Source organism: Carassius carassius, chromosome 16 (genome assembly GCF_963082965.1).
Source record: "Carassius carassius chromosome 16, fCarCar2.1, whole genome shotgun sequence".
Classification (NCBI taxonomy): domain Eukaryota; kingdom Metazoa; phylum Chordata; class Actinopteri; order Cypriniformes; family Cyprinidae; genus Carassius; species Carassius carassius.
In genome coordinates this window covers 34,050-148,087 of record NC_081770.1, presented here as the reverse complement: position 1 = coordinate 148,087, position 114,038 = coordinate 34,050, and the positions used below count along the sequence as shown (strand labels likewise).

The window sequence follows — 114,038 nt, the reverse complement described above, 5'->3', positions numbered from 1 at the left end:
ATATCACATGCACACTATACGTCATTTGCGCGTGAGGAGGGGGATCTGGCAAAATGAGGTGATGGATCGGATTTCAGAGGTTCTGGATCCGGCTTGTTCCAGAACAAATTATGCCCTGGGCATCACTCAAAATCTTTCAGTGTCTATTAACTACAACACAACCAACTCACACTGAACAAAATTCTAAATGCAACACTTTTGTTTTTGCCCCCATTTGTCATTAGCTGAACTCAAAGATCTAAAACTTTTTCTATGTACGCAAAAGGCATATTTCTTTCAAATATTGTTTTAGGATAATTCATCCACCTCACTGGTGTGGCATATCAAGATGCTGATTATACAGCGTGATTATTGCACAGGTGTGCCTTAGACTGGCCACAATAAAAGGACACTCTAAAATGTACAGTTTTACTGCATTGGGGGGTATGGGGGTGTCCGAAAACCAGTCAGTATCTGGTGTAACCACCATTTGGCTCACGCAGCAATACATCTCCTTCACATAGAGTTGATCAGGTTGTTGATTGTGACCTGTGGGATGTTGGTCCACTCCTCTTCAATGGCTGTGTGAAGTTGCTGGATATTGTCAGTCATCAGCTGTTCTTGTATGTTTTCAGCTTCCAGGAATTGTGTTCAGATCCTTGCAACATGGGGCCGTGCATTATCATGCTGCAACATGAGGTGATGGTCACAACACTGGGCCTCAGGATCTCGTCACAGTATCTGTGTGCATTCAACATTCCATCAATAAAATGCACCTATGTTCGTTGTCCATAACATATGCCTGTCCATACCATAACCCCACCGCCACCATGGGCCACTCGATCCACAACACTGACATCAGCAAACCGCTCACCCACACGACCCCATACATGCTGTCTGCTGTCTGCTATCTGTCCTGTACAGTAAAAACTGGGATTCATCCGTGAAGAGAACACCTCTCCAAAGTATCAGACGCCATCGAATGTGAGCATTTGCCCACTCAAGTCTCTTATGACTACGAAGTGCAGTAAGGTCGAGACCCCGATGAGGATGACAAGCATGCAGATGAGCTTCCCTGAGACGGTTTCTGACAATTTGTGCAGAAATTCTTTGGTTATGCAAACGATTGTTGCAGCAGCTCTCTGCGTGGCTGGTCTCAGACGAGGAGGTGAAAATGCTGGATGTGGAGGTCCTTGGCTGGTGTGGTCACACGTGGTCTGTGGTTGTGAGGCCGGTTGGATGTACGCCAAAAAATCTCTGAAACACCTTTGGAGACAGCTTATGGTAGAGAAATGAACATTCAATTCACTGGCAACAGCTCTGGTGGACATCCCTGCAGTCAGCATACCAGTTGCACGCTCCCTCAAAACTTGCTACGTACATCTGTGGCATTGTGCTGTGTGATAAAAAGTGTTGCGTTTATAATTTTGTTCAGTGTAGTTTTCCATTAAAATTGCTTAACAATAATTTGGGACAAATGTAAGTGTGACCTGACTTCACACTAAGCTGGAAGATTGTCAGCTTAGTTTTTTTTAAATGAACTTCATTCAAAGATAAATTGATACAACTGTTCATTGTTTAAGTGAACTTTTGACTGTGCACTAGTGATTAGATTCACTGTTGAAGCTTGAACATCAGAAAAGAGTACAGCTGACACATCCGGTGTGTAACACCTGTGAGATGTCTGAGTCGCAGCGCTTGTCTCTGGAGCTGCTGGAGACAAGGCCTCTATTTGGCTTTGATGGGATTTGTTGTCTACTACCCAACCGCTGACGGCCATCAATCAGACGATATGAAAACGATTACCACTTGTTCAACAAATATATACACTCGTGTACATTCAAACACAATAATTGGGCATACATGGCAAATGCTAGTTCAACAATTTACGTGAGCAGATTACATACAAAGTCAATGCAAAGACGCCATCAGACTATGGATCAGACGAGTCCTCGCGCGGTGGCCGTGTCACTGTTTAGATTGGAAATTTCCTAATGATTTACAAGTAGTTGAAAACATTAGATATATTGGTAGTAATCAGCTGGACAAAATATATAACACTAGCCTAGTGGTTTTTGGATATTTTACTGCAAATATCTTACAATTTGTACCTTTAATATTGTGAGAAAATAATTCATTCTTTCATTAATACATTGAGTGAGTTGGACCCATGACTCTGGATTCTTTAATCCTCTCCTAGTTACTGGACATTAGTTGTGTAAATAGTCCTCTAAGGTTATTTAGAACTGTAACAGTAATCAGTGCATACTACAGCCTTCAATACACCTCATTTTCTGCTTTCACACTTGGTTCGATGGCTTGGTCCGAGCCCGAGTTCGATTGCTTCCGCTGCCCCCGCTGGACTGCGTTCACATTATTTTATTTGGGTCTGAACCACAGTTCGTTTGCGTCATCAAGCCAGCAGCTGTTTACCTGATTGCTTACCGTATTTTTCTGACTATAAGTCGCACCTGAGTATAAGTCGCATAAGTCCAAAAATACGTCATGACGAGGAAAAAAAACATATATAAGTTGCACTGGACTATAAGTCGCATTTATTTAGAACCAAGAACCAAGAGAAAACATTACCGTCTACAGCTGTGAGAGGGCGCTCTATGCTGCTCAGTGTAGACTACAGGAGCACTGAGCAGCATCTCTGGCAGCATAGAGCGCCCTCTGGCGGCTGTAGACGGTAATGTTTTCTCTTGGTTCATGTCAAATTAAATTTGATAAATAAGTCGCACCTGATTATAAGTCGCAGAACCAGCCAAACTATGAAAAAAAGTGCGACTTATAGTCCGGAAAATACGGTAGTAACAACGTCACAGGAGAAGGCGGCATATGCATAAAATAGTTCTCTGCACTTTCATGTATTAATTTTTTTAACAGTTAGATTTGTTTAGTTCAAGTTCAAGTTCAAGTCTGCTTTATTGTCAATTCTTCCACATGTACAGTACATACATACAGAGAATCGAAATTGCGTTACTCTCAGAACCCCGGTGCACACAGATAACATTAACATTAAAGCCTAAAAATCTAGATCAAAATATAAAATGTAGATACAACTATACAATATGGGAATGTTAAAAAAAGACATAATATGGTGTATTTTTGGAAACACACTCTTTAAGTCAGCATGGTTGAAATCCCCAGCTATGATGAGAAAAGCATCGGGGTGTGCTGTCTGCTGCTCACTGATGTGCTGGTACAGTTCATTTAGTGCGTCATTCCTGTTGCTGATAATGTTGAACGTGGGAATGTACACCGAAATGAGCAGTATAACAGTATATTCCCTCGGCAGATAGAACGGCCGGCACTTAATAATCATAAACTCCACCAGGGGTGAGCAGTGTTTGCAGATCACAACAGTATCGCGGCACCACGCATCATTGATGTAAACACAAAGCCCGCCGCCGCGGTTTTTACCTCCCGCGACGAGAGCTCTGTCCGCTCGATAGCACGTCAGCTGGTCGAGCTGAATAGCGCCGTCTGGAACGCTGTTGCTGAGCAAAAGCTTGGGTACAAAACGGCAGTTATGTCTGTCTAACAAATGTACTGCAAATGATCTAAAGAGTGCTGAAGGCAAACAGAAATGAGATATACAGCTCTTTGTTAGCAAAGTGTCGGTCACACTAATCAGGAAAGTGAGTGAAACACATACACAAACACACATTTTTATTAAGTAATACGTCATTAATAGCGGTTCACTTCATAAATTTAGTACGATTGCATTCGCATCAGCAGTGAACCGTACCATAGTTCACTTAAACCATACCCCAGACCACTCTTTTTAAGGGTTAAAGGTACACGGACTGGATACTATGCAAACAAGATTCTTTTTTTCAGTCAAAGTCAAAAGTCAAAGTCACCTTTATTTATATAGCGCTTTAAACAAAATACATTGCGTCAAACCAACTGAACAACATTCATTAGGAAAACAGTGTCAATAATGCAAAATGATAGTTAAAAGGCAGTTCATCATTGGATTCAGTCCAGTCAGCTTCATTGATTGGAAAGGTTTTTGCAAGAGGACATAACTCACACTAGTCACTAATGAAAAAAAAAAAGTTTTTTTTTGTTCATGCTACTAAAATAACTAATTGATTAATTGATCTTGATTTTATAATATGATTGAGTAGTGGATGAAGGGATGGTTTTGAACCAAATTGTTGCTTTCAATTCAAGTTTATGTCTTTGTAGACTTTCAGACTGCAGTATCACTGAAGAAGGTTATAAAGCTCTGTCTTCAGCTCTGAGATCAAACCCTTCACACCTGATAGAGCTGGATCTCACAGGAAATGATCCTGGAGAATCAGGAGTGAAGCAGCTCAGTGATTTACTACAGGATCCAAACTGTCAACTCAAGACACTGAGGTGAGACATGATGAAATAATGCTAAATAAATGATACGCATGTGAATTATTTGTATTATATAGAAAATGTATTATTATATTGTTTTAAAGTGTATTATTGTATATTACATTATTTCACTAATTCAGTAATGTACACAATTTGTTGTTGAAAATGATCAAACTTTGAAGATGTGATGCTGCAGCTGCTGCTATTTTGATTATAAATGTCAGCACAGTTTAGTTGTATTAAAAATTACAGACATTTTGGGTCACTAGATGTGCTGGTGTTCAGTAGTTTGGTGTAGAGATCGACCGATATGGGTTTTTCTATAGCCGATGCCGATGTTTAGAGGTCTGGGTCAGCCGATGGCCGATATGTGCCGATAAGTCAATCATTTACATAAGTTTTAGAGCATTTATCAAGTAGAATTTGTCAAGTTTGTTGGAACATAAATGTAAACTTAAATATACTGTAGGAGCCATAAAGCTATTAATAATGTTACTTAATGTCACGGCTGTATGTAGCTAGGGTCTGTACTTCCCCCTGTGGTAAAGGGAAAGAATTGCACCCCTTTTGGGGACTTCCTGAAGGTAGCCATCTTAAACAGGAAGTGATGTGGCAAGGGGGAAGGGGGAAGGGGGAAGGGGGAAGGGAGACAGTTTTTTGACCTACATTACACCACACTGTTTGTTTTTGAATTAAGAGTTTTGTTTCCAAGTTTTCACCTTTTTGTTACAATAAATTTCAAGTCTGGTTAAAACAGGTGTAGCGTCAAACATACTTTCCCTCATGGAAGTGGCTTAAGAAGGAAAGGAAGCCACTACATTAAGTCAAAAAACTCCCAAGAAGGACATACAGGCATGCGGTAGGCCCAGTGAAGGCTACATTCAGAATGATCAAGCCATGTGTGGCAGGCATCGACAGCTTTCGAAGGATTCTGAAACTCATCCAAAGCGTGAGTAAACAGGGGGGAACTTATTTCTAAGAGCTGTGGTTATGTACACTGTACAACGTGTACATTGTGGCCTGTTGATTCTATGGAAAGCTGGATACTTGATTGTGCTTGTTTGTGTCAAACATGGCTGATGAAATGTCCAAAAATGAAAAGGATAAAATTGGACAAAGCATTGGATCCCTCAGTTCTATGCGTAGGGGAAAGCTTGGTGTCTGCACACGTAGGATGAATGAAGTAAAGGCTTTGCTTGCTGATGGTTGTGATGTAGAATCAATAAAAAGAAGTGCAAGAGAATTTAAGTCTGCCCATAGTCTTGTGCAAGAACAACTATCTGATGATATCAGAGAAAATGAGCGTATTGACTGGTTTGAGCCTAAAATGGCTACATTTGAGAACTTTATGAGTGAATATATGTGGAAAAATGTTCAAAAGTGTTCCACAAACACTTATCGAGCCAAGTGATAGCATTTCGAATGTGTCCAAGAGGTCACATAAATCTCGTAGTTCTCACAGCTCAAGTATATCCTAATCGGTATCATCAATGAGGATAAAAGTAACTGCTGATAAAGCTTGCTTCTTGCTCGCAAAGCTGTATTAAAACAAAAACATGCCCTTGAAATGGAAAAAGCTGCTTTGAATATGAGACTGGAAACAGTAAATTTGGAATGTGACATAGCTGCAAACGATGCTAAACTGAAGGTCTTTGAAGACTCTGTAACAACAGCAAGTCCAAGTTTACAAGTTCGATCTGTTAATTCCCAGCAATCTTTTGAACCTAAGGGTGAAATGAATGAGTATCTTGAAAAGTACAGCGCCGTACAACGTACAAAAAGTACAACGAAACAGGATCATACATCATCAGGACCCTCGTCATCTTTTGAATTTGTTCAACTTGGAGCTATCCCGAAAACTCAGTTGCAAAGAATGTTTCAACATCCAAAACTCAACCAAGTAGCACATCAAAAGTCCAATGTTGAGGAGGCGACAGCAGCAACATCTGATAGTCCTGCTACAACTTTTCAAAAACCATCTGTTAGTTTTCACAGACGTGGGGCTTACAAATATGAATCTTTCGAATGTGGTGTGGAGGCAAAATGACATTGCTGAACTTCTGGTCTTGAAGCAAAAGCACACTTTACTCCCATCTAGTGAAATTCCAGTGTTCGATGGAGATCCACTAAATTTTCGCCCTTTCATGCAAGCCTTTGAACATGGCATAGAAGATAATACAGACAATAATAGGGATAGACTTTACTATCTGGAACCATTTACTTCTGGCCAGTCAAAGGAACTTGAAGGGAAAAGATACAAAGGATACTAGAAGGGGTTGTGGTGAAGCTAAGAAGCTCCTCAAATGTCATTTTGGTGATGAAGTGAAAATCACCAGTGCTTATATGGAAAAGGCCCTGGGCTGGAGTAATATCAGGACCGATGATGGAAAGGCCCTTAGTGCTTATGCACTTTATTTGAGAGGCTGTTGCAATGCTGCGGAAGACCTTCCTAACATGCTTGATCTTGATTTGCCTTCCAATCTTAAACAGATTATATCCAAACTCCCATATAAACTACGTGAAAGGTGGAGAAACATAGCATGTGACATTCTTGAAAGAACACACAGTAGAGCCAAATTCCAGGACGTGGTTGCCTTTATTGAAAAACAGGCAAAGATACTTCAAGACCCTCTCTTCGGCAATATTCTAGACACTACTTCTGCTAAAAAGGGCATTAGGGCCGAGACAGAGTCTCGTCCTTTCAAGTCCGGGAGTAAGAAAAGCTTTGCTACTTCCATATCACCACTGATAACCAGTATGAAAGAAATAAAGATCCATGAGGCTATAGGTGTTGCATTACAGGCTCCCTGCTTGTTCTGTTCTGGCAATCATGCATTGGAAGCATGTCGTCAGATAGCGTTAAAGCCTCTTGGAGAGAAGATTGATTTTCTAAAGGGAAAACAATTACCTTTAGAATGCTCCAAAGCTTATAGAGCCATGGAGGGTCATTAATAGTCAAGAAGACGGACCCTATGCAGTCCTAACTCGATTGGGATGGCTTATTAATGGACCATTGGGCAGAAGCCCATCTATAAGCAGAAATGAACGACTAAAGGTGTCCTGTAATAGGATTTCAATTTCCAGCATGGAACAGCTCATCCTGAGTCAGCTGAATCATGATTTTCCTGAAAAGGTATGTGATGAGAAGTCTGAGTATTCAGCCGAGGACAGGATGTTCCTCAAAATTGCAGCAGACTCTGTTGTTAAACAAGATGGTAACTATCAACTTCGACTTCCATTCCATCAAGAGGAGGTTCACCTACCTAATAATAGAATGATAGCTGAACAGAGAGCTAATACCCTCATGAAGAGATTCCATAGAGATGACATGTTATTTGCTGATTATAAGGTATTCATGGGTAACCTCTTGGATAAAGGGTATGCCGAAAAGGTGACACTAGATCAGCTGTAAGGAAAATTCGGAAGAGTATGGTACATACCCCATCACGGCGTGTACCACAAGAGGAAAAAGAAAATTAGGGTTGTATTTGATTGCAGATCTTCATTTCAAGGCATATCCTTAAATAAAGAGCTTCTACAGGGACCTGATCTCTCTAACAGTCTCCTCGGAGTTATCCTTCGATTCCGTCAAGAACCCGTGGCAGTTATGGCGGATATTGAAGGAATGTTTCATCAGGTTAAAGTCACACCTGAGGACGTTGACTTTCTGCCGTTCTTATGGTGGCCTAACATTGACATTAGCCAACCATTGGCAGAATATCGGATGTTAGTTCACCTCTTTGGTGCCATCTCTTCACCTAGTTGTGCAAACTATGCACTCAAGAAAACGGCAGAGGACAACGAGAGCAGTGTTGGTAAAGAACTTCTTAGTACCATTCAAATTAACTTCTGTGTTGACGACTGCCTAACTTCCTTACCAAATGAGGATGCAGCTATTGCCCTGATTCAAGACTTGACAGCGGTCTGCGCCACTGGCGGATTTAGACTGACAAAGTGGACAAGTAATAGTCGCTCTGTCCTAGCCTCAATTCCAGTAGAGGAGAAGGCCAAAGACGTGAAGCCATTAGATCTTGATATTGATAAACTCCCTGTGGAAAAAGCTCTTGGAATTAAGTGGAGCACTGAAACAGACTCCTTTTTCTTTAAGGTTAACTTAAAGGAGCAACAGTCCACCAAGAGGACTATTCTTTCTACTGGGAATTCCATCTACGATCCAATTGGGTTTCTTGCCCCATTGATTCTTCCTGCAAAAAGAATCCAACAGGAACTTACTTAACTAAGGACAAACTTAACTAAGTATTCGCAGATGTATCAAACAAGTTACGGTAAAATAAAATCTGGCCAGCTACATCACTTTAGTGATGCGAGGGAATCAGTGTATGGTACTGCTAGTTACCTGCGTCTTACCAACATCAGTGGTGATGTTCATGTGGCCTTTGTATTGGGCAAGGCCAGAGTTGCTCCATTAAAACCTGTAACTATCCCCAGGCTTGAGTTTGCAGCTGCTGTCCTTGCTACATGTGTTGACAGGATGCTAAAGAGAGAAATTGAAATTCCACTCACAAAGTCTGGACAGATAGCACATCTGTCTTAAAATACATCTTTAATGACACAACACGATTTAAAACATACGTTGCAAATAGAGTTTGCAAAATACGTGATTTGTCTGAGAAAGCCCAGTGGCATTATGTGAATGGCTCACTGAACCCTGCAGATGCGGCATCACGCGACCTGTCAGTCGATTCCTTTCTTGGTTCAGAAAGATGGTGGAATGGTCCAGAATTCCTTTCATTACCTGAATCAAATTGGCCTTGCTTTCCGGAGGAGCAAATGACCATATCTTGTGACGACTCCGAGATAGTGAAAAGGGCTATGGCTTTTACTATAGTTTTAACAGGAGGCTCTGATACTGTTAACAAATTCATCGAGCACTTCTCTTCTTGGAATAGCCTCAAAAGGGCTACTGCATGGATTCTGAAGTTTAAAAGGATGCTCCGGATGATGAGCCAAAAACAATAAGATGCTCACTCAATTCTTCATCTACAAAGCATTGATCCTCATTATTCGGCCAGGTCCAATGACAGGAAAGCTGAGAGCAAAACTCAATTTGGAGATATAGAGCTTTCAGTGGATGATCTTAAGCAAGCAGAGAAGGCGTTAGTATGCTTTATCCAGCAACAGACATTTTAATCGGAAATGACGTCTCTGAGAAAAGGACATACTGTTAAGAAAACTAGCAGTATCTACAAACTCGATCCTTTTCTGATGGATGGTATCCTGGAGTTGGAGGGAGGCTGCATAAGATGTCAATGCCTGAAGATTTGAAACCGCAAGTAATTTTGCTAAAGAATAGTTATGTCCACATTACTTTTAGACCACATTCATCAATCAGCAGGTCATTGTGGAAAAAATCAGATACTCTCAAAGCTTCGCCAGAAATACTGGATAGTTCATGCCAATTCCACTGCCCGGAAGCTAGTCAGGAACTGCCTGCCATGCAGACGTTGGAACGCACCAGTAATGGAGCAAAAAATGGCCAATCTACCTCTAAGTCGTCTAGCTTGTGAATCCCCTCCATTTACATGTGTAGGTACAGATTATTTTGGTCCAGTTGAGGTTGAACAACAAGCCTTTTATGAAGAGGTACTACAGATAGCACTCTGTGAAGTAGAGGCTATAGTGTGACGACTGGGTGAAGGAGGAGCTGGAAACAAGTGCGAGTTAAATGATTTAATGAAAACAAAACAAACAAACAAGAGTACAACACAATGCTGGGAAGACGACAATCCAAGATGGTGGGGAGACGGTGAGTAATCCGGATGGTGATGGTGAGTTGGCAGCAGGAGATGATGGCACAGGAACTGCGAGGAATCGAGCCGAAGATAAGTGGTGATGCTTGTGGAGGTGCGAAGAGTGGATGAGGTTCCGGGGGAAGACACGAACATCCAACACAGAACAACACAGAAGCATAAGACAGTTACCATACACGAATCAAACTTCTCACAAACACAAGACGTGAGACAAGCCAATATATAGGGAGAGAGTAATGAGTGACAGCTGCTGCTGATGACAATTAACGGAGACGCCCACAAACTAATCAGTGTTGACACGAAACACACAGACTTCACCACAAAGTGCCAAACACAGAGATCACGGTTTACCAACCGTGACATATAGTCAATGATCACCCTATTACCACCATTTCTGATGATATCACCGATCCCGAGCCTCTTACACCTAATCATCTCCTACTACAGAAAGGAAAACCGATTCTGCCACCTGGATTATTCATAAAAAATGACTTGTATTCAAGACGGAGATGGAGACAAGTCCAGTATATCAGTGATCTTTTTTGGAAGAGATGGACAAGAGAGTACCTGCCACTGATCCAAGAGAGGCAGAAATGGCATGAACTGCGAAAAAATCTTAAGACGGGAGACATAGTTCTTATAGTGGACGATACATCACCTAGAAACTCTTGGCCTATGGGATGGATCACAAAGACCTTGCCTGACAAAAGAGGACATGTTTGTCGTGTCTTGGTTAAAACAAAGTCCAACATACTGGAAAGACCTATTAATAAGCTATGTCTTCTTCAAGAGTAACCCTAAGAGTAACTTTTGTTGCTTGCAGAGTTGACATGCTCTCTTGATGAAGGTAACGATCACCACTTTTGACAATTTTTTGGGATATATTTTGAACCTTTTTTCTTTGATTGATTTTTCCATTGGACTATTTTTGAATCTCTTTCTTTGATTGATTTTTCTATTGGACTATTTTTGAATCTTTTTCTTTGATTGATTTTTCCATTGGACTATTTTTGAATCTTTTTCTTTGATTGATTTTTCCATTGGACTATTTTTGAATCTTTTTCTTTGATTGATTTTTCCATTGGACTATTTCAGAAACTTTTGTGTGTGTGAACATATTTAAAAAAAAATCTTGAAGTACATTGTAATATGTATTTATATGGCTTCTCAATATATGTATAATTTATATAATTACCTTTTCATCGTCAATTAAGGGGCCGGAATGTAGGAGCCATAAGGCTATTAAAAATGTTACTTAATGTCACGGCTGTATGTAGCTAGGGTCTGTACTTCCCCCTGTGGTAAAGGGAAAGAATTGCACCCCTTTTGGGATTTACTGAAGGTAGCCATCTTAAACAGGAAGTGATGTGGCAAAGGGGAAGGGAGACACCACACACCACACTGTTTGTTTTTGAATTAAGAGTTTTGTTTCCAAGTTTTCACCTTTTTGTTACAATAAATTTCAAGTCTGGTTAAAACAAGTGTAGCGTCAAACATACTTTCCCTCACGGAAGTGGCTTAAGAAGGAAAGGAAGCCACTACATATACATTTAAATAAATACAATTTTAGAAACAAAAATCTATTAAACTGAAAAATATAAAAAATTAAATATATAAAAAATTAAATAACAGTAGTGCTGCAAACACACTAGCAACCAGCAACATTTGTGTTTGGCATAAATGACACAGAAAATCTAAAGTGCATTCTAATTTCAAACTTACATAGCAGTCTGTTCATTATTAAAATAAAGTACAGTCAACCAAACATTTAAAAGGTTACACTGGTCAGTTTAAATAGACCGTAGTATACTGGTCCACTCTGCTGTTATGCCAAGGATGTTTTTGCTCATGTGAAGAGGATGATCTTTTCCGTCTAGTTTACATTAAAGAAATACAAAATATTATAGTTTAATATTCAGATACATTGCAAATATGGAAAAATTTGGATATGTGCAGAACGAGACGTGAGCAATAACCTCCAAATACATCTAGTCAAACCCGCGCTCGCTCGTCCTCATATGGATCGGATCATTTTTCGGATCAGCAAAAAAAAAAAAGGCCAAGACAAATAAACATACATTTTGTCTTTTTTATTAACATTAAATTATTAAATTAAAATATATGAAATCAACTTTAAGTGTACATGGCATAATATCTTCATGTTAACATAATAGCCGGACTTCTCATCTCCCAGTCTGCTGTGATGAAGTGAGCAGTTATCATCACAGAGCTCTCCGTCCCCCTGGACGTCCACCCGTCTGTCGTGAGCGCAACAGAGGATCCTCGGCATAGTTCATCCACAACTTTTTTCTTCTCCTGTTCATAAAGATCTGGCACAATCTTTTCGCTGAAGTGGGTGCGCGACTGGATGTCGTAACGTGGCTCTACACACCGTCATGGTTTTACACTCTAACCTCTTTCCTTCATCATTATATCTGACAGGGAAGCCAAAATGGGCGGGGCGTTCAAGCTTCTCTGTTCCTCCACTCGCCATGACCACTGAGTGTGGACTGAACATGCGCAACTTTTTTTTTTTCATAAACCAATCCGCGGGTCACTTGTGTGCCGAACCGAAGATATTGATCCGAACATATCACGGATCAATGTTGATCCGTTGCACCACTATTTGAAAACATTGCAGTTGCGTTTTAAAAAAACATTTAAAGAGGCGCATTCAGCGGTCTCCTTGACGGGAAACAGTCAACAAAGTAAAATGATCTCCAACGTATGGCGCGCTCTCTTCATTTTATCAAATTATCATAATTACATCTATTCATTTTACAGTCCGGCTACTAGCATTTTTTTCAGACTAAACCACCTAATTTCAAACTTACATAGCAGTCTGTTCATTATTAAAATAAAGTACAGTCAACCAAACATTTAAAAGGTTACACTGGTCAGTTTAAATAGACCGTAGTATACTGGTCCACTCTGCTGTTATGCCAAGGATGTTTTTGCTCATGTGAAGAGGATGATCTTTTCCGTCTAGTTTACATTAAAGAAATACAAAATAATATATTTGAAAACATTGCAGTTGCGTTTTAAAAAAACATTTAAAGAGGCGCATTCAGCGGTCTCCTTGACGGGAAACAGTCAACAAAGTAAAATGATCTCCAACGTATGGCGCGCTCTCTTCATTTTATCAAATTATCATAATTACATCTATTCATTTTACAGTCCGGCTACTAGCATTTTTTTCAGACTAAACCACCTTTAATTCGGGTGAGAAAGCTTTTTTTCCAAGTGGCTTTTGCACATAATAATAATACCACTGCAGACGTATTTTGCAGCATTAAGGTTATTAATTGATCGTTAATTTAAACGACGATCGATCATGGAAATTATTGAATATTAACATCCCTAAATACAAATGAGTTGGATGGAAAACTGGTTATTGTCTGCATCAAACCATGCTTCCGAACAAATGTGATTCACGGTTCTGGGCAGCTCCAGGACAGCTGTCTCTCCGAGCGCGGTGCTGTCTGTGAGCGGGGCGGAGTAACGGAGCCCTCAATCACGCTGCAGTGTTTGTAAGAGCTGTCAACTTCTCCACCCCATTTACAGAATTAAATTCTCTGACTACCTTTATCTCCCAGGACTGTTGTTGAATCTTCCAAAAGTTTTGGCTTGGGGTGTTTCACATGCAGCAGCAGCACTTTCCACCGCACCGATAACACGGGGCTGCCCGCCAACGTGCCTGACTTTAAATCGGCGCTACTAAACACTGATATCGGCCGATGCCGATATATAAAAAAATTACAAATATCGGTGCCTCAATTTGGCATTTGGTGCCTCAATTAAAACCCCTTACCAGTCACCCCAATTTTTTGGCGTGGAAACAGAAATGACATACCCAAAATAAAAAGGTTTCTGCTCATGATTCTTTCTGACTATATGCATAATCAACATTTGTTCACAAAGCTGACACTTCAAAGTTTACTGTTCAGGAATCAGAATCACTCAGACTGTTATGATAATAGAGATATATAAGCTCAAACATAAAAATAAAAATATTAAAAACATATTTTTGAAATGTATAAAAAAATTGTTGATGTAGGATATGAGTTTAAAAACACAGTAGCTAAAGCCACAAGTCTACCAAAGCTTCATGTGAAAATTTCATAATCGAATCTGTAAAACTATTGAAAAACTATCTGTAAAAATATATTCTAATATTTTATTAAGGTCATGTGTGTTTTTAGAGAAGGCTAATCAGATTGATTTATGGCACTTGTCATCTCTGTAAGATCTCACATGTAAACACTCCTGTGTGATTTGTCAGTGTTTTTGGCTATGGATACTCCCCCATTCATGGTTCTATTGTTCTCACCAAACGAGTCTTTCACACCTCCGCCAGGTATGACACATTATCCGCATTATTCTTTTATCATTATTCTTTTGCTTTTATTCCACCTTTATTAGCCTTTGTTGTGGTATTTTAGGCTTTACAAAGACTGAAGTGAGATAGCAGCTTGGTGGCTCAGTATGCATTTAGCCCTTATTTATCAATAGACTTACTATAAAAATACAACAAAACATTTTCTTACGACCTTACGTGAATTATTGTGAAAGAAATGCATTATGAAGAAGAAATGCACCTGCTATTAGTAGCATTAGAGCTAACGTTAGCATCAAGCTACATCAGACAATTTATGAAATTATTAGTACACTTTTACTCAAAACTCCCTTTGAACCCCGATCAGGGGCGCAGATTACGCAGGGGACTTGGGGGACGTGCCCCCCCCACTTTTATCATCATGGAAATTCGTCCCCCGCACTTTTTCGGGCAAATGTGTTTGTATAGAGGTTTTCAAGAGCTGGTGTGAATAAATATAGATTTAAACTCAAAGAGACAGGATAGTTTGCGCATGACCTGATATGTTTTCGGACCGAGAAGGCGAGATGAACATCACAGAGCGCTAATCTCTCCTGCAGTGTGTGTGTGTGTGTGTGTGTGTGTTTCATTCATACTCGAAACTGGAGGGGCTCTCCTGCAGAAAGTCATATCAGGAAACTCCTAATATGGGCAACAACAGCGTCCAGCTATCGCTGTATGAAAACAGTTATTTTCTGTTTTGTTTTTTTTTCAAGTCCAAAAAAATCTCCAGCAGGTGATTAATAAAGTATATGAACAATGCAGTGCTAATTGACATAGCATTTATTACAGTATATAAACTATTCTGCCTTATTATGTGATAAAAAAATTTTGTAGTATATAAACAAATCATTATTCTTTGTTATTGTCCAGCATTTATAGATTTCTAAGCCAATTAAAAGCTAGAAATTAGAGAAAATTTCAGAAATAATTCTGATATTCTGATTTGTTTCTAAAAAAACAAAAACAAAAACTTGTATTATGATAATGTTGAAAACAGCGGAGTATAATTCTTTCAGGTTTCTTTGATGCTCCAAAGAGCAGCATTTATCTGAAATAGAAATCTCTTGTAAAATGATGTCTTTATCATCAGTTTTGATAAATTTAAAGAATCCTTGCTAAATACAAGTATTAATTTATATCATTTATTTAACAAAACAAAACAAAAAATTATACCGACTAAGTTTTTGACTGATATAGTGTATAATGTTGCAAAAGCTTTTTATTTCACATAAATGCTGATCTGTGGATCCTTCTATTCATCAAAGAATGCTGAAATAAAATTTACTTGTCTGTTTAAATATTGATAATCAGCATATTAGAATGATTTCTGATTAATGTGACACTGAAAATTCACCTTTGATCACAGGGATACATTGCATTTAAAATATATTCAAATAGAAAACAGTTATTTTAAATAGTATAAATATTTCACAATATTACTGCTTTTGCTGTACTTTGGATCAAATAAAGGCAGGCTTCGTGAGCAGAAGAGACTTCTTTCAAAACATTAAAAATCTTACTGTTAAAAAACTGTTGACTAGTAGGCAACATAGATTACAGAAATGTTATATCGTAATGTTATATATATATATATATATATATATATATATATATATATATATATATATATATATATATATATATACAAAAATGTGTGTGTGTGTGTGTGTGTGTGTGTGTGTGATTTCTGTCCCCCTCACTTCTGAAAAGATGGCTACGCCCCTGACCCCGATCGAGTGTTTCTAATAACATCCTTTTGCGATCACGGGTGGAATTGGGTCGTTTACTGTTGTAAAATATGCTATTTATAGCCTTTTACATCGCTGCGCAAGTTAGCATTTCAGATGTACATTTTCAAATTTTTTTTTTTATAAAAACGTCCCAGATCTCAATAAAATCTCATACCAAGCTTTACTATCGTAATCGCGGGTTTATTATTCGGATATTTCGTGTGTACAGAGGTGTTTCAGTGTTGTTTTGGTCAGATATCATATGTCATTATATGTCAGGACTCATTAAGTTGTTTTACTCCATCTGACCCTCTGGAGAAAAGGGTTTCTATGTTAAATTCAGCTCTCCTATCTGGCCTGGATTTATTTGCTCCTCAGAAGTCACGCTGTTTCATTCGTACGTCCCGCTCCTTGGTATAATGAGGACTTGCGTATGATGAAAACATCTTGTCGCAGAGTGGAGCGTAGGTGGCGTATCTCAGGTCTGGCCGTACATTATCAAATGTGGAAAGATTGCTTACAAGCATATAAGGCTGGAATTGTGTCTGAAAGATCTGACTATTTTTCTAAAATGATTGATGACAATCAGGGTAATTCTAGACAGCTTTTTAATTCAATTAACAAATTGTTGAATCATAAAACTGTATCTCATGTTACTGCTTCTGATCATCTCTGTAATAAGTTTCTGGATTTTTTTGTCACCAAAGTTGAAAATGTTCGTAGAGATTTTTGTACCTCTACTTTACTGTCTTCTACTGCTGTTCATATTCCTTCTTATTCTGGTACTAAGTTGTCTAAATTCTGTACAATAGACTCTGTTTCAAAAATGAAAGCAGCCACATCTTTAATAGATCCCATACCATTTGGTCTGTTTAAATCATGTTTTGCTTCTTTGTGTCCCTTTGTACTGAGCATTATAAATGACTCTGTGTACTGGGGTTGTACCAACAGTTTTTAAAACCGCTGCAATTACCCCAGTGCCTAAAAAGTCAAATATTGACTATGAGAACTTCACTTATTTCTGTCCCATATCTAATCTCCCTTTTTTTGCTAAACTTTTGGAACGAGTGGTTGCTTCTCAGTTGATTTCTCATTTAACTCAGAACAATCTCTTTGAACCTCTGCAATCAGGCTTTCGTAAATTACATAGTACAGAAACAGCTCTGGTTAGGGTCACCAATGACCTGTTAATCGCCTCAGATTCTGGCTGTCTTTCAGTTTTAATCCTACTTGATCTCAGTGCCGCTTTTGACACTGTTGATCACTCAATTTTAATCACTCGTCTTGAAACTGTTTTTGGGGTTTCAAATACTACTCTTAATTGGTTTAAGTCCTACCTTTTTGATCGGAAGCAGTTCGTTGCCATGGGTGGATTTTGATCTGAGGTTAATATTGTGCAGTCTGGTGTCCCACAGCGGTCAATTTTGGGCCCTCTTCTTTTTAATATTTATGTCTATCCTCTTGGCCAGCTTTAGAGATCTCTTGGTCTAAAATTCCACTTCTATGCAGATGATCTATATTCAGATCTATATTCATTTTAGACCTAATGAAATTGTGCCTGTTAATTTTCTTTCTGAGTGTATTTCTAGGATGAAGGAATGGATGACGGATAATTTTCATTGTCTTAACAGTGAAAAGACTGAGATTATGCTTGTTGGTTCACCCTACCAGCTACGCAAATCAGAGCCGGTTGTTCTAATTCTTGATGGCTCAAATGTGGAGTTTCAAACAAAATTGAGGAATCTAGGAGTAATTTTTGATGCCAATCTAACGTTTGAGCCACATGTTCTGAATACTGTTAAAATTTCATTCTTCCATCTTAGAAATATTTCCAGATTGCGTCCAATGCTATCGTTTACTGTTGCTGAGAGATTGATAAACACTTTTGTGTTTTCCCGTATTAATTACTGTAATGCCTTGTTAGCTGGCGTGTCAAAAGCTACCTTAAACAGAATGCAGGTTTTACAAAATTCAGCTGCCAGAATCCTTACTAGAACTAATATACATGATCATATTACTCCCGTTTTGGAGTCTTTGCACTGGCTTCCCATTAGGTTTAGGGTGGACTTCAAAATTCTGATGCTCACTTACAAGGCACTGCATGGTTTAGCACCTCAATACTTGACATAGCTTTTAACTCCATATACTCCAAAATATGATCTTCGTTCTTCGGAATCTGGTCTTTTAACTGTTCCTTCAACTCGTTTAAAATCAATGGGAGACAGGGCTTTTTCTTCATTAGCTCCAAAACTTTGGAATTCTCTACCGATTGAGATTAGGCAAGCTAAATATTTTGGTATTTTCAAATCACGGCTTAAAACTCATTTTTTTAGGTTTGCTTTTAATTGATCTATTGTCTTTTATGTTTATTTTACAGTATATTATGTCTTTTTGTGTGCTCTATTTTCTTTCTTCTTTGTTGTTTTAATTGATTCTGTACAGCGCTTTGAGATGTACATTTAAAGGCGCTATAGAAAATAAAGGTTATTATTATTATTATTATTATTATTATTATTATTATTATTATTATTATTATTATTATTATTATTATTATTATTATTATTATTATTATTATTATATGATTAGCCTCAGTGCATCCCCTTGCACTGAGGATAATCAACGACTTGCTAACGACCTGAATGAGTTTTATTGTAGATTTGAAACCCCCAACACCCACTCTGACCATCTCCCTACACAACCATTAACACCTCCTGCAATCCCCCTCTCCATACCTACTGCTCTTAAATTCTGTGAAGATGATGTGCGCCAGGTCTTCAAGAAAAATAAAAGAAGAAAAGCACCAGGCTCAGATGGCGTTACACCTGCCTGTCTGAAAATCTGTGCTGACCAGCTGGCCCCCATCTTTTCACAGATCTTCAACAGATCCCTGGAGTTGTGTGAAGTGCCTTCCTGCTTCAAACGCTCCACCATAATCCCCATTCCAAAGAAACCCAAGATAACAGGAATTAACGACTACAGACCTGTGGCTCTAACGTATGTCGTCATGAAGTCGTTTGAAAAACTGGTTCTGGCTTATCTGAAGGACATCACTGGACCCCCTGCAGTTCACTTACCGAGCAAACAGGTCAGTGGATGATGCAATCAACATGGGGTTGCACTTCATCCTGCAACATCTGGACAAAACAGGGACTCATGTGAGGATCCTGTTTGTGGACTTTAGTTCTGCTTTCAACATCATCATCCCAACAACCCTCCAGACCAAACTGACCTAGCTCTCTGTTCCTAGCTCTATCTGTCAGTGGATCACCAGCTTTCTGACGGATAGGCAACAATTAGTGACACTGGGGAAATTCATGTCAAACAGCTGCTCCACCAACACTGGTGCCCCTCAGGGATGTGTTCTCTCCCCTCTGCTCTTCTCCCTGTACACCAATGACTGCACCTCTAAAGACCCCTCTGTCAAGCTCCTGAAGTTTGCAGAAGACACTACAGTCATCGGCATCATCCAGGACGGTGACGAGTCTGCTTACAGACAGGAGGTTGAGCAGCTGGCTGTCTGGTGCAGTCTTAACAACCTGGAGCTTAACACACTCAAAACAGTGGAGATGATTGTGGACTTTAGGAGAAAAACCCCCTGCAGTTTCCCCACTCACCATCATGAACAGCACTGTGACTGCAGTGGAGTCATTCAGATTCCTGGGAACCACCATCTCTCAGGACCTGAAGTGGGACAATCACATTGACTCCATTGTGAAAAAAGCCCAACAAAGGTTGTACTTCCTTCGCCAGCTGAGGAAGTTTAACCTGCCACAGGAGGTGCTGAAACAGTTCTACTCAGCCGTCATTGAGTCAGTCCTGTGTACTTCAATTACTGTCTGGTTTGGTTCAGCTACAAAATCAGACATCAGAAGACTACAGAGAACTGTTCGGACTGCCGAAAGGATTATTGGTGCTCCTCTGCCCACCCTTCAAGAACTGTATACATCCAGAGTGAGGAAAAGGGCTCAGAAAATCACTCTGGATCCCTCACATCCAAGTCACCCCATCTTTGAACTTTTGCCATCTGGCCGGCGCCTCAGAGCCGCAAATACCCAATTAAACTTATGCAAAAATGTGCAATATCCTTATATTTATTTGTTACCCCTCCATCCTAGAACATTCCTGCATCTCACTCAATCCTATTCCATTATCATTTATAGCACAATTGTTTATACACTTATTTATTTGCCAATTTGTAAATCTCCTGTAAAATTTTTTTTTTTTTTTTTTTTTTTTTTGTCTGTGTGTTGTTGTCTCTGTTACTGGAAGCTTATGTCACTAAAACAAATTCCGTGTATGCGCAAGCATACTTGGCAATAAAGCTCTTTCTGATTCTGATACCAGAACAGCAAGGCACAAGAATAGTTTCTTCCCCCAGGCAATCTACCTCATGAACAGTTAAATTCTCCCCAATTATGCTTATAAATGTGCAATATCCTTATATTTATTTGTTAACCCTCCATCCTAGAACATTCCTGCATCTCACTCAATCCTATTCCATTATCATTTATAGCACAATTGTTTATACACTTATTTATTTGCAAATTTGTAATTCTCCTTTTTTGTAATGTTTTTTTTTTTTTTTTGGTCTGTGTGTTGTTGTCTCTGTGTACTGGAAGCTTATGTCACGAAAACAAATTCCTTGTATGCGCAAGCATACTTGGCAATAAAGCTCTTTCTGATTCTGAGATAACTACCAGGAAGTGTTCACGAACCACGTGACACGATCTGACGCTGTCCGGTTTTGGGACTGTCAGATTGACAAGCCGAAGGACCAGAATCTGTCTGGGTCACAGCTCGAGTACACGGAAGCAAACACACAGAGACGGCACTGGGAGAGGTTATTTATCATCAGATCGCGCAAATCAATGGAAAATGAATATAAATTATGATTCTGTCTGAAGAAATATGGAGTAAACATCAGTAAATATATCTCCGCACATATGCATCTTTGGACTATAAATCCTTATTGAGCTGTTCAGTGAGTCTATGTGAACACAAATAAACCGCTGCAGACGTGACTGAATATCAATGAGTGGTGAATTTCTATTCAAAATGTGGCATAATACGGATTTATTATTTTGCACTCCTGACATAAATTACTAAATAACTGTCACTACACAATGTTTTATCAAAATATTGGTCAAATATCGAAGCTAGAGTCTTTAAACTTTCAATTGATGCACAGTTTGTCCAGATAAAGTAAAAGTGATGTTTAACGTGCTGTGAAAGTGAAACAATAATAAACTGGGGCCGTCGGCGATGTTTGCATGTAAAGGAGTTTTAACATTTATGATTGTTATTGTGGACATTTCTCATGAAAAAACATTCGGTGTGATTTATTATCCTGATTGTTTAAATGTTACTGAATGCACTGTAAATTAATTTCCATCAAGCTCAGATTCACAACACTGTAGCTACTACAGCAGATCTACCACAGACCACAAACATGAGATGTGTGTCAGGAGAGGATCAGTGATAACAAACACACACACCTGTCTGAACCTGCAGTTCCTCTTATAATGAGCAGAATGAAAGTGACGTGACATTCAGCCAAGTATGGTGACCCATACTCAGAATTTGTGCTCTGCATTTAACCCATCCGAAATGCACACACACAGAGCAGTGAACACACACACACACTGTGAGCACACACCCGGAGCAGTGGGCAGCCATTTATGCTGCAGCACCCGCAGTTGCAGTTGGGGGTTCGATGCCTTGCTCAAGGGCACCTAAGTCATGGTATTGAAGGTGGAGAGAGAACTGTACATGCACTCCACCCACTCACAATTCCTGCCGGCCCGGGACTTGAACTCACAACCTTTCAATTGGGAGTCCGACTCTCTAACCATTAGGCCACGACTTCCCATCGACTGTAATCCCAGAATTACTGTTGCATCAACACAGACATCAGTTAAATAAAACTATCCAGAGATGGTCTGAACCCAGATCATGTTCTCTGTTAGTGGATCAGCAATCCAGTGTTTGGTGAATTCTGCTACATAATAATAGGAAGAGCCGGCATTAAAAGATCAACTAAATATATCACTATGAATGCTTAGCTGTCACAAGCTAGTTATCTCTTTGCTAAATTTCCTCATCTCCTGCTTAAAAGCCAGAAAGATCTTCAGATTTTTGAGAATCGTAAGCTTTTGCCCCAGAGTTTTTTTTAATTAATTTACTTTTGGCTTTTGACTTTCTTAAAAATATTTGTATATTTAAATGTTCAACTGTTTTAACTTGAACTTGAGCTTTTCGTTACAAACAATGTTTGATGATCTTTAAGTGTTTTGTGATGCCATGTACATTGAATTGATTGCAGCTTCATCTTCTCTTCTGCAGGTTTTTGGGTCCTGCTGCAGATGAAGGCTGTCAGTATGTGACTGGAATTGTGGGTAAAAACCCGTTACTCCTGAGAGAGCTGGATCTGAGTAGACATGAACTAGGACACACAGGAGTGAATCAGATCTCTGCTCTACTGCAGGATAAACACTGTACACTCAACACACTGAAGTGAGTATCTTACATCATTTCACATGTTACATGACTAGTAATGTTATAGTCGTCTGTTTTAATTCTCATTTGAGTCTGAACCCACGTTATAAAGCTTGGAAGAGCCAGGACATTTTTTAATATAACTGATTATATTTGTCTGAAAGAAGAAATTCATATACATCTAGGATGTCTTGAGGGCGAGTAAATCATGGTGTAATTTTCATTTTTGAACTATCCCTTTAAGTGAACAGGGGTTGGAGAAAATAATGTGAACCCATTAGAAATAGCCAGTGTAATGAATTAACACTTCCTAGTCATCGGGAAGAAGGAGGCGGGAACCGGCGGACAATCAAAATGAACATTTTAATAATTTCAAAATAAACACAAAACAGCGCACCAGCCCCTCAAGGACGACTGGTGCTCGCAAATAAAACCAAAACACAACTAAAATCCCAGGCCTGGTCCTCTCTCGTCCTTCACTGTCGTCGCTCCAGTTTTATATCCTTCCATCTCCTCCATGTCCCTCGGCCCGCCCCACTCGTCACAGCCAGTATTTTATTAATGTGTTTACCATCTTTTGCCTTTAATACAGATTACGATTTTCTAAAAATAGATTCATACAACTTTTGAATAGACTTCAGTTAAATTCTGTCTCTAACATCTTCTGTGACTGCTGAATGTGATCATGTTTACCGACTACAAACCGAGCATTGAAGACTAATTAAAAATAAAAAGTATATGTGTATGCATGTTTCTATATTTAAATGCAATTTGATAAAGGCAGGGTCAGTCTGGTTTCCACTGTTACTTCTGGGGCTTGATCCGTCCAGGCTTCCTCTGGGGCACTGACACGTCATCGAAGTATTATAGTCCTTTACCACGACACAAACTCGTCAACACAATGTAGATTATAAACCTGGAAGATAAAATATTGCAAAAATCTCAGAATTAACCAGATTTGTCCAACAATTAAAATTAACAGATGCTAACATTGTCTTCTATGATGTGCAACACAAACACCTCTGATACAATCTCAGACAAACTAGTCTGGGGTTTCATGACCCTCACTGACTGTCAGCTTGTTTGAAGCACTATATATATTTGTATAGTTGTATAGTTCATATATTTTTGTATAGTTAATCTCTCTATATTCTATACTGTATATGTTTGTGTAAGAGAGACTTGTAAAGTAAGTTGCTGTGATCTAAATATTTGAAAGTTCTGCTAATACAGCAGGTCAAATACTCAACCCAATGTCCAATCATTTCAGTTAATAATACCAAAAATACACAAACATTTCTCTTTTATCCAGTGGGACAGAACTTTTTTCATTGTGTTTATTAATGGGACACAACAGAATACTTCTGTGCTGCTGTATCAGAACATATTCATAGTGTTTATTGATGCTTCATATCATCTCTCTGTCATCAAACACCAGATTAATGAATGTGTAACACAACTGAACAGAACCGGTCCAGACAAGGCTCTATTCTGTGCAGGCATTGAATCAGAATCAGAAAGAGCTTTATTGCCAAGTATGCTTGCGCATACAAGGAATTTGTTTTAGTGACATAAGCTTCCAGTACACAGAGACAACAACACACAGACAAAAAAAAAAATTACAGGAGAATTACAAATTGGCAAATAAAAAAGTGTATAAACAATTGTGCTATAAATGATAATGGAATAGGATTGAGTGAGATGCAGGAATGTTCTAGGATGGAGGGGTAACAAATAAATATAAGGATATTGCACATTTTTGCATAAGTTTAAGTGGGAAACATTTAACTGTTCATGAGGTAGATTGCCTGGGGGAAGAAGCTATTCTTGCGCCTTGCTGTTCTTGTATTTGCGGCTCTGAGGCGCCGGCCAGATGGCAAAAGTTCAAAGATGGGGTGACTTGGATGTGAGGGATCCAGAGTGATTTTCTGAGTCCTTTTCCTCACTCTGGATGTGTACAGTTCTTGGAGGGTGGGCAGGGGAGCACCAATAATCCTTTCAGCAGTCCGAACAGTTCTCTGTAGTCTTCTGATATCTGATTTTGTAGCTGAACCAAACCAGACAGTAATTGAAGTACACAGGACTGACTCAATGACGGCTGAGTAGAACTGTTTCAGCAGCTCCTGTGGCAGGTTAAACTTCCTCAGCTGGCAAAGGAAGTACAACCTTTGTTGGGCTTTTTTCACAATGGAACCAATGTGATTGTCCCACTTCAGGTCCTGAGAGATGGTGGTTCCCAGGAATCTGAATGACTCCACTGCAGCCACAGTGCTGTTCATGATGGTGAGTGGGGAAAGTGCAGGGGGGTTTCTCCTAAAGTCCACAGTCATCTCCACTGTTTTGAGCGTGTTCAGCTCCAGGTTGTTAAGACTGCACCAGACAGCCAGCTGCTCAACCTCCTGTCTGTAAGCAGACTCGTCACCGTCCTGGATGAGGACGATGACTGTAGTGTCGTCTGCAAACTTCAGGAGCTTGACAGAAGGGTCTTTAGAGGTGCAGTCGTTGGTGTACAGGGAGAAGAGCAGAGGGGAGAGAACACATCCCTGAGGGGCACCAGTGTTGGTGGAGCAGCTGTTTGACATGAATTTCCCCAGTCTCACTAACTGTTGCCTATCTGTCAGAAAGCTGGTGATCCACTGACAGATAGAGCTAGGAACAGAGAGCTGGGTCAGTTTGGTCTGGAGGGTTGTTGGGATGATGGTGTTGAAAGCCGAACTAAAGTCCACAAACAGGATCCTCACATAAGTCCCTGTTTTGTCCAGATGTTGCAGGATGAAGTGCAATGCCATGTTGATTGCATCATCCACGGACCTGTTTGCTCGGTACGCAAACTTCAGGGGGTCCAGTAAGGGTGCAGTGATGTCCTTCAGATAAGCCAGAACCAGTTTTTCAAACGACTTCATGACGACATACGTTAGAGCCACAGGTCTGTAGTCGTTAAGTCCTGTTATTTTGGGTTTCTTTGGAATGGGGATTATGGTGGAGCGTTTGAAGCAGGAAGGCACTTCACACAACTCCAGAGATCTGTTGAAGATCTGTGAAAAGATGGGGGCCAGCTGGTCAGCACAGATTTTCAGACAGGCTGGTGTAGCGCCATCTGGGCCTGGTGCTTTTCTTCTTTTGTTTTTCTTGAAGACCTGGCGCACATCATCTTCACAGATTTGAAGAGCAGGAGGTATGGAGAGGGGGATTGCAGGAGGTGTTAATGGTTGTGTAGGGAGATGGTCAGAGTGGGTGTTGGGGGTTTCAAATCTACAATAAAACTCATTCAGGTCGTTAGCAAGTCGTTGATTAGCCTCAGTGCAAGGGGATGGTGTCTTGTAGTTTGTGATGGCTCTCAGTCCTCTCCAAACTGAAGTAGAGTCGTTGGAAGTAAACTGGTCTTCCAACTTTTTAGCGTAGGTCTTTTTAGCCGCTCTAATCTCTTTGTTCAGTGTGTTCCTGGCCTGACTGTACAAGACCCTGTCCCCATTTCTGTAGGCATCCTCTTTGGCCTGACGAAGGTGTCTGAGTTTTACTGTAAACCATGGCTTATCATTGTTGAATGTTAAATAAGTCCTGGTAGGAATGCATATATCCTCACAGAAACTAATATAGGATGTTACAGTCTCTGTGAGTTCGTCCAGATCGGTGGTAGCAGCTTCAAAAACGCTCCAGTCTGTGATGTCAAAACAAGATTGTAAATCCTGCTCTGTTTCGCTGGTCCATCTCTTCACAGTCTTTACTACAGGTTTAGCAGATTTAAGTTTCTGCTTGTAGGTCGGTATAAGATGAACCAGACAGTGATCAGAACGTCCCAAAGCTGCTCGTGGAACAGAGTGATATGCATCCTTTATTGTGGTGTAACAGTGATCCAGTATATTACTGTCTCTGGTGGGACAGGTAACATGCTGTCTGTATTTTGGCAGTTCACAGGAGAGATTGGCTTTATTAAAGTCCCCAAGAATGATTAAAACAGAGTCCGGGTGTTGTTGTTCTGTGTCTGTGATCTGATCAGCCAGTTTCTGTAAAGCTGAGCTCACATGCGCTTGAGGTGGAATGTAAACACTAACCAGAATGAACGAGTGAAACTCCCGCGGCGAATAGAACGGCTTGCAGTTGATAAACTGCGTTTCTAGATCAGGACAGCACATCTTCTTTAACACAGTTACATCTGTACACCACCGTTCATTGATGTAAAAGCATGTCCCGCCACCGCACGATTTCCCCGTTGATTCTGCTTCGCGGTCCGCTCTGAACAGCTGTAAGGCCCGGCAGATGGAGTGCGCTGTCCGGTATGGCGTGATTCAGCCAGGTTTCCGTGAAACACAGAGCAGCAGAGTGAGAGAAATCCTTATTTGTCCGAGAGAGCAGAAGGAGTTCGTCCGTTTTGTTGGGTAGAGAGCGGAGATTTGCGAGATGGATGCTAGGCAACGGCGTTCGAAATCCGCGCTTCCTGAGTCTGACGAGCGCTCCCGCTCGCTTTCCCCGTCTGCGCGTCCTGAAGCGCTTGATCAGCCCCGCTGCTCCTCCGATAACAATGTTCAGTAAAACGTCTGTATAATAGAAATCCGGAAACATATCATGTGGTGTGTTCTGCCGAATGTTCAGCAGTTCATCCCTGGTGAAACTGATCGTGTTTGTTAAACAAAAAACAGGAAAAACGAACAAAAACAGTACAAACACTGGAGAGCCAAGCACTGAAGCAGCCATGTGCGGCGCCATCTTGGATTGCTTCTTCAGTCTGACCTGTTTCAGAGAAATATTACTGGACTTCACATCTACACACACAGACAAACCTACAGTTTTATTTAGATGTGCAAAGTTGAATCTGTGTAGCAAAGCTGATCAAGTCACTGGACAGAGCAGAGCGAATGCATTTACGTTGTAGTGATGTTCAGACTAGAATCAGTTTAAACACAAATACACAGCAGTCAGGACTTTTATTTTAGGCAATATGCTCAGTTTTAGACAAAAGATGAAATAAGAATTATATGACAGAAATAAAAAGATATGAAAGATTTAAACACCTTTCACACAAGGTTGTTAGGAATTAAAACTTCATTGTATTTCTATCAAGAATCAGGACAGCTTGTACATAAATCATGAGACGTGGAAATTATTTGATTAAATGAACAACTTATTTGTTTTTCGGTTTTGATGATCAAATTGTGGAAAATTATCCAAAGATATTCAGACACTCTTCATCTGTTTTTTGGTTTATCAAGACATTGTGACTTTATTAAATAGTTTTCTTCTATCTTCTCTCTTTCTCTCAATGTAGATTAAGATGGTGTGGTTTGACAGATGAAGGTTGTTCTGCTGTGACTTCATGAACATAACGTGTCTGATTCATTGTGTTTTCTCTTTCTGTCTTCAGTCTGTGTGAATGCAGTATTACAGAGAAACAGTGTCTCATCCTGACTTCAGCTCTGAAATCAAACCCATCACACCTGAGAGAATTGGACCTGAGCTGGAATGAACTACTAGGAGACTCTGGAGTGAAACACCTCAGTGATCTACTGATGAACACACAATTCAAGCTGGAGAAACTACAGTTAGTATCATTATACTCTACAGCAGTTACAGTCAGATTGATTTATCAGGATACATAATTATTTCCAAAAATGAATGTACCCTTGTGATCTTTAATGAAAATAACTATCACTTTCTCTCATAAACACATCTCTTCTCTCGTCTGATGATGTGAAGGAGGGAAAACCTGTCAGTCTCATGAGATCACAGCAACATCAAACAATTACCAGCTTTTCATCTAAAATGAATTCCTGACCTGCAGTAAAAAACAAATAAGCTGTTTCACTCAGGCATGAATTACAATAAGAACGAAATATGATCACAAAATTTACCTGTTGACTGTAAACTACAATCTTAAAATTTCTTGAAGTAAAGTTTGATTTATGAACAGAGTTTTCTTGATTTATATTTAAACTCTATTTTTACATTTTTAATGTTATTGTGCTTCTATAGTTGATCCTGGATCTTAATTACATTAATAATCACCAAACCTTTTTTTTTTTTTGGTCTGAGTAAAGATTCTCCAGATTTGAAATGTAACTAGTATCCTCAAATCCTGTTTTGTTTTTGTTTTAGTTTTTGTCTGTATGATCATTTACTTATATTGTTTTCAGGTTTTGGCAACATTTTATTTATTGCAGTGTATGGTGTTAACGCATGATGAATTACTCCCACATGAACATAACGTGTCTGATTCATTGTGTTTTCTCTTTCTGTCTTCAGTCTGTGTAGATGCAGTATTACAGAGAAACAGTGTCTCATCCTGACTTCAGCTCTGAAATCAAACCCATCACACCTGAGAGAACTGAACCTGAGCAGGAATCAAATAAAAAACACAGGACTGAATCACTTATGTGACGTACTGAAGGATTCACGCTGTAAACTGGAGAGATTGAGGTCAGTAACATTCACAGACAAGAATCAAAATGATGAAAATCACTTTGTTTAACTCTTATGTGCTGTTCAAGATCTTTTCAGACCCCAAATGATGTTTGCTGAAATAAAAACTAATGTTCCCTTTATCTAAATGCAGTGTTGGGGAGTAACTAGTTACATGTAACGGCATTACGTAATTTAATTACAAAATTAATGTAACTGTAATTAGTTACAGTTACTAAGAAAAAATGAGTAATTAAATTACAGTTACTTATGAAATTTTTAACGATTACAAAGGGGATTACATTTGAATATTTACACACATCCACATACAGATTTAACTGTTTTCTTTCCCAAATTGCACTGACTATTCTGAGACATACCACCCTAATAATTCCCGGGATGCGGAAACACAGTCTGGTTCGTAGAATCCAGTCATAAAAACGAAATGCCTAACTCGGACAGAATATGCCACATTTTGGATGACTAAATCAAAAGTAGGTCATTACACTTGAATCAAAACATGACATCGACTAGTGTCTGTGAATATTAAGCCCCAAAAATGCAATATATGACTCCTGCACATTCTGCGTGTCTGTGGAAATCAGACGCGGACTGGACACCGGGAGAACCGGGACAATTCCCGGTGGCCTGGCAGCCGATTTTGCCCGCTATTTTAATATCATTATTGTATAATTGCCTCCCGAATGTACTAAAGCGTTTGATAATTAAATCTCTAATAAGTCATGAATTGTTAGTCATGACTCGCGCGCTCTCCGTGCCTCCGCCAATCGGTTTGGATCAGACTCCGAGTAATCAATGCGAGAGAGAGAGTGAGAGACTGGAGCAGTGGACTGCTGGAGCAGAGAAGCAGAACTCCTGTTCAGGGTTTCAGGTCAGTTTCATCTGTAAAGATGCTTTTTTGTCTTTTTTTTAATTATTTAATCAAGCAGCAGCACGTTGCTCATCAGTCATCACTCAAAATAGGCCTACTATATAAAGGACATCGTTATTATCTGTAGTAATGTTACAGTAGTAATTTAGCTGAAAAACAATCAGATTTTTTTTTATAGGTTTAGGGGGAGCTACGGACAGACAACAACACAACCCTTACGAAAATTAACGTTTTAATATACTTCTATAATTCCAGAGAAAATAGTTACTAATGTTTAACTGTGGTAACCAAAAATGTAAAATTATTTTACAAATTGAGTTATCTAAAAATAAATACAAATCCATTTGCAAAAAACAAAACAAGGTTATTGTATATAGGCTAAAAAAAGCATGGTCAATTTTTGTAAGGGAAAAACATGACTCGTGTACAGTATTAGGATTTTTCTATAAAGATATTGTAGTATTGTAGAGTATTGTTTGTAAAGTATAGTTTTGTTCAGTCTTGAGTATTAAAGTCATGAGAGAGATGGATAACGGCAAAATAAAGAGACGGAAGAGAAAAACGGAAGTGAAGGTGCAGTTCAGGAGAAAACTTTTAATTATTTAGCATGTCCCCAAATTAAAGATTTAAACCTTTTTTTATGTCAGGTCCAAACAAAAAATAGTTTTGTCCATGAATTTGTTTGTATGAGTTTGAATTTTCCAGTCTGAATTTTTTTCCCAGTCCGCCCCTCCTGTAAATTAATGGCAAAGACATGGTTTCATTTACTACACATAGGCCTACTGAAGCTTGCAGTGTTTTCAACCTCTGCCATCTCAATATAGGAGTACACGAGCACATAAACATAATTTCTAGAACTGTTCTGTGTCACTTCATGTGCATTTTACTTATTTTGAGAAAACTATAATCATGTCAATGTCAATGTCACCTTTATTTATATAGCGCTTTAAACAAAATACATTGCGTCAAAGCAACTGAACAACATTCATTAGGAAAACAGTGTCAATAATGCAAAAATGATAGTTAAAGGCAGTTCATCATTGGATTCAGTTATGTCATCTCTGTTCAGTTAAATAGTGTCTGTGCATTTATTTGCAATCAAGTCAACGATATCGCTGTAGATGAAGTGTCCCCAACTAAGCAAGCCAGAGGCGACAGCGGCAAGGAACCGAAACTCCATCGGTGACAGAACGGAGAAAAAAACCTTGGGAGAAACCAGGCTCAGTTGGGGGGCCAGTTCTCCTCTGACCAGACGAAACCAGTAGTTCAATTCCAGGCTGCAGCAAAGTCAGATTGTGCAGAAGAATCATCTGTTTCCTGTGGTCTTGTCCTGGTGCTTCTCTGCGACAAGGTCTTTACAGGGGATCTGTATCTGGGGCTCTAGTTGTCCTGGTCTCCGCTGTCTTTCAGGGATGTAGAGGTCCTTTCTAGGTGCTGATCCACCATCTGGTCTGGATACGTACTGGATCCGGGTGACTGCAGTGACCCTCTGATCTGGACACAGACTGGATCTGGTGGCCACGGTGACCTCGGAACAAGAGAGAAACAGACAAATATTAGCGTAGATGCCATTTTCTAATGATGTAGCGAGTACAAAGGTTGTTATGGGAAGTGTTTCCGGTTCCGGTTTACCTAATTAATGCAGCCTAAAAATCCTTTAACGGATTTGGATAATAAAAGCATATTAGTATGTTATGTGTATGCCAGGTTAAAGAGATGGGTCTTTAATCTAGATTTAAACTGCAAGAGTGTGTCTGCCTCCCGAACAATGTTAGGTAGGTTATTCCAGAGTTTGGGCGCCAAATAGGAAAAGGATCTGCCGCCTGCAGTTTTGATATTCTAGGTATTATCAAATTGCCTGAGTTTTGAGAACGTAGCGGACGTAGAGGATTATAATGTAAAAGGAGCTCATTCAAATACTGAGGTGCTAAACCATTCAGGGCTTTATAAGTAATAAGCAATATTTTAAAATCGATGCGATGCTTGATAGGGAGCCAGTGCAGTGTTGACAGGACCGGCTAATATGGTCCTACTTCCTGGTTCTAGTAAGAACTCTTGCTGCTGCATTTTGGACTAGCTGTAGTTTGTTTACTAAGCGTGCAGAACAACCACCCAATAAAGCATTACAATAATCTAACCTTGAGGTCATAAATGCATGGATTAACATGTCTGCATTTGACATTGAGAGCATAGGCCGTAATTTAGATATATTTTTGAGATGGAAAAATGCAGTTTTACAAATGCTAGAAACGTGGCTTTCTAAGGAAAGATTGCGATCAAGTAGCACACCTAGGTTCCTAACTGATGACGAAGAATTGACAGAGCAACCATCAAGTCTTAGACAGTGTTCTAGGTTATTACAAGCAGAGTTTTTAGGTCCTATAATTAACACCTCTGTTTTTTCAGAATTTAGCAGTAAGAAATTACTTGTCATCCAGTTTTTTATATCGACTATGCATTCCATTAGTTTTTCAAATTGGTGTGTTTCACCGGGCTGCGAAGAAATATAGAGCTGAGTATCATCAGCATAACAGTGAAAGCTAACACCATGTTTCCTGATGATATCTCCCAAGGGTAACATATAAAGTGTGAAGAGTAGCGGCCCTAGTACTGAGCCTTGAGGTACTCCATACTGCACTTGTGATCGATAGGATACATCTTCATTCACTGCTACGAACTGATGGCGGTCATATAAGTACGATTTAAACCATGCTAATGCACTTCCACTGATGCCAACAAAGTATTCAAGTCTATGCAAAAGAATGTTGTGGTCAATTGTGTCAAACGCAGCACTAAGATCCAATAAAACTAATAGAGAGATACACCCACGATCAGATGATAAGAGCAGATCATTTGTAACTCTAAGAAGAGCAGTCTCAGTACTATGATACGGTCTAAATCCTGACTGGAAATCCTCACATATACCATTTTTCTCTAAGAAGGAATATAATTGTGTGGATACCACCTTTTCTAGTATCTTGGACAGAAAAGGGAGATTCGAGATTGGTCTATAATTAACTAGTTCTTTGGGGTCAAGTTGTGGTTTTTTGATGAGAGGCTTAATAACAGCCAGTTTGAAGGTTTTGGGGACATGTCCTAATGACAATGAGGAATTAATAATAGTCAGAAGAGGATCTATGACTTCTGGAAGCACCTCTTTCAGGAGCTTAGATGGTATAGGGTCTAACATACATGTTGTTGTTTTAGATGATTTAACAAGTTTATACAATTCTTCCTCTCCTATGGTAGAGAATGAGTGGAACTGTTCCTCAGGGGGTCTATAGTGCACTGTCTGATGTGATACTGTAGCTGACGGCTGAATGGTTGCAATTTTATCTCTAATAGTATCGATTTTAGAAGTAAAGTAGTTCATAAACTCATTACTGCTGTGGTGTTGGGAAATGTCAACACTTGTTGAGGCTTTATTTTTCGTTAATTTAGCCACTGTATTGAATAAATACCTGGGGTTATGTTTGTTTTCTTCTAAAAGAGAAGAAAAGTAATTGGATCTAGCAGTTTTTAATGCTTTTCTGTAGGATATGTTACTTTCCCGCCAAGCAATACGAAATACCTCTAGTTTTGTTTTCCTCCAGCTGCGCTCCATTTTTCGGGCTGCTCTCTTTAGGGTGCGAGTATGCTCATTATACCATGGTGTCAAACTGTTTTCCTTAACCTTCCTTAAGCGTAAAGGAGCAACTTTATTTAAAGTGCTAGAAAAGAGAGAGTCCATAGTTTCTGTTACATCATCAAGTTGTTCTGAGGTTTTGGATATGCTAAGGAATTTGGATACATCAGGAAGATAACTTAAAAAGCAGTCTTTTGTGTTAGAAGTGATGGTTCTTCCATACTTGTAACAAGAAGTAGAATTTACAATTTTGGCTATATGAATTTTGCAAAGAACTAAATAATGATCTGAGATATCATCACTTGGCTGAATAATTTCAACACCATCAACATCAATTCCATGTGACAGTATTAAATCTAGAGTATGATTTCGACAATGAGTAGGTCCTGAAACGTGTTGTCTAACACCAATAGAGTTCAGAATGTCTATAAATGCTGATCCCAATGCATCGTTTTCATTATCAACATGGATATTAAAATCACCAACTATTAAAACTTTATCTGCAGCCAGAACTAACTCGGATGTAAAATCACCAAACTCTTTAATAAAGTCTGTATGGTGCCCTGGTGGCCTGTATACAGTAGCCAGTACAAACATAACAGGGGATTTATCATTAACATTTGTTTCTTTGGATAATGTTATATGAAGTACCATTACTTCAAACGAGTTATACTTGTAGCCTGCCCTCTGAGAAATCCTGAAAACGTTGTTATAAATTGAAGCAACACCTCCACCTTTTAGACGTGGCTCATGTTTATAACAGTAATCTTGGGGGGTGGACTCATTTAAAATAATGTAATCATCAGGTTTCAGCCAGGTTTCTGTCAAACAGAGTACATCTATATTATGATCAGTGATCATATTATTTACAAAAAGTGTTTTCGTAGAAAGGGATCTGATATTCAATAAGCCAAGCTTTATCATTTGTTTATCCATATTGCTTCTGTTTTTTAATGTTGAACCTCAATTAAATTGTTAATCTTATCTTGGTTTGGACGTTTTTTGTTTTTTCTAGTTCGGGGAACAGACACAGTCTCTATAGTGTGATATCTAGGTGAAAAAGTCTCTATGTGCTGAGAATTAACTGACCTCTGTGACGGGAGGCAGCTAGCAGACGGTCGGTTTAGCCAGTCTGTCTGCTTCCTGACCTGGGCCCCAGTTAGTCAAGTATAAACACTAAGACTATTTGCCATATTTCTAGAGAGAAGAGTGGCGCCACCCCAGGAGGGATGAAGACCATCTCTTTTAAACAGGTCAGGTCTGCCCCAAAATTGCTCGTCCAATTGTCTATGAAACCTATGTTATTCTGTGGGCACCACTTAGACATCCAGCCATTGAGTGATGACAATCTGCTATGCATCTCATCACCACGGTAAGCAGGGAGGGGACCAGAGCATATTACAGTGTCTGACATCGTGCTTGCAAGTTCACACACCTCTTTAATGTTATTTTTAGTGATTTCCGAAGTCGAACATCATTAGCGCTGGCATGAATAACAATCTTACTGTATTTACGTTTAGCATTAGCCAGCACTTTTAAATTTGCCAAGATGTCAGGCGCTCTGGCTCCCGGTAAACATTTGACTATGGTGGCTGGTGTCTCTATATTCATGTTCCGTACAATAGAATCACCAATAACTAGAGCACTTTCATCAGGTTTCTCAGTGGGTGCATCACTGAGTGGGGAGAACCTGTTTAATGTTTTGATCGGAACAGAAGAGCGGTGTTTTGACCCACGACTACGCTGCCTCACTGTCACCCAGTTGCCCTGCTGCTGGGGCTCTGTTTCCGGAACCGAACAATGTACAGGAATCCCTGAGCTAGACGCATCCAAAGCCGTATCTAGAGCCCTAACATTCTTACTGTCCTCAATTAAAGTTTGGATGCGTGTCTCTAATTCTGAAATCTTCTCTGTCAGCCTAACTATTTCCCTGCATTTATCACATGTGAATCCCTCATCAGCGACAGAGATAGATAAACTGTACATGTGGCAAGAGGTGCAAGAAACAATGATAGGAGAAGCCATTACTCACCGTGCTTGATGAAAATTCTTACTGCGTTTGTTTGATGAACTTGTGAAAAACTGGAGCGAGGGAGAGGAGAAAAGAAAACAGCGATAGGTTCGAATGAAGACGCTAATGACAAGCTAACGAGTGCTAACGCTTTGCAGGTGTACTGCACTCACGGAAATAAAATAAAAGTGAACGATCAAAGTTAATCTGATAAGATTGATCGATAATATCAGAAATATGGTGTGAATTAAGTTATATTTTACCACTTTAAAAAACAGAGTGATAGTAAGATAAAGATTCTAGAGAAAAAAATAAAATAACAGCTACACGGAGCTACAATTTGCTACAGAAGGCCAACAGGAAGTAGAGAAAACACTGTCCAACAGCGACACCCGCAGGCAGGAAAGCTCAGTGACATCAAAAGCAATACAGAACGTGCAGCTCTTCCACAGGTAATCATATACAAAGAGACAGCAGTTAAAAAAACACCAATGTTTCAGGAGTTTATTACACAGAATATGACACATGCTTATTAGATAACTGTATTTGAGTTGATGTATATGCTTTTATTTATTATTCTTTAATTTTCACAAATTTAGAAAAGTAATCAAAAAGTACTCAAAAGTAATTAGTTACATTACTTTAATAAAGTAATTGAAAAAGTTACACTACTATTACATTTTAAACAGGGTAACTTGTAATCTGTAACCTATTACATTTCCAAAGTAACCTTCCCAACACTGTCTAAATGACATGAGACTTTGTACGGTTGTCAACACTTGGTAGATCTACAAAAAGAAAATTAAATTTGATTGAGATCTGGTTGTGTGTTAGTGTGAAAAAACATGAGAAAAACACCCAGCACATTTAATTTATTTATATAAATATAAAACATATCATAAATCCTTAAAGAATTACACAAATGTAGAGTACAAACATTAGTAAATGACACATTTTGTAACAAAATGTCGTTTTGTTGGCTGTGTTCTCTGGAGACCCCAAACAGCACGAGTGTCGTCCCCAAACGAACAGCACATAAGAGTTCAACAAAACACTTTATACTCAATATCTCATGATGAATGTGTTCACATTATATTTGTGAAAGATTCTTCATCTTAATGATGTGTTTGTAAGATGATCTCTCTTCCTCTGTTTGTCTCTTTCTAGTCTTTATTTCTGTGGCATTACAGATGTTTCTTCTTTAACTCAGTCTTTGACAAACACAAAAGCTCTGCAGTTTCTAAAAGAGATTCATCTGAGAGATAATAAGATTGGAGACTCAAAGCAGAAGCTCATTGATGTGCTACGAGACTCAAACTGTAAACTGATGTGAGTAAACTTCACTTTGTGATATTAAAGAGATTCATTTACCTCTGATATGTGAACAAATATATACTTTCAAATATTAGTGAAAAGAGTTGATCAAATGATCATCAAGCTTTATTTCAAAGGGTTTGTGTCAGAATGAAATGTAAAGTTGATAAAAATGTTGAACACAAAGGAGGAAAGAGAAGAAAAGCAGACTGTCACAGCTTTCTACAGCAACAGCTGCTTTATTAATGAGATCAGTAATAGTGAATCATTAGAGTTTGAAATAGATTTGTTCAGATTGTAGGAAAACGCTGGTAAAATCAGAGCAGATTCAGCTTCAGCTCACAGTCGTCCAGCATCACATGATCAATGTCTCTGTCTCTTGTGTGTTTTTACTTTGACAAGCAACACGTCACATTACTTTACACTTACTTTCTGTAAGAGATAATGTCCCTCCAGCCGCTTGTTATCACAGAATAAACCCGACAGGGTGATCAGGACTTGTGTCCTCCTGAAGAGACTTATTCTGTGATAACATCCGGCTGCATCTGCATTATCACACTTATTATATGCTTTCTTGACACACAAGTGAAGAATTAGACACAATTTAGATTCAGCTAAACACTTCTGCTCCGTTAGCAACTTTTGATTACAGGATTTTAATGTAACTTTTTACTGTGATTGAAATATAGCAACTAATTAATACTTTATTCCACTGAACTCTGATTGTCTTCTCTTCTGTTCAATCTTAGAGTATAGAAGGAGTTAAATCACCAGAAGCTGATAAATGCTGTGTATCATAAAGTGAAGTGATCTTGAGAGGAGCAGTAAACATCAGCTGAAGATCCACAGAAGAGCTTCACTACTGTGTCTATGAGGAGAAATAAATGTGTGATAAATGTGTAAATGTGATCCATACAGGTGAAGAGACTCAGACTTTACAATCAAATAATGCAGCATGTGTGTTAGAAACATGATATTGAATGATTAATGTTGCTTTAGTATTCAAGCAGATGATCATTGTGTTTAATGTAAAGCTGGAACAGAGGAGGAAGAAGCTCAGATGAGTCTGTCTGGCTCTTCAGTTTAATAATATTTCTATTAAACTCATTCAGAATGATTCAGATGTTTAAATCTGATTGTCAAGTGCAGCACTTAAATGTGTCAAAAGATATAAAGCAAATCTACAATGTGTGAAACTTATCTCATGTTTTCTACACATTGTTATTCTATTTGACTTTATATTTAGTTGTGTGTATGTTGTTAATGTACAGATATCCAGTATATAGTCTTTGTTCTGTGGATGGAGTCTCTCCTTCATCAAATCAACTAAACATTTTCACAAGTTAACAGCATTTGTGTCTTTCACTCTCCTCTAAATACTCAAACACATTCAGTCTTTTTAACACTTTTATATTTTCATGTAAATAAAATGCTATGAAATGTTCCCATTATACGTACAGCAGGTAAAATAAGTCAGCATTTTTCTCAGTTAATATATTTCTGAAGGTGCTGTTTACATCATGTCGGTAACAATCCAAGAAATACATTCATACAAAGAAAAAAAAGATGAGTTCAGAAATTAAGATCTGTGTAATAAAGTAGAATCCCAATCACCAAATGTACAGTAGAAAGACAAAAACTTTCAGAAATGATTTAGAAAATATCAGAAATAATCCTGTAAATCAGATAAATCTGCTGCAGATTTGTCAGTGAATTCACTTCTTGTGAAAATACTACACTGATTTTAAATAGAATAAGATTTACTGCTGTATGATTAGCTCTAGTTATATTTTTAACAGTAATTCATAAATGAAAACACTTCAAAACCAACAGCTTTTATGAATTCAGTGTGTTTATACATATGCAATAGTAAATCTAAGCAACTTATAATTGCAATGTTTTAAATGTAAAGCGTATTATATTGAGTTATGATTTCTAATACATACAGGTGAAACAAATGAAATAATGCAGCATTAATATAAACACGTACACATGGGAGATATTGAAGAACATTTCAGTCATAGTACAGAGTCAGCTCTTTTGAGGGTTTCTAATCATATTTGACATGGTTTGAGCTCAGGTTTGATTGGCAAATGAATGCTGTTGTAAAGTTGATCATCTCTTTTGAGGACATGGAGAAAGTTGTGCATGTTTTGTGTTACTGTGTTTGGATTATTGTAATGCGTTATATCTGGCTGTGAATCAGGCCTCTCTCTCTCTCTCTCTCTCTCTCTCTCTCTCTCTCTCTCTCTCTCTCTCTCCCTCTGTCTCTCTCTCTCTCTCTCTCTCTCTCCCTCTGTCTCTCTCTCTCTCTCTCTCTCCCCCTGTCTCACTCTCTCTCTCTCTCTCTCTGTGTGTGTGCGTGCGCAAGTGCGGAACTTCTGGGAGAGGCGCGTGGGTGTTTGAGCGAGTGGCGGCTTGTTTGAGTAACGATTCACTTGAGCGATTACTTAGCCGTTATGGTAAAATGATGATGCCGATAAAAATGATCCCTCTTGGTGTTAAAACCCCAGATTTAAAACACGTTATGTCTTTTAGACGTCAAACTGCTATGGTTTTGAATGCAGATTTTCAGTGCTTGGACGTGTCGGCGAAATTGACTTTGGCAGGTAAAGATTATACGATTTTTATCAGCACGGAATCACTTAAATGCTTTTCCTGTGGGGCCTTTGGACATACAAAATTGAAATGTACTAATAATAAGGTGACTGAACAAAATGAGACTGAACCTAAAACACCTCTGGAGCAAGTGGCTCCTGCCATGGAAAATGGTAATCAGGATGGCAAAGATAAAACTGATCAGCGGGCTGAATCGGATTCACTGTCAAAATATGATGAAAATCCGAAAGAGGCAGTGATCAGTCATGCTGAGAATGCGGGAGAGTGTTCGCTGAACGCTAATGAATGCGCTGATGTTCGCTGTGTGGCGATCGGTGCTGAGACCGGCGCTGCGGGAAACAGCGACTCCGAGCGCTCCAGAGAGCCAGATGAGCTCGTGACAGTCGAAGAGTCTCGGGACTCGCTATCATCTGTTGGCCTGTCACAGGTCGATGTGGATCAGCTGTCTGAGAGAGGTGAGGCTCAGTCCATAATCACAAACTCTGACAGTGAGGAATCTGATAATGTGGATTATTTCACTGATGTCAGCTCACAAGGAAGTGCTGCGGAGAAAAAACGCAGTTCGCAAATAAAACCACCTTATTACACAGTACAACAAATGAATAATTTTCTCAATGACACTTTTAATCAGCGAAGGCCACAACTAGAGAAGCATTTCTCTGATTTACAACTGTTTGTTGATTCATGCGCTGTGGCTATGAGAAAAGCTTCATTGGAGGAGCTTGATCAGCCTAAAAGATATAGACTAAAGAAACATGTCAGTGCCGTTAAAAAACGACTAAACACGTGTCATAAAAAACATTGATACGGTTATGTATAGTAAGGTGATATATTATTTTTGCATTCTTTTACCTTTCGTTATGACAACCTTAAACATTGGGACCTTTAATGTTAATGGTTGTCGGTGTACAAGGAAGAGAGTTGCTTTGTTTGATTATCTGCAGTTAAAACAGGCAGATGTTATTTTGTTGCAGGAAACGCATACAGATCGTTAAAATCAAGCACAGTGGTATGGTGATTGGAAAGGCAGTGTTGTATTGAGTCATGGTACAAACCTTAGTGCGGGTATTGCCATCCTTTTTTCTCCATCTGTTAGCATACAGCCAGATGTCCTTGAAATAATACCTGGTAGGATGTTGAGAGTTGATGTTGTTTTTGGTGATACTCCTTTTTCTTTAATTAATGTGTATGTGCCGAATGTTGGTCAAGAACGCATCTCATTTTTCAAGACACTTTCTGATGCTTTAGTTAAGTGTCCTCAGGGAAATATTGTTATACTTGGTGGAGATTTTAATTGTACTGTTAATTCACATTTGGACAGGAATCATGATGAACCTCACCAAGCTTCTGCTGAGATTTTAAAGAAAATAATTAATGAACATAATTTAGTTGATGTGTGGAGGGAGGCCTTTCCTATGGCCAGACAGTACACATGGCTAAAAGCTAATTCTAAAATTATGTCAGGAGCTAGGCTTGACCGTTTTTATGTCAAAAAGGCCAATAGGGGTAGGTTTTTTAGTAGTTCGATTTCACCATCTTTTCTGTCAGATCATCACTATGTATCTATTTTAGTATCTGGTTCTCTTTCTAAATCTCACAAATCGCATTGGCGATTTAATAATAGATTATTGCAGGACGGCACTTTTCTTCACTCTTTTAATCTTTTCTGGAAAGCTTGGAGAGAGGAGAGATGTAATTTTCAGTCACTGAGTCAATGGTGGGATGTTGGTAAGACACACATCAAGTCTTTTTCAAGCCAACAGTATACTGCACACAATGCTGGGATGCTCAAAGAAAGAATGAAGTCCCTTGAACAAGCTATCCTTGGGAAAAGCAGTGACTGTACCCATAATAATTCAACTTTCATTGACTCTGTTGCGAATGATAAACTCCTTTTGAAAAATTTATTGGAAGAGCGAGGAAGCTCAGCCCTTCTGAGAACCAGATTTGCACAGCTGAATGACATGGATGCTCCTACATCATTCTTCTTTGGTCTTGAAAAAAAAAACCCCAAGGGAACAGAAGAGTTTTCATCAGTTAAAAATACCAGGTGGTGGAGTTATAACGGATCAACGGGAAATTCAGTCTTATGCTCTCTCTTTTTATGAGGATTTATACCATTCGGAATTATGTGACGATGCAGTGGCTGATGAACTTTTACGTGACCTATCCAAATTGACTGAAAAAGCAAGTAATGAGTTGGACAGGCCGTTGACTTTTGGAGAGATTTCACAAGCTGTTCAGGAAATGTGTTCTGGGAAGTCACCTGGATTGGACGGGCTCTCGGCAGAATTTTTTAAATCCTTCTGGAACCTACTAGGACAAGACTTGTATGAAGTTTTTCTTGAATGCATCAATCAAGGGACCCTTCCTTTGAGTTGTCGAAGGGCAATTCTTACATTAATTCCGAAAAAGGGGGATCTTGGGTGTTTGAGGAACTGGCGGCCGGTATCACTGATATGTGTTGATTTTAAGATTTTATCCAAATCATTGACTAACAGGCTTAAGAAATATATGGCATCAGTCATTCATATGGACCAAACATTTTGTGTCCCCAAAAGGACAATTTTTGATAACCTGTTTTTGATGAGGGATATGATTACAGTGGCAAAAATGCACAATTTAGACATCGGTTTGCTTTCATTGGATCAAGAAAAAGCGTTTGGCAGGGTTGATCACCAGTATTTATTTAAATCTCTGGAAGCTTTTGGTTTTGGTCCTTATTTTGTATCTCTTATCAAAATGCTATATAATGAAGTTTTTAGTATGTTGAAGATCAATGGGTCTTTAACCAGGCCTTTCTCTGTGTCCAGGGGAATAAGGCAAGGGTGTCCTCTCTCTGGACTTCTGTATGCTATTTCTATTGAGCCTTTATTAGTCTCACTTCGGAGGCAGCTAAGTGGTTTTAATATTCTTAGTGACCCCAGTGTAGGTTCAGTTAAACTTACAGCATATGCTGATGATATAACAGTGGTTATAAAAAGCTCAGAAGATGTTACAAGTTTGATATCTTCCTTAAATAAATATCAAAAAGCTTCATCTGCACGCATTAATTGGGAGAAATGTGCATCCTTGCTATTGGGCGACTGGCAGGCTACAGGACCCCCTAAGCTGCCCCAGCAATGCAGATGGGCCAGAGATGGGTTTGGAATCCTTGGTTTATATTTCGGTACTAATAGCTATACAGAAAAGAACTGGGAAGGGTTAGCGGACAAGGTAATTCTCAGAATTCAGAAGTGGCGATGGATTCTTCCACATCTCTCTTTTAGGGGGAGATGCCTGGTTATTAACAATTTAGCAGCTTCTATGTTATGGCATAAATTTACTGTGTTAGATCCCCCTAAGGAGTTACTTTCTGGAGTTCAAAAAGCATTCGTTAATTTTTTATGGGATGGCTGCCATTGGCTTCCTCCAGGTATCCTTTATCTTCCTGTGGCAGAGGGAGGACAGGGATTAATACATTTGGAATCAAAAGTCCTGGCAATGAGGTTGCAAACATTACAAAAACTTCTGTACAGTCCAGACCCTTTGTCTTGGGGTGGGTTTGGTTTATATATACTCAAGAATATTGGAGGATTTGGTCTTGATAAACAGTTGTTCTTAATGCAGAAGACATTGGTGGAGAACGTGCATTCTTTACCTTTCAGTTTTTATTTAGGAGTGATTAAATCTTGGAATTGTTTTAAAATATTGAGACATGAAGATGAGCATTATGGCTTTTCAGAACCTCTTTTTTTTAATCCTCTTTTTCAGTTATCGACAAATGTGTCGTCATCTTTAGTCAATCAGTTTTTGAAGGCTGGGGTAACAAAAGTCATGGACTTGATTGATTTAAACAATGGCCAATGGAGAATTGTACAGGCAATTGCGGATCAAGTTGGAATAAATTCCGTAAGAATTGTGGAGAGATTAATTGGGGATCTTAAGTCATCTTTCCCTCAGACTTTCATTTCCTTTATTAATAATGTTTTTATGAATGGTTTTATTTCTCAGACCTTTCCTGAGTTCAGGGTAGTTCCCAAAGACTGGGAATCTGATTATAACAGTCAGACCAAATTGCTGAAAGGTTATAGTGCTATGGTATTTCATTGTATTGGGAAAAAAATGTTATACCATGTTTGTGTCAAAACTGTACATTTTGACCAGTTAAAGCATAGATCAGATACAAAATGGAGGTCGTGCCTTTCTCTTTCAGATGAGATCTATCCATCATGGAGGTTGCTGTATAAGCCTCCTATCTCTAAGAGATGTGGAGATATTCAGTGGAGGATACTACATTGTATTATAGCCACAAACTCTTTTGTGTCTAAAATTAACGAGACTGTTTTACCAGTATGTCCTTTTTGTAATGCTCTTGACAATGTTTTTCATATGTTTTATGAGTGTTTTAGACTTAACTCACTATTTTCAGTATTGGAAAAAATGATTGTAAGATTGGGTTTTACATTCACCAACAGTTTATTTATTTTGGGTTGCAGATATAAAAGGTCTTGGCAGCAACAGTGCACACTTGCTAATTTTTTAATAGGACAAGCTAAACTTGTTATTTTAAATTCTCATCGGTGTAAAAATACTGGTGAAAATGTGAATATAGTAACTCTGTTTAAGTCTCTAGTAGAGTCAAGAGTGGTGATTGAATATACTTACTATCAACATAATAATAATGTTCTTTATTTTGAATGGAAATGGGGTGTTAGTGGAGCTTTGGTGACTGTGTGTAATTCAGGCAGTTTGGTTTTTAATTGGTAATGGTTTAATTATTTTGATTGTTTTTTTGGATTTGCTGTTAAACTTGTATTGATTTATATAATTAAAGTGTTTTAAAAGTCAAGTCTCTCTCTCTCTATCTCTATCTATCTATCTCTCTCTCTCTCTCTCTCTCTCTCTCTCTCTCTCTCGTCTGCAGCTCGTTCAGCTTTTAACAGACACTAAGAAGAGAGAGCACATTACTTCTGTGCTTATCATCTCACACTGGCCACCTGTACAATACAGAATTTATTTCGTTTTATGTTTTCGAAGAGTATGTTTCTGATTGAATCAGTCTCTGCATTCAAAGAATCAATTGCACTTTCTAGTTCCTCGATCTCACTTAAAATGCAAAGGTGATCGGGTCTTTTCTGCTGCAGCTCCAGGGCTTTGGATTGACCTTCCTCTGTCACTAAAATCATCTCCTACACTCAGTGTATTTCAGTTCTTGTGCTGTATCATTTTTATTAGTGTTAGGTGGAGACTTTGACTTTACAGTTGTAAAAGTATCGAGGCTAAGCACTTCTTACATTGGAGAAGCATATATATATATATATATATATATGCACATACAATGGCTAAACCGATCAGAATTATTTTTGCTCTAAATTATAATCGTAAAGTTTGTTGTTCTTTGAGAAATGTACTTTTGTGTTTCAGGTATTGCTCTTTCACCAGTAAACACAAAGCAACAGAATGTGGACTCATACACATGGTTTATTTAATCTCATGTAATGTGCTGATTTATTAGGCTTTTTATTATATAAAAAACACCAAAGACTTATGCACTCAGTCTGTCTACATTATGAAAACTGGTGAAACAAAGAAAAATATGATAACAGTGAAATCCCTAATAGTTATTCCACTATTTCCAAATTGCAGCATTGCATTGTCAGTGACAGCATTTGAAGATTGATTTATAAAAATCATTTCAGGTTTAAGAAGTGTTTCAACATTGCATCAGCTACTGATGAACACATTGATTTTTATTTGAATCATCACTCTGTAGTTTATTTAATCATGTATTATTGTGTATTTGGAAGGCGTTTGTCTTTCAAACACATTAAAACACTCAAATTCACAAACTTTTGTCATCTGATCCTCTTTCACCAAATATATTTTCTTGAAGTACTCCTGAGATTTAAAAAATATATATTTTAATAATTATCACATTTGCATGTTCATGATTCTCTGATGTTGGTTTTGTCCACATGACATGCAGGTAAAGAAATGAAATGTTAAACTTTTTTAGTAAGATTTTATTTTAGTTTGATTGGTTTTAAAATTATTTATTTTAATGTATCATTTTTTATGATTTAATTAATTAGCTTTTTATTAAAGTCACAAACCCTAGTTTGGGAAACCTTGATGTAATGTAATGTTTAATGCACTTCATGTTAATAACAACAAATGGAATATATATATTTATTAGGCATGGGCCGGTATGAGATTTTGATGGTATGATAACCTTAAGCAAACCTATCACGGTTTCACAGTTGTTACAGCTCTGAAATGATTTCGAATCATTTGAGTCAGTTCGGGAGTTCGGAGCGGGTTCGCGAATCATTTGATTCAGTTTGGGGATCGCGAATCATTTGAGTCAGTTCGGGAGTTCGGAGCGGGATCGCGAATCATTTGAGTCAGTTTGGGGATCGCGAATCATTTGAGTCAGTTTGAGAGTTCGGAGCGGGATCGCGAATCATTTGAGTCAGTTTGGGGATCGCGAATCATTTGAGTCAGTTTGGGAGTTCAAAGCGGGTTCACGAATCATTTGAGTCAGTTCGGGAGTTCGGAGCGGGATCGCGAAACATTTGAATCAGCTCGGGAGTTCGTAGCGGGTTCGCGAATCATTTGAGTCAGTTCGGTAGTTCAAAGCGGGTTCGCGAATCATTTGAGTCAGTTCGGGAGTTCAAAGCGGGTTTGCGAATCATTTGAGTCACTTCGGGAGTTCAAAGCGGGTTCGCGAATCATTTGAGTCAGTTCGGGAGTTCAAAGCGGGTTCGCGAATCATTTGAGTCAGTTTGGGGATCGCGAATCATTTGAGTCAGTTCGGGAGTTCGTAGCCATAGACATATAAATACCTAGACGCCCCATTGGCCGCTTTGAGGCATTGCTGCGATACGTCACCGAGTCCGCCATGTTAGTGAGGGCAAGACTGCCTTAAAAACAAATGAAAGTAAACGGGGAGCTGCGGTTTTTACTGAATAAAAACACGATAACGTTCACATTTATCAACCCATTCAGAGGTTTGTGATCTACGTGCAGTTAAAAAAAAAACTTTGCCTCCAGTTATTTAGTTAGGTTTGGAAAATTATTAATTTTCATAAGGAATTGTGAAAGCTCACATTTGTTTCACTTGTTGATTTCGCTGATTTTTTCGGTTTACAATTCTAATGTTAATTTAGTATAACTGTGACATATGCATGTAATGTAATTTGAATGTACATTAGATTAAATGTAGTTGTTTTATTGCTTTCTCTGTGTTCAATTTCAACATTTTTCTTTCTTTTTTTTCCTCTTTCTTGTGTCTCAGGTCAGAACACAGCTCATTCCCTTTGAAATACTGGGATAATAATACATCTTTAAACACTAATAATTTACTACCGTTGAGAAAATTGAATAAAACAAGTAAATACAAATCAAAAAGTGACACACTTGTCTGCTTTTCATTTTGATAGCACTATAGCCTACAAATGAACTCCACAACAAATAATAACACATGTAACTGATGAGGCTTTATGGATTCAGTGAAAATGAAATATGCACTGATACAGTGCACAGTACAAATATAGTAAAAGTGATGTTATATTAAAAATTATATGTAGTACAACTTAAAGTACAGTGAATAATATGAAACGTGAGTACAACGGTACAATAACATACCGGTATGTGATATACTAGATTTATAATAGCATACAATTATATGTATAATATGAATAATACCATAATAAATAACTGAACAACAATAGGTTAATAATAGCAAGAATATGTAATATCAAGGGTGTAATAATACAGAATAGACAAAAATGAAGAATAAATTAATAGTAAATTAAAGAGTAATATAAAAAAAAATTTAAATGTAATTTTAAAATACTATTTGTGTAATAATTATTAATCAAATTAAGACACAACTAATGACACAACACACAAAAAAATTGTGGACATGAGTTCCAAATTGTGTTTAATTAATGAGCTCCTTAAGTATAATATATACATGTACACACACATACATTATATATATATGTGTATATATATATATATAATAAAAAATCCTCTGAATCAATCTCAGCTCAAGAAACACATTTTATTTCAGTTTTCAGTTCTGTCTTTCTCTGGGAATGAGTTGTGAAGACAAAACCTGACTAATAAAGATTCATTCTTCACCGCTTCCCTCAAGATTTTCTATTTTATTCAATTGAGTCAAATAATGTTAAAAAAACTTGATGATGCTTGACATTTTGTTGTATAATGCACACACAATACACACACACAATACATACAATAATACACACACTCATGCAGAAAACACACACGTTTTGAAACAGTGGTTTATTTTTCCATGTGTGTTAACACATATGAATGTGTGTGTGTGAGTGTGTGTGTGAGGTTTACCTTGCACAACAAAATCTCAAAGTATAGTTATGTTTATCACAGACCAGAATATGAGATGCTCCCCTCAAAAAACTTTAGATTAATCCAAATTAATAATCATTATAACAACATCACAATGAGTTCATCATGATATTGCAGCTGGACTCACTATGAGTTCCTGTGTTTTTTATTTCTAGGCTATTTACATCATGTTTTTGTCGTGTAGTTTTATAGTATCAGAATATGAGCTGGGTCATTCTGTCGATTCATTCAGGACTGCTCTGGGTTTAGTACAAACACAACACTAGTCGAGGGAGGTATAGTCTTGTCTCTTGGAAATGCAGAGAACAGCTTTCCTCAGCTTTCCTTGAGGCTGTCCTTGTCCTGTTTGCAAATGGCTAAAAGGGAAGAAAAAAGAATACATAGAATCAGTTCAGTTTTATGAAAAGCAATGAAATCCTTATAATCATGTGATGATAAACTTAATCGGTAACACTTTTGAATAACGGTCCATTAGTTAATATTAGTGAACTACTTTAGTTAACATGATTTAAGCAAGAACAATCTTTCTACAGCATTTATTAATCTTAGTTGATGTTCATTTCAACATTTACTAATGCATTATTCAAATCAAAAGTTGTGCTTGTTAACATTAGTTAATGCACTCTGAATTAGCATGAACTAACAATGAAAAACTGTATTTTCATTAGCTAACATTAACAAAGATGAATAAACACAGCCTGTGAATTTCTTAATTTGTGATTTATGCACCTGCAAGGAAGATTTTGAGAAGGTTTTGTTGTTTTTGTGAGAGAGAAAGAAACTAAATACAAGCTTGCAACTCCAAAAACATTTTCTTGATAATGACAGAGCCATTATTAGGTGGAAAGAAAATATTGTTTTAACTTTTAAACCTAAAATTATCTTTTCTATTCTGTTTCTTTTTCAAGACTGCATCACAGCATTTGCTGCCGTATCAATACATAATCATCGGTATCGATACGTGAATCAGCAAGGAATGCATCACAATATATTGCTGCATTGATATTTTGAACAGTGATATTTAAAGCCTTGTTCCATGTGCTCCTTTCATACTTTGAGCAGCTGCTCCTCCAGAGGTCTCTGCGTGAACCTGCTCTGCAGCGCGTGTGAATGTCAGCGCGAGGAAACAGTTCTGACCACACATAACCAGCAGCGAGGGGAGATTTCCACTAGTTCATCGATCGCGGAGGGTTTCATTATCTCGGGCGGATACAACAGTCTGAGAGGATAAAAGTAATAAAAGCATAAATGTTTCTCCTAATATACCTGGGCAGCTGCTCAAGTAAAGTCTTTGAGTGCGTCTCAATCAGCTCCTAGTTCAGGAGTCAGGACACTGATCAGGGAGTCGTTCACATTCATGATATACTGATTCACCACTTGGGAAGCAGATTGAGACGCATGGTGTGTGTGGAAGCACTGGGATGGAGGTTCATTGTGTTTTTCTCCATCCCACAACATATTTTACAGATCGGGTTAATCTGCGCCTGGTCGCTTTTTCTAATAACCAAACCACTTTCATATAACTGAACTCGTGCTACCTTTTTGTCAACAATTTCATAATTTGTGAATAATAACTCGAGGTTAGTTTCACTCATTTTTGTCGTCCTTGTCGAGTTTTCTTTGTAAAGTGCTGGAGGAAATTGACTTTGTTCTTTGACGTGAACGTTTAAAGCTGCATGCTGATTGGCTGTTGTCACATATTTCTGCTGTATGATTGGCTCTGATATTAATCCATATCGAGTAAAAATGCCTCGAGCTTCTCATCATTATTGACATATATTTTATCGATACCGATATGATATGGTTTATCGGCACAGCCCTATGCTAGAGCACCAAAAGTTACATAGTGTACCTAATAAATGTCAGGTTTACACTTTTGTTTTAAAGGCAGTGGTTTTGTGTATCCTTAAAAACACTGGTAGCTTCAATGCGAATGAATGTTTTTAAAGAAAATCTGCTTGTGTGTTCCAGGTGCTGTGAGAAAGAGTCGTGAGATGAGTCAGTGATGATGAAATGATAAAACACACAGTGCGGTGTTCAGTCTGCAGCTGATGGGAAGCGTCCCACTGTGAACACACAACAGTAGAGTTCTCCAGAGTTTCATTCTGAACTTCAGTGATCTGAAGGATTCATTTCAAATAGCAACAGTTACAGTAACAGAAAGATACAAGGTTACTACTTTAAATGTGTTTTATTGGTTTTGTTTCTTTTCAAAGAATCTATTTGTTTCTATTTTTCTATTCAAAGAATATTAATAAAAAAATAAGCAGTACAACTGTTAACAAAAAAATCTTGCTCAAATATTTACTCCTCTTAATGTTGTAAAGTCTTATTTTTCATTGAATAAAAAAATGTTTTTGGTACAATTTATGGTTGCATTTCATTTTCTGTAATAATTCTATTCAATACCTATGTACATAAATAATTAAACTATAAAAATAATAATAGTACTTACAGACTGTTAATACATTTACAGACTATTTTTATAGTTTTATTGTAACTTGCTAAAGTTTAGAATGATTTGATCATGTTTTATTAATATTAATAAAGGCAGACATTAAATATTCCCGCTCTAGATGTGTTAGATGTGGACTTGATCAACACTGAGGACTCTTACTGGAGTCTGTGCTGTCAGCTGCATCCTAACAGAGGAACAAACAGATCCAGAAACACATGATCAAGTCAGTCAGATGATGCTGTTGTCAGATACTCAAGATCATATGCTGCGTTCACACTGTGTTCTGTGAAGAGCTGTTCATCTCCTCGGAGCGGGAACTGTGTGTTTCTATTGAAACACTATCGATGTCTAAATTAATCTGCAGCAGTCCGGTACAGTCACGTGATACAAGTAGAAGCTCTCAGAAAATCCCCAGATTACAGATGATAATTATGAGTTCTACCAGGACATGGATTCTTTTTCCAAGTTGTAATTATATCACACACAACACGGGATGAATGCACTTCTACACACCTGGTTTACCGTAAGAAGAGCTGCCTTTGGCTGATGTCAGGCTTGTCCTTGACAACTTTTCTGTGAAGAGCAAACATTCAAGTTACAGTCTTTATGAGGGCATCTGACTGAAGGGTTTCCACTGAAATGTGCAGTGTAGCTGTCAGTAAAGTGATGCTCCTCAGAACAGCTTGAACATGGATTTCAGTCTGAAACTTGTCTGTGAAACTGGGGATAATGTTTAATTACCGTTAGCTGTGCTCTCCTTTCAGTTATGAGGCCATACTTACACTTCCAAAGCATCTCTAACATTTCTTCTTCCTTCAAAAACAAGAAAAGGGCTCTGAACCTAGATACAACAGAAGTCTATTCATGTATTTATAGAGTTAATTACTTTAAACTTACTCTTTCAAACAACAGTCATGTCTATTAAACGTGATCGTTAAATGATTGCACTCATCATATTAGTGTCACCATCATCATCTCTCCTCCGCTGCAAACACAGCTGCTGTAAGAGTCAAATTAACTCAACAGTTACACTCCTCATAAACAACATCGAGTGAACAAGGAAAAGATGAAAATAATCTCAGTCGATGTCGCTGGTCCGGGTTCAAGAGACAAAGACTGATCACAAACAATCTCTCGAGGAAAAGAAAGAGCCAAATAAAGGAATTGATGGAAAATAAGGTCCTAACTGATCTAAAACAAAGTTTCCAGCTTCTCATCCACAGCTCGTTGAGTTCACACACAGTCACATAAACTAAATCATATGAGTTCATCTAACCTGATATTTTACATTCCACAAAACAAATATGTCTCAGTTCAGCTCTTCATGAACAAATATGAACATTTATCAATGTTTTGAACTAAAAGAAATATTACTGCAAAAAAAAAAAGTCAATTAAATTGGAAGACAAATGATTAATTGGATGAAGTACTGCTTGAAAAACTTGTTTCAGTGTATATCTGCCTCTTATAGTGATCTTCATTTTCTCAATAACAATCCTGAACACTTTAATCCAAATTTGACCTTTGTTTGGTTTCAGCACATCGTCTCTAAGCATCATATCTTTTATAATATCATTAATACTCTGCTTCACAATGGTGAGGTGCTGCCTAAATTTCTGCCGTACTCATTGAATATCTGTCCATGTGAGAACAGATAAAGGTCGATCTCTCTCATCTCTCACACTTTTTACAGTCTAATGATTGAGATTCGAGTCTCAAACAAGATCTTTCTTCTGTGTTCCTGGGGTTTCTCTTCATCAGATCCAGAAATGTCTCTGTCTATCAGATAAACATCACATACTCTTTTACATTCCTAACCATTTATTAAAAATCACACATATAACTTATTTTTTAATGTAACTCAATCTGTATATTTTCTGAAAGGTGCTGAGGTCAGATCTGCTGATGTTGGTCGTGTTATCATTGTATCGTTGCTTGTCATTGTTTGTTCTTCAGTCTCACTATCATCTTCATTTTACTGTCTGCTGACTTTTATAACATTGTCTGGAAAATAAACATTATTATTATTATTATTTGTTGTGGATTCTTCTGAAATGGATATATATAGCACTTATCTTATCCACTTCTCTTCTGTTTTTCTGATTCTGATGCAGGATTTTGAGGACAGTGATAAAGACAGGAATATGAAGATGAGCTCAAAATATTAGAGAATAAATTACATTGAGAGAAAATAAGACAGCTGTGATATTTGTCATTTAAACTTAAATTACATAAAATCAGTGTTATAAATGTTGAATACGAGTACAGAAAGACAGTAAATAATGAAGAAGACTCTAAATTCATTAGTCAGTCTAATATTTCCTGAAATGTGCGATTTAAAATACATAAATTATAACTAAATATTTGATTGTAAAATGATAAAAATGTTCATTTCAGCTGTAAATAATAGGTAAAGTGCTGTTTTGTCTTTTTCAAACTCAAGTTTATGAGTTACAGTCTCAGTTTTTCTCTTTTAATAGACATAAGAGTCGAAACTATTTAAATCTTAAATGACAGATTGTGAAAAGCACATATATCTACATCACAGCGACCTGTAAAACTGAACAGAGATGATAAATTCAGAAAATAAGATGAAAATAACTAGGCATTTTCTATTTGTATGTAGAGACTGAAAGTTCATTATAATTAATTGAGTTCTGAACTAATTCAATAAATGATACATTTCATATATCTTAATTATTCATCATAACCTACAGAATAACTGAATAAATCATTCAATCTGAATTCATAGACTATTGCTGTAATGAAAGAAATGAAAATAAAACCAGGACTGTATATAATTCTGTTATATAATAATCATTACCTTTCAGATTGATATGTTTGGTTTGGATTATTTGATATGGTTTGTCTGTCATTATTCATTAACCCTTCAGAGTAGTCAAAAGTATCAGAAGGAGGTGAATGGAGCAGATTGAGAGGGAGAATGTGAAGAAACAGCAGGTGGCGCTAGTGCACTGTTTTAGTTTGGGATCTGCTGTTAGAAGGAAGAAGAAGGAGAAAGCAGGTGTGTTTGTGCTTCACATTCCTGTCCAGTTGGTGGCGCTGATGCACGAGATCTGTTGTTAACTGGACTTTGATTTTCTCCAAGATGAAGTCGTGTCAGGTGACAAACATCAATCGTGAAGATCGCACAGGTGTTTAACAGCGATCACAAACCGGAAGTGTTTGAAAGACTTCTGGATTCTGTTCCTGCAGCACAAGATCGTCTGAACTACTGCAAGTAAGTCTGAATACTTTCACCATTACACTTATTTAGGAGAATGATGAACGCATTTCAGAGCTGGATGAAGCGGGATTTGTTCAGTTATAACTTATACCTGTCTGTCACCGAAGAAACAAACCACCGAGAAACAGAGAGATATTAATAAAACAAACCGTTTAAAGATGATGAATGTTAAAACATTTTTGCAAGTCTGTAAAAATATCTGTAAAAATATAGGATAGCAGTCCGAAAATAATTCTAAAAGTGTTGTTTTATTTCCTCCTTTTTGTATTTTAAGCCGTATTTTAAGACCGAAAGTGTTTTGTGGTCAAATCAAACCTGTTCTTCTGGACAGACAGCTTGATAAACACGAGCAAAACAAATCTTCTTTTAAACTTTTTAATGATCCGAAGCTTAATATATAGTAACTTATTACTGATAGTAATGTGTAAGTAAATATAGACGTGTGTTGTGAGTGATCTGAAGAGATTATTACATGGCAGTATATTTGTAGCATATTTTATTTGTATATTGATTGCTTGATAACTCAGAGATTCAGCACTAGTTATTTTCTTCATCATTTGTTCCTCTGAACTCTCATGATCTTGATCTGATTGTCATGTCCAGGTCATGATGAGCATCTGATCGTCTTCAGAGACACAAAGATCTCAGTGTTGAGCTGTTCATCTGCAGTATGTCAGAGAAGAGAGGAAAGATGAGTCTCTCACAGAAACAGAGGTAACACTGAGTCTGCTTTCAGACAATCATTTTAAACACTGCTGCACTTTCAGAGGTTTGCTGAAAAAAACAAAACCTTAATAAACTTTGTGTTATATTTACAAATGATTTGCAGAACCTCAGAGCTTCATAACTTCCTACTTAAAAATAACATTTGTGTATATATATATATATATATCATAATCATCATTTCCAGTCCCTCAATCTCGCTCAAAAAAAAAAAAAAAAAGCCAATAGATTTTAAATATCTCAGAATAGAAAATCCAAATCATCATTTGCAGTCAATTCACACTCTTCAGCACTGAGTCTGTACTTAAGTAAATTATTCCATATCAGTGATTTTGGTTTTTAGGTCATAAATTGATTGTCAGACATTAAAAAAATGATTGCACACTTATTTTAAAGGTTTATATGATACTTTTGAATGTTTTCATCTTTCTTTAGTGTGTAATGTATCTGTTCATGTAAGATCTTCAAAGTTACAAAGGTCACAGTCTCCTGTAAAGGGATTTATTCTGTCTAACAGAGAACACTGATCCAGAAATGATTAAAATGCCTTGACTGAATCCAGATATTAATTTCACAAATGTGTGCATCACAATGTGAAATATTAGTGTAATGCTGTTCAAAGTTTTACACAAAGAGAAGACGAGTCTTCAGTGAGTTGTAGTGTTGTCGTCATGTTGTGGAGACGCTGTGTGTTTGGATGAGAAAGCAAACCCTCTTTGTTTGGATTCAGTGTTTAAGATTTATTAATAACTCTGTTCCTGAACCGTACTACCCAAAGGTTAGCTTGTGTACAGCACGCTTTATGAAGCTGCAGTGCATTTCCTCCCAGCTTCCTGTGTACAACATCAGATATACACAGCTAAATACACTGTACATAAAATACAATAAACCACACCTAAATAACTGTACATAAAATACAATACACCACACCTAAATACACTGTACATTAAATACAATAAACCACAGCTAAATACACTGTACATAAAATACAATAAACCACACCTAAATAACTGTACATAAAATACAATAAACCACAGCTAAATACACTGTACATAAAATACAATACACCACACCTAAATACACTGTACATAAAATACAATAAACCACACCTAAATAACTGCACATAAAATACAATACACCACACCTAAATACACTGTACATAAAATACAATACACCACACCTAAATAACTGTACATAAAATACAATACACCACACCTAAATAACTGTACATAAAATACAATAAACCACACCTAAATAACTGTACATAAAATACAATACACCACACCTAAATAACTGTACATAAAATACAATAAACCACACCTAAATAACTGTACATAAAATACAATAAACCACACCTAAATAACTGTACATAAAATACAATACACCACACCTAAATAACTGTACATAAAATACAATACACCACACCTAAATAACTGTACATAAAATACAATACACCACACCTAAATAACTGTACATAAAATACAATAAACCACACCTAAATAACTGTACATAAAATACAATACACCACACCTAAATACACTGCACATAAAATACAATAAACCACACCTAAATAACTGCACATAAAATACAATACACCACACCTAAATACACTGCACATAAAATACAATAAACCACACCTAAATAACTGTACATAAAATACAATACACCACACCTAAATAACTGTACATAAAATACAATACACCACACCTAAATAACTGCACATAAAATACAATACACCACACCTAAATACACTGTACATAAAATACAATAAACCACACCTAAATAACTGTACATAAAATACAATACACCACACCTAAATACACTGCACATAAAATACAATACACCACACCTAAATACACTGTACATAAAATACAATACACCACACCTAAATAACTGTACATAAAATACAATACACCACACCTAAATACACTGTACATAAAATACAATACACCACACCTAAATAACTGTACATAAAATACAATACACCACACCTAAATACACTGCACATAAAATACAATACACCACACCTAAATAACTGCACATAAAATACAATACACCACACCTAAATACACTGTACATAAAATACAATACACCACACCTAAATACACTGTACATAAAATACAATAAACCACACCTAAATAACTGTACATAAAATACAATACACCACACCTAAATACACTGTACATAAAATACAATACACCACACCTAAATACACTGCACATAAAATACAATAAACCACACCTAAATAACTGTACATAAAATACAATACACCACACCTAAATAACTGTACATAAAATACAATACACCACACCTAAATACACTGCACATAAAATACAATACACCACACCTAAATACACTGTACATAAAATACAATACACCACACCTAAATAACTGTACATAAAATACAATACACCACACCTAAATACACTGTACATAAAATACAATAAACCACACCTAAATAACTGTACATAAAATACAATACACCACACCTAAATACACTGCACATAAAATACAATACACCACACCTAAATACACTGTACATAAAATACAATACACCACACCTAAATAACTGTACATAAAATACAATACACCACACCTAAATACACTGTACATAAAATACAATACACCACACCTAAATAACTGCACATAAAATACAATACACCACACCTAAATACACTGTACATAAAATACAATACACCACACCTAAATACACTGTACATAAAATACAATAAACCACACCTAAATAACTGTACATAAAATACAATACACCACACCTAAATACACTGTACATAAAATACAATACACCACACCTAAATACACTGTACATAAAATACAATAAACCACACCTAAATACACTGTACATAAAATACAATACACCACACCTAAATACACTGTACATAAAATACAATACACCACACCTAAATAACTGTACATAAAATACAATACACCACACCTAAATACACTGCACATAAAATACAATACACCACACCTAAATAACTGCACATAAAATACAATACACCACACCTAAATACACTGTACATAAAATACAATACACCACACCTAAATACACTGTACATAAAATACAATAAACCACACCTAAATAACTGTACATAAAATACAATACACCACACCTAAATACACTGTACATAAAATACAATACACCACACCTAAATACACTGTACATAAAATACAATAAACCACACCTAAATAACTGCACATAAAATACAATACACCACACCTAAATACACTGTACATAAAATACAATAAACCACACCTAAATACACTGCACATAAAATACAATAAACCACACCTAAATACACTGCACATAAAATACAATAAACCACACCTAAATAACTGTATTTTATGTTGACACTTCCGAACATAGTTGTTACAGTGAAGAAGAAAACTTATAACTTTATGAGTTTGTATCTGAAATGTAAGAGAGTTGCAAAATAAAAGCTTATCTCTGTTAAACGTTCAGCTCAGACTTGGACTCGCGGTCAAAAGGATGCAGTACATTTTACAACAACATTGTTACTGTTATTACACCCAATAAACTAAGTGTGATAAACTTTTAAAATAGTGTCAGAACTGTGTAGCAATGACATTTCTACTTTCTATTTTAGTCAAAAAAAAAAATCTCAAAAAGATCAGTCAAATATTTGTACAAATATATTTATTCTCACATTAAGTACTTTACAGAAATTGTTAAACAAATGTGAGTCTGTAAACAAGAATGACTATCTTTAAATCTCTGCAGATGTTTCTGTGAAGGACTAGAGAGAATGTGTGTCAGTATAAAACACAGATGAAGCTCCTGTAGAAACGTTTCTCTTCTCTCTTTGTGTCATTAGTGTAAGATCAGGCTCACATGTGTCTGTGAAGAGTGACCGGTCAAAGGATGATGACATGCCGAAGTTCAGTGAGAAAAAAACATCTATCAAAAGGTATTTATTATCTTTGACATTATAATGTTGTGTTGGCTTATTTCTCCACTAAGATGCTTGTGATAGAAATGAATGAAATAAAACAATAATTCACTGATTTCCTCTTTATTGAACTCAGTCTGGAGCTTCTTTCCAGTAACACAATCACACAAGCAGACACAAGGAGGTATAAATTAACCATGGAAAATAGATCATGCAGCCAAACATGAATATGTCTTTCCATCTCTCCATAGTCATAGATGAACAAATGCATGTCTATAGTGTGCTTCATTACCATCCTCAACAGTGAAGCTCTTTAAATGAGACTGAAGGAGCTCCTGTAGTAAAGTGTTTTGTTCTTTGTGTCATTAGTGTAAGATCAGACTCACATGTGTCCAGCTCTGTGTCTGTGAAGAGTGACGAGTCAAAGGGTTTAGTACCAAACTTCAGTGAAGAAACAACATCACGAACCAAACGGTATTTGATCTGTTTCTTATTTTTCTTTAAACATAGACTGAGTCAGAAAGTGTATCAGAGAATAATTATCATAAAACTACTTGTAGTCCATAAATTTATCACTTATTTATTGTTTTTCTCTTTGCTAAAATGTTTAAAATATACTTTGGTCATATATATATTTTTTCCCCTAAAAATGCAGTATTTTGATTTATTTTATTTACGATCAGGCTTCAGTATGAAACATTAGATCCAGATTTACAGTCTCACAGGAACCACAAGAATTATACAGACAGTCTCCTGCAGATCTTCCAGGTAATAAAACACATTTTCAGGAATATTTAATAATTATAATAAACAAATATGCAATGAATATTTGTTATGCTGTGTTATGCTATAACTTTTATTTCTATTTTTTTCTTCTTAAGAACCCATAAAATAAGAACAAAAACCTATTTTTATTAATAGTTACAGCTATTTAAAGTTTATCTCAACTTTATTTTTTATGAATATTTTTCATTAATGAATAAATAATTTTGACCAAATGAGATTTTTCTCTCATTCATTTTTGTCTTGCTTTGTAGGATCTTGAGAGCAAAATAATGACATTTCTAAAGAAAGAACTGGAAAAGTTTAAGAAAATATTACAAAAAGAGGACATGCAGTACTTTGTGAAGGACTTTAATGAGAACAGATGCAGTATGAAAGAAGCAGCTCTTGATCTCACGCTCTACTTCCTGAGAGAGATGAAGCAAGATGAAGCTGCTGATACTCTAGAAGGTAAGAGACTCGTGATCATCTGTTAGATTGTCAATTATAAATGTAGAGAGAAAATAAGATTAAACAATATCTGTATTTTTGTTTCTGTTTAGATGAGCTGGTCTTCATTCATCAGCTAAAGTGTAGCCTAAAGAAGAAGTATCAATGTGTGTCTGAAGGAATTGCAAAGCAAGGAGACTCTACACTTCTGAAGAACATCTACACAGATCTATATATCACTCAGGGTTGTAGTGAACAGGTCAATACTGAACATGAGGTGAGACAGATTGAAGTTGCTTCCAGACGTCATGAATCACAGGAGATACAGGTTGAGTGCAAACATTTGTTTGAAGCACCTGAACAAGACAAGCAGATCAGAACTGTACTGACAAAAGGAGTTGCTGGCATCGGAAAATCAGTCTCTGTGCAGAAGTTTGTTCTGGATTGGGCCGAAGGAAAAGAAAATCAAGATATCAGCTTCATATTTCCTCTTCCATTCAGAGAGATGAACTTAAAGGAGCAAGAAAAACTTAGTTTGATGGACCTTATAACTCAGTTTTTCCCAGAGATAAAAGGACTGAACCTTACGAGAAGAAATCAGTTCAAAGTCTTGTTCATTCTTGATGGATTGGATGAATGTCGACTTCCTGTAAACTTTAAGGACAATGAGACGTGGTCTGATGTTTCATCACCAGTCTCTCTGGATGTTCTCCTGACGAACCTCATCAAGGGAAATCTGCTTCCTTCTGCTCTCATCTGGATCACCAGCAGACCAGCAGCTGCCAGTAAGATTCCTCCTGACTGTATCGACCGGCTGACAGAGATACGAGGATTCAATGATGCACAAAAGGAGGAGTACTTCAGAAAAAGATTCACGGATGAGAATCTGGCCAAAGAAATCATTGATCATGTTAAACAATCAAAGAGTCTCTTTATCATGTGCCACATCCCAGTCTTCTGCTGGATTTCAGCCACTGTTCTCCAGAACATTTTAGAGGAGAAAAGAAATAATGTTGTGAAAAACAATCAGGCTGATGATGTCTCCAAAACACTGCAGGAGTCAAATACTGAAGACACTCCTAAGACTCTGACACAAATGTACACACACTTCCTCAGATTTCAGATCCAGCAGAGCAGACGAAAGTATGATGGAGAACATACACCAGATGTTTCCTGGGATAAAGATGCCATCTTTTCACTGGGGAAACTGGCGTTTGATCAGCTGGAAAGAAACAATGTGATCTTCTATGACACAGATCTGGAAGCCTGTGGTATTGACGTCTATGAGGCATCAGTGTACTCAGGCATGTGTACCCAGATCTTTAAGGAGGAAACAGGGATCACTCTTGGTACCATGTACTGCTTCGTTCACTTGAGCATTCAAGAGTTTATTGCAGCCCTTTATGCACATCTGTTTCTAGACATAAAGAAGAAAAGTATATTTGTTCATGCGTCTACAAAATGGAAATATAAAAGTAAAACAATGATTGATTTGCTCAAGACTGCAGTGGACAAGGCACTAGAGCGTGATAATGGACACCTGGATCTTTTTCTTCGCTTCCTCCTTGGTTTGTCACTTCAGTCCAATCAGAGACTCTTACAGGGTCTGTTGACACAGAAAAATAGAAATGACCAGAGCAAAAAGGAAATAGTTCAGTACATCAAGCAGAAATTAAAGTCTAATCTGTCTCCGGAGAGATCCATCAATCTGTTCTACTGTCTGAATGAACTGAACGACCAAACTCTGGTGAAAGACATTCAGACCCACCTTAGCAAAGGAAGTCTCTCATCTGCTGATCTTTCTCCTGCCCAGTGGTCTGCTTTGGTCTTTGTGTTGTTGACATCAGAGGAGGAGTTGGAGGAGTTTGAGCTTCAGAAATTCAAGAAATCAGACGAGTGTCTCATTAGATTATCAGCAGTCATCAAAACCTGCAAAAGAGCTCTGTAAGTTATTTAATATATTTTGTCATGTTTTGTTCTCATCTTAAAATTACATTAATCTACACTGATATATAGCAGGCTTGGACACTGCTGATTTAGTGAGTGAGTGAGTGACATGACATACAGCCAATTATGGTGACCCATACTCAGAGTTTGTGCTCTGCATTTAACCCATCCAAAGTGCACACACACAGCAGCGAACACACACACACACTTTTATTATTTAATAATATTACTATTATTATATGTAGCTTTTTTGCTCACATTTTTGGTCCGTTTTCTCTTTGATAATTTGCGGATGCCGAAAATTCAGTGCATACCTACCTACATCCCCTCCTTGTTTACAAATCCAAAGCAAGTCCATACATCCGCATTTAAATGCAGAAGGGGCTTTCCTGATAACTTTCTGCGATGGCGTCATCTTTATTTTACTAACTTGCTGCATGCTGAAGGCGACCCAGCTGACCTCACCAGAAAACTCAACACAACCGTCTAGTGGATTGTCTAGAAATTGATTTTATTATTCTACCAAATAGTATACTAAAAGATTGATACTTGGCATCCATGTATCAATACAGTATTGCCGTGGAAAATATTGCGATACTATACTTAATTGTAGTACACTATCGTTTATTGACGTTAACCTAATGCTGCGTTCCAGACAGACAACTTGGATATACTAATTATAACACAATACAATATTGTATTATATTATAGTCTTTAATAATATACTTTACATAATAATATATAACATACTTTATATATTTATATGTAATGTTAGGTAAAACAAAAAGTTAGCCTAAATACACTGTAAGTCGCTTTGAAAGCTGTAATGTGGAGTCAGACACGCTAGGATCCAATTGCAGTAGAGCTGAAACAACTAATCGATTTAATCGATTAAAATCGATTATTAAAATAGTTGTCAACTAATTTAATCATCATTTAGTTGCTAAATAACATTTATTTGCCATAAGTGGCTCATTTCGTGCATATTTTAAATCTGTGGTGACCTCAGTGTGGCAGTAATGAGCCACCGCAGGTTTTACTCAGCCAGTACAGCAGGAGAAGTAGTGAATAGCCAATAGCTGGCCTCGTTTTATGTCACGTGCTTCCCGAACAGTTCTCTGCAGCATTCAGCGGGATGGTGGAGACAGACGGCAGTGGAGTAAGCTCGAGAAAGAAAAAGAAAAAAGCGGAAGATAAAACTAATCGAACGAAGTCATCCAAAGTGTGGGAGTACTTTACTTTGAGCCTTCAAAAAAAAAAAAGAGTAACCTGTAAACTTTGCACTACTGAATTGACTTTTATATTTTCAGATTCTCCAGTACAATGTTGTTTGCAAATGTTTAGTCGTAAAAGCTGATAACATTGCTTTTTAACAGTTAACATTTAAAGCTTTACAAACATGTTCTGTGATCAGTTTGTCGTTTACCAGTTCATAATTCAGTCTTGCAGCCTAATTATGACTGAATGAGAGAGGTAAATGTTTAAATGTATTTGAAATGCACTGATTTTTTTCACACAGCAAGTTTTTTGTCTGTCCAATTTTTTTCATATTTTTTCAATACTTTTTTTTTCTGATGGATTTTACTTTAAAATGTGAGTTCCATTCAGGTTTCATGCCATTGGCACTTTATTCGAATGATTGTTTACAATTTCACAGCATAAGCTATGAAGCTGTTTCCCAGGTATAAAATGCAATGTACTACAATTTTATTCTGTTTTATTCTTATTCTTAGTGAAAATATGTTCTGAAAGATTCCTTAATAAGCTTTGTTTCGGGATGTTAAACTACTTTAGGAGCCCTAAGGACGGCCATGGTGAAAACTTTATTTGAAATCTCCTTGTGAAATTTGCTAGAGTACGTATGGGTCAGTGTTTTGATTGCAGAAGAGTTCGACAAAGGATTACTAGCACATAATAAAACACAACTCCAGGTATTTTTTGATGAGGATATGACAATGCAAAATTGTTAAAATCTCTAAAAAGTCTGTTGAATGATAAATACCCTTTATTAAAAAAATGGGCAAAACTAAAATAGAGGTACATAAACCGATTAATCGTAAAAAGAATCGACAGATTAATTATCAAAATAATCGTTAGTTGCAGCCCTAAATTGCAGTTTTAATTTATAGAGTGGTCAGACAGGCAGAAATCAGAAACAGCATCAAGAGTGTCCAGGGATATCCAGAAATCAGTAACAATACCAGACAAAGGTCGGGGCAGGTGGCAGAGAATCAGTTGGTATACATAATCCGAAGTCAAACAAGGAAGGAACAAAAACTAGGAAAACGCTCAGAAATGCCTGACAGAACTAAACAAGACTTCGCAATGTGAGTGATGTTTCACTGATAGGAAACAGGTGTGGTTCAATAATGAGTTCCTAGGCAGGGGTTTATGGGAAATGTAGTCCAGGGTGTACTGTGTCGTGTGAAAGTCTGTGGTGAATAAACAGATGTGCAGTGACCGGATCATGACAAAAGCGTCTGCTAAATGCATACATTTATTTAAATGTATTTATTCATATACAGTAGAGAGAGAGAGAGAGAGACGTTATTTCCGGGTCCAATACACAGCTATTTTTCGTGCACTTCAGCAAGTCATTGACATATTTTTCCCCAGTCTTTGAAGCATTTCCTACATCTTTTATTTTTTTTCAGTCATTTACTTTAAATGTGTATTTCTATTTTTTCAGCCCTTTTTAATTATTTCATTTATTATAAATTTAATAAAAAAAATAAAGACGAGTCATAAGGTGTACAATAAAATCCTTATATTATAATCACACTGCACTTGAATCAAGTTAAAGGTTTAATCTGCCGATTGTCCTGCAGGTGACTGATTAAATCTGTCTTCTTACGATGCATTTAGGGCTTAACGATTACTCCAGAGCACTCGTAGATCTACGATTATTTTCAAGTGCTACTTAAGTTACGATGCTTTTGGGAAACAGACAGTGATATTAAGATCAGTCGTACGATCATTTTTACAAACTTCTTAGGCTTACAAAGCTTTTGAGAACCCTGACCCTGTTTAGTTAGCTACAGAAGAAGCACATCGTGTTATTATAAAACACATTGTTCCATAGTTATTTCTACTCCAATATGCAGTTCAACTTCTACAACTTCTGCTATAAAAAAGATGTACTCTTGCATATCCTCAATGCATAAATGATTAACCTCCAGATTCTACACCTCAAGACAGTCATCCAGAAAATAGAGCAGCACTTTGAAATGTATAACTCATTGCCATTAATGATATAAACCTGTTATTAATTTACATATTTTATTAAGTAGGAAATTTGAATCAATGCAATCTTAATATATATGCAGTGTATTTACTGTTCATCTAAAAATAATTGGTATATATATATATATATATATATATATATATATATATATATATATATATATATTTACAATTGTATTACATGTATCTAACTCTGTGATTTGATTTATTTCTCTTGTAGGTTAAATGATTGTGGTTTAACAGACAAAAGCTGTCCAGCTCTGGCTTCAGTTCTTGGATCAGATACCAGTCTGAAAGAGCTGAACATGAACAATAATAATCTGCAGGATTATGGAGTTAAAATGCTCTGCACTGGATTGAAAAATATTAATTGCAAATTAGAGATACTCAGGTAAGTTTTGTGACAATCTGTAGTGTTTGGTTAGAAGATCCATCTGTTAACATCAACCTAGATCATTTGCCACATAATTGAGGACAGAACTGCTTCAACTCAGTGAAATTTGCAGCATGAACTCTACATTCCACATTCTCTACATTCTCTACAACTCTACATTATCTCTCTACTATATATAAATAATTACATTTAAATTCATGCATTTAGCAGATGCTTTTATCCAAAGCGACTTACAGTGCATTCAGGCTAACATTTTTTTTTACCTAACATTATATATAAATATATAAAGTATGTTATATATTATTATGTACAGTATAATATTAAAGACTGAAATATAATACAATATTGTATTGTGTTATAGTTATTATATACAAGCTGTCTTTCTGCAACACAGCATTAGGTTAACGTTAATAAACAATAGTTTACTCCAATTAAGAGCCATTCTATAAGATGACATTTCAGTACTTGAAAAACGGACAGCGACTCCTAAGTAGCACTTAAAGCACAGCTACATGCAACTGTGTTTATTGCATTGTTACGAAACGCACGTGAAACAATAACGAACGATTACAAAATTACTCGTAGAAAACGCTCTTAATCTCTAAAGTCAGGAAACCCGGCCCAGGACTGTACAATTAATCAAAATAAACTATAAATCGTGATATGGGGTAATGCAGTTATCAAATCCCAAAAGGCTGCATTTTAAGTTAGAAGAGCAGAAGTTCTAATTGGCTGTTAAATAAAATAAAAAAAGGCAGTTGAACAAGTTATTTTGAGTTCATAACATAAATTTAAAAGGTTCACCTAGTTTTGTGTTCATGTAATTTCCAACATTGTTTGGCAGACAATGTTAACAGATTTCACCAGATGTATACAACAAAGTGTTTATAAACCTGTTATGAACTAAACACAGAAATTTAGAGGTCACTGTTCAGTTTTCCACCAAAATAAAAGCCTGATGGCCTAACATTTGAAAGTAAATAAATTGAGACATAATAATTACAATAATTAATCTATCATTCAATCCTTCAAAATTGAAATCCTTCTTCAAGCCGCTTGTTCAAATACATTTTATGACTCATCCCTGAACCAAGCAGAAGTATATTTGGATGATGTACTTTGGGATGACTGTCCTGCAGGAAAGTCCATTGATCTGTGTCTCTAGGAAACTTTTAATGTCTTGGAAATCTTCTTATAGTCTTATACTTTCTAAAGTAATAGTTATTTATTCTCTATAGCTTTTGCTAGATCTCTGTTGACTTTGCCATTTTTGCTACAATCTCTGAGGGGTTGAGTAATTTTGATTTAACTGTAGGTTATAATTGTGGAAAATTAAAATTGCATTTGTTGTAGTTTCAGTTCACCAATATATAACTTTACCCAGCTTTACTGTGAAAAGAGTCCATTCAGGCCAAAAATCCTGTAGTGCATCTTTTTATTTTCTTCACTCTAGAACATGTGCTTGTGTGACAATCTGTGTTATAATGAAGAATAACATATTTTCTAATAGACTTTCAGACTGCAGTATCACTGAAGAAGGTTATAAAGCTCTGTCTTCAGCTCTGAGATCAAACCCTTCACACCTGATAGAGCTGGATCTCACAGGAAATGATCCTGGAGAATCAGGAGTGAAGCTGCTCAGTGATTTACTACAGGATCCAAACTGTCAACTCAACACACTGAGGTGAGACCTGATGAAATAATGTTAAATAAGTTATACACATGTAAATTACTTATATTATGTATAAATTTTATAATATTTCAATAATTAAGTAAAGTATACAATTTGTTGCATGAAAAATGTTCAAAATGGTCAAACATGAAAGATGAGATGCTGCAGCTCCTGTTGTTTTGATGATAAATGTCAGCACAGTTTAGTTGTGTTAAAAGTTACAGGTTAATCAGACATTTTGGGTCACTAGATGTGCTGGATGAGCTTCGATAGTTAACATTTATGATTGTGTTATTGTGGACATTTCTCATGAAAAACGTATTCAGTGTGATTTATTAACCTGATTGTTTAAAAGTTACTGAATGCACTGTACATTAATCTCCATCAAGCTCAGATTCACAACAATGTCGATCACTGATCTAGAATAGAGAACTGGATTGATCATGACGTCATGAAAGTGAAGCCACTGCGCCGCCATATTAGTTATCCCTAGTGTGTGTGTAAACGTTCTATTGAATTAATAGGAAATTGTATGATTTTAACGAGAAAACATCAGATAAGTCAGCCTTTTTAAATTACATTAGCGAACATCATGAACATGATAAATACCAGACAGACACGACCTCAACGTATAACAAATGACAAAGTGCTCATTCTGAAATCTGAAGAAAGATTTAGGCTTCATATACACGTATACCTTTTTTCGCCTTGAACAGTTATTCATTGTTTATATAATTATGTTATACTGTTTTTATTCATACAGTAGCTGCTAACTGCAAATGTTTCAACACGGCTTTCGTTAACAGCATTAATTTTGAAGCAGGTAATGATTTAAATGGTGGTTAAATTATTAATTTAGCATTCAACATTTTACATGGAAACAGTAGATAATGATAGTAAACATATGCGTGATCTTGGTGAGTCTGAAATAGATGTTGCTCAGTCAGGACATTAAAAATATACACATCATAATTTATTCAGAGAAATAACTGATTACAGACATGAAACTTTATTTCAAGATGGTTAATTAAGTTTTTCATTTCAGTATAGAGCAATTTTAACAGAAGCTATTGTATTCATTGTATATTCAAATCAATTTCTGATTATAATAGGTTCATATTTAATAATTCCTGCATAATTACGTACATAAAGAAATAGGCTATATTTTGTGTTGGATCAGTTACCTGTGTTGTCAGTGCGCAGCACACACACACCTAAACAGTTTAAATATATACTTATCCTGCCCAAAAAGACCATAAACACCGCAGATAACATGAATTAAAAATAAATTTACATACACACAACATAAAAAATAATCCCGTTTGACTGATTTGCTTCAAATCGGGTGATTTTAGGTCAGCGGTTTGCATGTGACTCAATGGTGCTCTCTGCTGGTAGGGAATAGTAAGACGGCTGATCAAACACTTCTGTTGACTTCACTGCCTTTTGGCAGTTTAGAATGTGATGAGTGATCCAGTCATATATAGATCAGTGCTGTAGATCTACTACAGCAGATCTATCACAGGCCACAAACATGTGATGTGTGTCAGGAGAGGATCGGTGATAATTGTACATACGCACACATGCACAAATGTCTGAACCTGCAGTTCCTCTCATAATGAGCAGAATTACTGTTGCATCAACACAGACATCAGTTAACTAAAACTATCCAGAGATGGTCTGAACCCAGATCATGTTCCTGTTAGTGGATCAGCAATCCAGTGTTTGGTGAATTCTGCTTCATAATAATAGGAAAAGCCGGCATCAAAAGATCAATTAAAAATTTCTCTCTGAATGCTTAGCTCTCACAATCTAGTTATCTCTTTGCTGACTTTCCTCATCTCCTGCTTAAAAGCCAGAAAGATCTTCAGATGCTTGAGAATCATGATCTAGTGAGCTTTTGCCCCTGAGTTTCTTTTAAATTTACTTGTATCTTGCACATTGAATTGATTCCAGCTTCATCTTCTCTTCTGCAGGTTTTTGGGTCCTGCTGCAGATGAAGGCTGTCAGTATGTGACTGGAATTGTGGGTAAAAACCCGTTACTCCTGAGAGAGCTGAATCTGAGTGGACGTAAACTAGGAGACACAGGAGTGAATCAGATCTCTGCTCTACTGCAGGATAAACACTGTACACTCAACACACTGATGTATGTTTTTTTTCATTGTTACAAGGACACTTTCAACCCTCAAAGACCGATATAGCCGCCCGCGGCTAAAAATAACTGTTGTTTTTTAATGTTTAATAACTTTTGAACCACTAATCCAATCTGAATGCTTTTAAAGTGATGTAAAGAACTGATTCTCCACGTTTTGGAGATGTCCAATTTATCTCATTTGGATATTCAGAGGCGCCGTAGTGCACGTGATCACGTCATCACATTTTCACAACATTGATTTGTCAGAAGAAACCAATGCTTTCGTTCCTCTGAGCCAAACAGAAATGATTGTTGACGCGTAGCCCCACCCCAAGCCAAGATTGGTTCAAACTGTACCATATTCAACCAATAAGTAGTCATTTGAACAACTACTAAACATATTGCTTTTGAAATATGAACGAACACAAAGTGAAAGTGAAGTCTGTCACGAGTGCATGGATACAAACGCCAACTAACACATTTGCATGAAAAAACTCTCTGAAAAAGCAGAAAAACACACGACAGACAACTTTGACATAAAACAAATCAAAACTAAGGATGAAACAGTGGTACATATCTGATAAACCACTGGAATTTATGTCTTAGGTCGCTAGGCGATGTTCCAGTAAAATCTAATTTCACTCACTCATTTTGTGTAGTTTGTGAATCATTTGCACTGTATTGTTGAAGACAATTTGTGTAATTGTTTTACTAAAGCCTATGCTATGCTTCTTGCTGCTGGGTGCTTTTTATGTGTCTTCGTCATCATCACCAGTATTTGTCATCTGTCAGCTGAAACATACTGGTAAATATTCAGATTAAAACTGAAGTGTTTTCTCTTCATGCAGTCTGAAGAACAACTGTATCACAGAAGGAGGTTGTCATGTTCTGGCTGCAGCTCTAAATTCAAACCCTTCAAATCTGACAGAGCTGGATCTGAGTGAGAATAAACTAGGAAACCCAGGAATGAAGATCATCTTGACTCTGTTTGAAAATGTACAGTGTAGACTGGAAAAGCTGAAGTAAGTATTTTAAAAGTGTATCCCATTAATTACCCAGACTCAAGTGACCCACCACAGTTAAAGGCACAATATGTATTTTTTCTGCTTTAAAAATAGCAGATATCACTATATCTATGTTATATATATTTTTTAGTTGTGTACTTGCATTATCCCGACAGTTTCCACAAACTTTAAAATCCGGAGAAAATGATAGTTTAATTAGAAGACACGGCACGTTTCTTTATTTCCGTTTTGTCGCCCGTCTATGGCGTCATATAAACTTTGACCCCTCTAGTTTATCTAACTTCCTGTGGAACCGCCAAATACAAAGGTGAACAGAGGCAAAGACGAGACGAAGAAGAAAAAGTAGTAGCTAGCCTTGGTCGAGACTATTATATTTTATATTTATATTGTTTATATTCGTATTTATACCTCAATCAATAACTTAGTTATGGATCATGATTATGCTTTGCCTGCACGTTCTGTGAAGCGCAAACGTACGAGTGAAATAAATGACCCGAGAAGGTTTTGGGACAAGAGAACAAACAAGACACGGGTAAATATTGGAGTTGCATTTCCAAGATTGAGAGAGCTTTGTGACAAGCTGAAACTACAGAGAGATGCTTGCATTCTAATAAACAGGTATGCATCCATTCAGCTAACTATATCTATCCGTATATTTTGTGAAACGATGATGTCTTGTGTAAAACGCAGACGGACTAGCTCTCATGTAGAGTATAATGTAAATCTACATGTGTTCTATATCCAGAGGTGGAAAGAGTACAAAAATATTCTACTCAAGTAAAAGTACCATAACATTAATGAAATTTTACTTAAGTACAAGTAAAAGTACCAGTCTAAAAATCTACTCAAGTAAAAGTAAAAAGTAGCTCATTTAAAAATTACTTACATTTTAACAGTGGGAGGGAGTCGATAATGGGACAGGCCAAGAGTGTCAAACTCAGTTCCTGGAGGGCCACAGTCCTGCACAGTTTAGATATAACCCTAATTAAACACACCTGATCCAGCTAATCTAATCATTTAGGTTTATTTGAAAACTACATGATATGTGTGCTGGAGCAGGGTTAGAACTAAACTCTGCAGGGCTACGGCCCTCCAGGAACTGAGTTTGACACCCCTGGGATAGGTCTATTAATCTCATACTAGTTGTTTTTAATTAAAGGAATCAGTTATTTAGAATAATAAAACATTTGGGCTGTTACCAGGCAAATCAGTATCAACAAACTCATCTTTTAATGCAGAGGAAATGCAGAATATTCATTGGAAGTGGCGTTTAGATGTATTACACTGTTTAGTGCAGGACAAGAATGCATTTAACCTGCAGTTACAAATGCATGAATAATGTTTTGATATACAAGACATAAAATGTTGAATACTCATTTGAAATGATAAGAAATTAATTATTTAAAAAAAATCAAAAGATACTTTAAATGTGAAATTAAAATGGCCAGTATGTGTCAGCAAGTCACTGTTAATAAGTGAGTCATTGCGATTGAACCGAATCATTTAAACGGTTGATTCATTCAGGAACGAAACACTGTCACGTTGCTCAGAGACGCAAAACTGTGCTTTGGTGGCTGTGTTTGGAATTATTTTCTGTTGTAGAAATAGAGCTAAAAAGGCAATATGGTGTCTAAAACGCAAGTCTCTTAGTTAACTTGTTTACTGAACTGTTATATATATGTATGTATATATTCATGATGATTTTTGGAGGAAAAGATGGCATTCTTTGTGTGATTTTGATTTAATATATGAAATTATATAAATATGTGAATTTTCTGCCCCTATATCTTCAATTCTGTGATCATTCTAAATGCATTTTAGGAGACTGAATCACACAGTGAAAGAACGCACTATAAATGCGCGCGCACATCATTAAAACAAAAATAGCACACTCCTCACCACTGTCTTTTTGGCTAATTTGTGCAAAACCTCTTGCTAAAATGTCAAAGCTTCATTTTAACCACCAATGCAACGATGCAATTATTTAGCTTACCTCTACATTCTTGTGAAGGGTTGATGTCTTGTCGAGATTTTATAAGCTGCTAGTTTGGTCTTCCTAGGCAAGTACAGCTTACACTGCATAATAGAGCATACATATGGCCAGGGGTTCACTTCATTTCCTTCGAGTTCAACTTCAGAATATGACGGGGTTTCGTTTTCAGCGGTGTCTGCACCACTAACGCCTGTTTTGTCCGTCGGCATCTTTCTTGTGATTTTAGCGCCAGTTTGCCCTCCTGCCCATTTACTGCCGTAGTTTCCAGGGAGCGATTTATTTTTTTTATTTTATTTTTTTTTACTCAGTAATTAATGTGTTTTAAAATGTAGCGAAGTACAATACTTCAAACAAAATATACTTAAGTAAAAGTAAAATTACAGATTAAAAAAATTACTTTAAAAAGTATTAGTACACAAAAAAGCTACTCAATTACAGTAACGCGAGTAAATGTAACTCTTTACTTTCCACCTCTGTCTATATCTAGCTGGATAAAGTAGCTTCAAATGCAGTTCACTATCTTGTTCGATATCATAGTATAAACGTAGCCTAATTATTAACGAAAGGCAACAGTGTTTTTTTTAAAATATATTACTACTAGCTAGATGGAATATTGATTTGATAGGGGTCTGATAATTCATATATCTCTCTGTTCGAAAATACGTGATTGTCAAAATACTAAGGCCGGTGACACACTGGCTGCGTGGCGTCTCTGCTGCGTGCCAGAAGCGTGGCGCGGTGCTGCTGCTGTAGGTCACATAGAGGGAGACCGCCGACAGACCAGGCTCTTGTCTTCATGACAACAATATCTATACTTCATGTTGAACATAAATATAAAGCCTACTGATAAAGGACACCGTCAACAGTATTGACGGCAAAATAGACTTATGTTTGACAGGTGCAATATTTGAAAATCGATAATTATTTATTTATTTTTTAAATTACATTTGTATCTGAACAGCAGAATCGGAGCGGAGCTGCTCTCTGACAACATCTCCAGGACACTTCGCTCCATGTGACTAGTAAGACAATTCTCTAATAACTATTATGATGAGTTTTGTTCCACCCGCTTAAATGATAAAAGTACTTGTGCTGTAAAAACTATTAAGACTGTGTCTGTTCCCCGAATAGTGAGGTCAAAATATAATGTAGGATCTAGAAAAAATCTTATCGTAATTAAACCAGAAAAATGTAAAGTAAATGAACAAAAACAATTTTTAAAGTTTGGGCTCATAAATATTAGATCACTCACACCCAAAGCAGTTATTGTAAATGAAATGATCACAGAAAATAGTTTTGATGTACTCTGCTTGACTGAAACCTGGCTAAAACCAAATGATTATTTTGGTCTAAATGAGTCTACTCCACCAAACTACTGTTATAAGCATGAGCCCCGTCAGACTGGTCGGGGAGGAGGTGTTGCAACAATATATAGTGATATTCTCAATGTTACCCAGAAAACAGGATACAGGTTTAACTCTTTTGAAATACTTTTGCTAAATGTTACACTGTCAGACATGCAAAAGAAATCTAATGTATCTCTTGCTCTGGCTACTGTGTATAGACCACCAGGGCCGTATACAGAATTCCTAAAAGAATTTGCAGATTTCCTCTCAGACCTTCTAGTTACAGTTGATAAGGCGCTAATCATGGGAGATTTTAATATTCACGTTGAAAATGCAAATGATACATTAGGACTTGCGTTTACTGACCTAATAAACTCCTTTGGAGTCAAGCAAAATGTCACCGGGCCCACTCATCGTTTTAATCATACACTAGATCTAATTATATCGCATGGAATCGATCTTACTGCTATAGATATTGTACCCCAATGTGATGATATTACAGACCATTTCCTTGTATCGTGCATGCTGCGTATAACTGATATTAACTATATGTCTCAGCGTTACCGTCTGGGCAGAACTATTGTTCCAGCCACCAAAGACAGATTCGCAAATAACCTGCCTGATCTATCTCAACTGCTATTTGTACCCAAAAATACACATGAATTAGACGAAATTACTGACAACATGGGCACTATTTTCTCTAATACATTAGAAGCTGTTGCCCCCATCAAATTGAAAAAGGTTAGAGAAAAACGTACTGTGCCATGGTATAACAGTAATACTCACTCTCTCAAGAAAGTAACTCGTAGTCTTGAACGCAAATGGAGAAAAACTAACTTGGAAGTTTTTAAAATTGCATGGAAAAACAGTATGTCCAGCTATAGACAGGCTCTAAAAACTGCTAGGGCAGAGCATATCCACAAACTCATTGAAAATAACCAAAACAATCCAAGGTTTTTATTTAGCACAGTGGCTAAATTAACAAATTACCAGACGCCACCTGATTCAAATATTCCACCAACGTTAAATAGTAATGACTTTATGAATTTCTTCACTGATAAAATAGATAACATTAGAAATACAATAGCGAATGTAGATTCTACAGCGTCTAACACTTCAGTTTCATCCATCGCACCCAAAGATAAACTGCAGTGCTTTACAAATATAGGTCAGGAAGAGCTAAATAAACTTATCACTGTATCTAAACCAACAACATGTTTATTAGATCCTGTACCCACTAAATTACTAAAAGAGCTGTTACCTGTAGCCGAAGAACCGCTTCTCAATATCATTAACTCGTCGTTATCTTTAGGTCACGTCCCAAAACCATTCAAGCTGGCGGTTATCAAGCCTCTTATTAAGAAACCAAAACTAGATCCTAGTGTACTGGCAAATTATAGGCCTATTTCAAATCTTCCATTTATGTCTAAAATTTTAGAAAAAGTTGTGTCTGCTCAATTGAGCACCTTCCTGCATAAAAATGATCTGTATGAAGAATTTCAGTCAGGTTTTAGGCCCCACCATAGCACAGAAACTGCACTTGTTAAAATTACAAATGACCTGCTTCTTGCGTCAGATCAAGGCTGCATCTCATTTCTAGTCTTACTTGATCTTAGTGCTGCGTTCGACACCATAGATCATGACATACTCATAGATCGATTACAAAACTATACAGGTATTCAAGGGCAGGCTCTAAGATGGTTTAGATCCTACCTGTCCGATCGCTACCATTTTGTTTACTTAAATGGGGTGTCATCTCATTTATCATCAGTAAAATATGGAGTGCCACAAGGATCCGTCCTAGGTCCCCTTCTATTTTCAATATACATGTTGCCCCTTGGTAATATTATTAGAAAATACGGAATAAGCTTCCACTGTTATGCTGATGATACTCAGCTATATATTTCAACGAGACCAGATGAAACTTCCCAATTATCTAAGCTAACAGAGTGTGTTAAAAATGTAAAAGATTGGATGACAAATAATTTTCTCCAATTAAATTCAGATAAGACAGAGATATTAATTATTGGACCAAAAAACACCACACAGAATCTTGTAGATTACAATCTGCAACTAGACGGATGTACTGTTACTTCCTCTACAGTCAGAAATCTGGGTGTTATATTAGACAGCAATTTGTCTTTTGAAAATCATATTTCCAATGTTACAAAAACTGCATTCTTCCATCTTAGAAACATTGCCAAGCTACGAAACATGTTATCTGTTTCTGATGCAGAAAAGCTAGTTCATGCATTCATGACCTCTAGACTGGACTATTGTAATGCACTTCTAGGTGGTTGTCCTGCTTCGTCAATAAACAAGCTACAGGTAGTCCAAAATGCAGCAGCTAGAGTCCTTACCAGGTCAAGAAAATATGATCATATTACCCCAATTTTACAGTCTCTGCACTGGCTACCTATTAAGTTCCGTATCTGTTACAAATTATCATTACTTACCTATAAGGCCCTAAATGGTTTAGCTCCTGCGTACCTAACTAGCCTTCTACCACGCTACAACCCATCACGCACCCTAAGGTCACAAAACGCTGGACTTTTGGTAGTTCCTAGGATAGCAAAGTCCACTAAAGGAGGTAGAGCTTTTTCACATTTGGCTCCCAAACTCTGGAATAGCCTTCCTGATAATGTTCGGGGTTCAGACACACTCTCTCTGTTTAAATCTAGATTAAAAACGCATCTCTTTCGCCAAGCATTCGAATAATGTATCTCTTAAATTGTGAGTGTAGTTGCATCTGCATTTTTATTCTTTAGCTTGGGTTAAACTAATTTTACTTTGTTGGATCAGCAGCTATGCTAATGATGTCTCTATCTTGTTTCTATGTTTTGCCACGGGATTTACATCCCGTGGTAACTAGGATTTACACAAGCTCCAGTCTGGATCCAGAACACCTGAGAAGAGATGATGCTGACCCTCAGAGGACCCCAGATGATCCTAACCTTGAATCAACAAACAGAACTAACAATTATTGCTACATGTGTGACTGCATCATATAATTACTATTAATTAATAATATTGATAGTTCATCATCTAGCTGACTACGTCTTGTATTATTATTATTATTTTTAATTTTCTGTAAAGTTGCTTTGTAACGATTTGTATTGTAAAAAGCGCTATACAAATACACTTGAATTGAATTGAATTGAATTGAATTTATGTCAACCTATAGACTTTCAAACAAAAAAATGTCATGAATTAATATGTATTTGTGTACAAAATTACATATAAACATATTTTCCTATTATATTTTGCCTGGAAACGCTTCCAACACGCGCGCGTCGCGTGAAAAATAGGCGTCGGTTCTATTTTTAGCATGCACACGTTTTCCACGCGGCTCACGCAGGCAGTCTGCAAACTCTAACCTATTAACATGGGAGCCGAATTAAAAACTGACACGCCACACAGCTGAGATGCTTGCGCCACGCATCCAGTGTGTCGCCGGCCTCAGTTAAAATGAGTGACGCCTGGTTCACACCGGACGCCGAAGCGGCGCGGAACGGAAAATCACACGCGGTCCGGCGCCTGCCTGTTCACACCAGACGCGTATTCTCCGCGGCGGTCGACAAGCGCTTCTGCTTAGTTGTTGTTTATTCAGAGCACATGGGTAAGTAAATAACTCCCACCCCTCCCACCCGCACTGTAGTCCGCCCACTCCCGTTGCTCTGTGTGTGCATGTGCGTGTGTGTTGTGTTTTTTTTTTCTAGTCTGTTTAGATACACAAATATGATTGCATTTGTCACTCGCGGTATTTTAATTTGAAAATTGCTTATATTTTGACAATTGACCGGATTGTCTCGTGTTTCTTGGTGTGACTTCCTGTGGGAATTGACGCGGATCGCTCACGGCTCGCGCAAAAAATAGACCAGACGCCGAAACTGGCGCTTCACGGCGCGGGCCGGCCGCGACGCGCCTCGACGCTCCGCGTCTGGTGTGAACGACATCATAGGTTAACATGGGCGCCGAAAGGAAGCGGCGTCCGGTGTGAACCAGGCCTGAGGAATGTGGGGAGCGACAGAGTGCGTGTTACAATGAACAACAACTCCCATGAGCCTACGCTCTTTCCCGACGTCATCAAAGTACGTCTCATGTTATTGTTTTGATTGAGTGACCCTTGGTGGCCAAAAATTCCATACTGCACGTTTAAATAAATGTGAAATTATTTTAAACTTCTCAGTAGGACTGCACAATTAATCAAAATAAACTTGAAATTGTGATATGGGTCAGTGGCTATTAATTACAACACAACTCACATAGTTTCCCATTAAATTACATTAGCAGTCATTTGGGAAAAATGTTAGTGTGTACTGATTTCACTCTCAGCCGGAAGATTGACTGCTTCGTTTTTCCATCAACTTCATACAAGCTAAACTGATGCCTCTTTGTTCATTCTTTAAGTGAACTTTTGCCAGTGCACTAGTGATCAGATTCACTGTTGAAGCTTGAACATCAGAATAGAGTACAGAGGACACATTCGGTGTGTAACGTCTGTGAGATGTCCGAGTCACAGCGCTTGTTTCTGGAGCTGCTGGAGACAAGGCCTTGATTTATACATTTATAAAATATTGACAGATTGATTATTTTTAAAAAAAAAAATTTCAAGAGTGGTGTTCATCAAGAAGTCTCAACATGAAGGCCATACTTGTCTAGTATTCTTCTTACACACTGCATTAAAATGGTTTTCCTCCTTTCATCAGGTCATCTTGCAAGTCTTTGGTTTTATGATATGACATTTTATGATATTGTGCTTTTTCTTCAACACTTTCAGAGGTTTTCTGGTACAACACGCTAAGGATTAAGGCTGAGGACTGTATCTCTAGGAACTTTTAATGTCTTGGAAATCTTCATATAGCCTTAGACTTTCTAATTATTTATTCTCTGTAGCATCTCTGTAGCATTTGTGAGATCTCTGTTAACTTTGCAATTTTTGCTACTCAACTTCAGCTCAAGCGTGAGCTAACTTTGGGTTTCTAAAGGCTTAATTTTGCTTTGAGACTATTTTGTTCCCCACCATGCAAATATGTGATCAATTGTGATGAAACTTTTGTCATTAATCACTTACCCCCATGTCGTTCCAAACCCGTAAAAGCTTCGTTCATCTTTGGAACACAATTGAAAATATTTTGAATGAAATCCGGGACTCTTGTGACTGTCCCAAAGACTGCCAAGTAAAACCGCAATGTTGAATAGGGGTTGAATAATTATGATAAAGCTCTGTTATTAAAATCTTATAACTCAAAAATATTGCATTATATATTGACTCACTTTAAGTATGACAGTGAACTGTTATAGATGGGATTTTCATTTGATCCTGGGTCTTCAGAAAAGCTTGTATTTGTAAAGTGCTACAATCTCTGAGGGGTTGAGTAATTTTGATTGCAGCTGTAGGTTATAATTGTGGAAAATTAAAACTGCAAAAATTAAAAATTGCATTTGTTGTAGTTTGCGTTCACCAATATATAACTTTACCCAGCTTTACTGTGAAAAGATTCCACTCAGGTCAAATTCCTGTAGTGCATCTTTTTATTTTCTTCACTCTAGGACATGTACTTGTGTGACAATCTGTGTTATAAGGAAGAATACCATCTTAATAACATATGCATGCAATTTATTTATGAAGAATATTTAATTAAAACAGTTTGTATGTCCATCCCTTTCACAGTGTTTCAGAATCAGATGTTATTTATTTCTGAAATGAAGTAACACCGTAAACTCAACACACTGATGTATGTTTTTTCCCACATTGTTACAAGGACACTTTTTAATTCTTGCTTTATGTGTCTTGTATAAGAGATTGCTGACTGAAAAACCATATGTGACTTTTTTTTATATGACTATTATCATCACCAGTATATGTCATCTGTCAGCTAAAACATACTAGTAAATATTCAGGTTAAAACTGAAGTGTTTTCTCTTTATGCAGTCTGAAGAACAACTGTATCACAGAAGGAGGTTGTCATGTTCTGGCTGCAGCTCTAAATTCAAACCCTTCAAATCTGACAGAGCTGGATCTGAGTGAGAATAAACTAAGAAACCCAGGAATGAAGATCATCTTGACTCTGTTTGAAAATGTACAGTGTAGACTGGAAAAGCTGAAGTAAGTATTTTAAGTTTATCCCATTATTTACCCAGACTCTAGTGACCCACCACAGTTTCATAGATTTGAAAATATTTTACACTTATCAGGACTGCACAATTAATCTAAATATGCTTGACATTGTGATACGAGTTATTGTGGTCACAAAAGGCTGCATTTTAATTAAAAACACATGCTTAAGAGCGAAGTGCATTTACATGTGAGCAGATCATGAGTTAGTTTTAATAAATCTGGTTCTTCAACCAGTAACCTCCAACATTAAGCATCAGCACACTGAAGAAGCACCATGACTTTAAAATTCATATCTATTGTTTTCTGTGTGCGTTCAAACACTGGTGGCATCACTCAAAATCTGTCAGTGGCTATTAACTACAACACAACTCGCAAAGTTTCCCATTAAAAAATGTACTGGGGGTAGTCATGGCCTAACGGTTAGAGAGTTGGACTTGTAACCCAAAAGTTGCGGGTTCGAGTCTCAGATCTGGCAGGAATTGTCTGTAGGGTGAGTGAATAACCAGCGCTCTCTTTCACCCTCAATACCATGACTGAGATGAGACACTTGAACAAGATCTGAACCCCCAACTGCTCCCTGGGCACCGCTGCATATGCTGCCCAATCCCTGGTTGTCCCCTCTAAAAATATGATTAAACAGCATGATGTGTATTGTAAATAACAGTTTTATACTTTAACCTTGTAAGTAGTAAAACAATGCAAACTGGGCAAAAATGTGTTATAAGTTTATAAATGTTTTGAGTCCCCCCCCCCCACCTTTGCCTCACAGTGCTTTGATCCAAATGCCTGCTTTCCTCTTTTAAATCACCTCAGTGTTGCCGAGTTTGTGATTTTCATGAGGAACTGGGCTACCTATCACTGTTTCTCTGTGTTGAAGCGACCCCAATAACATGTTATGAATGTAAATTTTACCGGAGAAACCCCACAGCAAAATGTGTATTTTACCCCCAGAATGAAATTTTTACTGGGGAACCCCCCTTGAAACCTAATTGTGCTAGTATTGAGTAGCAATTGGGTGGGTTTTGTTGCAAAAACCCAGCAACCCAGCAATCCTGCATCACCTACACACACACACACACACACACACACACACACCAGTGAGAGAGAATAAAGTCAACAGTTGTGGAAATCGACTGTCAAGGCTATTTTATTCACTTAAACAGCATATGAAGTAATTAATTTCTCTTTAATACAGATGATGCCAATGTATTTTTCGATTAGTTTGCTATAGGGTTGACCCCAAACAGGTAGGGTTCAAGTGATTTTCAAAACATTTCAGCCAGTGTATATATATCCTGGATATATTATTTACCTGATATAAGATGCATGTGGTTTTGATTCAAGCACTTCATTGTAGCCTAGTACTATGGTGATATCTCTTCAGCACACAGCGCGAGCAGGTCAAACTACAATGCAGATTATTAATAACTATGACTGGACTGTCACACCCATACCATTATAATGAGAACACCATTATACTAAAACGCTGTGAATTTTTAGAGTTTAGCTGCTGTGTTTCTGCACATTGTTGCGTAAAGAACGCGTCCACAAAAAGAGTTCATTAAGAACCGCGCAGACACGTTCATTTGCATCCGGGCTCTTTTTGCAGATAGCCTATAAGTCCTAATATTAACGTTATGTTGTATAAGTAACGAAGCGTATTCTACATGAAATTATGAGTTTAATCCCATTGATTAAAAATTTGCTATCAAATACTCACTCTACTGGTCATCTTCAGCACACAGCTCTAAACAGAAATGCAGAACATTAGGGTTTCACTGACGTTTAGTGTTAACTATCTTTTGATCAAAACATAAAAACATTATTTACCCCATTTGTATCTGTGAGGCATCTGTTACACATTTTCCCTGTGTGTTAACATCAGTAATTATGGCTGTCGGATGTCTGACATGACTCATTGTATTTTGCCCCACCCCCAAACATCAAAAATTCAGATTCGACTATGAAAATCCTTAGTCGGGGACACCCCTAGTCTGCTATGTTAGCAATAATAATGTTAATTGCTTGATGGATGGTAATGTCTACAACGGACACCGGACAGCTTGAAGTTGTCTAATGTTGCACGGTCTCCCTGATAACACTAATAGTAGCAAGGCTGTGTATACTTGTTCTTAACGGGTAAACGGAATAAGATAAAAAATGTGTTGTTGTGTTTCTGGATGTCAGAATGGAAATAATATTTATAGAATAATGTATAATCTGGGCCACATTAATGCACGGGCTTACCTGGGCTTAAGCCCAGGGCCCTGGGCTGGGGGAGGGCCCCGATGATGCCGGAAAATATTGTAATCAGATTTTATAATTCGTTGGCTGTCCCTTTAAAATTACGCTTTATCGCTTTGCTTTGAATGCACGTGCGCGTTGCAAGTCCTGCTCGAGAAGAGTCAGTCAAACCCTCTCACTCAATGAACCCTGCAATCATCAGTCACAGTGGGCATTATTTAATTGTCTGAAATCCAATAAAATTCATCATTGTCTGAAAGCATTCAGTTATTGGCCTGTATCAAACTCACGTGACATACTTACGTTGAATTCTTTGTAAGATAATTGCCGCCTATTCTAATGATGACAATAACTAATAGCTAATCTAATGTGACGTGCCATAAATACGAAAGTGGTTCGCAAAAAAGAAAAACAGCACAAGATAAAGTAGAACGTCAGAACAGTTTGTTAAAAAAAATCCAGAAACTAACATCATATTTTAACGCCATTTACAGGTTGGTTGTGATATACTATCAGGCTGGCAGCAGTAGCTAGATATGATAGTCTATCAAAATAATTAACTCCTTGATAGTGATACCCAAGTGAAAAAGTACACTTCCATAATGTACTTAAAGTTCTATTTTTTGTGCACCTTATACTCTTAACTTTCTTTACTTTATATACTAAAATTCTTCTTTAGTACTTCCTACGATAATCTTAAGAACATCTAAGTATACTCAACTGCTATTTTGAGACACCTTGAATATGAACTAAAATGTGCTTTTAATATACTGTCTCTGTATTTAAAAAAAAGTATATTAAAAGCACATTTTAGTTCCTATTCATGGTGTCTTTAAGTACATTATGGAAGTGTATACTATAGATTTGGATGTTTTTAATACCATTTATTCACGTAAAATAAAAGGGTTTGTGATTAAGAAGAGTGAGTTAAATTGAAAATGATTCCATGACAAATGCATTTTTAACAGTCACTTGTTGCCACCTGGTTGGGATAACGTGTAATAGATACAAACGGCCTAACAGTTAAAGGGGTGGAACCATAACCTTTAACGATTAATTATGCAGTTTCAATGGATGAAGGCAGGGCTCAACCCCGGTCGGGCCAGTGATTCAAATTTTTACTTGCCCCAACAAAATTTTCACTGGCCCCACAACAAAAAATTAATAAAAGTAAAAGACAAGAAAATGGGCCTATAAAATAAGCATAGATATTGTTTTCATTGTCTTTGTTACATTTAACCTCAATAATATAATAGGTTAATGACAGCAAAAGCTACTAGATTAATTTATATTTTAAATATTATTAGACAAATAAACAGTAAGTAATAAAATAGTTACAAATAATCAAATTACGAGTAATAGCACAAATAAATACAACAGAAAAAACAAATGAAATAAATGGTGCTTTTCAAGTTTTTCATGTAGGTTTAAATGAGAGATTTTCAGGTACAGAAGTTGTAATCTAATGTATAACTACAGAATAGATTAAACTTTATTAAAAATGTATCAGTCAAGAGCAGTTACAGATGCATAAAAATCTTTTTAATGTTGAAAATATAAAACGTTAAATACTGTGAAATTATAAAAAAAATGAAGACACTTTAAACCTGAAATTAAACCCGCTAGTAGGTGGCAGGGAATCACTGTTAATGAGCAAATCATTGAGATTCAACCGATTCATTCAAGCGGCTGATTCACTGAGGAAGTGTTGCTCAGAGACGCAAAACAATTCTGTGGACTTTGGAACCATTTTCGTTGGCGAAATACAGCGAAACAGACGATTTGGTGTCTAAAATGTAAGTCACTTGATATTAAGTTCTTGTTTATTAAACTGTACGCTGAATAAAATCATCACATTTGTAGTCATGCTAATATTTGGAGAAAACCAGCATTCTATGTGTAATATTGGTTAACATGGATATTAAATTATATAAATACGAAATATATACGGGGGCATATTTGAATTCTGAGGCATTAAGACTAAAGCACATGCACAAATCTAACCTAATAGACTACGTCATGTAGTGCATGCGTGCACAGAATGGGTGTGTTTTTGCATACTCGATAATATCAGATCGTTAAATCAACAATTACGATATCATAGACTACATATAACGCACACCCTACAGCACTGGCCCGATCGGGCAAGTGACCGTTCCGTTTACTGTCCCGAGCGTCATTCACACTAGCCTCGGGCAATCGGGCAGTCCTTATTGTCGAGCCCTGGAAGGGCCCCTCAAGAGGTAAAGCCCAGGGGCCCCTTAGAGTCTTAATGCGGCCCTGTGTATAATAATAATGAAATAATCAAAGATGCCATTTGAAGCTAAATGCAGACGTTTAAATGGACTTACTATGGATGAAACCTGCTGTAATTACCCTACTTTTAAAGCATAAGTTGCATCTTTAACAATAGGTCTATATAATATTCACACAGGGGACATTGTATTAGACTTACAGTTAAAGAATGAAATACTATTTAAACCAATAACACTTTACATTACATTTAGCCTACCTATTTTATCTCACAGTTCTTCTTGTAAATCCAAGTTTATATCTCCTAAGTTCAGACTTTATAGCTTGGTTTACCTAAACAACTGTGAGTTTGGTAATTCTGAGAAAGAAAAAAAAAAGCCAGGGGCCTCATGTATAAAACTTTCTTTAGATTTCATCCTAAAAATGTACTTACGCACAAAAGCTAGATTTGGCATACACACAAAAGTTTTCAGATTTATAAAACCATGCGTATGAACATGTTTAACACCGTCAAAGGTACAAGACTTTATAGGAAAATATGACATGCTTACTAAAGGTGCTATTTGTATAGTACTTTACATTGCTAAAAATCATTCACTGTCTTGGTCTTGTTTTCAAATAAATGTATTAAAATTAATGTAAAAACAAAATTGTATAAAATACTTCTCAGAAAATCTTTTTAGAATAGAGTGGATCTCTTTTCCACTGGCCAAAGCAGTCTATTGTTTTAAACAAATCAAACGTTTTAGGGTATTTAAATATTTTATAGTAGAATCAGAAATACGGTGTGTATAAATAAGTGTACCTAATTCTCTGACGTGGCATTACTGACAAAATATAGAAGAAAAAAAACTTGCATATCTTATCATTGGCTTCAGATTCTGTCCTTCAGTCACAATGCTATTTTCATAATGTTCTGAAGATCACTGAAGAAGTCAGCCTTCATGTTCTGATGACACATCCGGTGTGTAACGTCTGTGAGATGTCTGAGTCACAGTGCTTGTCTCTGGAGCTCCCGGAGACAAGACCTTGATTTGGCTTTTTTTAAAGGATAACAGTGAGTTCAGTACACAGATGTTTGGGAGGAAACAGCTGATCACTTTATCAACTGACAGCCTCTCTGTTAATCTTTAACATGTTTACCACTAAACATTCATTTTGGACTGAGCTATATTTGGAAATAAAAACTAAATAAATGCGGTTTTATAAGAAAGTAATTAGGGCCCGAGCACCGAGGTGCGAGGACCCTCTTGTTAAGAATTGTTTTTATTCTGTTTATTTGTATCTCCAAACAAAAAGTCGTAAAACTGAAAGCATTCAATAATTCAGAATAATATTTAATATGAAATGTATTTTAATCTAAGATGTGTTTTTGGTAATTTTATGTCTTAAATCTCTTGATCTATTTCTGATATTTTTGTTGTGGCTAGTAGAAGTTCTGAATTGCAGTTCATTTAAAATAAATGCTGGTCAGCAAGTTATTTTTCGGTCATAACGTGAATTAGGAAGGTTCACTAAATTGTACGCTCCTGTAATTTCCATATTTTTTGGCAGATGATGTTAACAGATTTCATCAGATTTGTACAACAAAGTGTTTATACACCTGTTGTGAACTAAACACAAACATAAGTTCACTGTTCAGTTTTCCACTAAAATAAAAGCCTTACATTTTAATGTAAAGAAATTAGGACAGCATTGTAAGTATGGTTTAGGCTTAAGTGCTGTACTTTAAAATGCAAAATATTGTAATAATCAAATTAAAATAATAATTTCACAGTGTGATTATCATGCAAATCTCATATTGGTGGATAAAAGTGACATGACATACACCCAAGTATGGTGACCCATACTCAGAATCCAGGTTCTGCATTTAACCCATCCAAAGTGCGCACACACAAACAAACACACACACATACTCACACACACACACACACACACACAAACACACACACTGTAAACACAAACCCGGAGCAGTGAGCATCATTTATGCTGCGGTGCCCGAGGAGCAGTTTGGGGTTCAGTGCCTTGCTCAAGACTCCTCGGTCATGGCATTGCCGGCTTGAGACTCAAACCCACAACCCTAGGGTTAGGAAACAAACCCTCTAACCACTAGGCCACGACTTCCCCACAAAGTATGTGTCAGAAATGGGATTAGTAGCTAAAATTAGTAGCTAAAGCAGCTATTTGTGTAATTGTATGTATATATCTTAATTAGTTGTGTCCTCTCTTCTACAGGTTAAACTGCATCAGTATTACAGATGAAGGTTGTGCTGCTCTGGCATCAGTGTTTAATTCAAACCTCAGAGAGCTGGATCTGAGCAGGAATCAAATAGGAGACTCTGGAGTGACAGAAATCTCCAGTCTGCTGAGAAATTCACAGACACTACAGATACTCAGGTCTGAATTTGGTTAATCTAAACATGAATCAATGTAAAGCTCCAGCTGGTCTGTAAACTGATCCTGTGTCACAAGGAATGGGTCAGTAATGAGAAATTTTTGTGTTGGTGTAGATGCATTTATAAAATATTTACAAACAGATTGATTTTTGGAGATGATGGGAAATGTTAATATCCTAATGGTGTAATAAATGTTTTTAATGTGATTTATTTATTTAGTCTTTCTGAAGACTTTCAGATTGCAGTATCACTGAAGAAGGTTATAATAAAGTTACATAATTTTGTTATTATAAAATCTTATGACTCAAATGTTACATTATATTGACAATATCTCTTTTTTAATATGCATCAGCATTTTTTTTATTTTATCCTGGATCTTCAGAAAAGCTTGTATTTGTAAAGTACTGCAGTCTCTGAGGGACTGGGTAATTTTTATTGCAACTGTAGGTCATAATTGTGGGAAATTAAAATGCAAGAATTGCAGATTACGTTCACCAATATATAACTTTACCCAGCTTTACTGTGAAAAGAGTCAATTCAGGCAAAAATTTCTGTAGTGCATATTTTTATTTTCTTCATTCTAGAACATGTGCTTGTGTGACATTATGTGTTAAAATGAAGAATAACATCTTTTCTAATAGACTTTCAGACTGCAGTATCACTGAAGAAGGTTATAAAGCTCTGTCTTCAGCTCTGAGATCAAACCCTTCACACCTGATAGAGCTGGATCTCACAGGAAATGATCCTGGAGAATCAGGAGTGAAGCTGCTCAGTGATTTACTACAGGATCCAAACTGTCAACTCAACACACTGAGGTGAGACCTGATGAAATAATGCTGAATAAATTATATACATTTGAGTTATTTATATTATATTTTTCTAATAATTTAACGGCCTCGAGTCAATTATTTAGCTTATACTGCGGTTGCCACACCTAAAGACATCAATCAGATGATAGATTTAAAGGGATTCATCTGGTTTTTGTACTTAAATCACTGTTGTGAGTAGGATTATTTCTTCCGCATCTCATCCAATGCCTCTTTTGCTGGATCCAAAACATGATTTTAAAGCTGGTAATGGAGGCTTGAGCCTTTGATAGCATTCTAATGCAGTTATTAATGAAGTTATTAAAAAGAGAGGGAGAAAGACAGAGACGCACAGAGAGAGAGAGATAGAGAGGGAGAGAGAGAGAGAGAGAGAGCTTGTGTGAATTAGGCTTCCTCTGTGCTTCCCTCAACAGTGTTCTTCAGCAGTGTCTCTAAACAGCTGTTAGTACCTCGCTAATGAGAAATGTCATGTGTGTTTACTTTCAGAAAATCATCTGTCATGTTGTTGTTTTTGTTAGTCCTGTAACTTCTGTTATAACAGCTTTACTATATGTGAAGTGATATGAACTGTAATGAGGTTAAGAGAGCTGCCTGGAACTACGTTCACCGTGCGTTTCCCAGAAAATAATGTTTGTCAGCCAATCAGATTCAAGCATTCAGTGGCCCTGTAGTATAAATTATATTATATTATTACACTTATTCAGCCAGGTACACAATTTGTTGTTGAAAATTATCAAACATGAAAGATGAGATGCTGCAGCTGCTGTTGTTTTGATGATAAATGTCAGCACAGTTTAGTTGTGTTAAAAGTTACAGGTTAATCAGACGTTTTGGGTCAGTAGATGTGCTGGTGTTCAGTAGTTTGGTGCCTCGATAGTTAACATTTATGATTGTGTTATTGTGGACATTTCTCATGAAACATATTCAGTATGATATTATCCTGATTGTTTAAATGTTACTGAATGCACAGTACATTAATTTCCATCAAGCTCAGATTCACAACACTGTAGAGCTACTACAGCAGATCTATCACAGACCACAAACATGTGATGTGTGTCAGCGCAGTTTGGCTGTCTAACATCAGAGAGAGAGAGAGAGAGAGAGAGAGAGAGAGATTGCTTTTTTTTTTGGCTCACACTTTTCTTTTCCTAATTTTACAAGTGGCAAGTTACAAAAAAACAAGCAGTGTCTGATCACAGCCGGGTGTTCCCCGAGTCTGATGATCGCACGGGCATTACACACAATGTTAAACAGACCCGGGACCCGAGGTAATAGATTCGGACCCGACCTGGACCCGGCTGATCATTTAAAATATAGACCCGAACCCGTTCGGGTCGACGGGTCTCGGGTACACTGTGAAGACCTCTAGTCTGAAATAGATGTTGCTCAATCAGGACATTAAAATTATACACACCATAATTTATTCAGAGAATAACTGAATACAGACAGTACATACATGAAATTAAGCTATAATATATATAAAATATAAATTTAGCTTTTCATTTTAGTAAAAATAAAACTATCCAGAGATGGTCTGAACCCATGGCACCTAATAACAAAAGAGATGTAACAAAAAAACTCTTGGCCACTAGGGGCCGCCATAATTAGTGCATGCCATTACTTAAACCAAATAAAACTTCATGCACATTTAACACAGTGTTTGGTGAATTCTGCTTGATAATAATAGGAAGAGCCGGCATCAAAAGATCAACTTAATATATCTCTATGAATGCTTAGCTGTCACAAGCTAGTTATCTCTTTGCTAACTTTCCTCATCTCCTGCTTAAAAGCCAGAAAGATCTTCAGATGCTTGAGAATCATGATCTAGTGAGCTTTTGCCCCTGAGTTTATTTTAAATTTACTTTTATCTTGCACATTGAATTGATTCCAGCTTCATCTTCTCTTCTGCAGGTTTTTGGGTCCTGCTGCAGATGAAGGCTGTCAGTATGTGACTGGAATTGTGGGTAAAAACCCGTTACTCCTGAGAGAGCTGAATCTGAGTGGACGTAAACTAGGAGACACAGGAGTGAATCAGATCTCTGCTCTACTGCAGGATAAACACTGTACACTCAACACACTGAAGTGAGTATCTTACATCATTTCACATGTTACATGACTAGTAATGTTACAGTCGTCTATTTTAATTCTCATTTGAGTCTGACTCCACGTTATAAAGCTTGGAAGAGCCAGGACATTTTTAATATAACTCTGATTATATTTGTCTGAAAGAAGAAATTCATATACATCTAGGATGTCTTGAGGGTGAGTAAATCATGGAGTAATTTTCATTTTTGTGTGAACTATCCCTTTAAGTGCACAGGGGTTGGAGAAAATAATGTGAACACATTAGAAATATCCAGTATTTTATTAATGTGTTTACCATCGTTTGCCTTTAATACAGCTTAGAATAGATTCAGACAACTTTTGAATAGACTTTCAATTAAATTCTGTCTATAACTTCTGCTGTGACTGCTGAATGTGTTCATGTTTACTGACTACAAACTGAGGATTGAAGACTAATTAAAAATAATTATATGTGTGTATGTGTAAGCATGTTTCTATATTTAAATGTAATTTCATAAAGGCAGTCTGGTTTCCACTGTCACTTCTGGGTCTTCCTCTGGGACAACGGCCAGGGTTTTTTGGCCGACTGGGTCTCTGAGTTTAGGTTAGAGGAGGTTATGAATGAAGCTGGAGTTTCTCTGCGTCTGGAGAGCATCAGTGCTGAGGATCATTTCATAAAGTTAAAGACATTAATAATAACAGCTCAGAAGTCACTTTCAGACAGCAGCGAGTGTTTGAAATAACTTCTGTTTGAGATCTGATGTGGATTATGATCACCTAACAAGGCTGAAATATTTATAAGAGATAAAGACTATGCACACTAGCCATTAACATTACCATAGTAAACATGGTAAGACCGCTTGAAGAAATCAGAGTCAGCTTCTCATTCAGACGATCACAATAGTGTATTATTTAGTGTAGTGTATAGTAACATGTTTTATCGGTCCTAACTCATCTACGCTCCATGTAAATCTTTAACAAAGCATGCAAACAAACGTCTGCTTTTATCATGTTTGTTTTGTGATCGTGCTGGTTTCAGTGACTTATCTATTATTAGTTTTCTGATAACTTCTTTGTTGGTGAAATGGAGTTGTGTGCCGTTGTTCCAGAGAGGTGTGTAAAGGGTGTTTTAATGAAGCGCTGAGGAGTTTCTGACCCGACGGTGGAAACACAGAGTGATTCTGGGCTCAGTGCTACAGATCTGAATTATTATGAGACACTGACACGTCATCAAAGTATTAGTCCTTTACCACGTCACAAACTCATCAACACTGATTTTAGTAGATTTTAAACCTGGAAGACAAAAATATTGCAAAAATCTCAAAATGAACCAGATTTGTCCAACAATTAAAATGAATGAATGCTAACATTGTCTTCTATGATGTGCAACACAAACACCTCTGATACAATCTCAGAAAAAGTAGTGTGGGGTTTCATGACCCTTTAAAAACTAACTTCTCATTACCATCACTGACTGTTACCTTGTTTATATATGTCAGAGGTCGCACGCCTCTGGAGCAACTAGGGGTTAAGTGTCTTGCTCAGGGACACATTGGTGTCTCACAGTGGATTCAAACCCGGGTCTCTCACACCAAAGGCATGTGTCTTATCCACTGCGCCTTCACCATGTGTAGTTGTAGATTTTTATATGTTCATATATTTTTGTATAGTTCATCTGTCTATATTCTTTACTAAACATGTTTGTGTAAGAAAGACTTGTAAAGTAAGTTGTTGTGATCTAAACATTTAAAAGCTGTGTTGTGTGATCTACAGATCTACAGCAGGTCAAAAACACAACCCAATATCCAATCATTTCAGTTAATAATAGCAAAAATACACAAACATTTCTCTTTCATTTAGTGGGACAGAACTGTTTTCATTGTGTTTATTAATGGGACACAACAGAATAGTTCTGTGCTGCTGTATCAGAACATATTCATAGTGTTTATTGATGCTTCATATCATCTCTCTGTCATCAAACACCAGATTAATGAATGTGTAACACAACTGAACAGAACCGGTCCAGACTGGGCTTTATTCTGTGCAGGCATTGCTTCTTCAGTCTGACCTGTTTCAGAGAAATATTACTGTACTTCACATCTACACACACAGACAAACCTACAGTTTTATTTAGATGTGCAAAGTTGAATCTGTGTAGCAAAGCTGATCAAGTCACTGGACAGAGCAGAGCGAATGCATTTACGTTGTAGTGATGTTCAGACCAGAATCAGTTTAAACACAAATACACAGCAGTCAGGACTTTTATTTTAGACAATATGCTCCGTTTGAGACAAAAGATAAAATAATAATTATATGACAGAAATTAAAAGATAGGAAAGATTTTAACACCTTTCACACAAGGTTGTTAGGAATTAACACTTCATTGTATTTCTATCAAGAATCAGCACAAATTGTACATAAATCATGAGAAGTGTCAATTATTTGATTAAATGAACAACTTATTTGTTTTTCTGTTTAGAAGACCAAATTGTGGAAAATTATCCAAAGATATTCAGACTCTCTTCATCTGTTTTTTGTTTTATCAAGACATTGTGACTTTATTAAATAGTTTTCTTCTATCTTCTCTCTTTCTCTCAATGTAGATTAAGATGGTGTGGTTTGACAGATGAAGGTTGTTCTGCTGTGACTTCATGAACATAACGTGTCTGATTCATTGTGTTTTCTCTTTCTGTCTTCAGTCTGTGTGAATGCAGTATTACAGAGAAACAGTGTCTCATCCTGACTTCAGCTCTGAAATCAAACCCATCACACCTGAGAGAACTGAACCTGAGTCTGAATAAACTACTAGGAGACTCTGGAGTGAAACACCTCAGTGATCTACTGATGAACACACAATTCAAGCTGGAGAAACTAGAGTTAGTATCATTATACTCTACAGCAGTTACAGTCAGATTGATTTATCAGGATACATAATTATTTCCAAAAATGAATGTACCCTTGTGATCTTTAATGAAAATAACTCTCACTTTCTCTCATAAACACATCTCTTCTCTCGTCTGATGATGTGAAGGAGGGAAAACCTGTCAGTCTCATGAGATCACAGCAATAACAAACAATTATCAGCTTTTCATCAAAAACTCATGAATTCCTGACCTGCAGTGTTGTTTTGTTTTTACAAATAAAATACATTTACATTTACATTTATTCATTTAGCAGACATTTTTGGGTGAACTATCCCTTTAAGTGCACAGAGGTTGGAGAAAATAACGTGAACACATTAGAAATAGCCAGTATTTTATTAATGTTTACCATCGTTTGCCTTTAATACAGCTTAGAATAGATTCATACAACTTTTGAATAGACTTTCAATTAAATTCTGTCTCTAACTTCTGCTGTGACTGCTGAATGTGTTCATGTTTACTGACTACAAACTGAGGATTGAAGACTATTTTTTACAAAAAGTATATGTGTGTATGTGTTTACTTTGCATGTTTCTATATTTAAATGTAATTTCATAAAGGCAGGGTCAGTCTGGTTTCTGTCACTTCTGGGGCTTCCTCTGGGACAACGGCCAGGGTTTTTTGGCCGACTGGGTCTCTGAGTTTAGGTTAGAGGAGGTTATGAATGAAGGTGACTTGTAAAGTTGTGTAATCTAAACATTTGAAAGTTCTGCTAATACAGCAGGTCAAATACGACCCAATATCCAATCATTTCAGTTAATAATACCAAACAAAATGTCAATTATTTGATTAAATGAATAAGTTTCGAAGACCTAATTGTGAAAAATTATCCAAAGGTGTTCAGACACTCTTCCTCTGTTTTTTGTTTTATCAAGACATTGTGACTTTATTAAATAGTTTTCTTCTATCTTCTCTCTTTCTCTCAATGTAGATTAAGATGCTGTGGTTTGACAGATGAAGGTTGTTCTGCTGTGACTTCATGAACATAACGTGTCTGATTCATTGTGTTTTCTCTTTCTGTCTTCAGTCTGCGTGGATGCAGTATTACAGAGAAACAGTGTCTCATCCTGACTTCAGCTCTGAAATCAAACCCATCACACCTGAGAGAACTGAACCTGAGCGTGAATGAACTACTAGGAGACTCTGCAGTGAAACACCTCAGTGATCTACTGATGAACACACAATTCAAGCTGGAGAAACTAGAGTTAGTATCATTATACTCTACAGCAATTTATTATTTGCTGAAATCAAAACAAATGTTCCCTTTATCTAAATGATATATATAAAATTATATTCTTTTTATATAAAAACCTATTTAAAATATATATTTTTAATTAATACATTTTATACATTTACAAAATATCATAAATCCTTCAAAAAGACTACATAAATGTGGAGTAAAAACATTAATGAACTGAGTAAAATTACATAAAAAAAATATAGAGCCCAAACAGCACGAGTGTCGTCCCCAAACGAACAGCACATAAGAGTTCAACAAAACACTTTATACTCAATATCTCATGATGAATGTGTTCACATTATATTTGTGAAAGGTTCTTCATCTTAATGATGTGTTTGTAAGATGATCTCTCTTCCTCTGTTTGTCTCTTTCTAGTCTTTATGTCTGTGGCATTACAGATGTTTCTTCTTTAACTCAGTCTTTGACAAACACAAAAGCTCTGCAGTTTCTAAAAGAGCTTGATCTGAGAGATAATAAGATTGGAGACTCAAAGCAGAAGCTCATTGATGTGCTACGAGACTCAAACTGTAAACTGATGTGAGTAAACTTCACTTTGTGATATTAAAGAGATTCATTTACCTCTGATATGTGAACAAATATATACTTTCAGATATTAGTGAAAAGAGTTGATCAAATGATCATCAAGCTTTATTTCAAAGGGTTTGTGTCAGAATGAAATGTAAAGTTGATAAAAATGTTGAACACAAAGGAGGAAAGAGAAGAAAAGCAGACTGTCACAGCTTTCTACAGCAACAGCTGCTTTATTAATGAGATCAGTAATAGTGAATCATTAGAGTTTGAAATAGATTTGTTCAGATTGTAGGAAAACGCTGGTAAAATCAGAGCAGATTCAGCTTCAGCTCACAGTCGTCCAGCATCACATGATCAATGTCTCTGTCTCTTGTGTGTTTTTACTTTGACAAGCAACACGTCACATTACTTTACACTTACTTTCTGTAAGAGATAATGTCCCTCCAGCCGCTTGTTATCACAGAATAAACCCGACAGGGTGATCAGGACTTGTGTCCTCCTGAAGAGACTTATTCTGTGATAACATCCGGCTGCATCTGCATTATCACACTTATTATATGCTTTCTTGACACACAAGTGAAGAATTAGACACACTTTAGATTCAGCTAAACACTTCTGCTCAGTTAGCAACAACTTGAACAACAAGACACACTTTGAACAATGTCTCCTCAAGTCTACTATTAACAGGAATCTCCTGCGGTTTGGTTTGAGGGTAAATCCAGTCAGTAACTGAGGCACAAGCTAATAGCAGTTGTGTTTGAATGAAACGAGTGAGAGCGCGGTGCTGTGATACGAGAGAAGTCAAAGAAACGGCCGACTCAAATACCGTATGACTGTGTGTTATTCTGCTGCTAATGACACACACCTAATGAATAACACACCTCCGAATGTCACGACTGACCAATCAGAATCCAGTATTCCAGCGAGCTGTGCAATCATTTCACTTATTTACTGAGACCAATACAAACATGTTTCAACTAGAGACAAACAGCTTTAACTAGTGACACATTTAACTGAAAGATTTGTGTTTTAAGACTAAATCACATTTGTATTTGTTCCTTGTCATTTATTATATTTGGTGTACACTCGCTAGTGTGTGTTTCTCTTTATATTGACTCAATAGAGACACAAACAAACATATGAAGAGAATTAATTTATTAAAATTATAAATGTATTTAAAACACATGTTGTTTTATAACTATCTATGCAAGATCATGTAAATGTAACTTTTTTTAACTCATAAGAAACTGTAATTAAAAATACTAACTGATTTGCAGTTTGTTCTGAACACTGATTTTTTTTTTCTCTCCTTACAGTGTTGATAAAGATTGAAGAGTCCTTCATAGAATTGAGAGGAGGAAATAAATGTGTGATAAATGTGATCCATACAGGTGAAGAGACTCAGACTTTACAATCAAATAATGCAGCATGTGTGTTAGAAACATGATATTGAATGATTAATGTTGCTTTAGTATTCAAGCAGATGATCATTGTGTTTAATGTAAAGCTGGAACAGAGGAGGAAGAAGCTCAGATGAGTCTGTCTGGCTCTTCAGTTTAATAATATTTCTATTAAACTCATTCATAATGATTCAGATGTTTAAATGTGATTGTCAAGTGCAGCACTTAAATGTGTCAAAAGATATAAAGCTTTATTTGACTTTATATTTAGTTGTGTGTGTGTTGTTAATGTACAGATATCCAGTATATAGTCTTTGTTCTGTGGATGGAGTCTCTCCTTCATCAAATCAACTAAACATTTTCACAAGTTAACAGCATTTGTGTCTTTCACTCTCCTCTAAATACTCAAACACATTCAGTCTTTTTAACACTTTTATATTTTCATGTAATAAAATGCTACACACAGTTAAAAGCAACTACTTTGTCTGAAAAGTTTACTTGTCTGTTTTAAGTATTATTGAAGCTACATAAGCAGTTTCTCTATCTTAAATATAGTCTAACTTGTAGACATGAAACATAAAGCATAAATAGCTAATGCATAATAACAGAAATGTTCCCATTATATGTACAGCAGGTAAAATACGTCAGCATTTTTCTCAGTTAATATATTTCTGAAGGTGCTGTTTACATCATGTCGGTAACAATCCAAGAAATACATTCATACAAAGAAAACAAATCAGATGAGTTCAGAAATTAAGATATGTGTAATAAAGTAGAATCCCAATCACCAAATGTACAGCAGAAAGACAAAAACTTTCAGAAATGATTTAGAAAATATCAGAAATAATCCTGTAAATCAGATAAATCTGCTGCAGATTTGTGAGTGAATTCACTTCTTGTGAAAATACTACACTGATTTTAAATAGAATAAGATTTACTGCTGTATGATTAGCTCTAGTTATATTTTTAACAGTAATTCATAAATGAAAACACTTCAAAACCAACAGCTTTTATGAATTCAGTGTGTTTATACATATGCAATAGTAAATCTAAGCAACTTATAATTGAGAGAGAGGCCTGATTCACAGCCAGATATAACGCATTACAATAATCCAAACACAGTAACACAAAGCATGCACAACTTTCTCCATGTGCTCAAAAGAGATGATCAACTTTACAACAGCATTCATTTGCCAATCAAACCTGAGCTCAAACCATGTCAAATATGATTAGAAACCCTCAAAAGAGCTGACTCTGTACTATGACTGAAATGTTCTTCAATATCTCCCATGTGTACATGTTTATATTAATGCTGCATTATTTCATTTGTTTCACCTGTATGTATTAGAAATCATAACTCAATATAATACGCTTTACATTTAAAACATTGCAATTATAAGTTTTCCCTCAATTTGCTGCTTGCTGGTAGAAAGGTAGTTGTTTGTAGTATTTATGTTTGGGTATAGATTAGGGCTAAGGGGTGTAGAATATGGCCATGCAGAATAAGACATTAATATGTGCTTTTTAAGTACTAATAAACATTAAATATTCTAGTAATATGCATGCTAATAATAAACTAGTGAATTCACAGATCTAACGTGTTCCTTCCTTTTTTGTAAAATGATGTTCACGGTAATTATCTATATAATTTATGAGCAGCAACTGAGTGTTTCTGATTAAACTGAGCTCAGTAGACTTCATGAATAAAGGTAATACTGTAAGTTTGCTCTTTAAATGTTAAAATGTTGCCTAAAGCTGGGAAGCTTTCAATACAAATGTATTAAAATGTGGTTTGTTACTAAACTTTTCTACAAGTTGACTTTACTGCAAGAGATGATGTGGAGTGTTCCAGCAGCCAGTTTAAGTTTGATTAATGTTTCAGATTTATATGAAAGGGTAAGTAATATTAAATATGTTGAGTGTGGTCTCTGTGCTGCTGCTGGTTACTTTGTAAAGTCCAGAGTCTGTGTTTCTGTGGCTCTGTGCTCATGTTATCAGACTATTGTCAGTGTGTTGAGGTGATCTGTGTCCTGATTTTAGTTTATACATGCTGTGCTTTTATTTTTAAGTATTTGGTCTCTTGACCCTCGTCTCATTTGAGATCATTTGTGTTCTGTTTGAGTCTTTATCTATAAACATGGTTTTACTTTTTCTGAAGGAAGCTCTGAAATTATTTCCTCTCAGTGTACATATATAATGTAATATGATCAGCTGTGATTTAGTGTTTTCAGTTCTGCTTCCACTGTTTGATGGATGATGTTCTTTGGTTTTTCTCTCTTGTGTTTTCCTCTGATGTGCAGAAGAAATTGAGTTCTGGTTGAAGTTATCTTGGATGATGTGCCCAGTCCATCTCCATCAGCTTCTTATGATGATGCTCTCCATACTTTCTTAATTGCGCCGCATGAGTAGTTGTTGGTCAGAGATGTTTTGGAGCAGAATATCTGCAGGATTCTGGAGGTTCATCATGTGGAAAGTTGATCGTTAGGTAAAGAGCTTCTGTCGTTCTCTAACATTCAGATCTGTAGAGTAAGGTGGAAAGGACACAGCTCTGATACGGAGTCATTCTAGTGTTGGACCTCCACATATTGTTCAGTGTTATAAAGCTGTTTCTGCTCTTGCTGATGCGTCTCTTGATGTCATTGTCTGTCCTCCATCATGTCTAATGATGAAGCCCAGGTCTACAAACTCCTCATTTCTACAGAGGTCTGCTCCTGTACTTTAATTGCTGAGGGGTTTGAGGTGTTCAGTGTTATCATCTCTGTTTTCTGCTTGTTGATCTTCGAGTCTAGTTGTCTGAGTCCAGATGTTTTCTCTGGTGAGGGTGTAAGAACAACAGCTAATCATCAGTGAAGTCAAGATCTTCTCTGGATAATGCTCGACTTAAACAGACAAACACTTCATGAGTCAGCTGTCACCTTTCCTCACAACAGAGAGCTCAGATTCAGATGTTAATAAAATAATCTTATAATATTCATACACCAGACAGGTGAGTATCTAGAGTACAGTATGCACAGTGTGTAGTGTGTCATTCAGGATTTCATCTGGATAGAAATTAAAAACCGTCAAAGGGTCAACAAATGAACTTAATGACCTTCAGCATATTAGTATGTTTTTTTTTTCAGATAGCGAGCAGACAAACAACTATGACTGGGACTGTCATACACATAACATTATAATGAGGACATTATTATAAAGTCAAAGTCAAAGTCACCTTTATTTATATAGCGCTTTAAACAAAATACATTGCGTCAAAGCAACTGAACAACATTCATTAGGAAAACAGTGTCAATAATGAAAAAATGATAGTTAAAGGCAATTCATCATTGGATTCAGTTATGTCATCTCTGTTCAATTAAATAGTGTGCATTTATTTGCAATCAAGTCAACGATATCGCTGTAGATGAAGTGTCCCCAACTAAGCAAGCCAGAGGCGACAGCGGCAAGGAACCGAAACTCCATCGGTGACAGAATGGAGAAAAAAACCTTGGGAGAAACCAGGCTCAGTTGGGGGGCCAGTTCTCCTCTGACCAGACGAAACCAGTAGTTCAATTCCAGGCTGCAGCAAAGTCAGATTGTGCAGAAGAATCATCTGTTTCCTGTGGTCTTGTCCTGGTGCTCCTCTGAGACAAGGTCTTTACAGGGGATCTGTATCTGGGGCTCTAGTTGTCCTGGTCTCCGCTGTCTTTCAGGGATGTAGAGGTCCTTTCTAGGTGCTGATCCACCATCTGGTCTGGATACGTACTGGATCCGGGTGACTGCAGTGACCCTCTTATCTGGACACAGACTGGATCTGGTGGCCACGGTGACCTCGGAACAAGAGAGAAACAGACAAATATTAGCGTAGATGCCATTCTTCTAATGATGTAGCAAGCACATAGGGTGTTATGGGAAGTGTTTCCGGTTCCGGTTTACCTAATTAATGCAGCCTAAAAATCCTTTAACGGATTTGGATAATAAAAGCATATTAGTATGTTATGTGTATGCCAGGTTAAAGAGATGGGTCTTTAATCTAGATTTAAACTGCAAGAGTGTGTCTGGCTCCCAAACAATGTTAGGCAGGTTATTCCAGAGTTTAGGCGCCAAATAGGAAAAGGATCTGCCGCCCGCAGTTGATTTTGATATTCTAGGTATTATCAAATTGCCTGAGTTTTGAGAACGTAGCGGACGTAGAGGATTATAATGTAAAAGGAGCTCATTCAAATACTGAGGTGCTAAACCATTCAGGGCTTTATAGGTAATAAGCAATATTTTAAAATCTATACGATGCTTGATAGGGAGCCAGTGCAGTGTTGACAGGACCGGGCTAATATGGTCATACTTCCTGGTTCTAGTAAGAACTCTTGCTGCTTCATTTTGGACTAGCTGTAGTTTGTTTACTAAGCGTGCAGAACAACCACCCAATAAAGCATTACAATAATCTAACCTTGAGGTCATAAAAGCATGGATTAACATTTCTGCATTTGACATTGAGATCATAGGCCGTAATTTAGATATATTTTTGAGATGGAAAAATGCAGTTTTACAAATGCTGGAAACGTGGCTTTCTAAGGAATGATTGCGATCAAATAGCACACCTAGGTTCCTAACTGATGACGAAGATTTGACAGAGCAACCATCAAGTCTAAGACAGTGTTCTAGGTTATTACAAGCAGAGTTTTTAGGTCCTATAATTAACACCTCTGTTTTTTCAGAATTTAGCAGTAAGAAATTACTTGTCATCCAGTTTTTTATATCGACTATGCATTCCATTAGTTTTTCAAATTGGTGTGTTTCACCGGGCTGCGAAGAAATATAGAGTTGAGTATCATCAGCATAACAGTGAAAGCTAACACCATGTTTCCTGATGATATCTCCCAAGGGTAACATATAAAGCGTGAAGAGTAGCGGCCCTAGTACTGAGCCTTGAGGTACTCCATACTGCACTTGTGATCGATAGGATACATCTTCATTCACTGCTACGAACTGATGGTGGTCATATAAGTACGATTTAAACCATGCTAATGCACTTCCATTAATGCCAACAAAGTGTTCAAGTCTATGCAAAAGAATGTTGTGGTCAATTGTGTCAAACGCAGCACTAAGATCCAATAAAAATAATAGAGAGATACACCCATGATCAGATGATAAGAGCAGATCATTTGTAACTCTAAGGAGAGCAGTCTCAGTACTATGATACGGTCTAAATCCTGACTGGAAATCCTCACATATACCATTTTTCTATTGTGAGGATACCACCTTTTCTAGTATCTTGGACAGAAAAGGGAGATTCGAGATTGGTCTATAATTAACTAGTTCTTTGGGGTCAAGTTGTGGTTTTTTGATGAGAGGCTTAATAACAGCCAGTTTGAAGGTTTTGGGGACATATCCTAATGACAATGAGGAATTAATAATAGTCAGAAGAGGATCTATGACTTCTGGAAGCACCTCTTTTAGGAGCTTAGATGGTATAGGGTCTAACATACCAGACCGTTCTCATCCCAAGGCGTCATATACTGACCCTTTTGACATTTCGTCAACATCCTACGCACATGGCACCCTCTAGCGTCAATATTAGAAGCAGATAAAAATGGGCCAGAAGGCGCCTCCTAGCGGTCTAACCCTAACCTTAACCCATAATCTGTGTCTCATATTGACGCTAGAGGGTGCCATATGCGTAGGATGTTGACGAAATGTCAAGAGGGTCAGTATATGATGCCTTGGGATGAGAATGCGTTAAACATACATGTTGTTGGTTTAGATGATTTAACAAGTTTATACAATTCTTCCTCTCCTATAGTAGAGAATGAGTGGAACTGTTCCTCAGGGGGTCTATAGTGCACTGTCTGATGTGATACTGTAGCTGACGGCTGAATAGTTGCAATTTTATCTCTAATAGTATCGATTTTAGATTATAATAAAACGCTGTGAATGTTTAGAGTTGAGTTGTCGTGTTTCTGCTCGTTGTGTGAAGATCGCTTCCACAAAAGGATTCATTCAGAGACACACAGACACGTTCACTTCTGCGTTCAGGGGATTCTGTGCAGATAGATATAAGTCTAATATTAACGTTATGCTGTATAAATAACGAAGCGTATAATATAAGAGATAAATGAAGAGTTAAATCCCGTTTATTAAAAACCTGCTATCAGATGCTTCATTAGTGGCCGGGTTTCTCGACAGCGATTGATCTGAGAGTTTAAGAGCGTTTTCTGAGAGTCATTTTACGATCTTTCGTTATTGAATCACGTGTTTCTCAGAAATGCACTTAACACAATCGCAGTATCTGTGCTTTAAGAGCTGCTTAGAGTCGCTGTCCGTTTGTCAAGTGCTGAAATCTCATTTTATAGAGTGACTCGTGATTGTAGCACACGCTCGTTTACTGAAATGTTCATCTAATGCTGTGTTCAGACTCTGTCAGCAGATTGTCATTTGACTGACAGCTTCTGATCAATGTGGAAGCAGACAAATATCTCCAAATGAAAGAAAACTCGGGTTTATCTTTGCAACAATACCCTTCACAAGGCGTTCAGATGAAGAACAAAAGATGCTAAAGCTCCAGAAGAAGGACACAGATTCAGTTCACATTAAGAGGAGCATCCAGCAGGACATACAGAAGATCAAAAAAAAAAAGTGGTAAATGTAACTTGTTTATATCTGTAGACACGCTGTGATAGATGTGTGTGGGGTTAATGGGAGGATTATATCTTAAGGTTACTAAAATATTTCAGAAAACGTATTGTAATGTGATCAGAGACATGAGAAGACATTTACAATTACCCATAGAAGCTCAATACAGCTACATTTGTTGCAAATATTTTATGTATTTATTTATTTTTGTTCGCTCCCTCTTATAGATATGAAGATTAGTAAAATATACATTTATACAAGGGCCATGTCTCTCTTCAAATAAGAATCGTTTTATAAATATTATTCCATTTAATACATTAAAAATATTAAAATTTTATATTCACTTTCTTTTAATTGGGCATATATATTTAGTCATAGTTGGCAGTTTTCAATAACGTTAGGATATAAAAATATTAATGATAGTATGTATTTTTGAAATAGTAATATAATATATTTTGGAGATGAATATTTCTTTGCATTTTTTACTATAAGTGAACTATTTATCATTTCCACAGTCTTTAAATTGTGATCTAAAAGAGTTTGTTGTGTGATTTCCTCTAGTGCAGGGGTTTTCAAACTGTGGGTCGCGACCCACTTGTGGGTCACAGAATGGAACAAGGTGGGTCGCACAAAGTCACTTGGCTGCAGCTAAATTTGCGTTTCAATGACACACACACACACAGTTCAGTCTAGGGCTGCACGAAAGTGACGAGTGGGAACGGTGCGAGGCCGGTGGAGTGATTGGAATTGAGCGACACCTGCTCGACTCACCAGTCTCGAGAACCACGGAGGAGATCGGAAGGATACAAAAGAGGAGCGTCCGTCTCCCCGGCAACTCACTCCAGCCCACCGCCTCGAGCATCCTCCTTCGCCCTACTCGATGGCACTGCGGATTCACCTCAGTGCCGAGGGATCTTCGGCAGCGCGTCCCTCCTTCCTCCCAGGCTTCGGCACCAGTCTAACACATTAAAAACTTCTCAATCACGGGAAGGAGGAGGCGGGAACCGGGAACCCACTCGTCACAATGATATAGCCCACCAACATTAATAAGGACTGCAATATCCTTAGTGTGATTTTCGAATTGCAATTAAGTCCGCGTGCTTTGCGTGTTTTGAAGCGCGGGCGCGCACGAGTTGTAATAACAGTGAAGGTCTCAGAGCAATGTCATTAAAAGGTTCAATCGGTCCGCATTATTAAAAGAGAAAAACTTGCTCACTTCAATACACTATATTCCGCATGAGATTGCATACACCAGAAAACAAATGTTACGAAAACGGTTTCAGGTAGGCCATGTTCATTCATTTCTATCGTCCGTTTGAGCTCTGTGCACTTTTTTCGTTCGGGAAACGGTTTGTAAAAAGCATTTCACATGTACAGGGTGAGCAGTGCACAAACGCAGGGTTAATTGTAACACTACAAGATTTAAACATTTCCACATAACAAAATGCACAAAAAAATAATGCAATACTCCTTGACGTATCATCTCTTTTTAGAGAAAAATTTGCCAAAGTTCAGAAATCTTTTGAAGATATTGCTGAACATTAATTTAACCATTGCTAAAATAAATTTCTGCCTGAACTTAATGTCATCCAGTTTTTTTTTTTTTTGTTTATTTAAAACGAGACACATGTTTATTATTATTTTTTACCTATTTCACAATTATTTTAATCTCCAAACAGTTTTAGATAGTTCTGCTTTGCTTCTTATGCTTTTTCTAAAAAAAGTGTTGGATTGTGCTCCGTTCTCACCGACACACACGGAAGGATCGTGAATGCATTTTCTGCAACAAAACACAGCAGCGCAGATTACAGTTCACTGGAGTGAGCCTGTTTAACGTTTTTATGGACACTACATATTCTAAAGTCTGTAAACAAAAATTAAAACTTAAATATTAATAGTGATTTTTTTCAGGTGTAGGCCTACTCTAAAATAAAAAGTTTTTTTTTCTTAAATACTTCATTTCTGTCATCAAACTTTTAAGTAAGATTAGGCTTAAAGTAATATCAACCTTTTTTTTCCTCAAATATTGTGGTGGGTCATGAAATAGATTACACTTGTCTAGGTGGGTCGTGGAATGGAAAAGTTTGGGAACCACTGCTCTAGTGGACAGCATTAGTATTACAGCCTTCATCTCTGTTAGCTCCCTGAGCAGCAGAAATTCATGAAACTTGACTTATTTACTCATATGTCTTGTCCATGTGTATGAATTTCTAAGAAATTAAGGATCCAAACACTGAAACTGATCTCCCTTTATAACTTTAAACTGGTCATGTTTAATTGTTGCAGCTGAAATTGACATTTTGTGATCACTACATCATGTTTGTTTCCCTCCTTCACTCTCTAGGTCTGTGAAACCATACGCTCACACACCATGGAGCAGTTCTCCTTCACAAACACCTTGTTAGTGTCACTGTGCTTCAAGCAGACAGGTTTGAACAGGACACAATGGTGTTTCCTGAAGATGCACTGAGCAGGACTTTGAAGGTCTATCCAGAGCTCAGTGAGAGTAAGCTGAAGACAGAGCTTAGTCTCATCTACTGCAAAGAAGAGTTCAGAAGCTCTCGTGCTGCTGTGGACCTTCTCCAGCTGTTTATGGAGAACAATCTTGAACAAGATCCTCATCAGCACACCCATGACCACAGCAGAAGTGATCTGAGAGCTGCTTCTCAAGCTTGAAGAGAATGAAGACTTCTCTGAGAAACAGCAGGACCCAGGAGAGACTGAATGCATTGTTCATGCTGTCAGTGGAGAAGAGACTGGGACTGAGATGATGATTTCAACCAGAAAGAAAACCAGGGACAAATCTGACAGCCAGAAAGAAAGGAGAAAAAAGTGCTACTGGCCAGTGATTGGGCGACTTCACAGTGTGTGTGTGTGTGTGTGTGTGTGTGTGTGTCTGTTCACAGTGTGTGTGTGTGTGTGTGTGTGTGTGTGTGTGTGTGTGTGTGTGTGTGTGTGTGTGTGTTGAATGATTACCTTGATTACTGAACTCATACTGATAATACTACTATAAAACTGATACTGATGATAAAACTACTAGGCCACTGATAATAAACCTACACTGAACTCAAATTCACTGATTCATGGTACATTTATTGCATTCTTTAACAGTTGACTTTAAGATTAATATTTTCAATATTTTATCTGTCAGTAATGATACATAATCACCTGATAAATGGCTATTTACAGTCCTGCATTACTAACAGTTTAGTTTTTCAGTTTGTTTGTGCACCCACAAAAGTTTTTTTTTATAGAAACGAAAATGATGGTGTATAAAATTTATTTTAATAATCATTTATAATTATATAAAAGGTTTTAAGTTTTGTTCACTCTTAGAATAGGACACACTGGACTGAATCACACTGTTCAAAACAGACAAACATCAACAGGTTTGTGTGAAAACTGTGAGGAAACCAATGCACCAAACAGTTAGGCTGCAATCCGCCAATAAACACCGAAGAAGAAGAAGTAGATGACGTCAGCACTCGCGCGCGCTTCAGTTTGGCGGTTTTCTGAGGTAAGTGGTTCACTATTTTCACGTAATTGTAAAATCCTCTTTACACCTTTTGTGTTGAGCAAACTCTTTACATAGAACACTGTAAGATGTAATATGTGGAAATACTCTGATGTTATGAATGCGGTAAATAACATTATAAATGTGTTCAGATTCATAAGGACAAATCACAATGTTTGATAAAGATGTGTTTCTATCAGCAAACAGTCAGAATAAAGTGATGATCTGCTGCTGATCCTGAATGTCTTGTTTAATGAGTGTTTCTAGTCTGAGACTCATCAATATTATCAGCTGATCAAAATCCTCTTTATTTCATGATAATAGATCCTGTTTTCACCTCATTCATTACACTGATGACTTCAGATCTGTTCATTTTGAAAGGTCGGAGCGGGATCGCGAATCATTTGAGTCAGTTTGAGGATCGCAAATCATTTGAGTCAGTTTAGGAGTTCAAAGCGGGTTCGCGAATCATTTGAGTCAGCTCGGGAGTTCAAAGTGGTTTCGCGAATCATTTGAGTCAGTTCGGGTGTTCAAAGCGGGTTCGCGAATCATTTGAGTCAGTTTGGGGATCGCAAATCATTTGAATCAGTTCGGGAGTTCGTATCGGTATCGCGAATCATTTGAATCAGCTCGGGAGTTCAAAGCGAGATCGCGAATCATTTGAGTCAGTTTGGGGATCGCAAATCATTTGAATCAGTTCGGGAGTTCGTAGCGGTATCGCGAATCATTTGAGTCAGTTCGGGAGTTCAAAGCGAGATCGCGAATCATTTGAGTCAGTTTGGGGATCGCGAATCATTTGAGTCAGTTCGGGAGTTCGGAGCGGGTTTGCAAATCATTTGAGTCAGTTTGGGGATTGCGAATCATAGCTTTATATGGATAGGCATTTTTAACTAATTTAGTATCTAGTTCTAATTACGTTTTCCACGCGTGTTTAGGTGAGATATGTGAACTCGTATTTTTTGTTTTAAAAAATGTGTTATTTTTAAATGACTGGGTAAAATAAAAAAATAATAAAAAACTGGACACAATATATATTTTGTTTTTTGAGCAACATACAGAATATTAGAAACAGTATTAGTTTATTTTTTTTCTTTGATTTTGTTTCCTAAAAAGACTGACATCTTTATTTAACCTAAATCTGTTATTACAGTTATTTAATTTTTGTTATATAATCCATATACATATAATTTATAAAATTTAATATAATTTAGTTATATAATAATAATCATACACATAATTTGATTTAATAATAACCCAATGTGAAGCAAAAACAGAATGTTCTGACAAGCTTTGTGAAATTATATATATATATATATATATATATATATATATTACTCTTTGTATTTTTATGTCAATATGGTAGAATATTATCCTATTTAAATCAAGTTAGGTCAAAAGTAATCTAAAGTAGTCTGATTAGATTACCTAAAATGTGTAATGTAATGGATTATGTTACTAACTATAATTATTGTCATGTAATTTGGAATCAGTACCGGATTACAGTTTACATAGCTAGGCTATTTTAGTTCCCCTCACTCCACAACAATCCTTTCAATTAACAGTATTTAGAAAAGAACAAGAATTAAAAATATAAGAAGCTATAGCAATACAGACGACAAGCCAAAACTAATTAATTTAAGACAAAACGAAACTGAAACCAACATTGGCTCTCTCATTCGACACAAAATCAAATGTTTCCGTATTTGCGATGTATTTGTATTTATTATGTACTTCACTCACATTCAAATATCTACGTAAAACAAAATGTTTTGCATAACATCACGGTGGTACAGTGATAACACTTAATGGCACAGATTTTACTACATATTTATGTTTTTTCATGTTTGACTGACTGTATTTTATAATGATAATGAAGAGACTGCATTGTCAAAGTAACTGTGTGTGCATGCTGCCCCAGCACAATCACTTGATTTATTTATTTTTCAGTGGAACTGTGGAAGCAACTTCTCATTTTAGTCAAAAAGATCATCGTAATTGTAAACGGTTTGCCTTTTGTGCACATTCACAATAAAAACAAATCTTTATGCTTAAAATAAGCCTAAAGAAAAATATGATGCCGCTTTCTGCCGTCTGGTTTCCTTTTGCGCAGCACATACTTGGCTACTTGTTGCACAGATTGTTGTTAATTTTCTTAATTTATTAAGTACAAATGTATTTCTCATATAGGCCCATTTATTCATTTTATATATATATAAAATGTCAAATATGTCAATCTTTGGTTCGCTATCTGGCTCGGCTCGGTGTTCATCTTCAGTTCTCTCTTCACAGCAGTTCAGTCAGTGTACTGTTTGAGTAAATGAATTACTCCGGGATATTGGTTTGTTTGAACTCAGAGGGAGTGTCAGCCACATTAAAAAAGTTAACAGCTTAAGTCATTTGTGGATTAATGCGTATTAGAGACGCGAACTGTTTAAAACTATTCAGTTCGATTTGGTGAACTGGTTCAAAAAGATCCGGCTACATCGAATACACAAACTGCTTTGTTTTAAACTCTCACACAACAGACACGGAAGAGAAGACAATGCTGAATAAAATAGTTTTTTTGCTATTTTTGGACCAAAATATGTTTATATTTTAACTGACCCTCTGATGTCACATGGACTACTTTGATGATGTTTTTTATACAGAATGTACAGTAGAGTTGCTATAAACAGTATTGATCAGAGTATACACAGAATATAAATATGAATGCAACGTAGGGATTATATATACATTATGAACAGAGCAATGTAGGATTATATACACATTATGAACAGCAGCAACGTGAGAGCTGTGGTAATAAATACAGTTGGATTGAGTGTGCAAACGTATTGTTAAACAATGTATTCTATGCAAAATAACAGTAATGCCATGATATTAAGTTTTAAAACTTAAATGGTTTAAGGCAATCAGTTGTCTCAAACGGTTTGAGTAAACCTAATGTGTCAGGTTTTTAAGGATATGTTACTGAAACGGTTTGAGTTAAGTTACTTGTCAGGTTTTACAGTGAAGGGTGGTCTGATGATCTTAATGAGCTAACGCCCGTAACCTTCCCCGATGTATTTTCTTACCTTGTTTGTAGAGTCAGTGCGTAATGTTACACATCTGAGCAATTAAAAAATGTGAAATCTCTCGAGGCCCATCTGCAATTTACAAATATGGATGAGTGCAGGACCTTCAGATTTTCTGTGTCGATGAGCAGAAAATGGTTGTTCGCTCAAAGGTCTTGAATTAATTAGTTTTAATAATTGTCTTTCCTTTTACCGTTTTTTTCTTCACTTATTGCATTATCTATGTTCTTGATACTTGAAGGTTACACTGTTGTTACAAGTTACTCCTGTTGTATTAGCACTACAAGTGCACTATGTATAAATTAAATAATTGTTTTTCTATTTATTTTTTTACTTATTGTCTTACCTGTGGTCTTGATAGTTGTTTATCTAATTACCTTTTATGTGTTAAACTGCCCCTTTACTGGTTTTATATACCTTACTGTAAACTGTACACATTTACCTCAATGTGATGCACAAATAATGAGATACAGAATTGATCAATTTTGCCATTTATTGTTGTAACAGGTGGTATGCAATATGCATAACAATGATAATGCTGTTCATGCATAGGCAACATTTAATGTAAGGCTGTGAAAACCATTAATAGCTTCCAAAATAAAAGTAGTTTATTTAACGTACATTTCTGTATATGTATATAAATGCACATACATACACGTGTATATCACCCTCTTCACATGAACCCTGAGGTGAGCTATCTGCCGTGTTTCCTCCACATCTTTTGCTTCCAGCTGGCTGCGTCCTCTGGTGAATGCAGGTATTTTCTCTTCTGCACACACGAGTCCAACACTGAGATACTTTAGGATGTGCTGGTGTTTGTAGTGGGGAAATGTCAGTGCTCTAGCTATAAGATGTGATACTCTTTTAATGCGAATTTCAAAGCTGTCCACAATAACTGCTACTCGATTGCCCAAAGCCTCTACAAACTGATGTGGGATGGTGGCCTGTAAGCAATGTCTCTCTGGCCAGTGCTCCAAGGGTTTGAGATGTCTAAACAGTTTCTGGCCAGTCTGTGGCAGGCAGACGAGAAGCTGTGTCAGCACTCATCAGAAGAGAAGACAAGGAAGCCCAGTGTAGTACTTCACCTTTGCATCATCATCTTTAAAAGACTCCTCATCCGTTCTCTTTTGGCCTTGCTCTTCCTTCAGTCTCCTGTTCTCCTCCAACAAACGGTTAATTTCACCATGCCTGCAGCTACAAAGATGATATTCCTGCTGTTCTGCAAAGTTGTTATCTGAGTCTGCGTCATCCATTTGTGAAGCATCCTCTGTCCAGCTACATGTAGTGGTGCAGGTGCAGCATGATCTCTGTGAGAGCTTGCAGTCTCCTCGTACTCCGGTTAAACCACACAGAGTGCGTTGATTTCACTTTTGTGCTCCCAAAATGAAATGATGGCACCCAGTCAGGATCGCATTCCAGCATTTCATAGGCTGTTTGCCTAAACATAAAAGATAAAATGATTTCATGAGTAAAGATGAGACAAGGACTTAAACAGAAAGTAAGGGGCTTTATTGAATAATAATAAAGCAAAGGAAAAAAAAACATAGGGCAGACACGAGAACACATCCGCTGAAAACACAAGACAAGACAAGAGTGTCTGATGAGAAAATGAAAGTTGAACACACAGACGAGAACACACACACGTTCACACAATAACAATATACACCAGTGTCAGGAATACTGACATAACCAGGAATAAACCAGACCAAAATGACAGTCCTGACATTAATAAAGTGTGCGGTGTAACAATGACTCCATTGCTAGTGGTAAAAACAACAACAAAAGTTAAACGTGTTTAGTTTATAACTTACCACGTATAACTTAATATTTCACTGGGAATCTGACTCGGGGGGGTTTGTCAGTCTCTCAACAGTGGAAAAAAAGAGTACGAGTGTTATTTAAGTTACTGTTTATAAGGTTTGAGAAGAAATTGTGTCTAGCTGTGACTAGTTTCACATTAAAAGCATGAAGGCTGTCTTTATAGATGCTATAGTGAATTTCAAGTTTCGTCTTTTCTGCTTTGTCTTTTCATCGTCTGAACTGCTGTTGATCTTCTCCAAACTGATTTCTGTCTGTTTGTTTTCTTACTGACTATTATTGGAGCAATATCATCAATAACATTCTTAACTTTTGAGTTGAAGGAATCAAGGAGAAGATCATCAGAGTCTGCAGAAATGCTTGGTGTTAAAGATATATCCTCCATAAATAGTACACTTGTGTTCTCGTTAATGCATCTCCTTCTGACAGAGACAGATCTAGATTCAGTGCTAGCAGAGATCAATATATCAAAGAAGATACAGAAGTGATCAGATAGTGCTATGTCCTTAATAACAATGGATGAAATGTTTAGAGCCCTACTGATGATTAAGTCTAGAGTGTGTCCAGCTTTGTGTGTGTGTCCATGCACATGCTGAATCAGGTCGTATAACACTGATAAATGCATGTAATTCACTAAATCTATCATGATCCAAGAACCTTTTGTGTTGGGATATATTTATATCTAATGTGGTTTGATCTGTTGTCTTGACAAACAGCTTCGACATCAGCATGTATATTATTAGATGAATGTGGTCAGTGTATCTTTTAGTAGTTTAAAGTCTTATTTTTTTTCTTCTGCTTATATGAACTAAACATTTTTACTTCCACTCCATACAAAATGCCATATGAAAATATGAGAGAGCACACAGTTACAACAAGTGATCTGTTCTGGATCCATAAAGCAGTTAGAGAGTCTCTGAAATCAGTCTGAGAGGAGAAACTATTTGATCAGACACGAAGACTCTCAGGAAAAAATTTACAAATTAAAAATTAGCTCATGATTTACTCATTCTCAAGGCATCCTAATCAAGTAAGTCATGTTAATTAATAAAGCACATTTACACACAGCACAAAAACAGACCAAAGAGGGACCCCATATGAAACAGAAGCAGAGGATGAGGAGAACAGATACTGAGAAAGTCCTAACATTGAGATAGGAACAGAACCAAAGTAATGCAGTCTCCTTATGCCCACCTGCTGATCAAGGCGAGTAAGGAGGATGTTGTGATTGATGGTGTCGAAGACAGCACTAAGATCCATCAATATCATCCAAAATCATCACCTGAATCTAGTGTAAGGAGAAGATCATTAGTTACTTTGAGCAGAGCGGTTTCAGTACTAGAAACCATTTTGGAGCGAACAAGCCCTTTGAAATAAGCAATTTTCCTTTGTACATTCAGTTAAAAAGGTTGCATTAAGTTTAAAAAAGGACAAACTTTATCATTCAGCTGTGCACATGTATTTTAATACTTACTTTAGGCCTACATTCTTTCTTGCTTCATCGGTGCAATAAATTAACCTCCTAAATAAATGAATGTATATGCTAAGGTAATGATAATGGTGTGGCCCATTTCAGTTGCAGCCAAAATTTCAATTTTAAAAAGGGGTCTGAGGAAATTAAGATGAAGACAGGACCTACAATAAACCCTCATTGACTCACTGAATTATTATTTTTTCCAGCTCATCTGCCGGTTCCTGTCTTCAGCAGAATCTCTTCTTCATCTTCGTCATCACCATCATCATCATATTGTTCATTGGTGTGTTCAGTGGTGAATGTGGGTCATGTGAACAAAGAAAACAGTTTATTGTCCAGCATCAGTGTGTCTGGTCTCAGCATCAGTCTCTCTCTACCTCTGCAGGTGGAATATCAGGAGAAAAACAGCTACAGCTGTGTGCTCAACAATCCCATCATCCACCAGACACACATCCGGACATCAGTGAATTCTGTCACACATGTTCAGGTTCAGCAGCTGATATTAGAGCTGATATTAGTGTTTATTGACTGAGCTGATCTCAGTTTGATCTGTTTATTCCTCAGACTCTGAACACTGTTGTGCTTCTACTGAAGCTGTGATCTGATTGGTCCTCTCTGCTCTGGTGGGCGTGGCTTCTGTCATTCTTCTGGTTTATGACATTAGATCCTGAAGAGCTGAACAGGATCAAGCACATATTCACCCTTCAAGTATGTAAATGTAATTATTATTTTTATTTCTTTATGTAATTTATTATTCTTCATGTAATGGCTTCACATATTCATATGGTGGTGTTTATGTTCATTCATAGGAGACTCATTAATTCTGCCCTACAAGATGATTTGAGAACAAACTGTGAAATGTGAGTGTTTGTCATGATAAATACAAGATTACCAAAGATCGCTTTGTACACGCTAGATACTTTAATATAACATGCTTTCATTTTAATGATATCTTATTATCTAATCTCATCCAGTTTGAAAGACTATAGTTGATATTGTCTTGAGATAAAATACATATTTTAATTGACAGCGGTTTATTTGCCATATGTATCTGGATCTATAGCTGCCTACTGCTCCGAGTGTGTGTTCACGGTGTGTTCACTTCTCACTGCTGTGTGTGTTCAACACTACAGCTAAAACATTACCATGTTCTAATGAATTAAGTACTAACATTAATGTAATGAACTGGAACCTTTTCAGATTTCTGCTGTTCTCGAAAGCGTTATATAGAAGACTGCAATATCATTTTTGCGTTTCCATTAGCTCGAATAGCAAAGAAACTCCCCCGACAGCATTTCCACGACTTTCCAAATGAGGAAAAAGATATCAAGAGATTGATTATGACAGTCAGAAGAGAGATGTCAAATTCACAGACACACAAGTCTTGGTTAACTATAGACCCGATATAGTCCGGCTATGTGTAACCCACTTCTAGCCCAAAAGCCTTGAATTTGGTTTCATGTCATTTTTTGGCAAAATAACTTGTGAGATGTATGATATTGCATCTTTTAAGCAAAGTCAACGACATTTACAAGGTGTTTGGTGTCACTTCTTTGACATGTTCAACATGTAGTCTGAGCATAGCCACAATTTAGCTGGTAGTCAGAGCGGCTATCTGTAGCCATCTTCTAGTCAGATCTGATTCACTGTAGTTTTTAACCAGGTGTAACCCCTCTATCCCAGGACCTCGCCGCCACACCTCGCACTCGCTCCGATGTTAATGTCTGCAGGAACACTGCTGGACAAATGTGTGCCCTAAGCTGAATGTGTTGTGCCCCCTTTCCTAATTATTATGGAAGTAAAAAAAGAAAAAAGAAAATCACCCACCATAGGGGTCAAATTAGAACTAATAAAATATAAAAGTAAATAACTAAATTGTAATTAAATTGTATTATTTACAAATTACAATTGTAGCTAGACAGTAGCCTATGGCAATGATTTACTACTACGGTTGTCTGTTTGATTTTATAGTCTCAAGCATTCAGAAATGACACACAATGTTTTTTTTTACTTCAATAAAAAACAAGGATTAGTTTTTGTAAGGGTTGTGACGTCCACATGTTTTTGTTGAAGAAATTATAAAGGCTAGCATTTATATCGCCAAAAGGCTAATATTAACAGATATTTGCATTGAATTAATTTAACGGATAATTGAAACTGTAAGAGAATATTAAGGCAGATGCGGCATTAAAACACCTTATTTACTTAATGTTATCAAAACCCAAATAAGTTTAATAGGATTATAAAAATACATAAAAGTGAAAAAACCTGCTATGCAGTGTTTAATTC

General features: G+C 36.9%; 2 protein-coding genes across 2 annotated transcripts; both read left to right on the top strand.

Moving 5' to 3' along the window:
* Positions 1-4,107: 4,107 nt before the first annotated feature.
* Positions 4,108-36,997, top strand: LOC132159418 (ribonuclease inhibitor-like). Its single transcript, XM_059568924.1, has 3 exons — positions 4,108-4,353; positions 28,950-29,123; positions 36,801-36,997. Exons 1-3 carry the CDS (start codon positions 4,130-4,132, stop codon positions 36,964-36,966), a joined length of 564 nt encoding a protein of 187 aa, XP_059424907.1. The 5' UTR covers positions 4,108-4,129; the 3' UTR covers positions 36,967-36,997.
* A 17,323-nt stretch (positions 36,998-54,320) lies between these two features.
* Positions 54,321-61,462, top strand: LOC132159389 (protein NLRC3-like). The gene is made up of 5 exons (XM_059568889.1): positions 54,321-54,364; positions 58,672-58,776; positions 58,986-59,070; positions 59,340-59,535; positions 59,628-61,462. Exons 1-5 carry the CDS (start codon positions 54,321-54,323, stop codon positions 61,460-61,462), a joined length of 2,265 nt encoding a protein of 754 aa, XP_059424872.1.
* Positions 61,463-114,038: the final 52,576 nt, after the last annotated feature.

What these genes read in the sequence shown, in the direction of transcription:
- LOC132159418 (XM_059568924.1), top strand. Translation starts at nt 4,130, where the DNA reads ATGGTTTTGAACCAAATTGTTGCTTTCAATTCAAGTTTATGTCTTTGT. An exon ending in TGTCAACTCAAGACACTGAG is followed by an intron (nt 4,354 to 28,949) that starts GTGAGACATGAT and finishes TTCTGTCTTCAG; the next exon opens with TCTGTGTAGATGCAGTATTA. An exon ending in TGTAAACTGGAGAGATTGAG is followed by an intron (nt 29,124 to 36,800) that starts GTCAGTAACATT and finishes GTCTCTTTCTAG; the next exon opens with TCTTTATTTCTGTGGCATTA.
- LOC132159389 (XM_059568889.1), top strand. Translation starts at nt 54,321, where the DNA reads ATGTCAGAGAAGAGAGGAAAGATGAGTCTCTCACAGAAACAGAG. An exon ending in AGTCTCTCACAGAAACAGAG is followed by an intron (nt 54,365 to 58,671) that starts GTAACACTGAGT and finishes TTGTGTCATTAG; the next exon opens with TGTAAGATCAGACTCACATG. An exon ending in ACAACATCACGAACCAAACG is followed by an intron (nt 58,777 to 58,985) that starts GTATTTGATCTG and finishes ATTTACGATCAG; the next exon opens with GCTTCAGTATGAAACATTAG.